General features: G+C 41.1%; 10 protein-coding genes across 17 annotated transcripts; 5 read left to right on the top strand and 5 right to left on the bottom strand.

Moving 5' to 3' along the window:
* The first annotated feature begins 10,059 nt into the window (after window positions 1-10,059).
* LOC121719966 (T-cell differentiation antigen CD6) lies at window positions 10,060-19,206 on the top strand. Of its 3 annotated transcripts, none has more exons than XM_042105765.1 (14): window positions 10,060-10,334; window positions 12,505-12,564; window positions 14,257-14,547; window positions 14,628-14,951; window positions 15,793-15,855; window positions 16,208-16,354; window positions 16,602-16,721; window positions 17,002-17,085; window positions 17,181-17,252; window positions 17,448-17,516; window positions 17,737-17,814; window positions 18,058-18,144; window positions 18,268-18,375; window positions 18,680-19,206. In XM_042105765.1, the coding sequence occupies exons 1-14, from the start codon at window positions 10,283-10,285 to the stop codon at window positions 18,817-18,819; spliced, it is 1,695 nt and encodes a 564-aa protein (XP_041961699.1). In that variant the 5' UTR covers window positions 10,060-10,282; the 3' UTR covers window positions 18,820-19,206. The 3 variants fall into 3 exon arrangements, with proteins under 3 accessions (XP_041961699.1, XP_041961698.1, XP_041961697.1); XM_042105764.1 differs by having other exon boundaries at window positions 10,061-10,334; window positions 16,999-17,085; XM_042105763.1 differs by having other exon boundaries at window positions 10,064-10,334; window positions 16,951-17,085.
* cfap418 (cilia and flagella associated protein 418) lies at window positions 18,900-23,630 on the bottom strand. The gene is made up of 6 exons (XM_042105824.1): window positions 23,391-23,630; window positions 22,666-22,786; window positions 22,450-22,502; window positions 22,307-22,372; window positions 21,844-21,939; window positions 18,900-19,967 (listed from the first exon to the last, which is right to left on the bottom strand). Exons 1-6 carry the CDS (start codon window positions 23,513-23,515, stop codon window positions 19,808-19,810), a joined length of 621 nt encoding a protein of 206 aa, XP_041961758.1. The 5' UTR covers window positions 23,516-23,630; the 3' UTR covers window positions 18,900-19,807.
* Window positions 23,631-39,705: 16,075 nt separating this feature from the next.
* On the bottom strand, window positions 39,706-44,755 carry LOC121719968 (lymphocyte activation gene 3 protein-like). The gene is made up of 8 exons (XM_042105768.1): window positions 44,547-44,755; window positions 44,066-44,192; window positions 43,519-43,739; window positions 42,634-42,888; window positions 41,890-42,240; window positions 41,316-41,561; window positions 40,845-40,969; window positions 39,706-40,292 (listed from the first exon to the last, which is right to left on the bottom strand). The coding sequence occupies exons 1-8, from the start codon at window positions 44,584-44,586 to the stop codon at window positions 40,164-40,166; spliced, it is 1,494 nt and encodes a 497-aa protein (XP_041961702.1). The 5' UTR covers window positions 44,587-44,755; the 3' UTR covers window positions 39,706-40,163.
* Window positions 44,756-54,118: 9,363 nt separating this feature from the next.
* mrpl51 (mitochondrial ribosomal protein L51) lies at window positions 54,119-56,952 on the top strand. Its single transcript, XM_042105830.1, has 4 exons — window positions 54,119-54,268; window positions 54,727-54,822; window positions 54,909-55,016; window positions 56,534-56,952. The coding sequence occupies exons 2-4, from the start codon at window positions 54,732-54,734 to the stop codon at window positions 56,728-56,730; spliced, it is 396 nt and encodes a 131-aa protein (XP_041961764.1). The 5' UTR covers window positions 54,119-54,268; window positions 54,727-54,731; the 3' UTR covers window positions 56,731-56,952.
* Window positions 56,953-57,038: 86 nt separating this feature from the next.
* On the bottom strand, window positions 57,039-59,213 carry tfpt (TCF3 (E2A) fusion partner). 2 transcript variants are annotated; one of them, XM_042105828.1, is made up of 6 exons: window positions 59,096-59,213; window positions 58,591-58,821; window positions 58,341-58,411; window positions 58,171-58,240; window positions 57,756-57,908; window positions 57,039-57,658 (listed from the first exon to the last, which is right to left on the bottom strand). In XM_042105828.1, exons 2-6 carry the CDS (start codon window positions 58,819-58,821, stop codon window positions 57,584-57,586), a joined length of 600 nt encoding a protein of 199 aa, XP_041961762.1. In that variant the 5' UTR covers window positions 59,096-59,213; the 3' UTR covers window positions 57,039-57,583. The 2 variants fall into 2 exon arrangements, with proteins under 2 accessions (XP_041961762.1, XP_041961760.1); XM_042105826.1 differs by having other exon boundaries at window positions 58,945-59,147.
* Window positions 59,130-61,201, top strand: ndufa3 (NADH:ubiquinone oxidoreductase subunit A3). Its single transcript, XM_042105831.1, has 4 exons — window positions 59,130-59,223; window positions 59,780-59,851; window positions 60,031-60,108; window positions 61,004-61,201. The coding sequence occupies exons 1-4, from the start codon at window positions 59,214-59,216 to the stop codon at window positions 61,093-61,095; spliced, it is 252 nt and encodes an 83-aa protein (XP_041961765.1). The 5' UTR covers window positions 59,130-59,213; the 3' UTR covers window positions 61,096-61,201.
* Window positions 61,202-61,335: 134 nt separating this feature from the next.
* Window positions 61,336-80,037, bottom strand: zgc:158689 (uncharacterized protein LOC791177 homolog). 3 transcript variants are annotated; one of them, XM_042105759.1, is made up of 16 exons: window positions 79,493-80,037; window positions 76,499-76,621; window positions 76,155-76,230; window positions 75,335-75,421; window positions 73,999-74,060; window positions 73,259-73,330; window positions 71,699-71,836; window positions 69,938-70,090; window positions 69,272-69,451; window positions 68,547-69,105; window positions 68,173-68,392; window positions 67,654-67,731; window positions 66,859-67,042; window positions 65,994-66,048; window positions 65,536-65,576; window positions 61,336-65,086 (listed from the first exon to the last, which is right to left on the bottom strand). In XM_042105759.1, exons 2-15 carry the CDS (start codon window positions 76,544-76,546, stop codon window positions 65,566-65,568), a joined length of 1,923 nt encoding a protein of 640 aa, XP_041961693.1. In that variant the 5' UTR covers window positions 76,547-76,621; window positions 79,493-80,037; the 3' UTR covers window positions 61,336-65,086; window positions 65,536-65,565. The 3 variants fall into 3 exon arrangements, with proteins under 3 accessions (XP_041961693.1, XP_041961691.1, XP_041961692.1); XM_042105757.1 differs by lacking the exon at window positions 65,994-66,048; XM_042105758.1 differs by lacking the exon at window positions 65,994-66,048 and having other exon boundaries at window positions 68,553-69,105.
* A 6,792-nt stretch (window positions 80,038-86,829) lies between these two features.
* On the top strand, window positions 86,830-96,330 carry LOC121719965 (neuronal pentraxin-1). 2 transcript variants are annotated; one of them, XM_042105761.1, is made up of 6 exons: window positions 86,830-86,885; window positions 90,585-91,629; window positions 93,928-94,372; window positions 94,893-95,143; window positions 95,512-95,691; window positions 95,916-96,330. In XM_042105761.1, exons 2-6 carry the CDS (start codon window positions 90,952-90,954, stop codon window positions 96,123-96,125), a joined length of 1,764 nt encoding a protein of 587 aa, XP_041961695.1. In that variant the 5' UTR covers window positions 86,830-86,885; window positions 90,585-90,951; the 3' UTR covers window positions 96,126-96,330. The 2 variants fall into 2 exon arrangements, with proteins under 2 accessions (XP_041961695.1, XP_041961696.1); XM_042105762.1 differs by lacking the exon at window positions 86,830-86,885 and having other exon boundaries at window positions 90,531-91,629.
* A 10,975-nt stretch (window positions 96,331-107,305) lies between these two features.
* LOC121719988 lies at window positions 107,306-115,612 on the bottom strand. 2 transcript variants are annotated; one of them, XM_042105819.1, is made up of 8 exons: window positions 115,449-115,612; window positions 112,043-112,237; window positions 111,764-111,904; window positions 111,613-111,634; window positions 110,147-110,203; window positions 108,406-108,475; window positions 107,790-107,994; window positions 107,306-107,650 (listed from the first exon to the last, which is right to left on the bottom strand). In XM_042105819.1, exons 1-8 carry the CDS (start codon window positions 115,467-115,469, stop codon window positions 107,561-107,563), a joined length of 801 nt encoding a protein of 266 aa, XP_041961753.1. In that variant the 5' UTR covers window positions 115,470-115,612; the 3' UTR covers window positions 107,306-107,560. The 2 variants fall into 2 exon arrangements, with proteins under 2 accessions (XP_041961753.1, XP_041961754.1); XM_042105820.1 differs by lacking the exon at window positions 110,147-110,203.
* A 9,094-nt stretch (window positions 115,613-124,706) lies between these two features.
* Window positions 124,707-129,506, top strand: LOC121719958 (uncharacterized protein K02A2.6-like). Its single transcript, XM_042105733.1, has one exon. It carries the CDS (start codon window positions 125,088-125,090, stop codon window positions 129,135-129,137), a length of 4,050 nt encoding a protein of 1,349 aa, XP_041961667.1. The 5' UTR covers window positions 124,707-125,087; the 3' UTR covers window positions 129,138-129,506.
* The last annotated feature ends 13,338 nt before the right edge of the window (window positions 129,507-142,844 follow it).

Here is a 142,844-nt window from a genome sequence, read left to right as displayed (position 1 = left end):
AGTAAAGCAGTAGTGGGCAGTCAGTACTCAAACATGGAGAGGGTGGAGAGGCAGACAGACTAAGCAGAGAAGTCTATCTCTCCTCTTCCCTTTAGTGAAGCATTGAACAGTTCAATGGCCCTGGGGACAAATTACTTCCTCAGCCTTTCAGTTGTGCATGGCAGTGAGCGTAGTCTCCAGCACACTCAAGCTCTTTTGCTTTTTAAGTGCTGTAGAGTGGATGGCATTCATTGTCCAAGATGTTGATCAGTTTGTTCAGGGTCCTTTTGTCAGATATTGAAGTGATGCACTCCAGTTCAGCTCCCACTACAGAGCCAGCCTTACCAGCCTGTCAAGTCGCCCAGCATCCCACTGCATAGAAGAGGACGCTGGCCACAACAGACTGGTAGAACATCCTGAGGAGCTTGCTGCACACATTGAAGGACCGCAGCCTCCTCAGGAAGTACAGCCTGCTCTGCCCTTTCTTGTACAGTGCGTCAGTGTTGGCTGACCAGTCCAGTTTATTGTCCAGGTGGAGATCCAGATACTTGTAGGTGCTTACCACCTCCACATTGACCCCATCAATGGAGACTGGTAGCAGAGCGGGCTTAGACCTGCGGAAATCCACCACCATCTCCTTGGACTTTGAAGTGTTGAGTTGAAGGTGATTGAGTTTGCACTATTGCACAAAGTCCTCCACCAGGCTCCTATACTCCTCCTCTTGCTCGTCCCTGATACACCCCACAATTGCAGTATCGTCAGAAAACTTCTGCATGTGGCATGACTCGGTGTTGTAGCAGAAGTCAGATGTGTACAGGGTGAACAGGACAAAATGATTATAGAGGAAGGAAAGAACATAATTATGTTCTTTATTTTATTGATTTCACATCTTAATTTAAATTTACAGGTGGGCAAAAGCTAAATAAGTAGACACATACAGGCTGAGTTATAAAATATAAAATGCAATGACACATTATATTCACACACATTATATTAACACATTAGATTACATACTGTAGAAGTTAATGCACTGAGTCGAGCCAGAGGCACATGTTACAGGTTATTGGCTTTGAAGTGGGGAGGGGGTGATAAACAGCTATAAAAGTGGTTGCAAAGTCATTTGGTTGTCCAGCAGGTAATGAAGACAGAATCCAATTGGTGTCAGAATGATTCTCACCGGATCAACAATTCTTATCAAAATATTTATACTCGCCACAATTATATTGTTCTTCCCAGCGAACACTGTGATAACACACAGTCGACATCAGTTGACAACAACCTGCTGCTAAAATCCATATTCAATACCCGGATTTTAACCATGTGCATTCAAAGCATAAATTGCTTGTGTATAATTTGCTTGAGGAGAAGCATACAATTACCAGAGGGTCAGAGCAATGTTTTCCCATGAGGGTGTCGGGGAGAGTCTGAGCACGTGACACACATTGTCTGGTAAGAACAGTCAAATGTTGTGTTTTCCAGTGAAGCCATATTTATTGCACACACACACACACACCTCTCATCCAGTAACTACTGAAGCCAGGTAAAGCTATGATGAATAATGAGGCTGTGAACAATAACACCATGAAGCCGAGGTTTCTACAATAAAATAAAAATGGACAACAAATATATGAAATATTATACAATCTGTAGAAATGAAATGTGATACAGCAGGCAGGAATGACAAGTACTAATGTAGTTTAATTGCACTTAAAGGAATTATCCGGAGTAAAATGGAGTAACACGCTCTGGAAATTCACAATTTCGTCACCGTTTAAAAAAAAAAAAAAAAAACATAGTCCAGTCCATACAACTTCATTTCAATTTCAAAAGAAATACTGGACTATGTTTTTTTTTTTTTTTTTAAACGGCGACGAAATTGTGAATTTTCAGAGCGTGTTACTTCACACTTGGCAATCGACTCCTACGGACTTTCCCCTAAAGATGGCAGCAAAGATGGCAACATTTCCGGAAAGGTACTGGCTTGATGAAATTCATTCTGGACTCTCTATCCGACCACATAAAGACCTCGGGATACTTCGGTTTGGCTTTAGGGACCCTCTATTCACTACCACGTAAGTGTAATGTTGTTTGGAACTGTAGAAGAGGTATAAAAATAGCGTTTTGTAGCGATGAAATAATATGCCCTTCTCACTTCCACGCTAACGAGTTTTAACTAAAAACGGTAAAATCGAACTTTCTCAAAACACATCCGAATGACATGATTTTGATCTCAACTCAACGTATGTACTGATTGCAGATGCAGGCATTATGAATACAATGAAGAAGATTTGATTAAGTAGGTTATAACTACATTATGAATTAGACCCAAACCACATTTAGACCCCAGCCAATCTGGACATATGCAATTTGCCTTATTCATCCGGGGCTAAAGGGTACACTTGCCATTACACCTCAGTCCAGCAGATGGTGGTAATGCACTCCGTTTGCAAACTGCCAAAAAAAACGCTCACCGAAAAAGAAGGGTTCGCTGGCCTGTTTGGCAGTTTGCCAACGGAGTACATTACCACCATCTGCTGGACTTAGGTGTAATGGCAAGTGTATCCTGTAGCCTCGTTCTGGCCGCCGGGTGAATAAGGCGAATTGTTTTGGAGCCGAAGCAACAGGCAAAGACAGTTTCTAAAGAGTTATATCTACTGACCAGGTAATGTTTCACAATTTTCGCAAGATGTGTCTGGGTCGATGACACGCTAGGTGAACGATTCCAGCTATGCTCTATAGCTAAATGTTACCAGCTATGCTCTACAGCTATATGCTAGGTGAACGATTCCAGCTATAAATTATGGCTATGCTAGGTGAACGCTACCAGCTATGCTCTATGGCTATGCTAGGTGATGCTAGCTAGGTGAAGGCTGCCAGCTATGCTCTATGGCTATGCTAGGTGAACGCTACCAGCTATGCTCTATGGCTATGCTAGGTGAACACTGCTAGCTATGCTCTATTGCTATGCTAGGTGAACGCTGCCAGCTATGCTCTACGGCTATGCTAGGTGAACGCTACCAGCTATGCTCTGTGGCTATGCTAGGTGAACTCTACCAGCTATGCTCTATGGCAGGGGTGGGCAAACTTTTTGGCTCAAGGGCCACATTAGGTTTTGAAAATTGGCCGGCGGGCCGCACAACAACCAACACCCCCCCCCCCCCCCCCCCATATTGTAGCCTAGAATTTAGTATTAAAAGTATTTGTTTTAAAATATTAATTGCTTAGAAAATACTGCTGATTTGATGCTGTTGAACAAATGTATAAATTGTGCACTGTCGCTTTAACGTTTTTATATTCACGTAATTCACGTTTATTTCTCAATGACCTTCTGCCTACTCCGCTATGGCTAGTGCTGTACCTATGGCTGTGCCCTCTCACAGTTTTTAAATGGTCAGTAGTGAGAACTACTGTTGCCTTCCTTCATGATTTCCTTTTAAAAGTTTCTTATAAGGAGATATCAATTATCAACAATGACAAGCCAGCTGGAACCTGCCACTCTCTCTCCCTCTCGTGAGTGCAGACGCGTTCCCAATTAAATGGATCGCATAACGTTCACATTAGATCTGCTGCAAAGGCGATAACTAAGAGTAGGCCTATCATCTCTATTTAACATGATGTTTTGACATTGACATGGTAAACGTTCTCTGAGGAGAGTGAAAAGCAGTTTGCATTAAAGCTAACCAACGTCGTCTCTACCGCAGGAAAGAAAATATCGAGCAGCCTGATAACCAATTTAAATGCTGGGTGGGCCGGATGAAAGTGCTTGGCGGGCCACAGTTTGCCCACCCCTGCTCTATGGCTATGCTAGGTGAACAGTTCCAGCTAGGCTCTATGGCTATGCTCAACTCCAGCTATGCTCTATGGCTATGCTAGGTGAACGCTGCCAGCTATGCTCTATAGCTATGTTAGGTGAATGCTGCCAGCTATGCTAGGTCAACGCTGCCAGCTATGCTCTATGGCTATGCTAGGTAAACGCTGCCTGCTATGCTCTATGGCTATGCTAGGTGAGCTCTACCAGCTATGCTCTATGGCTATGCTAGGTGAACGATTCCAGCTATGCTCTATGACTATGCTCGATTCCAGCTATGCTCTATGGCTATGCTAGGTCAATGCATATCATCAAAATAGCTTCAAAGCTGTTATATTAAGGTACAAACTTGCATAGTGATGCTTTAAAACTTGATAAGACATCTTAGAATAAGACAGACTGTCCATAACATTAAGTCAAAATTATCTTACTGAGAAAGCACTAGATACGTCTCTTTACACTAAAAACATACCAACTAAGATTTGTGATCTTAAGTAAGTAATTAAGTAAGTTAAAAATATATAATACGATGTAATAAGATAACACTTAGATAAACAGTTTTTGCAGTGTGCACATAGAAGGAATGGAGTATTGGCCTGTGCCGCTATAGTAGCCTACTTGCTGTGCTGCCTTAAGTAATAGAGTTATATACCTGTTACAGATATTGCAAAAACCCCTTGATTTCTCTGGAGCAGGTGAATTTCAGTGAGAAGCTGAGAGAGAGAGATAGAGAGGGAGCAAAATGAATTGACAGTGAGCCACCCTCTCTGACTCTCTCTGTGTGGATTTATCCAGGAGCAGAAAGCAGACACCAGGGCTGGTGCCTGCCCTTGGGTGTCTGTGAAAAAGAAGCCTCGTTCTCGGGAACTCTGACACACCAACACCAAACCACATCCTCCCAGAGATGTGTCTCGTTCCTCAAGACGGAGAAAAGACCTTGCACTCAGACTTCACAGGATGGGGGGAGACCTCGTGTCTCTCTCTCTCTGTCTGAGAGAGAGATCCATTATATACCCTTAACTTTTAAGTTATGTCAGGGGTGTAAGTAAGTAAACTCAACACACACACACACACACACACACACAAAGCACACATACCGGTACACACACACACACACACAGATTATTTACTTTATATTGGACAAAATATTTCAAATACTTGATCATTTAGTTGACTTAAATAAACCTGATTAAAATTGTAACTGACTAGAGAAGATGATAACTTTAGTTTAGTGCTATAAATGAGTATTATATGAGTGGCAACTGGGGGATAATAATGACCTTCAAGGTAAATACGGATATGGAGTTGTGTACCCAATATACAGAATTAACGGACTTGCGCCGCCTCTAATCCCATAGATTGGGACACTCGGCAGGCAGCCATTTTCCCTAAGCCTACCTATTTATATAGATTATACAGTATAGCCTGAACGATATGTTTTCCCTAAGCCTACGTATATATTATACAGTATAGCCTAAATGATATGTGTCACACTGACACTTTGTCAACAACTTGTCTCCAGTGTAACTTTATATATAGGTCAAGGTCAACACAATATCAGTAGTGGTAGTAGTACAAGGTAAGTGGGTAACATTTTCTGTTGATAAAAAGGGCCAAATAGGCTATACTCTAAATGGAGAAAAAAGATTTGTGTTAAATTTGTAATGCTAGAAACAGAGTTCAAATAGTGGTCAATGTGATTCATATGCTCTATTTATAGACTCATTATTTTGCCATAGTTTGATGCTAATGTTGGTCAGTAAATAAACAGGACAAGGTAGAGGTGGAGGATTCTGGCCGCACCCTCAAGCAGCTCTTAAAGTGTGTACATCTGACAAACAAGAAGTAGGCTAAGCCTCCTTTAGTGACAGTCCAAACACTCACAGTATATCTAATTAACAGGCTTAGTCACTCACAGGGTATAATACTAATTTATTTCAAGTTATTTAAAAAACAAAACGAAACAAAAATCCCTTTACTAAGGATATACAGTTACTTGTATGCAGAACTGGTAGCGGAGGTAAGGGAATGTGGTCGACAAGCACACCAAGATCAGTAGAGAAAAACATTATAACAAATATTGGATTTTTGTTTTTGAGGATGGTCACTGAACGGAGTTGTGAAACAGTTATCTGAGGCTGCGGAAAAGGCAGGTCAGTGGCTATGGCTGAGGTCTTCACAGACTACTTGGGGACATATTGTCTGAATTGACTGAAACGTGTGAAATGTTGCCGCTGTGTTTCTGGAGTGGTAGTTGTTGGTGCCCGCATCAAGGGCATGTGTGTTGGCTTGGTATGTTTGTTGCTGATTGGATTATAAACAGCCACAGAAACCAAGAGGAATGACTGAAGGATTTGTGACATTGGTTGGTATGTTGATATGTTGCTGATCAGAGCAGAACAGCCACAGCAACGAAGAGGAATGACTGAAGAATTTGTTGTCATTGGCCAACTGACATTTCAAATGATTGTGGAATGGTTAAGATTGTGTTTGTACATACACATTTGAATGCATGGGATCATAAATGAAGGAAATAAACTGAGAAAGTTATTCTTATTTCCTGGAGAGTTGCAGTAGCACAAATGACAGTTTGTCAGCTCTCTGTTCAAGGAACAGAATAGGACTGTGGAGGAATCCAGATTTTGTGTGTATCTGTGTGTGTGTACTGTATGTTTGTCTGAATAGCACCCATTTGCAGTTTTTCTCAGTTGCTTTGGCATTTTTCTCAAATCAGAATGGTAATTGTCAAAACTCCAAATTCTGTTCAAACTCCATATCATCACTTGTGCACATCATTGAAGCAGTTTCTCCTCATTTTGAACAAATAGCAATGCATTCGTATACTGTATAACTGATTTTATACAAATTTCTGCTGTTTTTCGAATTTTCAATGGATAATGTCATGTTGGTCAAAATGCACTATGCACTATCCCTGCTGAATAGTCCTACCCCCCCCCCCCCCCCCCCCCAAAAAACAAACAAACAAACAAACAAAAAACAAACAAATTGGCCTTATTTCATAGCTTGTGTCATTATTTAAATGTAGATAGATAGATAGATAGATAGATAGATAGATAGATACTTTATTGATCCCCAAGGGGAAATTTAAGAAATGTGTTGAACTAGCTCACTGTCATATAGTCTGTTTAGCATATACAGTACTGTGACCTGACAGACAACGTCAGGATGTATAGAAAGATGTGGTGCATAGCAGGAGTAGGCTGGGTGAACCTAGCCTGATCTGACGGCGGTTTCTTTTCTGCCCTGCAGCTCAGGCTGGAAACCTGTACATCTCTTTCTCCTGCCTCCGTACACTTTTGCGGGGGCCAATCACAAACTGGCTTATCCACCTGGCGCGCAGGTTTAAAACGATGACGATAGCGGGAGACCCTGGAGTTACATTACATTACATTTGGCTGACGCTTTTCTAGCCAAAGCGACTAACAACATGGTAAACAGTTTAAGTTTTAGAGCAATTCTCAACAATTGTAGGACAATTTAAAAAACATTAGAGTACAGTAAGAATAAGTGCATCAGTGAGTGTGAGTTTTCGCATCGCTCTGCAAACGTCACCCGGTTTGTTGGTCAGATTGGTGAATGACTATCCAATTACAAAGTCATCTGAACTATGCCCGTTGATCACGCCTCTTGTGCAGTAGAAAATACATAGCGGTCTCCCCAGACTAATGTTCAATCTTAAAAGAGCTGGTCTGGTGAAAGCCAGACTATAGCAGGGGTGTTTTACGGTTTATTGGTCATTTTTCATTTGCACAATGCTGTAAAAGCCTTGGTTTTCTTTACAGTCAATGTCTGTCAACAGAAAAAACTTTACAACATATCCACTGTTTTTCAATCAACCCCCCTCCACACACAATAATGTGTAACTTTGTAGTTTTGAGAAAATAGTGCTGCCTTGAGGCGTTGTTCATTAGAAAATACTTAACAGAGTAAACCATATTGACAACAAGACAAAACAGTTTGACTATCTTGACATAAATGGCATCATGACTTCATTTATGTCATTTTGGCATCATTTTGATTGCACTGACCATTTCGTTGGCATAAATATTTGCTTTTTGAGGCATAAACTAAGGACTTTGAGCAAGATATGCGCTTTTGCAGGTTATCCACTAATTGATTTGAGAAATGTACTAACTGTTGTGCAAATGTTCCTTATGATTCGAGAAATGCACCAAAGCGACCAAAAGCACCAAAGAAAAACTGTAATTACAGTATTCAGACAGCATTCATTAACCTTCAAAACATTCTTACACAAATAATGGCCAAAGACCTGTTTGCGTTGTGAAGTAGTTGGAATCTGAGCAAATCTTTATGGCTTTTAACCTTCCAATGTAAAATCAATGATCAAAAAGGGACATCATGTTTTGTGAATGGTACTGAGATGTGCAAACTGGAATACACCCCTCAACGTAACCTAACATCAGTGAGAGAACATCCTGTGAGAAGCAAGATATTCACAAAGGAATACAGAGAGACAGATAGATAGATAGATAGATAGATAGAAAGATAGAAAACTGATTTGAAAAGGAATGTAACAAATCATTTATGCTGACATGGATGTATTTGATGTAATTTAGAAGACTGGAGAAAACAAGTCAATTTTTATTTCGATGGGTCCAACATTCCTGGTTTTAGTTAGATCAGGTTATGGAGAGGTCCAGCTGAGGGATGCTTAGATCAGGTTATGGAGAGGTCTAGCTGAGGGATGGTTGAATAACTTTTTTTATTTAGCTGGGTCCAGTATTCATGGTTTTGGTTAGATCAGATTATGGAGAGGTCTAACTGAGGGAGGGTTGAATAACTTCTTGCAGATGATCATCACACCATTGCCCATTAATGCAAATTGTAATTGGATTTTTTGAGACAGCAAAACCTCCCACTGTCATCTGTAATGTGAGTAGACACAGCTGATCCTTTTGCCAATTTATACCTCTGTGGTCATGCAGTGAACCATTCAAGTCTTCCAAGATGGATTGTCACAGGCAGCGAGGATCCAGGGGCCGCACACACACATATTTACAAACAGTGTGTCTTTCTGTGGCAGCCTACACACACCTCAGTTGGATTTGTCTGACGTCATTCCATCGAAGTGTTAGATAATCGTCACCACCATGTTCACAGCTATCCTGTTTATAATCAACATATCCTGGCACTTTAGTGAACACCTCAAACACAATTTCTACCGCAGAGTTACAGCCTATACTTTAGTATACTGACATGGTCTTATTATCAACAGAACTCTAGCGAAGGTTGAAAGTTTATGTATAAAGGCAGAAAGAACAACAGTGCCCTCCACTGTTAAAGCTGTGAATGTTGGCTGAGCCACTTCTTTTGCTCTAATCGGTACAAGAATCAGTCACCGCAACGCCCTCTCATGAAATGTCAGGAAATAAGTGCAAGCAACAGAACTGCCTGTTAGCATGCGATAACAACTGTCCTATGTTTCTGGAAGCTTAAAAAGGCTGAGATACTTTTTTTGTTCTCGTAAAAAAGTAATGTAGATTCTGACATTTAATTAGGATAGCAAAGTAAATGGCAGGACTATACTCGCTCGGTCATTACTATATACTAGGACTATATCGGTCATGTAACATGCCAGTTGGTTTTTGGCCTGACTCCCCAATGGCCAGCGGGAAAAGGACAATTAGTTGATACTGGACATCATGGAGATTATTCTCTCTCTCGCACACACACAAACACACACACACAATTACAAATACTCACACACAACTGGGTTTAATTCAAGGACTTAGGTTCATCCATACCTGTAATGCTTAAAGCAGCAGCAACATCTTTTGGTCTATACTAGCAAGATAATACCAAAATCTGCACAAAACTTTTGTAAGCACCAATAACACATGAACACATGACTATATGGCAGTAAATGCTGCTTTGGTGATACAGGTGGCGTCATCAGGGTGTGAAAAAGTTTTCTTATATTTTCACAATATTTACAATTCTGACAACGGACCACAACAGAGACGGTGCATTGCCTGGGTGGCTTGTGAGAACAGCATTTGTGTTTGTCTGCCGTCATGATTATAATTAGAAAGTAATCAAAAATATCATTATCAAAAATTATTTGAAGATGAAGGCAAAAACAAACTGCCTAATAATTCAATCAATTCAATAATTCAAAAAATGGCAAATTCCAGCATAATGTTGTTTAACTATACTACCCATCACTATTTTAAAACATGAATGTTTTAATGAATGTTTTGACCCTTTTAGAGGATACGTTTGAGTGATTGTGTGTTTGATACGAATATGTGTGAAAGCCCCGGAATGAAAACCACACCATGCAGAGGTGCAGATGCAGAGAGAATGTGTGTCTGTGTGTGTGTGTGTGTGAGAGAGTGTGCAGGGTCACACATTTGCTCACCATGCGATGACAGATAAGGTTGGTATCACAGAACTGACAAGTAAAAAAGATCAGAGAGGCCATTTTTATGAAGTGGGGAGAGGCTGAAAGAAATGGAACTGCTGACAGCTGTCATTCTACTACAAGTTTTGGGCGCATTTCAAGGTAACAGCATTTTCTAAGATTCTCATGAGTGAACTTTGGTCAGACAGCTTTGTTAGTGTGTTGCATAGCAAGGACGACCATGGATTAATGGATTAACATATTTCGTATATGTACAGGACCTTTAAATCCATTCCGTACTTCCCAAAATAGTTTTCAACTTATTTTCATCAACGTTTTATCTTACCAATACCTTGCAACTAAATGTTAAACCTTACATTACTATCTGACCCCACCGCACCTAAACATCAAACCACCAGGATTACAGTCACAGCATAAATAAAATACTTAACACTTTTAATATTTACAGTTAGATTCAGAGTTAAACTAAGCCATCTTACACAATACTCTTGTCATGTCAGAGTGTAAGATACAATAGCGCATTATGGACATAAAATATCAATGCTCTATTTTTAAATGCCAAACTAATGTTTTTCAGTCATGTAATCAAACACTTTTTTAAGCACTTGCTTAGTAATGACCATTTGGTGTGATGATACACTTGCCTTACTGCCTCCTAGAAAATCACTATTACATTTTACTGTAATAATCATTTATTGTGTTTTTGTGTGTGTTCAAAACAAGAATAGGAGTGTTTAACTTTGTGATAAACTCAATAAAAGTGACAAATACACTCTTAAAATGAATGTGTTGTCTCTATCTGGACAGAGAAATGTGTTAAACAACAACGCAAGTTGTGTTATTTTCAACACATATTGTGTAACAAATGAAAAAGGAAACCACACAAACTGTATGGACCTATATGGACACAGAGTTGTGTTGTTTTCAACACATTTGATTCAAGAGTGTAGCCACACAAAATAATTTGTGGATATATTCAGGCCTATGTTAGGCTTGCCTATATTTTGTTTGTCTGAAATCAAATGATCCATTTTTAAGTAATTTATCTGTTGATTTATCCTCTCCACATTTTACTCAGTTATGAGCTTATGGCCTGTCCAGGAAGCATCAGCGTCCTAATAAATTTTATACTTGAGAATTACACCTATTCCTATCATCTCTGTTAAAGTAACACAACAGAGGAATTCCCTTTTCATCAATTTTCAACGCACCAGGTACAGGTTTTGCGCCAAGGGGGTAACCAATTTGTCTAAAACTGACAAAAAGGGTCATTCTCCTACCTATAACAACAGTCTTACAGTACATTATGTATTACCAAGCATCCCAGACGTGCATTGGCAATGTCCATTTTATTGTTGCCATATGCCACCAAAATGAGTTTAAAAACATTACTTTAAGATAAAAGAACATCATGTTGTAAACGGTCACTCAGATTATTGTCAGGTTATACAATACTTAAAGAACAGAACAATAATTAAAATGAAAAAATAAAATTAAAATAAATAATGAGTACATTCTTGTTCAACACTCAACAAAAACTCTAAAATGTTGAAATTGTTGTTATTTTTAGATATATCCGTTTATTATCTTATAGTCATATGAATTACATTAACAGGGTTGAAATATAATACAGGATTTTAAAAAAGGAATGTTTTTAACAGTATGGTAAAATAGTTTAATTTGGAGGTCATACAATTATGCCACCTGTTAATACGTTTAAACATGTTTCGTGTTCCGGGTTGGACAATCTGCAAAAACGTAACAGCAACTTTTACAGCACGATGTTTTTGATGAATTGTATCCATGAAAGACATAATTTAGCAAGTCCGCGTCCTTTTAGCAGTGTTATTGGTGCTATTTTTGGCATATGGTAAGTTTCTGTCTGTTATCTAACTAGTTCGCTATAGTTTCAAGAAAAAAAAATTAGACCAATTTCTGTAATGTCTCTTTTTAAAGCAAATACGGTCATTGTCTTTGGAGCCAAGCACATGAGGATTCCCCCATTTTGCCCATAACAAAAAAGCTAAGCTCTCTCAATCCCATCTGTATTCAGTGATGGCCTGTTTGACCCATGAGGCCATAGCACCCCTTGCCCAACACTCCTTTTCAGTCAGATGCATCAAGGGCAAACATTTTAAGATGTATGCACCTTTATTAGACCTATGTGTTCCTGTGCTGAAAAGTGTTGAATAATAAATGCATCTCACAAAGGTCATATATAGGCTACAATGGTCCGCACACAATCGAAAAACTACATTTCAAGATGTCCTCCTGAGTCACTGCTAACACAATCTCTTCTTTTCTTACTCAGCCCTTCCAACCACAAGTTATCCAGTCTTCCAGTGGAATAATACTGACATTCCGAAGCCAAGTAAGTCCCTGATTGCTGATACCGGTTATAAACTGATGGATGGTTTTTGTTTCTGATTAACATTGCAAGTACAGCGCGACTTCAATTCTGAAACAATATTGGGACATAAATATGTTGTTATTGACAAAAAGCTTATCTAAGGCCGTCTGTGAAATCTATCTCATTGAGATATGGCGTGGGGTTGTTGTGAGTGTTGTTGGCAGAAGTAACTACTTTTTTGGCATTGCTTTTGATTTTGCGGGTATTTTTCAATATCATGAGGATTTTATTACTCCTCAAGGATTTGTTGTTCAAAAATTGCAAAAAGTCGTTGAATTTGCATGGATTTACAACCCACACACACTCTCTCTATATACTTCAGTTAGATTCTGTGAATTATGCACATACACACAGATTCTTTATTTGAATCATCCAATCATATGTCCATATTCATATTACCTGAGTGGATATGTTATTGTTTTACCTTTATGGGCAGAGAAAACTGCTAAAGCTGTGTCTAGCTATTCTTTGGAGGGCTACTAACCATCAACCGTTGAATATACTGATGGCTACGATGATCAAACTACAATGACAACACTGACACGCGCACACACACACACACACATACACACACAGGGTGAAATGGATTAGATGTTATGGTATTTAAGTGGTTGTCAATTGGGGTACAAGTACTTTACTCTAAATAATTCTAATTGTAACACACTCTCATACCTTCACTTTTTACGCTTTACGCTCACGCTTTAGAGACATATAAGGACACACACACACACACACACACACACACACACACACACACACACACACACACACACACACACACACACACACACACACACACACACACACACACACACACACACACACACACACACACACACACACACCCTGTGGTGCAACTGGCTACAGGGCCATACCACATTTGGGTCCACATGCCCCACGGGGACCCGGGTTCAAGTCTGATCTCAGGTAATTTCCCGACCCCACCCCATCTCTCTCTCCTACTTGCTTCCTGTAACTCTCTTTACTGTCCTCTCAGATTAAAGGCATAAAAGCTCCCAAAAATATATAAAAAAAGAAACATGCACAAATACAGTTAAGATACTTTGCAAACTCAGAAATAAATCAATTTGGAAATGAAATCATTACTTGTGCAACTGTGGAAATCGTGAACGCTGCTTCATCCTCCACAGTCCTGTATCCAAAATGCCAAATGTATTCTCTTCTCAAGGACTAAAAGCTATTGAGTTTCTGTGTGCAGTTTCTACAACAAACCTAATGTTTTGCTCTACTACAAATCTGAGAACATCCCCCCTACCTCAGCACAACCACACCACATTAAAAAAAAAAAAAATTGGTGGCGAATCTAAAAAAAGTTTTCTTTTTTGCTTTCCTCGGTGTCCTCCTTCAACACTGTCACAACTTGACATTTCCACAGGAAGTGAGTCACGGGATGTGGCTCTTGTGCTCTGCCGTGCTGCTGGTGCTGCTTCGCACTGCCGTGTTTTTGCGTACACACAGAAATATTGGCTCACCGCAGAGGGGCACTCACTGTGTGTACACCTGAACATAAAACATCACTACTGCACAAAGATGCACTTTTCCACTAGGTCTATATTTCACCTTATTAACAGCTCTGCATTGTGCAACTTTCTGTGTCAAATGCTACTCTAACAAACTTGTTTCCATGTTCAGGTGAATCTGACCATTTCAATCTGTCTGGCATCTGCGCCGGGGTGGTAATGACTCACACTCACACCCATGGATGGATACCAGCTGAACTCAGTCTAACCAATCGCAGCACTGTAGCCCAACACATATGCAGACACCTGGGCTGTGGGGAAGTGCATGAGGTCAGACAAAACGCAACCACAGTAGTATTCAACAGCACCTGTGCCACTGACTGCGTCTTTAAAGAGCCCAAGCGTCTCCACTGCAACGAGAACACCAATGGCATCTGTTTTAACATCACTGAGATACACTGTAGTGAGTATACGCTTCTCCACAGCACAAAGATGACACTGGTTGTTCTTTATGTTCTTGTTACGAACTCATGTATCCCTCAGCTCACCAAGCTATCCGACTGGCCAACGGCACCAACCCCTGCCAGGGCCGCGTGGAGGTGTACAGCAACAGAACGTGGGGCTCGGTCTGCGACGACGGTTGGAACTTAGCGGCTGGACATGTGGTGTGCGCCCAGCTAGGCTGTGGGTTGGCCCATAAGGTCACCGGAGAGGAGAGGCAGCCTTTCCCGTCCGGTTCCGGGCCCATTCACCTGGACGAACTGAACTGCACGGGGACGGAAAAGCACCTGTGGCAGTGCAAGACCCGGAGGACTGGACATGCTCACGACTGCGGCCACAAAGAGGACGCTGGGGTGGTGTGCACAGGTAGGTCCTCCGGGACGCTGGGGTAGTCTGCACAGGTACAGTACTGCTGAGGGCCTATAGTGTGATACTGCATGAGATGGCCAATATGCCTTACAGAGCGTCATTAGCACACAACCAGAGTTTGGCATTTAGTTCATCCTGGCCTCAGTTCACTGACCTCTTTTCTCATGTCCTCCTTAATGTGGCTGAGTGCAGGCTGTTGTGAAATGAATGGATATAAATATTGAATGCAGCCATTTCCAGCTGTCTGAAGCGAGTCTGTAGCCTGAGGCATTTGATATTCAGAGTTAGGTTCCCACACTCTCATTATTCAAATACTCTAAAGTCAGCAAACAGATGGTCTCTTCCAAAGGGCTTATGGTTCAAAGCCATATTTGATCTGGGCTTGTTTCTCATAAATAGCACTTTGGACGTGCTTAAGTGTAAACCACTGCAGTGTTTCCCATACATTGACTTATTTGTGGCGGCCCATCACAATATCAACATTGCCCACCACACAATGATTTTCCAGGTTGTACTAAATTGTGCTTAAATCTGGTTAGCATCATAACCACGTTGTGCTAATTTGTTAAAAAACTGTTGCATTCAAGTTAATTCTGCAAACCAACCACCACAAATGGAATTCAGTTATCTTGGAAACACTGCACTGATAGCACAGAGCTATTTGTTAAGCACTAAGATGAACATAGATTTATGTGTAAAGAGTTCTGACAACAGCAACATATAATGGACAAATATGAATACAAAATGTAAACTAAACTGAATGGAAAATGAAAAAGCAATCATAACAACATCTGAGAGGGCCACATGAACCACAAATCCTTTGCTTTTTGTCACATAGGAGGCCTCCCTCCCCTCTCTATTGAACAGCCAACCACGCGGTCTCCACCCAACTGGACCACAGGTACCGTTTATCCCACTTGTTATGTATATCATATGTAGTATACAATCATTAACCATACTTACACTCTGCCCTACTCTTACTTCTGATCAGCATTCTTATACTCATCATACGTATATGCCAATCTGCCCTACATGCTCTCCGGTCCTTTTGAAGTATGCCTTCATTAATTCAGTTCTATGTTTACATCCCTTTCATTCACACTTCTGACAGAGACTACTAGTACAGAAACTAAACTGCAGTCCTGCAATGCCCACACCACACAACGCAAAACACAGCCTGGGAAAGTGCTACGACGACAGCACTTGTCTGCAGCATGTTGCAAATGCAAGCCGTTTCCTTTCCCGTCTCATAGGTGCAGCCACCTCGGCCTCCATGGAGGCGGCCCCGGCCACACCCGGACTGCAAGCTGCAGTAGCAGGCTGCATCGTGCTGTCGGTGGCTCTGATCTTGGTGCTGGCCTCCAATGTCATACTCTGTGGGCGGCAGAAGAGGAGAACTGGTGAGATGTCGTTTTACGGCCTCTTTTGTTTTAGACACAGCCATTAGTCGAAACTCAGTTGAAGTCTTGTGAAAAGTGATGATAGCATCATGAGGACATCTATGAAGGAAAATCTGCTCACAATTGCATCACACTGTTTCCGTAAATAGTTCTAATGAAGAACACCTTGCAGCATACGTTCTGTTTTGATGTTAGATGTAGTAGTGGGTTCTGAAGTACTGAAAGGAACATTCTTTCCACCTGATAGCACGTGTGATCCATCAAACATACAATGGTTCCACCTCAAACATTATAAGGGAACGGAGTGAGCAGGAAGAGCCTGATGTCAACCTGCTCAGAGTCACAACAGAATACGGTCCAAATGAAGGTCTGTCCTTGCTTCCTCTGCCAGAAAGAGCCAGAATAGGCTTCACTAACTATCCCAAATGTTTTATTTTTTGATACACATGACCAGTATACTTTCAAAGTGAGATTAGTGGCATTAAATTTGACAGAGCTGAACGTTGGTAGACTATTTTCTTTAACTTTTAATTAAGCGTGCAAAATTTGAACGCACTACAAGCTTCAAGCTCTACATACGACTTCTCATTCTGTAGTGTACCCCTCAACTCCAAAATTTTCTGTTGCACACCGGCCACCGTCAGCAGACGACAGCTCCTCCACCAGCTCCTGTGACTCAGATGAAATGAATTACTACATAAAGCCTATTGCTACCACGCCAAGCGTTCAGGGTAGGTCTCCATTCATGACATACAAAGCATTTAGCAAGAAAGAGAGGTTGGCTTTTGGCCAGTAGTATTGCTGAGGTGATTTATTTCCCTTCTAGCTCCCAAGGCTCCACACAGCCCAGGCCCAGTATCAAAGGAAATAATCAATGGGAATGATAAACCAGGAGGCGGTAAGCCTTTCATTCATTCATTCCTATTTCCCTTCTGAAAGAACAGTTATTCTGCTGGTGTGGTCATATAGTATTAGAGAGATTAGACTAAATAAATGTCAATGGTGTGTGTGTAGTACACACAGACTCACACTCTCAAACAGTCACAGTGAACCACACCAACAACCACAGGGGATTTTCCTTTCAATGTTTCAGACTCGGATTTGGAGAGCGGAGAGGACTATGAAAACACAGGCATAGAAATCCACAATCTTTTAAAGTCAGGTCAGTTTTTCACGTACTGTTGAGCTCAGTCACATCTTTTTAAACAGGCCTTTCACTCTGGATATCAATTAAATTCAGTCCAGACCAATATACTGTATATAAATATATATATCTTAATCCCCCGTGTTGGCCTTTGTCGATTTTGATTACTTGACATGTGTTTCTCATTTGACACGTCTGACTGACTGCTAATTAATTGGCTCATTTCTGTTAAAAATAGAGACTATTTTGACTCCGAATGACTTACAGAACGACCCATCTGTCCATGACCCACACAACTTGCAGAGGGCAGCAAGCAGTGAGTATAAAGAATGTGAAAAATTGTAATAAGGAACCTATTTGACAGCAATTCAATTGTAATTGACTATTAATTTGGGCATTACTTTGCTAATAATTGGCCATACTAGTACACATTGTTTAGTTAAACATTACCCACATTAAAATTATTAACAATTCGGTTTTGAGTATATGTTTTAAATTTAATGGTAAGACCCATAGTTCGAGTCTGGCAACACTGATGATTCTCTTCTTTGCCACACAGCTGAGTCTTTGGGGTCGAGTGGCTCATCCTCTGAAGAGGACTATCAAAACATGGCCTTTCACAGGGAGATGACTCTTCCATATCCAGGTGAGATCCATAGGAAGTGCCATGTGTCTCTAGTTTGAAAAAAAAAAAAAAAAAAACACTTTCCCTGAAAAACCTAAAGATATTTTAGAATATAAGAATGCTTGTTTTGCTATTCTTCACAAGAATGCCAGCCAAGCTCGGAACAACTAACGTCTTTACCTACAAATGAAAACTATAGTGGATCCAATCACTACAACAGGGGCCATATCCCTGAAAGCTACTGTGATCAAGGTCAGTATATCCTGTTGACATTTCATTTGTACTTTTAAGTTAATCCCTTTACATACTGCAGTCATAATAACAAGGCACTGAATGCAGTTATGTTATGCGACAGGGAAGTGACAGGCTTGTAGTAGTGTGGCTCATAGAACTAAGAACTGTGATATTAATTTTCTCACTGTCAAATTTTAAATCTAAGTATGAAAATACATATTGACACATAAATGGCATACTCTTTCAGGGCCTTAAGATTGAAACATTTCCTAAAATTAACTAAGTTTAAGAATCCTACATTATCTTTTTGGTCTCTCTCTAGATGACTCTTGTAGCACATCTTCGGGGGATTCCTATGTGAACGTACCGGCAATAAACAAGGCAGACTGCTCCCGTTCAACACACGAAGACCCAGCAGATCAGTCGTCTTCAGACAGCGATTATGACGAGGTGGCCACATGACGCCGGCACTTTAACTTATTATGGACATTTGAAGATTACGGGAGCAGCTGCAACAAAATGGCAGACAAGCACAGCCAGGGTTCCGTAGATGGTGTTATTTATTTGGTCTCCGTCATATGGACACATCTGTTGTTTTATTTACTTCTCATAAACTCTCTCTCACTCACTCACTCATACACAACTAATGCAATGAAAGATGATAAGTATATACAAAAACAAACCTGGCCAATTTGCTCTGTATCTTTGCCCGCCCCGCCCCCCCCGAAGAAATTAGATTACAGGTTTGAAAAAACATAAATGTAACACTTAAGTTCTCAAAACAAATCTACACTCACACACAGTCACAGTTCTCAGTGAATAAAACATAAGTTTGGTTGTATACATGTATCTGATGCACCTCAACTTATTTGGTCCAGGAATCCATTAAGATGAATTACTGAGCAATTTAACATCCTCTTGCTGAGTTGCTGCATTGCAAGGAGTTATATATAAAAAATGTATTGTACCCTCTATCCCCTACAGATGGTAATTATCATAATACTGTGAATGCACAATACAGTAAGTAATTCCTTTACATGCACCTTCCTCAGTGAAAGAAACCGTTTCCATTTTTCCTCGTAATGAGCGGCCTTCAAAGCCAGTGTTAATAATACTTTATTATTAGACCGAGGTCTAAATCGGTCGCCTCTTCTTGAAGAAAGAAAGGCTTTCATTTACTGAGAAATATATGGAAACTATGTGAAAAGAACACAACACAAAGTGTGCTGCAACGATAAAAAGAAGACCTGTGCCCAATCACTACAATTCTTTGCTACATAGGTAGAAGACAACAGAAAAAAACACACATCTGATGTTGCCAACACATGAAAACTTGAAAGTGCACAGAAAGGAGAAAAAAAGAAAAAAAAAAAAAAAAAAAAAGACATACACAGACCCGTGTTGAAATGATGCTACACACAAAACGCAGCCTTCTTTTGGGGGTTGAATGTCACGTATCGTGCTTGCCGCAGACCCATTTGAGCTGGGGTTGGTCCCTGAGATCTGTGAGCGCCAGGGCTGAATGCCAGCTGCATTGGCACGCGTATGCCCGCGCTCCCCTACGTCTCCTCAGCTTGGCCCGCAGCCGGTGGCAATCCGGCATATTATTCCTGGAGATTAAAAAAATAGTAACTAATTAAACTCTCTTCATTGCACGCGCACGCACACACACACAATAACTGACATGGTCTCATTGTGGCTGTCCAAAATACTTTAATAAATGCAAAAACTCAATACATACAATGATGTACCATAAAATTAGTATTCAACGGAAAATACCAATGGCATTGTCCCTCCAAACAGGGTTATTTGTCTTCCTAACTGTCCAGTCTTTTTGTTCAAAAGTACAGAACTTTAGAACTTAGTCATACCAGTTTCACCATCCTCGTTTTTCTCAGGTGTTTTTTTTTTCGGACCTGCTCTGGTTGACAGGTTGTCGGTGTGGAACAATTAGCCTGGACTACTTTAAAGCACCTTTTTTACGTATGTGAGATACTCACTGATGACACAGATAGGATGCTTTGCTTCTTTGTGCAGGAGTGCAAGCAGCAGGCTTGCAACTACAGTCCTAACCCACAACACAGTGTGAGTGATTCATTGTGTCTGAGGCTAGACTAAATAGAGCCACTGAAGAGATGCAGACATGTGGAAAGTGCTATTGCACGTTTATAAAGAAGGTAAGATAAGGCACCAGAAATAGAATTGAAATCTTGAGTCTGTCGAGTCTGGGACATTCAAAAAGTTACGCTTCACAAATGCACAATTTCACAAAAGACGTTTCATTACCGGTAAAGATATTCATGCACAGCCATCTGATCACTTATCTAACTTTCCTTTTACTGAGTGGAAAGGATGTCTGCATGTGCAATGCAATTGTTATTACCTAATAATAACAATAATAAAAAAAAAACCTACAATCTGATATTCTACACCAAGCATTCAATGCCTCACAACCAGGCTTGGAATTTCACCATTTTAGGGGAAAGGCCACTTGGCCTTCAGTTGGGCATATTTGGTGGAGGGGCACCAAGGCCAAAGGTAACTATACAGTAGTAGACTATAAAAATGATCAAAGTTGTATTTAGCCTATTCACAACAGTAGACCTGCATCACTGTATGAAACATTACAAAAACATGAAACATGACATATTACATAGAACTGTAAATCAACTGATCATCTTACAGATATCTAGGCTATATTTAACATTTATTTTATATTTGGCCTGTTTTGAAATCATGTATTGAACAATTTAAGCACAGCTCAGCTTAAATTGCCTAGATGCATGCTTAGCATTTTTGATCATTAAGGCTACTCTCACACACTCTTAGTCAGCTGTATATCCTCTGATTTTAATATTTACCGATATCTAGGCGATATTTGTAGCATTTATTTTGTATTTGGACTGTTATGAAATCATGTAGAAAAATGTAAACACATTTGTAAATGTAAAGCCCAAATTTGGATGCATGTCGAAATTTGCTGCAAATTCAAAACCGGATTACTCTGGAACGGCTAACTGTACAGGGGACTGCTTTACACCTTTGTGTTCGGTAAGGTCTGCTGTTTATTTTGATATATGGTTTGTCATGTGTTGAAGGGTTCGTGAAGTATTCCACTGAGATGAATGGGTAGGGAGATAGGCGCAGAACCTAGAATTTATGATTCAATTTAATCCTATTTACTTGTCTCGCGAACCGTTCACCACAGCAATTAGCGGATAACATTGTTTAAAAGCTGAGAAAAAGCTCTTTCATGTGATGTGATACTTGTGATGTCTGTATGATGAGTAGGCTACTTCGCGAGTAGTTCAACTGAGAAGAATGGGTGAATTTGGATGCACTTTCTTTCTTGCCGTGCGCTGTCACTTTCTGACTTGTTGAAATCAAAACAATGGATATAAATCAATATTGCTTTCCTGTGGTAAGATAAAAGAAAAAAGCTGATATCATCACGGTGGTTGTGTAGGACAACATGGTACATCTTACCTAAAGAATAGGTAATCACATGTGGAGTCCCACTCGTGATCATCAAATGAAGCAATTCGAAAATCACAGGAGATGCACCTGAGCTGGTCACATACCCTACGGTACAGAAGGCAAGAAAGGAGGACAACATGGATCCTAAAGCTAAATGCAGTCAGACATGGTGGTATTCATCATAACTTACTGGGCAATGGTAATTTTAGTTTACAATACTATGCAACAATTATGTCACTTACTGAGGTGCTTTCATCAAACAACTAAGTTTGGTATCATCTTCAGATTCATTTTGGTCATGTCATGTGAAGGACAGATAAACACACATGTCTTTTCCCACCACCAGCCATCCAGGAGATACATTATGCATTACAGTGTTCTAGGTAGGAACACACTGAAAAACTGAAAGAAAACCTTTGCTGCACTGAGTGGGAGGGGAGTGGCAAGAGCCAGATATCTTTCACAGACCTACCTTTGTGAGTTGCTTGTTCCTACACCTGATGGTATGGTACTGCCACCCACAAATACTGGACAGCATCTGTGAAACACATGAACTGTGATCAGACACCACACGTGGAAGGCTCATGCTACATGTTCATCAGTGGCATAACCTACTTTCTTTTCTGTGTCACTTGGTCCTTGGGTCCACTTCTGACTGCTTTTCCAACCTGAGAAACAAGGACGCTTTTATAGCCACCAAAAAGCATTACGTTTCAAAGTGATATTACAATGCTTCATCCTCAAAGTGTGACCTTTGATCACAGAAAACAGCATCACGTTCATGACAATGAAGGTAACGTTAATAACGTTAACGTATCAACATTAGCCTACTTTAGAATTGGCTGATCTGTTTTTGACATCATCTTCATTGTTGTCGTCAAGTAACTCATCAAGCAGCGTGTCAATGTCGTCGTCGTTTTCAACTCTTCTGGTTACGTCCTGCTTGATTTTGCTTCAAAATAAGAAATGTTAACATTAAACACGTAAATCGCACTTTGTCCACTGAAGAAATAACAACCAACGTAAGTTAAACGTTAGCTAGCACTACTAAGGATTTCTTGTCTGGGGAACAAGAACAGAACAAGAACCCACACCAGTCAATCTGAAACCAAAGCGTTGACGTTAACCAAACGTTAATTCTTCCATGCAAAATACCTTGCCTGCTAGCTTACACGTTACTATCCAGACTCAGTCATTTGAAGCAGCCTAAGCCATTTATTGAGGCTAGCTAGTTTTGTGTTACACTAGCTTAGCTTAGCCTCTGACAGGTCCTGGTCTGGTCCTGATATAATGTTAGTAACGTTCACGTTAGCCAAGTTTGTTGCAGCATAGAAAAAAAAATCGGTGACGTTTTATTTTCAAGTTAGCCTTTGTGTCCAGTCTTGCGTTGGGCTACTTTATGATAGGCCACGTATTGTAGTTTAGTGTTCAACGTTAACGTTACACTGTACATAGCAACCGCCTTGCTTGCCAACGCCAGCTTGTTTTCGATGGTAATTTCCCAAGATGACTAGCGTGCGTAGGTAACGTTAACGTTAATTGTAAAGCAAGGTTACCAAGGCAAGTCTTGCTGTTCTTCGGATGCCTGGTCCACTTGAATGGATTGACCTGGTAATGAGATGTCGTGGCAAAACTTTGCTTCCACTTCGTCGAGCAGTTCATCCAGATCATCTGCCATCATTATTTAGTGTGTGCACAAGCCAGCGCGAGGAAACTTTTGTTGCCACTTGCCACATGACCAGCTTCTGAATGATGTTGAAGGTAAATCCTGACACCTAGTGGGCTAATTGTGTCGCGTCACCGTCTGATGTGAAGATCTGACCACCTGACTTTTCAAAGTGTTCAAATTCTCAAAGGTTCTACAGGTGCTGGTCATATAGTTAGAATATCATGAAAAAGTTGATTTATTTCAGTAATTCCATTCAAAAAGTGAAACTTGTAAAATGTATACATTCATTCCACACAGACTGATATATTTCAAGTGTTTTTTTTTTTTTTTTAATTTTGATGATTATAACTGAGAACTAATGAAAGTTGTGTCTCCTCATTAGAAAGTCTGATGATACTGTCTCAGACACACTCTTTCTCGCAAACACACACACACACACACACACACATAAATACACACACACATGCACGCATACACACACACGCACGCATGCACACACACACTCACACACACATCCACATGCACAGACACACATAAATACACACAAGCACACACACACACACACGTACAGGGATGGATTACTGCACGGGCCTACCAGGCCCAGGCCCAGGGGCCCAAGGGGTCAGGGGGCCCTGAAGCCCAAGCCTTTGTATGGAATCATTGCCTCAATATCAACAAATCTTGATGTAGGCTATGAATCTGATTGAATTTAGTATTGGCCATCCCCAAAATGCACCAGAATACAGGAAATCACATCAAACAAATTAAAAATTTTCTGGGGTAGGACCCCCAAACCCCCCCTCCCACATATACGACAATTAGTGGGGGGCCCTTAATACATCTGGGCCCAGGGGCCCGAAAGTTCATAATCCGCCCATGCACACGTACGCACGCACATGCACATGCACACACACAGGCAGGCACGCACACATATACACGCACACACACAGAAGGCACGCACATACTAGGTATCGGCAATTATAACGGCCGATAAATAATTACAAATTCAGTAAAGGAAAACCGAATATTCTAGCCTGACGTAGTCATACTCAATTCTAGTCAGAATATGAGTCTGATACTGCTCCATTTGGATGTAATTATGGGGCGTGTTTCAACCGATACAGGGGGGGAATGCCTCTGCACTCAATTGGATAGACCTAACCAATCAGAGCAACAAAATATCTTACCGTGAGGTGTAGGAAGAAAACACACGAACCATCCTTCTTCTCCTATATCCCCTCCGTTTTTAAAAATAATTCTGTTGAACAGTGATATGCTACAAACATGTTAAACAGCTGGGAAAGGCTGTCGCAAATCCCTCGAACAGGTGGTCAATCAGAGATTTCAAACGAACGAGGGAACATGTCGCAATGCAACAGCGCTGTTTTCCCTTGATGAAAGTGAAACCACGATTTTTCCCACATCTCAACTTTGGCCAAAGTTTTCAGAAATAATCGTTTTCAGTGATACAACCTCATTAAATAATATGAATTTTCCATATGGGGTCCTAAAAGCCATGTATCCTTCTAGCCACAGCGTTTTTGTTTCAAAAATAGGCCTAATCTAAGCATGCTCAGATGACGTGATAGACCAGGCGCTGTTGCTCACCTGTCCATCATCGTAAAGCCTGATTTGATTGGTCCACCCGATATAGGGCGAGCATACTTTCACCACAATGGAGCAATGCCAGACCGAACTTCCCAACCTCAAATGTTGTGGGCGGGACTAAGTTCGGAATGGCACCCAGGCTACAAATATTCATCATTTAGGGCTGCATTTCCAGTATTGGCGTTACGTAGTTTGTCCACCAGATGGCGCAGCGTCTTGTGCAAGACACCTGTTACTTCCTACAAGGACAACACAAGAGTAGTGTATGACAGAGAATGTCTAATAAGGGTAGGATGATTTTCACATGAAATGTAATTCCCATTTCTTCTTGAAGCCGAAATAAACCTGAGAATGTTTATCGGGCATGCTTGGTTTTTACTGCAGGTAGGCTACGTTAATCTTACACCAGCTTAATGTTAAATCCATAGGTAAAATAATGCGTTTATACCAAGCAAATTCATAACAGCACTGTAATTGTCTCTTTCGACTGTCATTTCATTCTTTTCTGACCATACTGACAGGTAGTGTTGTGCGGGTTAAGGTTTTTTAACATCCGCACCCACCCGACCCGTCAGGAGAGTTGATCCGCACCAACCCGACCCTCAAAAATATGCTCTGATTAATGACCCGAACCCGACCCGACAAAAAAAAAACAATGTGACTATAGCCTAGGCTATGATTTATAGTTCATATTGAGGTAGAGACAATGCTTTCTTATTAACTAAACACTAAAACAAGAAGAATTTGCACTGTAGGCTAGCCTATAGGCTATGCTTCAACAAAGAGTTGCTCTAGGCTTGGCTCGCTAGCATGTTGGATTAATTGAATCTGAATCTAGCTTCATGGACATAGGCTAGGCCTACTAAACTCTCTCTTTCTCTCTCCGCGGGCGCGCGCGCAAACACACACACATTGACACAGACGTGTTCAATCGGTTTAAACCCTTGATATCTGTCTCTTGCCTAAACTTCACATTTTTATGAACTGAACCAGAAATCTGTCTAATGAAAGAAAGTTGAAAATTATCATTAAAGCATGCATCCACAAACTTAACAAAACTGCATCTGTCTAATGAAAGAAAGTTGAAATTATCATTAGGCCTATAACATGCATCCCCGAACTTAACAAAAATGTGTATAGATGATCCTGTTTGATTTAGGTTAGCTGTTTGGCTGCACTGTGTAAAAAGAGAATGGAATCCACCGTTCCAGGATTTAATCTATTTCGACGCGCCTCCAGCACCTGACCAGCTGGCTGATCAGCATGTGTGAGAGGGAGAGGGGAAGAGAAGATGGAAGGTCTTGTAGACTAGCCTAATCATCATATCTTAACCTGTTTTATGCAGTTAAGAGAGATTGCAAGAAGGTTTGTTGCACTTTATGTTCTGTAGCCTACATTATTAATAACTAAGTGAGAACTTTGTGAGAAGAAGTGCTTTGTAAATTTTTGACCCGCCCACCCGCACCCGCAATATTTTCTGATCAAGCTACTCGCACCCACGCAACACTACTGACAGGAGCTAAGTTAGTTAGCCACAATGCTAACATTCGGTAATAGCCTACGATGGTTTGCTAATGGAAGATAACCTGAAACCATGAAAGATAACCTGTCTACGATGCATCCTAAACAGCGGGCTAGGACATTTCTGCTTGCGACCCACCAAAAAACATGGGCCAAGCCTCGCGCCCCCATCTCTCTAATTGGCGGAATTTGGTTGCGAGATGAGCACTGGAAGCAGAAGCCTTTGACTAAAAACCTTTAGAAAACTGCCTTTAATCCAGACTGCAATCATTTTGCGACCCCTCCAATATTTTTGGCGACCCTCCTAAGGGGTCCCGACCCCTAGTTTAAGAACCACTGGCGTAAACAAACAAGGAATTTGACTCTGTTTAATCTTTGCTCTAAAAGTACAACACTCACTTAAAGCAGTGGTTCTCAAACTTTTTCTGTCATTCCCCACTTTGGAGGTAGCCTAGGGAATTTACAAACCCCATGACCCCATCAACCAGGTAAAATGGTAACTTAATTTTTTTTTTCTCGCATTTTGGCTACATGTTATATTTCCAGACTTGTTCTGCTGGTTCAAAATGTTATTTTAATTCATATGTCGGTCTGTTTATAACTCCTATGTCCTGTGTGTCATTATTTTTGTTTTGAATCTATGATCTTCCTTGTCAAAAAAGAAAGCCATTGTTAACGATGGGCACAAAAAAAAAATCCTCCACTTCATCGCGCCCCACCTGCCATGTCTCTGTGCCCCACACTTTGAGAACCACTGATATAAAGAATAAAAACAGAGCAGTAAGAATAGTATGAAGAGCAGTAGGATATACTGTAGCTGTGTAAGTTACTTTTATGAATAAAATAAATAGAACACTATGGGTGGGATAGAGTAGTGCAATTGTCCGTTGTGCAGTAGGGTAGTGCAGATGTCCGTTGTGCGGCTGTTGTTGTCCCTGTCAGGTTGCCATGGCCATGGACACCTCAACAAGCACATGCGAGGATGAAGAGAGGGAAGGAAAATATTTAAATATAAAAAAAGATTTAATATATATGGAATGTGGAATATATATATAGGCCTATATTGCCCATGGGATATCACTGTGCACCCTGCTAAACTAGCTACCCCAAGTCTACAAGATAAAGCAGAAAAAAATAACCTCATCTGACCGCATGGCTCCTGGACTATTACAGGAGATATCTGAAATATAAAAATGCATTAATTGACATAGATAAGGAATTGTCCAAATGTGAATGCATGAAGTGCTGTCTGAATAACTATCACACAGCAAACTGTATTTTAGTACATTTTATTTGAATTGATTTGATTTTGATATGAGTAGGCCCTACTCACCTTGAAATTAGAGGTATTTCCTATTTTTTCCATGATTTTGGCACATAGGGCTTTATTGTCACATGTAGGTACAGTATCAATACCAAGGCCTCAACTCATAATATACTTAGAGGGGGACATGCCCCCACCAATATTCAACTATGCTCAAGATGGTGTTTGGGGTTTTAAGCCCCCAACGTCGTCCCTGGAAGGCCCCAGGGACTTTTCAGTTACAGTCACTGCCTTTTGCCACTAGATGTCCTCATTTGTACCTTTTTTTTGTCATTTTCGAATTGCCTGATTTTCTCTGCTCATGTGATTCGCCTTATTCATCCGGCGGCCAAAACGAGGCTACAGGGTACACTTGCCATTACACCTAAGCAGTGCTTAATTTGTAAAGTGGGAGGTGCCGGAGCGCAAAGGCGGGGTGGATCCGGCGACTCAAAACGGGGATTTGAGGTTACAGACCAACAACAAAAAAACCTGCGTAGGCCTACATAGCTCTGACTAAAAAAAAACACTAAACAACGCGGTGTGTACACCAGGGCAATGTTTATTAACTTCAGAACTTGCAACACACTGCACTGCATGGTGTAAAATGTAAAAAATTGAATGTAAAAAAAATTGCAATGATGACCACCCAGTAATCAATAATCAACTAGATACAGCGTGGAATGATTAGTAATTTCTGATTGACACATCTGAATACCTATCTGAACCCCTATTCCCCCCGGACACCTCCCCCCAATCAAAACACATCGGAACTGACACATAATATGACACAGAGAGGGAGCGGGAGACAAACACTCACGCACACACACTCAAACTCACACAAGCGTGCACACATACCGGGAAAACAGGAGATACAGGGTAACCAACCAACAAAACAGCCCAACAAGGGGCTAATAGCCTCGGCGCTAAAGTATGCTATATATTGCAATGATGACCACCCACACCCAGTAATCAATGATCAACTAGATACAGCGTGGAAGCGCGATTTCTTCCTACCGTAGCCTAGGCCTACTTGTCCAAAATGGCCCATACAGCAACAGCATCCAGACCCCCGGCCTACACTACACTGCTTCTTTCTCTACATCTATGTCCTTTAGAAATGACCTCACGAAAGGGGTTGAACCGGGCAAGCGGCGGGCCGACAAGGCAAATGGGGAGGAGATGGTAGAGGTGGTATTCCCTGAAAGCCCTGATGACATTCCGTGGGCTCGATGCAAAACTGCTGGCAGAGCGTCTCAACTTCTCTCTCCCCGAACAGCGCGTCACCCTCCTGTGGCCAATATTGTGGATAAAGCACTTTCAAATACTCGATTAGCTTGTTGTATCCTGTTTGGTCTTCCCTATTTATAAAGACTAATAAGAAATATATCAACATTGAACACTACACAAACAGTAATTTATTTATTTTTCGTGTAGGCGAAAGGTTCCGGATCCAACGTCGGAGGTGCCGGAACATGTTCCGGCGTGTTCCGGCTCAAATGAAGCCCTGCACCTAAGTCCAGCAGATGGTGGAGGTAATGCACTCCGCAAACTGCCAAAAAAAACACACTGAAGAAAAGCAGGCCAGCAAACCCTTCTTTTTCGGTGAGCTTTTTTTTGGCAGTTTGCAAACGGAGTGCATTACCACCATCTGCTGGACTGAGGTGTAATGGCAAGTGTACCCTTTACCCTCGTTCTGGCCGCCAAGTGAATAAGGCGAATTGAGTGATTACACCTGTGTGATTGGTAATGAGTCAGGATATTTAATGAGCATGTGTATGTTAGTGCCCTTGCAGAGTTCTGCTGTGTGCTATTTGTGTCGTAAGTGTACCCCTATTTTGAGGTATTTCTTGGTAGTGATGGGCAAATTAAACTTTGGTGAAGCACTGAACCACTTAGAATTTTTTTTTCTAAAATGGTTTCATTACTCGAAGCTTCAGTAACAGCGACCTCTCCTGGTGAAGTGCCAAGGCAGCATCTAAAATATCCCGGCTAGATAGTCCCCGGCTAGAAGTTAACCCGTCTTTCTGGAGTCCATGGGCAGAATTTGCGCACAATACCCTGAAGTCTGCGGCCATACGTATGTCACCCAAATTTTTGTATGAAAATACTTTACAGGGTGTATTTTTGTAGCTTACAAATACTGCCAAATAGTTTTGGTAAAATCAATACTTTTGGTGATGTATATAAGTATATATATATATATATATATATATACTCTTTTGATCCTGTGAGGGAAATTTGGTCTCTGCATTTATCCCAATCCGTGAATTAGTGAAACACACTCAGCACACAGTGAACACACAGTGAGGTGAAGCACACACTAATCCCGGCGCAGTGAGCTGCCTGCTACAACAGCTGCGCTCGGGGAGCAGTGAGGGGTTCCGGTTACAAGTCCGAAGCGCTAACCAGTAGGCCACGGCTGCCCCCAATATCAATGTCATGTGATGACCTCATAAAAGTGCAAAAGAATAAATGCAGCCTCTGACTGGTGTTGACTTGGTAATTTGTCCAGACTTTTTGTGATCAGAATATTGAGATTCAGGAAGATGGTCCAGTGCAAGATGAGTAATGTGTAGGTTGCTCATTACACCAAGGGCATAGTTTTGGTCTCAGCTTTTGTAGGGACATAAACTGGTTATCCTGGAGATGTACATTTTATGAGGACACGTTTGAATGAATACGACTTAACAACAAAAATAATTCAAATGACCGTTTTGGTAGGGACAATTTTGTCATCCCAAAATATTGGTATAGTGGACATGATTCTATGGTCCATATCCCTTTAACTGCCTGCTCAACCGTTTGGTAGAGGACACTTTAAGACACCATATCTTACCATAAAATCCAACTGTTTTGAGTTCAAACATATGGAGCCATATCTACCACTTGAGCACTACATGTTAAGCACAAAATATTTGCTCAGTACCTCTGTAATGTCGAAGGCCACACCTTCTCATCATACACGATTTATGAAATTAATTTACGCGATTTCGGCCATATTTTGTTATTAAGTTAAGTTAAGTTTTCAAAAGTAAGACTTTTTTTTCTTCATTATTATGTTAAAATGAAGTGGAATAACACATGTATTAACTTACATTAAAAATATATACATAATTTCATGGTCAAATATTTTTTTGAAAACATGCTCAACCAAACGGTTGAAGTGCCAGTTTATGGTAAAAGTCAGGTCCAGATAGATAATACTAGAAAACATGACAAAGTTTATGAATTAATCATATTAACCATTATATACTGTCAAATATATACTACTACTGTAAACACAGCATATATATGTTTAAAAAGCATGCATACGCATCAAATAGGCTTATTAGATATGTAATTCAATGCAATTCAATACATTTTGATCTGTACCATGAAGGGGAAACTGATTCAACTATATAAGCCATATATTTTCTGAAAGCTTAGACCCTCAGGATGTAATCTAACATGACAGACATGAGACATGTCCCACCCTCCTCATTAGTATGCTGCATAATACATTGGGTATTGGTAAATAGTGTATATGGCTAATACTGTTTTGGGCTATCATGTCATGAGGAGGGTGACAAATGGCAAAACCCATGTCAGTTCACATTTTGAGGGTATATGCTTTCAGACAATGTATGGTTTAGGTGGTTTAATTAGTTTTTCCTCCATGGTACAGCCCAAAATGTATCAGCCATACGCTTAATTTACCAATACCCAATGTGTAATGCACGGGCAGCATACTAATGAGGAGGGTGGGACATGTTTCATGTCATGTTAGATCATATCCTGAGAGTATAAGCTTTCAGAAAATATATGGTTTATGAACCAGTTTTTCCTAAATGGCACAGACCTAAAGGTATCAGGCATATACCCGATTTACTAATACACAATGTGTTATGCATGGGCAGCATACTAATAAGGAGGGTGGGACATGTCTTATGTCATCTTAGATCACATCCTGAGGGTCTAAGCTTTCAGAAAATATATGGTTTATGGTTGAACCAGTTTTTCCTAAATGGCACAGACCTAAAGGTATCAGGCATATACCCGATTTACTAATACCCAATGTGTTATGCATGGGCTGCATACTAATGAGGAGGGTGGGACATGTCTTATGTCATGTTAGATCACATCCTGAGGGTCTAAGCTCTCAGAAAATATATGGTTTATATAGTTGAATCAGTTCTCTCTTCATGGTACAGACCAAAATGTATTATGTGTACACGTTCTTCACCTAAATCCATAATCCCATGGTAAATTTACTTAAGTGGTCTGCAGGTACAGTGGGAATGAGTTTATTTCTTGTTAACATAACATTTCTTGTTAAACTCTGGGACCAGGGCTACAAGATAATACCACTTTTTTGGGGAAAAAACCTTTGTCTTTCAGTAAAACACAATAATCTCATGTCAAAGTCAGATAACTGACTTTTACCATTAACTGGCACTTCAACCGTTTGGTAGAGGTTCATAGAAATTGAATGGGATGGTCCTTTGAAAAAAAAATCACAGATTTTTCATACTACAGCCTAATAGAGCAAGACAAAACAAAAAATGTTTTTTTTTTTCATCACTTTTATCACTTTTATCATGCAAACCTACGTCCTTGACACACAATAAATTCCCTCTTTTACACCAACCCACTCCACCATTGTTACTTGCTCACCCACACTTATAAGTTTGCCTGTTTTTGGTAGAACTTTGCAACAACTTTGACTGTGATGTGTTGTCTTCCAAAGCTGATTATACACAAGGCACCTTTCTGAGCAGTGTAGCTGAGTATTGTTCTGGCACATTCCCTTTGATATTGGGCAACTTATTTCAATCGGAAAACATGGACAGTTATGTGGTTGCCCTACCCAAAAAATTGGTCAGGTGGAAATGATAAATAGAGAGAAACCTCTTAACAACACAGTAGCACAATAAGATTTATATGAAATTATAATGAAATCAGATGTAAATATGATCTCATATGTGTGGTATATTGACAATGACAGGATCTACTAAATAGCTACTGACTTGAAGGCTTGAATATTTATGCAATTGCAAATTTTGCATTATATATTTTTTATTAATTAACATTACTTTCACATTAACAACACAGTAGCACAATAAGATTTATATGAAATTATAATGAAATCAGATGTAAATATTATGTCATATGTGTGATGTTGACAATGACAATGATACTAAATAGCTACTTGAAAGACTTGAATATTTATGCAATCGCTCATTTTGCATTATACAGTATATTTGTATATTAATTAACATTACTTTCACATTAAAAGAGTTTATTTTTTTTATCCTTGTCAAAAATATATTGACCATTATTCCATTTATAAAATTAATAAAAGGAGAAAATGTCCATCCAAGGGGGTGAATACTAGGTGCTGTATCTTCAGCGGTCTTTAATTTGTTATAAATGTATACATGTATACATTTATATATTTTTTAAACAAACATAGATCAATACAAGCATACAAGCAACTTTTCTGTCAATACTGGATTATGGTGATATTTTATACATGCATGCAAATCAATCTGCTCTGAAAGGTTTGAGCATTGGTATGTTTTTCTTTATAAAGCCATTCTGTGTGAACTGCCTCCTTACTTATGTTCTCTCTCCTGACTCCTAAAGTCACCACCAGAATCTTTGATCATATGGGCAAATCATGTATGACATTCCCCGAACGCAAACTGTCTTCGGTGAAAGTGCCTTTTTTGTTTTTGCACCCTCATCCTGGTATAAATTGCAGAATCATTTTAGATTAGACTGCCTACTAACAATGACACAGTTTAAAAACTAGGATAAAGGACTATTTGAGTACTACACTTTAAAAAACATTGGGTTAAAAACAACCCAATTTCAACCCAACCGGTCGAGCCCAGCACTGTGTTATAGCCCCGGAAATTGGGTTGTTCGGTCAACCCAATGAGTTGGGTTGATAGTCTAACCCAAACATTGGGTTATTGTAACAAAACTGTTAGGTTAAACCTACATTATTGTTGGGTAGACTATATTTTTTAACCCAGCATTTATGTTATTTTCACTGTCATTTCTGGATTATATTGACCTAATTTATGAGTTATTCTAAATATCTTCTTTTCCTCCTTAATCCAATCACTATTACTTGATAATAATTACAATAAATGTTTGCAAATCATGAATGTTACAATATCATGTTTTAAAATCCATCCAATAGCCATGCAATGAAATAAAACAGGTCGACATACCGGTAATTATTTATTTGACAGTTTATTTTTTAAACATAGCTAGACTAGTCTAAAAAGCATGTGATACTTCCATGAAGGCAGGCAGATGTCACAGTCCGTTTTGGGGGTCACCCCTGTCAATAAAAAAAAGAGTGCATTAATCACTGTTATTTACAGAACTTTATATCTAGACTTTCATGAACCATTTTCAGTGAATTCTTTTCACAAATACATTAACAAAAGTTAAACTTTTTTCTCTCACTTTATGTTTGTTTTCCTCTGCATCTCCCCCCCCCCTTCTCTTCCCTTCTCTCTGGAGACTCCTTCGTCCTGGTTGAAGTGAGTGATCTTGGCTGTGTTGTACAGTTTGTACAGTCTCCACCTCTTGCTCTAACTGCTCTGTTTGGGTTTCTGCCATCAGATGCGCCTATCGCCCAAGTAGCCATGTAACCACTGCACACTATTGCACATTACACACACTAAACACTGGGGGCAGCCTTAACAAGATCCAGCAGCTTTTACAGAATACTGGAACAAAGCACATGTAATCACTGAAACACAATTTAACAAGGATATGTGACAATTAGAAGCAAGATTTAACCAAATATGAGGCAAGACGTGGGATGTAGTGAAGGGAGAGAGCAGGCACCCCACCCGGCCTCGAACCTGGGTCTCCAGGGAACCAAACCTGCCACTTGACCACAACGCCAAAGAGCCAGGTTCATTGGTCTGAAAGTCAGAGCGCATACTCGACTGTAGTGACAGCACTCCTTCACAATTAGAAACAACCTCCTTAAAGCATATAATGGAAAAAGAAACTGAACTATTCCACTGCTGTGGGTTGGTGTGTGAAGCTCTGTATTGCTCTGTACTGATTAGAAAAGAAACTGAACTATTCCACTGCTGTGGGTTGGTTGAGCTGTGTGTGAAGCTCTGTATTGAGCTCGGAGAGGGAGTGGGGTGAGTGCGGGATGGGACCAGAGGTTGTCCTGATGGATGCATTAGAGTCCGACTCCATGGCAGAAAAGTGCAGCAGGAGCAATTAGAGTCCAGCGTTAACCCTGCCTGATAACATTGCTGTCAATCCAGAGGAGTTACCGAGAAAAATGGTGCAAGTTTAGTGAGTCACACAGCCAGTCAGTGCACACGGCACAACAGCGCCTCCACCTATTTCTGTCACTGGTCACAATAAAGGGTTACACTTTACTTAAAGGTATCTACATAAGAGTAACATGACACTGTCATGAACTTGTCATAAACATTCTAAACAAGTCATAAACGTTTATGACATAATGCTTCTGTCCCTCACTTCTGTCAAGTGTCATTCGTTTTTTTGTCGTGACAGGTTAGGGTTAGTGTTAGGGTTATGACAGTGTCATGTCACTCTTATATAGAAGTGTTACCCAATATAGTCTACCTACCTACCTACCTACCTACTATACACTACTTGTACAGCCATTTGAAAACTACAGTAAAGTTACATTGCTGTGGTTAGGGGAGTAAGTGAGTACAAGACACTGAATAATATGTTTCATATGCTCTTTGCAATTCTACAGCATGGTGACAGAATTTGAGAACTAGTTCAACAATTCTGCATGTAATGACTCAAGCAATGAAATGAAGACTATTTTTATTTTATTTTATTTAGAACGACTATTCAGCATCCATAAGTATAGTTAATTTTGACTGGCATGACATAAGCAAATGATAATGTTATAAAACAGCAGAGAATTGTATGAAAGCAACTGATACATGTACAAAAGCATTTGCAATTTGTTCAGAGGAAGGAGAAATTGCTACTATGATGGTCACAAATGGCTAAATGTTGTGGAGGTTGAACTAATAGTTATGAGAATTTTCATTTTGATCTGAGAAAAGCACCAAAGCGACTGAGAAAACTGTAAAAAAAAGTTGGGACAAGGAATGTTTACCACTGTGCTTACCACTGTGCTGCTTCACCTCTTCAGAGTTTTGAGAATTAAATGTTTTCCTATTCCTGTCTGATATAGGATTTTAGTAGCTTAACAGTATTCTTAATCATGTTTTTCATTTCATGATGCACCTAATTTGACAGGTTTGTACTGCAGACGGGCCATTTTAACACCTGGACTCTTCCTCTAGGAGAAATGCTGTTTAAATATGTAATGACATTTTTGATGTTGCCCATGAAAATGCCATGGACTTTTAACTAACTTTAAGTCAATTGAGCTACCTCTAAATTTTCTCCAAAACTTATAAAACATGTTTTTTCAACAAATATAACACATTCAGGGGGTCAGAGCATAAAAAAATCAGGTATTAATTTTTTCTATCAAAATAAGGACCACCCTAATATATATACTGTACATCCGCATATTCCAAACAAGGCCTACAGGCACTTTGTGTGTATTACCATGTAGCTCACCATATGTATACCGTTGGCTTGAACACTAAAAAAATATATGGGTTGCGACTTTATGAACATGGAAAATTGTGGGTCCCAAAGCCAGACCAGTTAAGAACCACTACTGTAGATGATGAACTCCCCAAATACTTTACAATTACATGTTAAGAAGCATTCAAATTACATTGTTTCACTTTGTGCACACATTTTTACAGAGTGATGAATACCCCTACATCTTTACTTCTAAGAGACCCTGCCTCTCTGGGATGTTCTTTTTCATACACAATTGTACCCCCGTCCCAACTTTTTTTAAACATGTTGCTGGCATCAAATTCAAAATGACCATATATTTTCCATGAAATAGTCAAATTTGTCATTTTCAACATTTGATATGTTGTCTCTGTCCTTTTCGCAACTAAATATGAGTTTAAGAGATTTGCAGATTATCACATTCTGTTTTTATTCGTATTTTACACAACATTCTATCTATCCATCTATCTATCTATCTGGGACAGCCAGTGAGAACTAGGCAAATATACAAGGGAAGGGATGCTGTCACAGCCTGGCTCTCGGAAGAACAAAGAGAGCCAGCTGCGGGACTTGACTGAGACTTTTGCCTCTTTGGTTCAACTTTGGTCTTCTTTAGTCTTAGCTAAATGCTTCATCTAAGACTCCATAGATACCTCTGCACGAGGGATAATGATTTCCAGGTGGAGGCCAACAAACTCGTTGGCAACTTTTTGAAAAAAAAGGTGTATCCACAGGAAGTTTTAGATGAAGCTTTTGCTCAGGCTCATGGAACAAATAGAAATAATGTGCTTGCTTAAGTTGAACCAAAGAGGCAAAAAATCCTTCTCCTGCACAGTTTTTGGCCCTCAGTTCTTGGCTGTTCTGAACTTTTACCTTGACTGTGGCACCAGAAGAACCTATAAGGACTAAAATCAAGGCGCAGCTCATTTTTGAACTACATGAAAGAAAATAATTACTGTAAGAACCAATGAATGAATATGATGTGGAATTGTAAGATAGTGGGAATGTCTTCATTTCAGTAAGACTTGAAAGATTTGCAGGTTTCTAGGGTAACATACTGTATGTCAATTGCTAGTAAGCTGCAAAAAAATGCATAAATCATCAGGAAACCAACATTAGTCAGAATCCTAAAATGAGCAAAATAATCACCAGAAGAAAATCTCTTGAATTTTTGGTCTTCATAACACAAAAGCTTTATATGAAATTATAATGAAATGTAAATATTGTCTACGTGTGGTGTATTGACAATGACAGGATGCACGTATGTAGTTAAATGGAAACACAGTCTTTTACAGTTACTCAGTAATGTTAACATGTTTATTCATGAAGGGAAATTATTATGTCAAGAGTGGAAATGAGCTTGAAATAGATCTCAAGTCTGCCTGTTCCACCAGTGACAATATGACTCTGACAGTACCGGTTTTACTGGACAGTGGAAAGTTGTTGTTTTTTTAGCCCAATTTAAAATAGTCATGCCTTCAACACAGCTGTGGACATTTTGTCTTTAGTTAAATGTCATGACAATGGAACATAAACTGAACACACCCTTCCTCTTGTTTTGTTTTTCTCATCTTCCAGCCCTGCGTACCCAGGGGGGGCTGCCGTCGTGTGGCCAGGCTGGTGCTTCGGCAATGAAGAAATCACCTGCTTCTTGTCTCCAGAACATGACGATTGCTGGGGCGAGCTAGAGAAAACACCACCTTCCATTGACTTCAGCCAAAATGGGCCACAAGAGGAGGACCCGTGTAGTGAGGTTTAGTGGGTATAGACCCCATAGCTCAAGATAAAGAAGTAGAAGAAAAAGAAGAAGTTTGTTTTAATGCAGACAGCACATTTGTCTAGCCCAGGCAACACCAGACAATTGCTAACTTAACCCTTGTAAGGTGTTCATATTTTTGTTACTCGGCCAATGTTCCCAGGTCTGGTGGACCCACTACATGATTAGGCTTTTAAATCAATACAGCCATAACAATTCATGTAAAAATACTTATCAGATGTTTACTTTAGCTCAATTACCAATGATATAGACACCATCTATGGTTCATATTTGCCATTTACCCCTGTGACATCACATACAGTATATAGAGTATGATCTTATGAATGATTTTTGTTTTTGAGAGAAAATTAGGAAATTCATTTATAAACAAGGTAAAAAAACATAGAAACAAGATTTGTGACCATTATTCATGCTTATTTCTTAGAACTTAATCAGAACAGGTGCAAGTGTTTGAAATATAACAGTTTTGTAACTTTGTGTGGGAATAGCAGGTGCAGAAAAACAACATTACCACACACATACAACTACACTCAGACACACACACACACAGCAGGCCCAGTTAGGAGGAGGACACAGTTAAGGTACATAGCACCTACAATTATTACACTCGGGTCCAGTAGATAAAAAAGAACATTTTTTTCTTTTATCAAACATTGAAAACGGGTCCCACAGACCCAAACACCTTACAAGGGTTGACCAATAATGTTTAGAGAAAAATCTTTTTGATTTGACTTCAGGAAGATGTCATTTCAGAGCTGAGAACATCTCATTTTCTTTTAGTATGTATTTTCACCTGTCTTTAGATTTTTATGAACATTGTGTGCATGCGGATTAAAGCCTTTTGTAATTTCTGTGTATATATTGTGTAAATATTTTGCAATTGTACATATTGTCTTTGTAATTATATATTGTAATTATTGTATATAAATTAAAACACTGTATATATCTGCTGGTGGTTTTGGTACATCTAATACAACAGAATTACACATAAGCAGTGTATTCTAACTAAAGGGATGACACTGTTATCCTACTTTCAGAATACGTTATTATATTGGTCAGTAACTGCACATGAATATTAACCACCTTTATGAGTAAGAATGGATATGCCACTACGCTATATTTCATGGTTGCTCTTTTAACATACTCATAATGAGGGTTCTCATATTCTCTGTCTGTCGGTCTCTCTCTCACACACACACACACACATACAGAGAGAGAGAGAGTACGGATTATGCTTAAAATTACCCTTGATGCTTAAGAAAAGAGAATTGGACTGAGAAAAGAATAAATGCAAGCTATTTGACTTAGTGTAACAGTATAAATATGATAGCAATATTATATAAATCTCATGATCAAAATCAGAAAGACTGCTTGGTGTCATTTATATATTTACATGTTTATTTTTACACAATATATAAACATACATGCAAATTATATGAATGTTCACTGTCGTAGGATTATACAAAATGTTTTTTATATACATGATGACCACATTTTTGTAGTGAACATAAGTATTTACAGAGCTGTTATAAGGCATTTAAAAACATGGCTGCTACATATGTTTGAGCTTTTTGTTTCAGTAAAGAGTAATGATTGGACAAAAACACGCACACACACACACACACACACACACACTAACACGTGTACACACACACACACAGATACACACACACACACACACACACACACACACACACACTGTCACACTCGCACACACGCACACACTTACACATACAGAGTTACATGATATATATATATATATATGAAAATGCTGAGTAAAAAAAGTTCTTATAGGTGTATGATAACTGATTATAACACATATAATGTTGTCTACTTCAGGCCTGTTCTTCCATGGGCTCACTGCTCTTCCTCACGTTTATTCCACGCCTCTCTCTCCTCTCTCGTTCGTTGGCAAGCGAGTGTACAATGTTCTCCAGGGCTGGGTAGGGCAGGATCATTTTCCTCTGGAGGCCACAAATTAACATATATTAGTCTACACAGTCGGCTTCACAGTGATGTATCACTGCTTGTATGTGATTGTTATCCTGCATGTATGTGATTGTTGTTTACAGAGAAGGCACTTTACAGCCCAAGACCAATTTCCCCTTGAGGGACAATAAAGTATCTCTCTATCTCTCTCTCTCTCTTAACACATTTAACAAGCTTGATGTTAACATATAAATTGAAAATAAATATAATAAATAAATAACATTAAATAAAACTCAATGTGTATAAGACTATTTCCAGTTGGTGAACTTCCAACTGAGGATTACAGCAAAACAGTCTGATAATAGGATGCATATTGTGATGTTCTTTCATTTCACTTATTATGACTAATATCAACTTTGTTCAATTGATTTCAACTTCTGTGGAAAGTACTTAAGACAAACTTTATATAAAAATGTATATTTTCCTCTTTTTCAACATCCCCAACATTTACCCTCCTTAGAACATACAACGTTCTATAACATTGTTTATGTAAGACACAGAAAAAAATCCAGGTTGGAATCACTCACCCTTTGGTGGTTCCTGTAGATCTGCAGTGCGATGAGGAGAACCAGCAGAATGAGGATTCCAAAGCCGATGACCAGCGCTCCCCTGTTATAGCTCTGCTCCTCCGGTCTCCCTGACTCCAGACCACCTACAGAACAGCAACATTATTTATTAGTTATAATTTATTTAATTATAAGAAATGTTACATTGTCTCCACAATACATTATTTGTCTGGAGCAAATGCACTTAATACTTAATGAATTGATCAATACAATGTACTCAAGTTCACACAAACATGTTGTTACAAAAGTAGGCTTGTGGATAACGTTTTGGGTAATTCATATACATATTTTTAAATAAGCATGCATACTATATAATAAGCATTTATGTCATAAATATCCATTATTATTTTCAGGTGTGTACTTTTTAACTTTTGTGTACTACAAGTGTACTGCATTACCCACACTTATGTGAAATGAGCCTGCTGTACGTACCCATGAGGTGTAAGTGGTAGGTGACGTTCCCCAGTAACCCTCTCTCTCCGTAGTAACGGCAGACCCACTCGCCCATGTCGTCCTCTGTCAGCTTCAGAGTTTTGTTCTTTCCCACAGGGGTTACTGTGGCCACAGAGCTGTTGTCATAGGTGACACGGACCCACTCATACTTGGTCACTTCTTTGTCGTTGCTCAGCTGACACGTCAGAGTCAGTGGAGTCCTCTTTGTAGATGGGGAACTGAGCACTAGGGTCCAAAAAAAACAGAGGATGGTGTTTTAGCTAACCATGCACATCATGAATTATAATGAGTACAGACAACTATATATTTTCTATCAAATGTTCATAGTTTATGAGCTGTTAATGAATTGTGTAGCATTTGCCAGCAAAGAAACAAAAATGCATTAAGCATGTTCACATCCCTTTGATACAATTCATCTCTGATAACAGCTCACCGTATAAGTAACAGGTTTCATTGCTGATGGTATTTACCTATAACCCTATGGTAATGGGTTACTGTCTGTGTATGAGTATGTAACATGTTTAGTTGTTGATCGTATTCCTCCCTCTCTCACCTCGAGCAGTCACCAGCTCCAGCTCCCTCTTCACCATTCTGCTCTCCACCGTTCCTGAACACACGTAACTCCCCTCATCCCCCAATTCCACACGCTCCAGCCTCGCAGACTGGTCCCACAGAGAGGTGGGGGACAACGGTGGACGAATGAATGACAGCGGGAGAGAGGGAGGCGGGTGACGACGTGAATTGCTGCCAAGACGATAAAAAGAAGAGGAGGAGGAGGACCCCTTGGAGAGCCTGCTCCAGGTTGCGTTAGAGGTCAGGCCCTGGGTGAACACACAGGGGAGGATGGTGTTGGAGCCAATGGCAGCGTACACAAGGGCGTTGTTATTTGAAGGGTGCTCTATGCCTGCAGGCAGAGAAGAGAAGAGAAAGGGGTAGAGAGAGAAAGGGATCAAGGCAATGGAGCAAATGAGAGAGGGAAGGACAAGGGAGGAGAGAGGTACAGAGAGGACATCACATTAGAGGAGAATGACAAACAGCAAAATGCACACTGAAAAAAATAAAACATTTTCAATTTTTTTTTCATTACACATAAACTTGACAATTTGCAAATGTGTCAGTGCAACATTACTTGACTGTGTAATTTTGAGTGCACTAATCTTTTTTTTTTTTTACAGCATATGAAAAACAATCAGAGGACTCCCAGAAAACTCCAAAGTGCGATCACAATTGCCTTAAAATGGTAACAGTAAAAAGATATGCTTCCGTAATGGGCCATTTCTCGTCATTGGCACCGCACCTTTTACTCTGAGGAACTGCGTCGCTTCTGTCGCTTTGCCTCTGTAGTCGACGCAGCACGTCCAGTTTCCTCGGTCACTCTGGGACACACTGGGAATGGGGATGGATGACCAGCGGTATCCATTCCCCTTGTAATCCACACCGTTGAGCTTCCATCTGTACTGTTCTGTACTGTACAGCATGTCTGGTTTCGGAGTCACAATGCATTTCACTTGTAGTTTATCCCCTTCTATGGCCTCAGGGAGTGAGAAAGACACTAGAGAGAGAAAGATACAAAGTTATAGAGGTGTACCAAGATGCCATCATCAGCAAGAGTTGCCATTATCAGCATAACTTTGATGCTTTGGATTGTACTAAGTACATGTTAAATGCGCTTTATAAATAAAAATGACTTGACTTGACTTGACTTGATAACTTGGATCTGGATCTGTTCAGCCAACTATATTAACAGCCACTGGATTTGGATAGAAGGCTGGAGGTGTACTGCTGAGCTGAAGCACATCATTTATTATTTAGTTACAAAAATAATATACCGGTAACCATATTTGGGCCTTGATCTCCACATTTTGTCTCTTCTGCAGAGAGAGAATTTAACTTCTGTCTGAGGACAATTTTGCATTCAAAATGTGCACACAAAAAAAACCCTTTTAATAATGCTCATCTGCATTTACATTTATGTTCTATAAAATATTACAGAACATTGAGTATTTATGTTTCTGGGGCAAACTAGCAGTGTTAGTTGTGAGTAGTGTTGCTCACACTGGGGTGAATGTGCCTAAGATCTTGAAAGGATCAAGTGTGTCCACTCTCACACTTCACCGGGACCAGCTCGACTCTTCAGCTGCTCTGTGGAGTCATGGCTAACAGACTTCTCATAGACGCTCACCTTTCATGACCCTGAGCATGACTTTCTGTGTTGTGGTCCCGCGTCCTAGTCCATGTCCCTGCACGCTGCAGACGTGCTGTCCTGCATCCTCCTCCCTAACGGCATCGATGTACAGGCTGTAGTCGCCAAACTGGGTGCCCAGGCAGTGACTGCGGTGCCCGAGTACTGAGCCGCGGTAGACCAGGCCGCTCTTATCTCGACGACACACTGTACTCTTGCCTCTGAGGGGGAAGAGGGAGAGGAACACAGGGGTCACAGGGCTGCTGCTAAGAGGAGGAGGGACTGTTGGAGGGGTTATTATGGGATATTATTGAATGGACGGAATAAGGAATGAGAAAGACAGGCAAGTGGGGCACATATTTGTCTTTTTGTCTGGAAAAAAACAGAGGGAGAGAGAGAGAGAGAACAACACAGAAAGAAACTGATAGAGAATCAACAGAAACAGAAAGAGAGAGGGAGAGATATACAGAAAGACTTAGGGTAAAAGACACAGAAGGAGAGACTGATAGGAAAGGAAGGAGGGAGAGAGAGAGATAGAGATACATACCTTTTACCGTTCTTGACCCATTGGAAGGCAGCATAATGAGTTGACTGTGAGTCAGACACGAGACAAGGCAGCACCGCCTGAGAGCCCTCCTGTGCCATGACCTCAAGCATTGTTTCACAGGTGCCACCTGCTCTCCACGGACACACAATGGAAGAATTATGATTAATTATTTTAATGAAGGGAATGACAGTCACTGCAGGGGAGTCCCCATGTCAGCAACAACTGTTTCTGAACAATTCTGTGAATTACCATGCTTTGAAAAAGAAATACATATTTAGAGCATAGCATAAAAAAATAGTTTCCTAGAAGTAGTTTAAAATAACACATGCTTAAAATTAGTTTCCTTTTACTTTTATATTTCCAAATAAATTTGGTGTCTAAAAATAAATAAATAAATAAACAAACAAACAAATAATAAAATACAAAATATTGAGGTTATTTCAGATTAAATCTTATATTTATTTCTTGTCATCAACCTCACCTGTCACAGCAAGTACAACTCCCAGAAGTATAAACAGCATCTTTAAACGTGTGCATACAAGTGTGCACTCTCTATCTCAGTGATAATCTTCAGGCGTTTAGTCCTGTATTTGTCCTCTTTAATTTGCTTTAAGACACCACTTCTGCATCTGTCTCTCTGTCTATTGTTTCTCTCTGTTCCTGTCTCTGAACAACAGGGGTTTGAGGTTAGAACTGTGGTATATATATGTGAGCGTGGGTGACAGCCAGGATGAAGGTAGTTCCTCTGTGTGAATCACATGACTTCGAGCTTCAGGGTGCCTGGTGTGGTTTGAGACTCTCTGATTGACGCAAGTCGGAAAACGAGAGAGGCAGGTAGAGAGGGTGACCCACACTCTCCCACGGAATCCCTCTCTATCTCTCTCTGGCTTCTCATAATGTGTGTACACAGTCTGTCACTTTTGGTAATGGATGTACACATATCAGTTATATATTTGTTTATCTGAGAATTTCAGAAAGCCTGAAAGTTTTCCGTCAGGTCATATCTCTAAGTCAGCAGATTGACTGGGATGATTTTGTTTCACAGGCCAACAGTGACTGTTGCGTTTCCACAATGTTTCAGTTCTGTATTTATTTCTTTAGCCAGAAGCATCACTTTTCTTGCTGGCTTGCAGGAGCCTCACATTCTCCATTGCGCACAACAGATTCCCCCACAAGGCATTCTGGAAGTCAGTTCTGTTTATAATAGCACATACAAATTTAAATCTTTCTTTCTCATTATTGATCCACGGGTGAATATTCACAAAGATGCTGCGGGTTAACACACATTCCAGTAAAGCAGGGAAGAATGGGGCTCTCAGATGTGGTGTTTCCTGGGAGTATATGCTGATGAGAATGACTCAAGCTCTCTCCTCCAGCCTCTTCTTTTTGCTCATGTTGCTTTTTTCCCCTTCAAATCTGCATATTGGTGTAGGAAGTCTTTATCTCTGGATCTTATTACTAGAAGCTAATAGATCATGTAGCAAGATAGTGGTGGATTTGGTGTAAAATGGCTTCATTCAAAGATTATTTGAAGCGACCTTCCATCAGTAAAGAGTGATACAGAGACAGACAAACAGTCAGGCAAACAAACTACAGCTACTACCACCGATATAGGTCGAGACCGACCAGCAGTTTTAAGAGAGAGCTGTAAACATTTCCTCAGAATACCACAAAGCCAGACATGGCTGCCACAGCACACCCACTAAAATCTGGGCCAACGCCATGCATCACACTTTTCACTTCCTCGCCCCCCTGTGTTTGAATCATCTCGGCCCCCTTCACTTCGGCTCTCTCTTTCCCTTTTATCTTTAGATGAGGTTTTGGTGGTGGAAGGGGGACACGCTTAGCTGCTACAGTGATGGGGTCTTTCCTACAGCTGATGTTTTGCTGAATTTGAATTTGACGTGAGGTGGGCTGGTGGTAGCCCCTCATATGGAAAATACACAAATGTGTGTGGGTGTCAAACATAAATAGAACATGTATTTAAATAAATCGTGCACTGGTTGGAAAATATCACGATTGATTTAAAAAAAGAAAAACTAATATATGCTCAGTGTCAACCACTGACTCTCTTACTTTCTTTCTGACAGTTTTCCTGATAACTGTAATGCGCTGCATAAATGTAATATGTTGTTGTTGTAACATTGGCCTTGCAAAACTAACCGATGACATTGGCCGTGCATGGCGCAAATTTGACATTAGTCGTGCACAGACGTGCATGCTCATCTCTAGATGTTTGCTCAGAGCAGGGTGGAAACCGTGGGATTGTGTTATCTGGGTGACTCGATAAGGACATGGCCTTGTGTTAGTATGCGCACATGAAGACATTGCAGCCTGGTCAGCAGATTCTCCTACGTTTACTGGTGACACTCACCACACGCTGACTTGTCTCTGCACCACTTGAGGATCATACTGTAACTGAAACATCAACATGGAAAATGCATGCAGCCTTTTTTTTCGTGGCATAAACAAGAAAACACATACTACTCTCTGTGAGCCTAAATACTCTACCCCAGCAGGCAAAACAACATATGGAAAATCTGTCAACACCATTCACATGAACAAACATTTTGCATTAACTTGCATCAAATCACCAAAAAACACCACACAGAAATGGCTATAATGCTATTTATGATTTTGGATTTTGCATTGGACTGCAAAAAAAAAAAAAAAAACACATCAAAAAGGTAATATTTTGTATGTAGGCTTTCAGTGGTGACTGTGTCTGTGTATAATGCTCCCCAAGGTGATATAGTTCTAGGGAGCATTGCATCAAGCACACAACCACAATTAGGTCCTGTTAGGTAGGTTTTGACTCAGCCTCAACTAAGACAAAAAGAATGGAACATAAACTGACTCAAAAGTAGATGTTTTGATGGAGAGATTCGCTTAACTCAAAATCTGCATGCAGTTCACTGAAATACAAATGATGTGCTGCAAACTTTATATACCAATCTTTTGGGCTTAAAGATGACATGAAAAAGTTAGCAGCATGATCAAATAAGTTTATATTGCTGTGTGAGCACCCATTAGTTTACGCCACAATATGTCACTTTATGCATAACCATCTTTGCACATAGAGTGCATAGAGAACAAACTTATGCATGATAAAAGAGTTACTTTATTCACAGGGTCACACACGTTCACACATTCAAGGCAACATGTAAAACAAGTACAGCACAACACATTTAAAAGCGTATTGAGTGCTTCAGGCCGGACCCAAGCAATGCATTTTGGAATGTAAGTAACGCAAATAAATGCCTTGATATAAAGATATGGAAAATTACCACTTATACAGAAATATCACACTTATACCCCCAGGGAAAAGACTTAGTTCAGTGGCTAGGCTTTGTTACAGTTGAGCCACACAGCATAGACCACTGCTAGATGTTAGATAGATGCTCTCATTTTTTTACATATCTGCTTTTATTGGCAGAAATGAAGCAGAGTGCAATGTGCAATGTTCTCCTTGAATTTCCATTGACGTCAACATGTGTGAGAAGAACTGACACAAACAAGATTTCATTTTCTTTTAACCTGAAAATAAATTCCATTCAGCTGATCTGCAGAGCCTTACCAACACTGTTTACAGTAAGACCGAAACCATCTCTCTCTCTCTCTCTTTCTCTCTCTCTGATGCTGTTTTGAACCCAGTCTTCCCCTTCCACTCCACTGTTTTTAGCCTGCTGTTAATTCAGTGCTAATGAGCTAATGCCCATTACTGCGGCAAAGTTAGTTTAACGTTTAACATTCATGAGACTAATGTCCATCCAAGTCTTGGATTTCAAAAACAAATTTTGCATGATTTTTATTTATTTTATTTTTTAAATATATATATAAATCTATTATGCTCCCTCATCAATTGACTTGACCTGACGGCATCAGACCAACTGTGCAGCATAGACCTTAAATGCCACAAGGCTTGGTTTTCAAAAATACCTTTTTCATGTTTTTTTTTAATTTATTCTCCGCAATAATTTAAAACTGTAAATCTATATTGTTCAATTACCAATCGGTCGCTTGCCATCAAACCACTAATGTCCCATACATGCCACAAGGCTTAGTTTTCAAGTCTTCAAAGTTGTCTTACTTTATGTATATTCATGTATGGTTGGAACTAATGATTTACACCCCTTCCAGTTAGTCTATACGAGACTAGTTCTGAACTTAGAGTTTTTTCAAATCTGTAAATAGTGTACAAAATTCCACATGGCTTGGCTCCCACCTGTTTACACGATTTGTCATTTCTCTGTTGCTGACATAGTTAGGTGTCAAGTCACCAAGTATCTTGTTTGAGCTGTTTTAGGTATGTATTAGGTATGGTGTTACAGCATGTCCCATCAACAATTGATGGCAATATTAATGGACCCTAACCTCATGGGCTGCTGGCTGGTTGCGTAGGCATTTTGAGCATAATTAAATACTGGGGGGTAAAAAAAATACCAACCAAAAAATAAATTCTTCTCTAGAGAACAAATTTTAAGCCAGGTCTTAGTTTTGTTGCATTTGTTGGTCAGGTCCTTGTTCAAAAAGCTGTGCAGACCTACTGTAATTTACAGAGCCCAGGAGGTGTCATTGCAAGATATTTTTGTATATCGATAGAATGTGCGTTTGTAGCAGCCGATAATGTAATAATGTCCAATAACGTAATAAAGACCGTAATAAAGCCAATAATGTAATAATTTGCCAATAATGTAATAACATTTCTGAACCAATGATGTAATAATGTTTTGCCAATAATGTAATAAGTTATTACATTATTGGCTTGGTTGGGGAAAACAACTATAAAATTGGGTGCGTGTGGAGGGACCATGACGTATTTTTTTTTCTTCAGAAAATTCCACTTTTATTCCCCCAAGTTGTTCTTATATTTGTACCGGTAAATGAGTGGAAGTTACTTTTCTGTTGAGATTGAACTTTACCTCAAACATCTTACCTCTGTTCTGACAAATGTACCATACAGTATTTGGAGAATATTTAGTTTTGTAAATAGGGACAACAACCCACCCTTTCTTATAATTATGAAGCTAAAATATTATGTTACCAACATTATGGAAGTGCTACATATTGATATACAGTTTAGAGTTGCACCCTCAGTTTAATTAAATATGCAACATCCTCAAAGAGACCCTGAATTCATATATACAACATTTGAGTAACTGTGTGTGTTTGCAAACATAGATATGTTCAACTTCAGTGCCAGGGCAAAATGCAGGTCAGAGATAATTCTAGCCATCAAATAAAATTATTGCTTGTTGTCAAAAATAGTTGTTGTAGAGAGTAGGGGTGATTTTATGTGTGCTGTCAAGTCTTTAAGCAGCTAATAGACAATAACTAGATATACCGCAGAGCGATACTAAAATATAACCACTGCCCAGTCCAGCACATTTTTTCCAGAAAAATAAGTCACGTTTGTCAAACTGTGTTCATTTCCTACTTTGTACCTTTTTTGTGTTTGTAATTGAGTGTGTGCAGAGTGTGTGGTTGTTTTTGTGTATATGTGTGCTTCTGTGTGTGTTTATTGAGTGTGTGTGCCTGGATGTAAGTTAGTTTTTGTGTGCGTGTTTGTGCGTGTCATGTGTGTGCATGTATGTGTGTGTGCATGTGTAGTGTGCTATTCAACTTTACCAATAACCTAGCCCATCTGTTACAATAATGCATACAGAACTGGTTCCTTCCTTCAAAATACTATAGGGGACTAGTGAATCACACTAGTTTCAGGTGGAGAGAGAAGGAGTGAATGAACCAATTACACACTGGGAGGATGATTACAAGGCCAAATTGAATGAACCAGGTTGGGAATTTAGCCAGCAAATCAAGGAACCACCTTTGCTATAAGTGCAGGGATGGATTACTGCACGGGCCTACCGGGCCCAGGCCCAGGGGCCCAAGAGGTCAGGGGGCTCTGAAGCCCAAGCCTTTGCATGGAATCATTGCCTCAATATCACAAATTTCCCCTTGGGGATCAATAAAGTATCTATCTATCTATCTATCTATCTATCTATCTATCTATCTATCTATCTAACAAATCAGGATGTAGGCTATGAATCTGATTGAATTTAGTATTGGCCATCCCCAAAATGCACCAGAATACAGGAAATCACATCAAACAAATTCAAATTTTTCTGGGGGAGGACCCCCAAACCCCCCCTCCCACATATATACGACAATTAGTGGGGGGCCCTTAATACATCTAGGCCCAGGGGCCCGAAAGTTCATAATCCGCCCATGGATAAGTGGGATCTTTAACAACCATGGTGAGTCAGGACCTCAATTTAACATTCATGCAAAGGAAAATCTCCTGCAGTACAGTGTCCCTGTCACTACAATAGGGCATTGGGATTGATATTTCTTTGGTGGCTTTTGGCCACAGGGAAGAGTGCCACCTACTGGCCAGCCACCAACACCACTTCCAGCAGGAACCTACTCTTCCAAGGAGGTCTCTTATCCAAGTACCGTAATTCAGCAAAGTCAGGGTATCTGCTGGTCTGGCTGCTGGCTAAAAACAAAAGGTGAAAGGCATATATGATTCTAACTGTCTCACTGAATTGCATTATGCACACTCAATTCTCACTGGTATCTGCTAGACAACAAGTACCAAAACAGGACTAGTTCATAGATTTCACATGTAAAATACATTTTTTTACAACCTCACCCCCATCTTGCCTGTTCATAATTCTGAGAAATTCTTGAATTGTGTGCATGTGTGCGTGTACGTGTTTATGTTTATGTGTGTGCGTGTGTGTGTGTGTGTGTGTGTGTGTGTGTGTGTGTGTGTGTGTGTGTGTGCGTGCATATGCTTGTGTGTGTGCCTGTGAATGCGCCTGTGTGTGTGCATGTGCATGCATGCGTACATATGTCTACTGTGTGTGTATGTGTCGTATGATTACTGTGAATGTATGTTTGTGCGTCTGTATCTGTTTATGCACATGTGTGCATATGGAATGGTAACCTGGTAACCTGGATCACAGATTACCTGACGGAGCGACCACAGTTCGTCAGACTGAAGAACTGTCTCTCTGACACTGTGATCAGACACACAGATCCCAGATGCACCCCTCCCCCTCCCCTCCCCTTACACCCCCCATCATCACAGTGAACACGAGAAAGGCAGCGGGGCCTGACAGACTGTGTCCAAGGCTACTCAAGGCCTGTGCTGCTGAGCTGGGGGAGCCACTGAAGCACATCTTCAATCTAAGTCTACGCCTTGGACAAGTTCCAACACTGTGGAAGACATCATGTCTCACCCCTGTCCCTAAAAAGCCACATCCTAGTGAGCTTAATGACTACAGACCTGTTGCTCTAACATCACATGTGATGAAGACAATGGAGCGACTCATCTTAGGTATGCTCAGACCCCAGGTACGCCATGCACTAGACCCGTTACAGTTTGCATACCAGGAGAAAGTGGGCGTGGACGATGCCATCACTTATCTTCTACACAGGACACATTCTCACCTGGACAAGGGGAAAAGTGCTGTGAGAATCATGTTCTTTGATTTCTCAAGTGATTTTAACACCATCCAACCCCTCAGACTGGGAGACAAGCTCTTGCAGATGGGTGTGGACACTCACCTGGTAACCTGGATCACAGATTACCTGACGGAGCGACCACAGTTTGTCCGACTGAAGAACTGTCTCTCTGAAGAACTGTGTCCGGCCACCCACAGGCCACTTGGTGTACAGTAACATAAATTAATTTATTGATATAGCCCCCCATGAACGGAATTCCAAAAAACTTGGCGTGCATTCAAAGGATGTCATAATGATCCTACACTTCCAATTTCATGCAGTTTTGACATTGTCAGGTCAGAGATACCTATTACAACATGATCACAACATTGCTTTTTCATTTTTAACTAGGTAACCTGTTCATAATTCTGAGAAATGTTTTATTGTTTGTGTCTTATCCAAGACGAAACTTGGTGGGCATGTAACCCCACATGGATAGCATGGAACCATCATTTTTCGTTTTGATCTGTAGCCCCCCCCGCTGGACTGCACCCCCCGAAAGGAGGGTAGGGCAGACACAGTTTTCTGTGAATATCTCGAGAACCGTAGGGTTTAGGAGGACCATTTTTTTTGTATGTTGATCTAAAAGGGCCATGTCAACCCATTCCATAACCACTCATTTCATGTATAGCGCCACCTAGTTAAACACAAAAAAGTAAAAATGAGGTGTTGTAATCGCAGGTATCTGTGACCCAACATAGTCAAAACTGCACGAAATTGGAAGTGTAGGATCATTATGACACCCTCTGAATGCACACCAAGTTTCGTGGAATTCCGTTCATGGGGGGCCACACAATAAATTAATTTATGTTACTATACACCAACTGGCCTGTAGGTGGCCGGAGACAGTTTTCTGTGAATATCTCGAGAACCGTAGGGCCTAGGAGGTCCACCTTTTTTTGTATGTTGGTCTTAAGGGGGTATGTCAACCCATCCCATTACCACTTATTTCATGTATAGCGCCACCTAGTTAAAAATTAAAAAGCAAAAAATTAGGTGTTCATCACAATATCTCTGGCTGACATGGTCAAAACTGCACGAAATTGAAAGTGTAGGATCATTATGACACCCTCCGGATGCATGCCAAGTTTTGTGACCTTTCGTTCATGGGGGGCCTTACAATAAAATAATTTATGTGTACATTTAGTGACCGTACACCAACAAGGATTCCCGGGACACTGAAAGACCGGGCTACACGAAACTTGGTGGGCATGTAACCCCACATGGATAGTATAAAACCATCGTTTTTCGTTTTGATCTGTAGCCCCCCCGCTGTACTGGACCCCCCGAAAGGAGGGTAGGGCAGACACAGTTTTCTGTGAATATCTTGAGAACCGTAGGGCCTAGGATGACCAATTTTTTTCTGTATGTTTGCCTCCAGGGGTCATGTTAACCCATTCCATGTGCACACATGTGCATAATCATGTTTTGGTACTTGTTGTCTAGCAGATACCAGTGAGAATTGAGTGTGGATAATGCAATTTAGTGAGACAGTTAGAATCATATAGGCCTTTCAGTTTGATTTATTTTTGTGGAAAAAATGTGCTGGAGTGGGCGGCGGTCATATTTTGTACCGCTCTGCGGTACATCTAGTTATGTATGTCATTATACTATGTTGCCACATAGGCCTAGCTTAAAGCCTAGTATTTTGGGACATACACTACCGATCAAAAGTTTGGGGTCACATAGAAATTGGCATTCCACTCCATTATAGACAGAATACCAGCTCAGATCAGTTGCATTGCTTTTTTAAATCAGAGCAGCAGTTTTCCAAAGGCACATTATCTGTTTACTAATCTGATATCATTTTAAAAGGCTAACTGAGAGAAAAACATTGGAGAACCCTTTTGCAATTATGTAAGCACATGTAATCTGAAAATGCAACTCTCAACTAGTCTGTCTATAATGGAGTGGAATGGAAATTTCTAACTGACCCCACATTTTTCACCGATAGACTACCACATAAGTAGGCCTTCTAAGACTCCTTAGGCTAGCCTACTAGAAACACTAGGCTATAGGCCTAGAGGAAGTAGGCTACTCTACCATAAAGCCAGATCGCAATCTATTAGCCTAAGTTAGTTCTTTTCGGTAAGTGTGATTGAGTCACATTGTAGGTGGAATGACAGAGCTTTTCCATAACATTCATATCGCCCTATTCTCACGTGTAGCCTATCAGTCTTCGGAGGCAGGTGCCCCTGGTCTAGTTTCATAGGCAGGGGACAGATGGTCAGTCATATTTCCCTGAATTTATTTTCCACAACAGCCAGTCATAGTTGGCTTTGGCTATGCTTTCCGACAACAGTTGTATGCATTAACCTCTGTGCAATAAACAAGACACGGTGGGGTAGGCTACAGTTAACGGAGGTTAAAGGTAAACCACATGCTGTTGTTGATTTGGCTAGGTTTGTCCAGCATAGTCGACTCGTCAGACTATGTCCAGCATGTCGACGGGTCAGACTCCCTCCCTGTACAATGTAGCCAGTAGGCTACACACTGGACAGACACCGCCTACTCGGCTACTCCTACGAAAGCGGTAGCGCTCTTCGCAATGCATTATGGACAGCGACTGCTAGCTGCGTGCCCTTGCAGCACTTGAGTTGTGTTTTGAATGATGTCTGTGCTAAGAACGATATTGATTTAGTACAATTTTACAATATTTTAACATCAACATCTTTGGTTTGAGGTCCAAAGGTATGTTTCTATTTCTATTTATACATCGTATTTTCAAACTGATAGGGACAGCCGCTAACTGTTCAGACGAATGTCAATCCATGGTTCACATGCTAGTTTTAGCGTAGCTTCTAGCTGAATACTGTGGCTGACATAAGGCTCACATGTTTGAAAGTTGTTAGCACGGAGCTGGGTAAGTTAGATGTGATTTTTTTTTTTATTGGTTTGTTGCTCACGAGTTGAACATGGGTTGTATTTTTGCGTAAATTGGTAGAATCTATCACATATCCCTGCCAAATATGCTGTTCAGATTACTCTACTTTAACTGTTACGGTTGGTTCACTATTCTGTTTGCGACAGTGAATGCAGTCAGCAAGTTTAAATGTCAGATATATGGGATTTGATGTTCATCGTAGTATGAATGTGTATTACAAGGCTGTATACGGGCCCGTGATTTAACTCACTTGACAATTTCACAGGGAATATGTCCGTCTTTGAGGCCCTGGTCAGAGTTGGACTCACCGTCTGCCACAGATCAGTAGCCCTACAGCAGTGCAGCAGACAATTTTCCACAAGTAAGACCTAAGAAGTTTGCATTAACTGTGGACAGCCATAGATCCAAGCTTGCTGCTAATAACTTTGTCCAATTGCTGCTATTCAGGTATGTGCGCTAGAATACGGATGCATTCCATCCCTGAGCCAAAGGTGGTCGACAGATGGACAGAAAAAAGAAGCATGTTTGGAGTTTATGACAACATAGGGATTTTGGGTAGGTGCATTTGTGTTCATATCATTTATTTATGTTGTTACGGTAAACGTCAGCTTGAAGTTTCTTGAAAATGCTACCTGAAATAACTATACATGTGACCAAAGTAAAGTATCTATCTATCTATGTACACCAGTGAGTCAAAAACATTAACATGACTTACTACCTAATCGGTTTGTCCTTTGGCTGTCACTAATACATCTATAGTATAAGTAAGTATACTCTTTTGATCCCGTGAGGGAAATTTGGTCTCTGCATTTATCCCAATCCGTCAATTAGTGAAACACACTCGGCACACAGTGAACACAGTGAGGTGAAGCACACACTAATCCCGGTGCAGTGAGCTGCCTGCTACAACAGCGGTGCTCGGGGAGCAGTGAGGGGTTAGGTGCCTTGCTCAAGGGCACTTTCAGTCGTACCTACTGGTCGGGGTTCGAACTGGCAACCCTCCGGTTACAAGCAGGAAGCGATAACCAGTAGGCCACGGCTGCCCCCAACTTGTGGCTGTTAAAGCGTTGATTGTATGATCACTCCCAGTCCTAATGAAAGTGGCCACTGACATTGGGACCTACCCCTTACTGAGTGAAATGGTCACCAACAATATTTAGGAAGCAGGGTTTTCTTGCAGAACGTTGCCCAGAACATCACCTTCCACCAGTTTGTCTTCCCACACTGTGCTTGTTTTGTTGTGGTTACTTCCCTACAGTAGGTAAACAGTGGTAAACAATGCATATATACCTGACTATCCACATTATGTCGAAGAAAACTAGACTAGTCAGTCCAGGTACACCTTTGCTGCCCATTATCCGGTCTCCAGTTAAATGGTTTGTTCCTCCGTTTGGACCAATAGGTAGTTCTGTACCACTGCTGACTGGGAGTACCAAGTCATTTCAGTGATGCTCCAACCCAGTCCTCTGACCATGACGATTTCGACTTCATCAAAGTCGTTCAGATCCTTACTGTGCCCAGACCGGTCTCTTGCAGCCTAATGTGTCCAAAGCCTTGACAAGTTGCATTGTTATGAACTAATCAACACTACTTTGTCATGATGTTCTAACTCATTGGTGTACATATCTGTTACATATCTATTATCTATTACAGTGTAAGATGGTTATTCCATTATTTTCATGCAGATTGTAGGATGTAACTAAATTACATGTTTTACCTGGCTGCCACTACACAAGCTTTAGGCTTTCAGGCTTTATGGTTCACAGGCAACAATAAAAAGAGAGGCTTGAATGTGTGAACAATTCTCCACATTTCTCAGTTGTGCGGTCATGTCAGTGATGGTAAATTATGCGATGGAAAAGTCTCTTGCCTTTTCTAACACTAAATATAAATTCAAGCACTTTCAATGACCAATGTCTATTTTCACAAACATTGAAGGCCTTGATTTCTTATGTAGAATCTTTCAAGGATTTCAAGAACCTGTGGGAACCATGACTTAAACCATTTGTTCACTGTGCACAGCATGAGAACCTCACAAGTCTGCCTAATTTAATGTATTTGTGTTGGCACAGGAGATTTCAAAGTGCATCCCAAAGACATTGTAAAGGCACCTGTCTGGCTTAAAGGTTTCAGTGGTAATGAACTGGAACGCTTGATCCGAAAGAAAAAGATGGTTGGAGACAGGATGATGACAGATGATCGGCACGATCTGGAAAAACGCATCCGTTACCTGTACCGTCGTTTCAACCGCTACGGGAAGCATCGTTAATTATATTTATGGACAGTGTATGAATTGGACTGATGTTTTTTTTTCCTCTGCAAGTTTTGTTTTCTTTTCCTATTTTTCTTTCCTGCAGTGTTTTTTTTTTTTTATGTGCAACTGCAATGCGATTTGGTATTCTTCCAGTTTCAACAGAATGTTTTGGCAACATTTTCATTTGAAATTCTGACTTGTCCTTAATCTTGTAAATAAATATGATATTCCAAAAGGTGTTGTTAGAAGTGTCAGTATTCCATTTTCATTACTAGCACATTTTCATTTTCATTACTAGCACAATAAAAATATAGTTCTGAAGGGACATTTAAAGTAGATCTATTTAATTCTCTTATAGGACAATGATATAAAAAAAAAAAAATGCATGTAACTGCTTATAGAAGTTACACTGCTGTTTACACTTCTTGTTGGGTCATGTTATGTGGCTACATGCTAACATAGTATAAAACCAGTAAAAATAACTATTAGTGCTTTACAGCCAACGCAACTGCCACTGATCACTGTCAGGTGGATAACACACAATGTCAAATCAGATTCTACACAAACCCAAACACAAAAGATTCATTTCTGTTTCAAAAATCATTGGACCACTAACAAGCCTGGACATCAGTCACAGTTCAAAAGTTATTTTCACCCTGGGATCTAACTTCTGATGTCCTGGCCTGTGCTGCAAAACTATTTTAAATATCCTAAACATTTGAAAAAATAACATCTTATCACACTAAAATACAAATAAATGCACATAAGATGTCCAGCAATGCATACTCTTTGTATCAAGGGTCCATACAACTTGCAGGACAAATTGAAGGTGGCACATCAGGTCTAGCATAATCTTCTCCTGAAGGGGTTAGTGCGAGAGTGAGTTTGGGCTGGGGAATCCTGTGAATTGTGTATCTGTCAGCATGGAGAGGTCTGTGTCCGTCTGTCAGGGTGGGATTTATGGATGTATTAAAATAAGACATATTTGGAACAAGCTAATCCACTGTTTGATAATGTGGACAACGCTATTTTATAATCACCTGTGCCTCTTTTTCTTTCTCCTTGGGAATGCGATGCCTCTTCTTTTTTGTCCCTGCTGTGGATTGCTGTGGCATAGAGGGAGAACTGGCATGGCCATTTGGTCTGGCATCTTCCACTCCAGGCAGACATTCCAATGTGGCTCCAACATCATCCTATGAATCAGTAAAAGTCAATACTCTGCCCAGCTGCAGTAAATGTTAATTTATGCTACTAAATGGCAATCCCATGTTTATCCCAATATCTAAACTATACTGTCCAAATATCAGTAGGCTATTCAACCTCTCTAAAACATGACCAGTGATCAATACAGTAACATATTTGTGCTTCATTCATATAAACAACCAAACTAACTAGGTTGTTGGATAGGGATACAAGCCTCAGTTAATAGAATTACATGTTCTATGGTCTCTTCACCTCAAGGAGAATAGTTAGCTGTGCATTCCTATAGTCGTCTCCGTACGTGTCCAGCGTTTTCATCAAAAACCTGTGAAGAGACGAATAACAACTGAGACCACCTATTCTTACAGCAGAAACTGAAGAACACAATAATGCAGGAGTTTTAAGCAAGAACAAATCTAGAGCACCTCCTCTCATTCTTTAGTCGCCGGGTTATCCTTTGTACTTGGTGGAGGCGTCCAAGAATTTTCTCATTCACCTGCAGTCAGAGAACATGAGTAAATTCAGACTGTGGGTCAGTGGGGTCGACGTACTCTTGACAGTATGTTTGCATACCATACAAATTGTACACGCTTTTAAAGACTATTCCCTCCTCTCCTACCACAAGAGGTAGCCTACTGCTCGGGATAAGACAAGTAGCAACATCCTCTCACTTACCTGTTCTATCTCTTTGCATCTCTTGCTAAGTGCCAGGTATTTCCTCTTGTCAAGCTCTCTTCTCTCCTCTTCGTCTGGCCCTGGCTCTCCACTATCCAGGAGCTCTCCCTCTCCAGGTCCCAGCTCTACCTCCCCTGGTCCAAGCTCAACTCCGTCAGGTTCCAACTCCGCTTCAAGAATGTGTCCTCCAAAGAGAGGGGGCAATGCCAGTCCAGAGAAGTCTTCCATCATCTAACGTGACAATTGAAACAATACCGAGTACATACTTAACGCTGGGATCAAAATTGTAAAACACACGATTATAAAGTAAACATACATATGATTATAAGGTAGGCCTATGATTATTTTGCCTACCTTTAGCTGACGTACAAGGTTACTGCAAACCACTTCGTTCAAAACAATGCCATATTCCTCATTTAGGGTGTTACCATGAGTAGATATATAAACGTGAATCCATTCAACACACAGATTAAAACGATTTACAAACTTCAGAAAACAAATTAACCTTTCATTTCCCAAGCCGTGGAAATGTTCATTTTGATCATTTCAGTTGCCGTCGCACCCATTAGATCGACCTATCTCACTGTCGCTTAGTTCATACGTCATCACAAACCTGAAGAAACATGGCGGGCAGTAAGTATTAGCTTTGGCGTTGACTTTTAAGGTGTCATATTTGTGAACAGGCAATGTGCTGTTGCTAAATGTACAGGTTGATGGTATTCATTACACCTTTACAACAATATCGAACTATTCAGATCGAGCAGAATTGTTTGATATCCCCATCTTATGACGGGTGACCTTGGGCTAGCTCACGTTGGTTAATGTTTCGGCTCATTAGACAGTAACCTTTGCTGCTGTTCATATGTTGTCAGTGATACCAGAGAATGTCTGATACATTATCGTACACGTAAACTTTATGATCTGACTACATTTTTGAAATCAAGACAGCCAGGTGCTATCGCAGTAGGAACGGATGATTTGAAATCTGCCACTGTAGTGGTTTTTGAGCTAACGTTAACATTAACTTGAACAAGCTAACATCAATCGTCAAAACAAGCTTTTTAGGAAATATTTACTTAGCTTGATCCACTCAACATGCACTTAACTGTATCAAGACAGTAGTTTGAATGTGTACTAAATATATATGTTTTAAGACGGTTTTACTAACACATTCTTAATTTTGCTTCAGTCGGAGCATTCCTAAAAAATGCATGGAGCAAGGAGCCTGTAATCACAGCCTCCTGTGGGATCGGATTATTAGGTGAGTTACCACTGAAAACGTTAAAATGATTAATGTTAAAGTTAGAAGCAAACCAGACTCTTTTTGATTATTTGCTGTAATAGCATTTTTTATTGTCTACGTGGATGGTCTGTTTGCCTATGAAGGAAATAATTTGCCGACGCTTGAATATTAAACCAATCATTTTCTTTACTCTTCAGCGGTTATATTTCCATTCGTGAGCCCATATACCAAGTACTCTGGCATGATCAACAGAGCAACGCCATACAACTATCCAGGTGTGTTTCCAGTTACCTAAAAACCACCCACATAAGACTTGGTAGCAGTTCGTGTATCTCTTGTTTTTTTCCACAAACTACTGGTCATATTAACATCTTCAACACCTGGAAGTGTGTCATAAGAATATGTCATGTACTTTATTAACCATGTCGATTTGTGATGTTGCCACTACTTACACTATTTGTAAATGTCTTTTTTAACTCTTCTATGTTGAGTCCCATTCCCAAGGCCTGTCTCAAATAATTGTTGAAATGGTGATGTTTAGTTTGGAAAACAAACAATGCACAGTATTATTGGAGAACATGGCAGGTGTAGAATAGACCTATATAATACTGACATCAACCTCCTAAGCAGTTATGGTGATGTTTAAAGTGTGAAAGCACTCCCTTTATCACATTCTATTTACAGGGTTCCCACGGGTCATGGAATTTCTGGAATATCATGGAATTTTATCATCTTTGGGGCAAAGTCATGGAATATCAGGGGAATTTTGTTGTAGCAGTTTAAAATGTACTTGCCAAAAGTAATACATTGATTCAAATATTTCCACGCAGAATTGGAGCATCTGGTTATTAGCATTACTGCTTGCTTGAGTTGCCCAAATGTATTTATTCAATGGTCATTTAATCATCTCCCAGTCTAAAGAAGTAAAAATATTCTTGAACGATATGTGGCTCTGAAATCATTGGTCAGTATATTGTACAATTAATTATATAGTAAGTCATGGAAATTCTTTTTTTTTGTCAGGGAAATGTCATGGAATTATACATTTGACTTAGAGTGGGAACCCTGTATTTATGTAATAGGTAAAATATGCCTGACCATGGCATGATCTCTCTGCCAGGAGTTAATTTAACTGATCTCCCACCTTTCTCCCTGTATGTCCTTGTGCAGTCCCAGTCCGAGATGATGGGAACATGCCAGATGTCCCCAGTCACCCAAGTGACCCCCAGGGCCCAAATCTGGACTGGCTGAAGAACTTCTAAGGTTCCTGACACTGATTCTTGTACAGATCTCCTCATGTCTCACCCTCCCGCTGTCTAAGTGTTATTGACTCGATGATGCTGAATAAATGTCATTTATTTAAATACATTCATGACTTTGCGTACTGTTGAAGACTAAGCTTTCCTTATGGGCTCACCTTAGGGCTAGTATGCCTATACCTTACTGTATTTCTAGTTCTGTTGTTTCATTGGAATACCTGCAAATTCACAACAATACTTCAGTAACTGTAACGATTAACATATTTTATTTGAGTTCATCTTTAAAAACATAACATACATAAATGATGCAATAGAACAGTTCTGTGTCCGACTCTTGGTTAGAGTATTCATAGTATATGTGTGACCCAGTGCAGGAAATAGCACAGGTCTGTGTTCTAGAAGTCACTGTATAGCTTCACATACATAATTTGTTTTTCTTCCAAAAGTCTCCTATGTATTGTTTTGTGAGAGAGGAGATTGAAAGTTACAATGGAGTAGTCTTTGAAGTTCAGGTCCGGATTTACCAAAGGTTTGTTCTTGCAAAATTCTAACTCTAAATTCATGAACTTAAATGGTACAGACAAGGCATGTTATTTAGCTGAAATGAAAGATGCAATCTTTTGTAAGTTAAAATGCCTGCATGAAAAAAATGTTCAGGGTGTATGCTTTTTTATGACCATTTTTATGCTGGCATACCTTTAGTAAAGTAGAAGCATGAAGTTCATACCGTGCTATAACTGCAATATTCCATCGGACATGGAAACAAATCCAGCATACAGGGCTCTACCCAGAGAGAGCTGGGTCATCACAGAAAATGCAAATAGGTACCTCAGACAATGCAAGAGGAAAAAAGAAATATAAATGTCATCCTTGCACTTTGAGTGCAGTATCGTTATGGAAAGCTCAGAATTTCAACTTCCACTCATGCATCTTGGGGAAAACTGGTATACTGATGAAGAGTTTGATTTTGCGTATTTGCTTTGCTGATCGGATGTCAGCATTCTATGGGTGATGTTGGGTGTGATGTCATGGTAGTACAGCTGTCTGACAAACTACCCATGAGGTTTTATATTCTTTCGAAAAACGTTCCTCTGCACTTCTGTAATTAAATAACTGGTGCGTCAACGGGAGAGGACTAATTATAGCAAGAGAAAGGCGTTTTACCGGAGCAACACAGATGTATAAACTTCAGATTTTATTTTACAGTGCCAACATAAGGGACCATCATTTCGACGTTCTGCCACGTCTTCGTCAGAGTCTAGTAGAGAAGAGAAGACGTGGCAGAACGTCGAAACGTTAGTCCCTTATGTTGGCACTTTAAAATAAAATCTGAAGTTTATACATCTGTGTTGCTCCGGTAAAACTCCTCTTGTTTTATATTCTTTCTTGGTAGATTTCCTTTGAATCTGCAGCTCAGGATTTTCTTTATAAAGTGGAGGCTCAAATGGATGCTGCAAGTTAAAATAAGCCATTTCTTTGTAATGCTTATTTTAATTAAATGCCCTGTTAGCAATTTAGCATATTTGTCAACATTTATATAGCCCATCTTGTAAACTATCCTCCAGAAACTTCATCTGCCCAAGTTGAAAGACAGGAAATAATAAAAAAAAATCTATTGACCTTGACAACACAATGCATGATAAAAGTTGTCTGTGTCCAAATCAATATCTTGGCATAAACACAGCAAACAACGCACAATGTTTTCATAGTAGAGGCAATGAAAGGTTGGTTCTAAGTTAAATAATAACTTAGAAATGACTTCTAGCTCTGATACTTATAGTTATATCGATGACGATGTTGACTCTTAGGGCAAAATTATCTGTTACATTATCAGTTTTAATAATGTCACCATGTCTGCGTAATAGTGTTAGATCAGTTTCAATGCACAAGCCTAATATTTAAACATTTGTTGTCTTACTTTCTGATGCATTTTGAAATAAAATGACCTATAGCAATATATGCACAGTGGATGCCCATCCAAAAGAAAATGGGAAATAAACGGTACATATATAAGTCTCAGCAGTTGTTCCTTCAAAATCAAGGGGACGGATTGTAAATTTCACTCATATGAACTCTTAACCTGCTGAGAAGCCTTGCACAATACACTGTTAAACAGTTAATTTATCTCCCTCATGAATCTTACACAGCTTTCCTTGATTGGATAGGAGAGGAAAACACTGATAATGAAGGGTAGATGCGACACAAAGTGGCTAAATATCAATGAAGGAATCTAATCTAAACTCTACTTAGCCTTAAACACTTACTCCTACACTTTTCAACATTCCAGAACACTCCACACTTTCCATTCCATTTGTCACGTCACATCTCCAGCCTTAGCCCTCTTACCCCTAGCTTTTGACCATGGTCTACCTTCAGATAGCCACACACAATATACAGGTGTACATCAGAAGATGAAATATGGTCTGTAGTTTCTTTTCAGTCCACACAGTTGATAACCTATCAGGTCTGACTTATGATGGTGATCTGGAAACAAGCTACTGTACGTTTCAACTACAGAGACAGTGGGGGAAAACATAAAGACTATTGGTGATATCCATCTTAATTCTTGCTTTCATTTTCATCACCACAGACATTTAAAATGTCCAAACATCTCTTTCCAGTCAGATAAAACTGCCGCTTTCCACATCCATCGACTCACTTCCTTTGCTACTGAGTACCTCAACCATACAAGACAATATTTAATTTAAAAATTGAGTTGGCCACTTTTGACACATTAACAATGTTCTCTTGTCTAACTGTAGTTCAAATAATCATTTAAGTTCATTCATTGCTGAACTTAAAATCAACACTTAAAGGCATGAGAAAATAAGCAGATATTATTTGCCTATAAATTAGCCTATAATCAAAAATTCAGATCCCTATGTGTTAAAAAGAAGGGGAAAAAACTAATATTATAGGCGACTGATGCTGAAACATTTCAAAGAACATATTTAAGATGCAAATGTATTATGCAGTAATACTTTGTGGTTATGAAGACTGCTATACAATTTCAACTCCTATCTCCATTGCTGTCCCCCTTAGCAAAAGACATACGCTACATTTACACCAAGATTATAGGGTTTATATTAATCATTTACCCATTATGAGCTATATGTTTAAGAAGTGGACACAAAGAAGACAAGTAAATTTCATATGCAACACTTCAGAGAGCATAAGCCTCAGGTATGGAAGTGGCACAAAAGCAAAAACACACACACACACACACACACACACACACATATATATATATATATATATATATATATATATATATATATATATATATATATATATATAGACTTTCAACAGTTTACCAGCGTTAATGCTATGCTATGCACATTCTGTACAGTCTGACAGACTATTCAGTGCTCCACTCAGAACCTGGACCCCGTTTACAGCGTGAAGAGGCTGCAAATCCGTGCACAATGCCTGTTTATAAACTACTCCTCCATGGAAACAACCATGTTAATGAAACAGCCATACTAAAGTAAGCTTAGGTCAACAGAATGACATCTCTATGGCACATTCCAGTGTGAAAGTTGATATTAAAATGAAGACATTATGCGTATATTAGCAAATATTGTTAACCACTATAAAACATGGTTCCTAATAGCTATTCCATAATGCATTTTCATTGATTTTCATTTCCAGGGAATTTTCTAAATTGGAAATTTGAATGTTAGGAAAGAAAGTAACTTAAAAAATTAGCAAAGTTTTGATGAAAATCATCTCATCATTAAATCATCAATTTTTTTCTCACTAACGTAGACACTGCCAGTATTGGACTGTAGAGTGAGAAGCTGTTAGCACACCTGATAGCACCCTAGTCACCAAACAAGCATTTAGTGAGTCATTATTTTATGACTGCTTTATCAGTTTCCAAAGCCCAGCGAGCTGATCCTTCTATAGACACGTCGTGTCCTACTCAATGACGGGTGCCGAGCGGTCGTTGGTCACCGTCTTCCTGAGGCGGATGTGAGCAAAGGGGTTGGTCCTGTGTAAGAGTGGACATATGGGTTACAGCAAATCAGAGAGATGCAAATAGAGTGCTACTTTAAAGGAACCGCATGTAAGATTGTAGCCAAAACTGGTACTGCAATCACTTTCAAATTACTGTAGAGCGGTGTATACCCTCCCCCATGACTGGCAGAGCTGGCAACCGGATCTGGATGCCGAAACACTACTGACTTCGTGATTAGTAGATAGGTGGAGGGTGGCGCATCCGGCCAAAACACAACATGACAACATCAACATCAGTTGAGGGCTGCAACTTCACATTTTAAATGACAACATCCTGGCCGGACTACTGTTGTCAGTGATATAAGTTTTTGAAATGAACATGATTTCTTAATGTCTAGTGACATATAAGGGCCATTTTATGATTAATTGAAATACATTTCTTACATATGGTTCCTTTAATGTAAGTGTTTACAGTGTAATTACCTGGTTGGTGAGGGAGGTGGTGAGGCAAACTCAGATGAGATCTGTGGTGAGAAGAGAGAGATTTAGACAAACGCTTAGTTGACCTCGGCTACAAGTATTGCAGTAAGTATTCCGGTGACCATTAAGGCCAACGCCCACTGGCGAAGACATTCACGTGTATGGATTTGATGCTCAAGAGAGAGAACAATTTCCTGAACTTTGGTGTTGACGTGCGTCAGATTGCGCCAAGGGGTGTTGGCCTTTAGAGTAACCTTAATCTTAAGTGATATGTGTTAAGGATTATTTATGGACTGGGGGGGATATTGGAAATGTGCCATATAAACCACATCTTAAAAAGCATTTTATCAGTTTAATGTAAATACTGCAATTATCCTACAATTGTGCTGAAGTTACAGTATGCAAAGGTTTCAAATCAAGTCTCTGCTGCTCTTTCAAAGGACTGATTCTAATGATATCACCTTCTACTTTTACTCTGCCCATCTGTTGTCTGTGGACCGCTTTAGCAGCAGTCTGCTGTAGGGGAAAAAAGGAAGCAGAGAGAAAATCTGCCACCTGGGTTGACTTTTACCTCCACAGAATTAAGGACATACAAAGACAGGACTTGTATGGCAATGTGCTTTATCATTAATGAATCTGTTAGTGGTAGCTGTCTCTGGTGGATGTTAACACTATCCATAGCTACCTCTAAAATAGCTATCCATAGCTACCTCCAAAATTTAAGACAAGATGTTTAGTGTCTAGAAGATATGAGGAGTTCATTTTATGTCTGTATATCTATGTTGTGTGTCCCAATGTGAATGCCTCAGACTAATCAGAAGACTTCCGAAGAGAAGTCCTCCAAAGGTCCCTACTGTATATCCTCTATGTCCTCTATGTTGAGTGCAACACCAGATGTTATAGGTACACATTAACATCACATCACATGAAGCATCTTTATTAAGTGTCAAGTGGAGATGGCCATTACAAACTGTGATTCATTTAAATCATATCACAGGTAAAATTTGTAAAAATCCATATTCCCTTGGGGGTGTAGATTAAGGCTTATTTCTGTCCAACATTAAAACGGATACTGATGGAACCCTCCGTCCCTACTCACTTTCACGTTGTCTGTATTCTGCATGTTCTCTGAATGTTCACGGACACGGACAAAATGGAGCAGCGCTTGAAACGTAAATATGTATTTTTCATATGCGAACATAGCATAAATCTAGAAATCTAAACTAGTGCCACGCGCAGTGCTCACCTGGTTGGTGCCCTAGACTAGTGCTATGCGCAGTGCTCACCTGGTTGGTGCCCTAGACTAGCGCTATGCGCAGTGCTCACCTGGTTGGTGTCCGGGTTGACCATGCTGTAGGGACGGGGCCTGAAGGTGCTGACCCTCTGGGAGGAGACCGAGCCCTCGTCCTCTGAGTCTGGGCTCAGCAGCAGCGGGCCGGACGGAATCAGCTTCTCCAGCTTGTCCAGCTGCCCGGTGCTGGTGCTGTTAACCTTGGACAGCAGGAGAGAGCTGAGGGAGAAAAGGAGTGGGGAGAGGAGAGAGGAGGAGAGGAGAGAGGAGGAGAGGAGTGGGGAAGAGTGGAGAGAAGTGGGAGGAGAGGAGAGTTTTGAGCCGAGGGTTTACATAGGTCTTTGCTATGTAAAATAAAAACAAACTGGGGGATGCTGAAATGCGGGGAAGAAAACCTGAAGGAGAATCTACCACCGGCACTGAAAATCCCTCAGAATGAACACAGGTATAAAAAAATAACTACAGGACACCGATTTATGTTCTGCCTGGATCATGGTGCAGCTTTTTATTTAGCCTTTTTTCCCTGATGTACCTTGATGGACTAATGTCAGGGCTGCAATGTAGCTTTGGGCAGTAGAAGAGAGCTGAGATATCCAAAAAGACGGCATGGGAGTTTAAAGCCATGCTCTGATGTGTTAAAATGGATGAAATTCAAACCTGCATACAGTACGTCTTGTCCATGCAAAACAAACCAAAAAAAATCTATAGAGATAAGTGAGTATGACAGACTTCCCATGAATAGGAATGTATGGAATATCACGTTTATGTGTTATTGACAGACTGATGCTCCTCTTGTTTCTTTTTTTTTTAAAATGCTCACATATACGTACGTGTTTCCGCACCTTTGCTCCTGCTGATCTGCTGAGCTGGGGAAAGGTTGAGTGTAAGAGAAAGGAAACCAGCCTTTCCTGCAGAAATAAAACAAAACAAAATGTGTAACCTGTAACATACAAAGCTGTTGAATAACTTTGGATTTGTGATAAGGGCTTAGGTTTTAAGGCAGGGATTGGCAAGCTTATCCACAAAAGGCCTCTTACAGTTAACTGCAGTAGGCTGTGAAAATGCACTAAACCACATCTGATTTGGCTCAATCACTATGATTAACAATTAGGGTATGTACTACACAAAATTCATTATGTATGTAAATCATGAATAAAATAAAATATTAATACAGGTATGCACAAGATCACATAAGCATATATTTATGAGTACGAGATTGTGTGAACAAACATATGTGTATGCATATGTTTGCACGCAAAAGCTGGTTGGGTGTATGTGGTGTGTCTGGAAGTCTGATTTTTGTATGGTGCACATGTGTGTGTGTGTAATTTAGGATAAGGGTCCTGTACCGTCCTGTCCGCTCATTCTGGCCATAGTGCCAGCCGTCCCTGGGCTCACTGATGAGGAGGATGAGGATGTCTCCTGGGAGGAAGGGCAGCAGACACGACCCCCCACCACCTCCTCCTCCTCCTCCCAGTCCTCCCCCAATAGAGGTGGAAGGAGCGTGGGCAAACTGGGCCTCTACTCGGGTTGGTGGAGACAGAGGAAGCACTCGAGGAAGAGTAGAGCCTGGTTGAAAGAGAGTTGGGGGGGGGGGGGGGGGGGGGGGTTGTAATGAATGTGGAAGAAAGTAATTGAATGTTAACAGGATGAAAGTTTTGGAAGGCTACAGGACTTTTAACAAGTTTTTAGATACATGTGGATGATGAGGAAGATGCCTTACCCACACCTCCAATTCGTGCTTCACTGATGGGTCTTCTGGGTAGAGGCAGTGTTGAGGTGGCGTACACCTCTGTGGCCTTCATCATCTGGGGGTGACCGATGGGCAGAGAGCTGCCAATGCCCGGGTGCCCAGAGGGCACGGGGGTCATGGCCCTGGAGAGAGGTGCACTGTGGGGCAGTGGAGGGCTGTGGGGCGCGGAAGTGAGGCCTTGCATCGGGCTGCTGTGTGAGGACGGAGGTCCGGGGCTCAGGGTCAGGACGGGGGGCAAAGACGTCAGCGGACACTGCAGGCTAGAGCTGCTGGAGGTGGTGACATACAGAGGTGCATGCTGGGATAGGGCTGGTCCTCCAGAGCTGCTGGTGCTGGCGGTGGTGGTGCTGCCATTGCTGCTGCTAGGAGAAGTGTGAAGAGGGTCTGTCAGGGCAGCGGTCAGGGCTCGGAAGCTCTGGGGCCCAGGGGAAGTCTGGGACAGGCTATCGCTCTGCGAGGACTGGACGATGCGCTGTTGCTGAGAGCGATCACCATTGAGTAAAGGCGGGACTTCCTGCACAGATAGCCTCTGAGAAGAAACAAGGAGAGAAAATTGAGAGAAACATCAGACAAATACGACATGATCACTTTGCTTTCATAAATTACCCTCTCAGTAGGGGAGTTCTGAACATTCTCAAAACAGAATGTGTTCATGTAAGATTCTAAAAGAGAAAGAGAACTTATCGGCATCTCACCTGTTCCCCTGGTTGTGCTGCCCCCAGCTTAGCATGCCGGAGGACCTCAGCTATCCCAGAAGCCCCTGAGGTCTGTGGGGCGGTGTGGCGGAGCAGGTTGAGCGCTCTCTCTGGAAGCTTTGTGGGCTGAGAACACGACTGTTGCCATGATGACAGTTTCTGAGAGAGGAGCTCCCTCACCTGGTGAAAGAGAAAGCAACATCATAGTGGAGGCCAGACCCCTGAGTAATCTTTGGTAGCCTAGTTTCACACTGAAATGAAACTCCAAGTCACCTGACTTCCAGAAAGGAAGTGAAATTTTTGTGCACTCCGATTAAGTCCTATTTGACCTTCTCAATCTAATTCCTACTGCCAGGAAAGGCCATGTTTTCCCTTATTTAGATGACAAAACACAGTGTTGACCAGTGTAAATTTCTTGACAAAAAAGTACAGCAGTTTCAAGTTCTAAAAAACAATTAAACCATCTTGACTATCTTACTTATTGAGGTAGCCAGCCAGTGAAGTTATAAGTTAGCAATGGAAACTTCTGAAATGATCAACAAATAGTGATCATTTCAATGACAATAGTCGATACTTAAATTGTATTAAAGTAGCTCTTTGGTCATTTAGGTTCTCACTCTGTCTGTGTATGCAGAGTGTGGCAGTTCCTATGGTTCCCTTCCTCACCTTACAGTGGTAGTTGATGAGCAGCTTGGTGACGGCGCACTGCCGATCCACTAGGAAGCAGTACCTCCGCCGCTCCTCCGTCAGGGCCGAGCGGTAACCCACGGCAACCAGCGTGTCCAGCTCCCCCTGTCGTCTGCTCATCAGCTCAACATACTGACAGATTGACAGAAAGAAACACTAATAAATCTCCATTCACAGATTATACTGTTAGTAGTATTTTACTGTAAATATGACACTAACATAGGCATAAGGAGCATAAGAACCTCCACAGAGCCTAAACTGATATGTTTGCAGCTGGTACTGTTTTACAGATGGAGAACCTATACAGGAACTGATTAAAGGGAAAACATGACATCACATCCTGTCTGTTAAGCCGTGATACCAGGATTTCTATTACAAATGAACTCCCCCTCTCCCAACGTAACCTTTTCTTTCAGGGGTTACTCCCTTCCCCAGTTCTTTTCTTTCTTGCACAATCTATTCTATTCTTTTCTTTCTTTCTTTTGTCCTTTCTTTTTTTTCTTTTCATGAACACACACACACACATTCTCTCTCTCTCTTCTTCCAAATCTCAGCTTTTCACTTTTTGGCCTCAAATCAGCTGAGCCAGATTTCTGGTTAATCTCATCCTCTTTGCTTTGTTTGCCTCTGTCAAACACACACACACACACACACACACACACACACACACACACACACACACACACACACACACACACACACACACACACGTGCACACACGCACACACACGCGCACACGCGCGTACACACACTGTGACTTCTCATACCACTTACACTTGCCAAACCGGCAGAACCTCAATACTATTAACACTCTTGTCAACAGTTTGAGAGAGTTTACAAATATTACAAAGTTTTACAGGGAGTTTGGCGTTTATGGCCGATGCAATTCCCCAAGAAAGTAATATCCTTTCTCACAATCCAAGATATACAGAGACTGTTCTTAGCTTCTTGGCTTGCCGTTTTGAGGTTAAGAAAAGGATTCCTGTGCATTGCATTTAAACAGGTGAGTTCAACCAAAGTCCTTTTAGGCAAGTCCCTCCACTCGGCGGCCATATACCAACGTTTTATGGGCACTCATCGGGCACAGTCTTTGGGTCGAACTGCGCGTGCGCAAGGCTTCACGACACCAATCTTGCTCCAGCGGCGAGATCACAACACATGATTGGCACGATGTCTTCACAACACACCATATGATTGGCTCAATGTATTCGCATCACACCACATGATTGGCTCAATGTATTTACATGTCGACGTTTTGCCGAGGAAGGGGTGGGATATGTGTAGACAACGGCCATATTGGCATGACAAACTAGCCCCATGTATTTCTATGGAGTATTTTTTGAGTGCTGTGTCTCCACATTAGAAAGTCTCTGGTTCAACTGGCCTCAATATCCTTTAACTTTCCTGTAATCAATTGTGTGAAAGCACACTGGCCTTATCTAGATTAAGACGCTGATGCAGGCAGCATCTATATTCAGGTTATCCCCAAAAAATGAGGCCTCTTCTCAACATCTTCTTATGCCCCAATGAAAGGATGGAGAACTCTTGGCCTTCATTTGACTAAAACTGAGTCCACCTTTGTTTCTCTCTTGCTTCTGGGATCAGAGAGAGAAACTTTCTCAGGCTGGCTCGTCTTAAAACTTGTGACAAAATCCTTGACCATGCCCTGACAAAACCACTCGGGGCTGGATAAGGATCAAGGGTCAGAACGACAGAGTTCCCACAATGCCTTACACGTACCTGCATCTCTCGGTCTCCATATTTGTTGGGGTGTCTGCTTCCTTGACTCTTCCTGCGCAGTTTCTTCAGCTGGGATTGGCAGCGCTCGATGGACTCCGCCTTAGACTTCCTCTCGCTCTGGTACTTCTTCAGTGTCGCCTGGAAATGGATATTTTTCATTTGTTTAACCTCTCCTTTATTTTCCCAGGAAGACCCCTTGAAATGATACTGAGTCTTTGGCAACGCCATCCTAGTCAGCAGGGAATGCTAAAATGTTGCTGTAAGACGATAAGCAAACTCCAGGAAATGTCAGTTTGAAAGCCACTGTTGAAATAAGGCAAGGAAAACACATCTGACTGCTTTTGTGTGAACATTAATAAATGTTTCACCCTGCCACCCACCCTTCTATCAAAGTGCAGTTGTACATCTGAGAGCAACTAGAAGAGAAGCAACTAGACTACAAAAACAAGTTCAAAAAGGCATTTGACAAAGTGCAATGGCAGATGTTTAGTGAAAGTATATCTGGGAGGTCCTTTCTGTTTGGATTAGGAGTGACACTGTTGTAAAGGCATATGATGTATCCCTGTTGACTTACTATTTGCTCATCCACTTGATTCTAGTGCAGGACCATATTACCTTGAATAAATGTTGCGATAATGTCACAAATTTACCTCAATGATATATATATAACAATTGTTCTATGTCTCTGATAAGAGATAGGTCCGGTAATGTCTCGGATAAGAGAGGGGGCAGATATCTGTTTAATCAGTTTTTAAACCTACAATGACATGTGTAATGACATTTCTATTTTGTCTGTCTTCTCTAATGTAACACAAACATTCACAACCTTACATGCATGACTTAATAAATTAATTTTGGTTGGTAAGAGACCAAAAATGATAGTTTTGGCAAATGTTTAGTCACAATTCTGGCAACAGTCCACAATTCTGGCAAAAGGTTCTTTTTTGAGCTCAACAACCAAGCAAAGTACTCCTCTCCCTTCCATGTCCCTTATTGATTGGCTGGAATTTTTAATAACTGTCTGAGCCACTGTTTTTGTCTCCCATCTACAGAGCCAGGCATATGAACACCCAAGTTTTAGCACGCCACACACATTAAACAGACTGCTGGTCGACCTTAAGGATCAATTCACTGTTAAAAAGGGTATTGGGTTAAAATCATGGACTGCACCTTTAATTGCCCATGTGCCTTACTGAAATATCTGAACAAATATCTCAAATGTGAGTGGAAATTTACACAAATATCTGAACAACACTACAGAACACACAGAAGATCAAAATGGTAAACTATTTATCGGCTGATTTGATCAAAATGGTAAACTATTTATCGGCTGGTTTGATCAAAATGGTAAACTATTGGCTGATTTGATCAAAATGGTAAACTATTTATCGGCTGATTTGATCTAAGCTGATGCTAATCGGGCCGGGTGGTCAGTCTTTACTTATTACTCTTTCTTACGTAATAATTAAAGAACCTCTCGTGACGGCACTAGTTCTTTTCAGAAGTGTGTGACCTCGTTCTGTGAGGGCCAGGGCTTATGTTTGTTTCAGGCACACTTACAGTCAAGTATTTGATGTCCAAGTCTAACTTCTGCTCCAGCTGAGTGAGGAGTTCCGAATGAAAGAGCTTCAGCTGGCAAAATGCAAAACACACACACACACACACACAAGGAGAGAGAGAGAGAAACAGATTCTTGAAAACTGTGCACTGCATAAACTCATGAAAGATTTGGCTTATGTGTTGGAAAGTCTTTGCAGTATTCCTAATGGATCTCACAAAATGAGGCATGACTCACCACACATGTGAGCAAATTATGAAATTGCCAACTTACATGGCATATTGGGATTACTGACAATACTCGACTCCACATTGAAATGCTTTTTGCTATAAAAAAAAACTTGCTATAAAATCAAACATTCTGGATATCTGCAATGGAGTTGAGAATATAATCGATTATGTACCTACTACAAAAACATATTATGGATATAAAAATGACAGCAGTTCAAGAATTACATGATTGCTCAAGAAATAACCATCTAAATTACACAGTACATGTTTGGATTTCATTTCTTAACAATTTGAAGGTATACTATATTGTCACCACCCATTACTATCCACAATAAATCCGGTATTGGATCCAGCCTAGTTTAAGTCTGTATCTTGTCTTGGGTAGGCAGCTGTATCAGGTATAATGTGTTAGCTGGGCAGGCCTGTCTTGTCAGTCCTCCATAGACTGAAGCAGCTGAGTGTGAGTGTGTTTAAGACATAAGGGTGTGCAGAGAGGATCACATGACACTCACCACATCCTCCAGCTGGACCTGGATCTGCCTGTGCACTTCTGCCATTTGGAACAGTGTGTCACCTGGAAACACACACACACACACACACAAAAAGTTACATTCAAAGCTGAAATGAACAGAGAGACAGAGCCACTGGAAATATTACAGCGAGGCCAACAGTCAAGCATGAGAAGGTAAAAAATACCTGTTTAGCATTGATTTGGTTAAGTACCATCTTGGGGAGCACAGGCATGGTGGTCTGGCAGGAGAACAACATGCTGTGCTTGCAGTGGAAATGATGATTCTATTGGCATGGCTCCGACAAAACCATCCTAACTTATGTCTCAGCTATCTGGTGTGAGCAGTCCAGCATGCCAATAGAGGAGGTTTCTACTGTCACTGAGCCATGGTAAAAGCAGATGTTTGTCTGCATGTAAACCAATGAGCGTGTGAGTGTGTGTGACTAATCATAACTATGAGAGCTGAGCTAATATGAATCCCCTGCCTATGAAGTGGCACGGTATGTAAGCAACCTGTCAGGACTTCAAAGAATGGAAGCAAACAAATGGAACATTAAGGCCAATACTTTGCTCACGTCAAACCACTTATTGTTTGCGGACAATTTGTGACCGATATCAAACGAACCATAGTCAGAAATCTGTCACAAGTCCAACTTTAACTAACCTTCATAAGAAAGAGACATTTTTGGCAGACACCTTATCCCCCCCCCCCCCCCCCCCCCCCATTATTTGCTGTTTGATTGTTTGATTTACGGTGCCCGAGGCTACCACATGGAGGGAGCGCTCTCCATGGGATCCAGAGTTATAGCCCCAGTCTGGAGAGTGCCGTCTGCATTGATGGGGAGACCAGGCTGCCTGCGTGCGTCCATTTGTAGGCCGGTTTGTTTTGGGTGTCATCCTGCTGGGCTGGACTGTTGCCCCGGAGCTCCGAGTACCGAGGCTCCCACCAAACTGAACTGCCCAGTGTGTGGGGTTTGGCATGTCTCCTTCTCGTTCTCTCTTTCTTTCTCTCTCTCCTTCCCTCACTCTCTCTCTCCCCCTTCCCTCTCTCTCCCTCCCCCACTGTTTTCAGCAGTACAATGAGATCATGTGGTGTTGTTAATCTCTCAACAATGTCCCCTCTCTCTTTCTTTTTCTCCCTCTCATTCTCTCAATCTTACTCTGTCTTTTTCTTGGGTTTTCATTCAACCTTCCTTATCTATCCAGAGCTCTCTTTTTTCCTTCTCACATTCCTCACCAATTTTCACTTCATCATATTTCTCAAGTTTTGTTTTATTTCCTTCTTTACTCGTTATCTCATCCCTCCCTCAGTCTCTCTCTTGGTCTATTCCTCTTACCCAGCTCCTTTGATCCCTGGCTGTCGCTGGCCAGTTCTCCTAGTTTGACCAGTGCATCAAAGTAGCCCTTGGCAGCCACAGTCACTCCTGTGAAGAAGGCAAAGGAGAGAGTTTAGGACATTCTGTGACTAACATTCCCTTTCAATAAAACCACTTGTTCATCCGAAGTTTTTTTGTGTCAATTTTTTCCCCCTCCTGTCTGTTCACGGGAAATCAAGGGCACAAGCAATTTCTAACCACCGTGAACCACATCAACAATAACAGCAATTAAGCCTCTGACTGACTGAGTTAATGACAACAAAAGCTCTCTCAACATAACAACTGTGTAACCAGCAATTCCACTAACTCCACAATGGCTCCAACACACCATTTTAAATGTGTAATGAGAATGTAATGAGAAAGGATTATGGTATGCTGTACATAAAAAATACAGTATTATACAGTATTCTGCAGTGACACGGAACATCTATTCTATATGTTTAATTAGTTTCCTTACAATCATCACACTCTCAACCTTTTCTGCTTTAAGGCCCACCTATTCATACTTGTAACACTGAGACCCATTAAAAAAGATCCCAAATTTGGGCTAGATTTTTTTCATAGCTGAAGTCTGTTTTCTTATCAAACTAAGTGCCTCAAATTAATTACTTTGTTTAATGTCGGAACCAATAATATAGTCTAATACTTTGATAGCTATTTCTAAGTTTAACATACTCTAAAACATTTCATTTCCATTATAGAATAGATTAATATTGTACTCTAAAAATCAGTTCTTCAAGCCATGCAGAGTAAATATTTTGTAAGGTGATGGAGGCCATACCTGCAAGGGCCTTTTCATAATGCTTCCCCATGGCAACAAAGTTCTTTAGACTGGGATTGAACTGGTCCAGGATCCCCTGGACACACATAAAATATACATAATGAGCTCAAAAATTATGAGTGGATGTATTTCGCCTCCACTGTTATAAATCCAAAGTAAGGCAAAACGCTTATTTGGAGGATTTGGCTGCATAATGCTGAATGAGGTCGTTTTTGAGGAAATCATTATCTTACCGTAATAACATGATACTACAGAGTACATTTCAGGAACTGAACTGACCTCTGTGATTTTACTACATAAAATCAGCCATTCAAACTGCAGTGCAGTATCGGACACAACTGTACCTTGTATACGTTTTCAGTCATCTTGTTGACCTCATCAGAGCGAGACATTGCGTTTCCCCTGTTGCGCTGCCAGCAGCCTCTCAGACTGTAATATCAGACGTTATGGTAGTGGATTTGGCACCCCTTAAAATGAGACATCACAGAGAACACTGAGATTATTTCATCTGAAATCTGATGCTGTAATAATTTAATAGATAACACCAATTGATCGACCAATTTATGTCATGGCCATGGACTGTGGGCTGTGCCATATCTGTGTCATGTCATGTATTATTTTCATTTATTTATTTATAAGAACAACACCTTGATTAGCATGTCTGTAAATGTGGCAGTGTTAGGCAGTCGGCTAACTTTCAACTGCAGTCCTGTCAAGATGTTGTAATAAGCATCAATTGACTTGGCCAGTTGCTTTTAGATGCCAAGTTAGTATCATATATCGTGATAATTCCTCTGCATGATAAGACATGATAAGACCAACTATATCGTCATATTGGGATATCGTTGATATAGTTACATGATTGTGTTTTTACAGGGTCCAAAATTAGCTTGTGGAAATTTGAGTGGAAATTTACATATAATACATGAGGTCAGTCACTATTGGCAGGTTGCTGAAATAGGCCTATTTGTACTGCACAGTAACCCAATGTAGGAATTCCTCTTTTCATCAATGTTCAAAGTACTGGGTACCCTCTTAGGGCAAAGGGGGTACCCAATTAATCCAAAACGACTAAAAGGGTCATGCTCCTAACCCACGACAACAATGTTACATAATTCTAGGCGTTCCGGACTCACATTGGCAATGTCAGAGCCTCCATTCTCCCTATCAGTCAGTGTCAGTGTAGCCTCAAAATGAATTTGAAGTTGTTATTTTATGGTAAAGGAACCACACTGTGTTACTTTAAGGCCTTGTTTGTCAAGTGTACATGATTCAACATGGAACAGGAAGACCTTTGAATGTGGTTAGTTCTATTTACTATGTTTTAATAGAGTTTGCAGAAAATGTGCTTTGTGATATCGTTATCAGGATATCAGATGACCCTTATCTTGGTGAGATCTTGGTATCACGCAGCCTTACTTTTGAAGCATAGTAATAAAACATTTTTCGACTTAGGAAAATACAAATCAACTCCCAGCAGGTAGTTCTTGTGGTGCTATATCCCTATGCAATGAACATTTACAATCACTGACAAATGCACTTGCCTGGAAGTCCATTCAGACTGACAAAACCAGCAGAGCATGACAAAAGCCTTTCAACAAGCAAACTCTTAATAGCACACCACATAAACCAGACAGCTTCCCAGCAGCACAAGTGTCTTTTCTCCTTCGGTGTGAATGATGGGAATTTGCAACGTTTCACTCACAGTTTCTGATGTGCATTACTTTTAATATTTCAGGTCTTTATATATAACCAGAGATGTGCATGGTCAAACATCATATGTGCCATTACAACACCATGTCCTTGTGAACTTATCATCAGCAATCACTAGTACTATATCATGAGCGCAGTTAAATGCATTGCTGCGAAGGGTTATTTTGACTTTGAGATTAGATGACCCAGCCAGTGTTATTATCAGTGTTAATGCAGCTATTTATTATACTTAGTCAGACAAGTCTAGTGCCTCTGATGAGAACAATGGCCACGAAAGCCAAGGCACCAAGTGTCAACCTCCTGAACAAACAGCTCGGCCTGTCAAACCACTTTCCTCTGGAAAGATCTGCTGGAATATGCCAGCCAAGGCCGAAATTCCAACTGGGATTAAACGATCCGATCTCACACACAACCTCTCCTCCTTGGGTTCACACTTCTGGCACTGTTTGTGTATGCATATGTGTGTTATCTAAGTGAGATTAAGGGGAAACTGTCGCCCATATCAAGTAATAGAGCAAGGCCAAAAGAAAACATTCCCACTCCTCAACTCTCTCTCTGTCTGTCACTCGGACTCCCTCTCCAACACTATCTCTCTCTCTCCCTCCCTGTTTATTTCACTCACTTAGACACAGACAATCTATCTACACCCCCAGTCAACCACACATACGCATGCACGCACACACACACACACACACACACACACACACACATGCACTCACCATCACACAGAGCTTACTGTTCTCTCCCAAACTTAACAGGATGCTCACCAACATTCTCTGTGGTCGAACCCTTTCAGTCCCTTCATTAGCAGGCGCTGATTTTCACATTTACTCTGAGCAGTTCCCTGCTTTTAGAGCAGGGCCCTGTTTGGCCCTGTTTGGCCCTGTTTGGCCCTGTTTGGCCCTGTTTGGCCCTGGTGTTTGGTTAAAAGCTCTTCTTTCCCCTTGAACTGAACCTTAGCTATGTTGGTGCTTGGTGGACTGCAATAAATCTCTGAGACTTTGTACAGGTATGCAACCAACATAAATATTTGGGAACAGGGGCTTTTTACGGGGGGAAACATGCTTTATGTGCTCTGGACACTGAATGAGCTGATGAAAGTGCAGAACAAAACTACTTTCACTAAAACCTCACACAATCTCTCAAATCACACATGATTACAATAAGATGCCTCAAGGTGAATCTTTTCAGAATTGCATAAAAGTCACAAGCCCATTGTTGTAGTTTATTTTACACATTTAGATTCCAAATCATAAGGCCTATGTTCTGTGTACTACTAACCATGTCCACTAACCACCTTCATGATTTTAATCTTGCACTTTTCTTGGACTGCTAATGCATTGCAAAAAAAGACCTTAGGCATCACCAATTTGGTAGGCTACTCTTGCAACCTAATCAGTCACAAAAGAATGTAATTAAAATGTCATTATGGAAACAACAAAGCCTACAGCAAAGTTATGCTTCAAGTAGCCTACATTAGCCTACGTTAGACATTTCTGAACATGAGCACTGGAAACTAATTCTGAAATTCGCCCCTCACACCACCTGTTGATCTTTATCAAACTGCCCACCGGATCAACTCTCTACAACTACTTGATTCAATACGATTTTCAACGAGGGCTTACCGTCTCTGTGATCATCGTAGAAAAAGACGACTCGTTATAACTCCGTTCGGCTTTGTCTACTTTTTTTTCACTCGGGACGCTGTAGCCTTCCACTTTCCCCCGTCGTTTGTGGGGGTGGATGGTTGAACCCACCACTGCACTAAATCTCAATTTCCCCCCTTCAGTGCCCTCGTTCGCTTTACCCTCTCCCCCCCACCCTCTCTCTCTCTCTCTCTCTCTCAAGCCTTATTCACTCAAATTGAGGTCAGATTTTTGGTGCCGTTCTGTACCTCTCCTCATTGTTGGCCAGATTAAACTCATGCCTTCACGCTCACACGGCCAGGTCAAAAGATTGTAAAATCGCGGTTAATTCCCCAAGATTTACATTCCCACTTCAATTTGTAATCTGTAGAAAACGATAATTAACGCATGCAACCTCAGTTGTGCATTCTACCTCTCTCCCTCTACCCGGACAATGTCTCCTCTCTTTCCCCCTCACTAGCCCTCTCTCTCCCTCGCTCACTCTCTCGGACTGAATAACAATGAGCTAACGGGACTGCAGAGTGAATAGCGGCGCTGGAGAATAATGACTTGAACTTTTTACGCAGAGCCGCCCGGCCCTTTAGCCGCTCATCATTGGACCATATCCGCCGCCCCTCTCCCACTCTTTCATTCACGAATAGAAAGAGCTCGTTCTGGACACTCCGCACAACTCTCACATAGTCATTATTAATAACTTTACTTTTCTATGAGATACCCAGACCCCGCTTTATTTCACTACTTTGTACAGCTCACTGACACTGATATTAGGCTATACAACAAGATGGTCTAAATATGCCTCACATAAAAATATAGGCATGAAATGTGTTAGGCAAACTGTGTTGTACGAATGATCATCTGCAAGCAGTGTTCTTTTTTCAGTCAATTCTTAGTAAAGTTTTTAATCTAGTTTAAGTATCGAGGCCATCTAGGTAGCTACAGGCCTACCATGCAGTTTTCTTTCCAACTGTAAGGCCTGGGGACACTTTAACCTACTGACTATAAGTGAGAACCGACTGACAGCTGTCAAACCAGACAGAACTCATTAGCTATCACAAATCCCTTCCTAGTCATCAAAACACACTCTTAATAATAATACCCATCAGATAAAACAAGGGCATCAAAGTTCTCTCAAAGAATAATTTAATCAAACAATCAAACAATCAAGCATTCCGTTATTTGACCCAAGAAAACAGTCTTCATTTCAAAATATTGCATAGATAATCTGTGACAATCAATGGATTGATTAATCTCACATCAACAATTTCAAGGGTTTGTTCTTGTATACCACAACTGATTCCAAGGTGGTTTAGTGGCAAACCTTGATTGGGTAACCCAGAGGATGTTGTGATCATAGAACAGGCCAGGAGCTTCAATCTCTAAACTAAACAAAGCCAAAAGACTCTATTGGAGGTTTACCACTATCTCTGGGTTAATTTACCCAGGCCTGTCACTTAACCTCCTACTTAGAATACCCCCCTGATCTTAGTTAAGACTATAGCCTATTCTACCCTTTTTCGACAATGTGGCTTTGGCAAATAGATTCATGTATAAAAAATTTGATGAAACATTCACTGGCTATATGCAAGCTGGCTGTAATCTACTTGTAGCCTATTAGTAAAACAAAGTGGTTGACAGCTAATGCCAACTATGCATGGAATGCATCCAGCCCTTGATTGAGTAAGGGGCCAATGGTCTTTAAGGCCCTTGATACTTATATGCTCGTCTCAGATAAACAAATGATGTTTTTGTTGATGATAGGCCCTCCATTAAAACCACCAACCTCACTGGTAAACATATTCACACTAAAGAGTTAAATCCAGTTTGACATGTATTCAAGGGTGTAGTGGTAAAATAACAGGTGGGTAAACTATAAATTCTGTGATCACGGTACAGTAAGTTGGACTGCACCATGCGTTATTGGATTTTTTAAAAAGCCATTCAGAACACGTTTGATGATGCTGGAGGTGTTATCCAATGTTTATAACAATACCAGTGGTATTAAATGGTTCCTAGAGTGTTGATGAGTGTACATATTGTGAATGTGGATAATATACTGTGATTTTTGAATGTTACAGTTGCAATTGGTGAATAAAACTCTTTTGAGAGGTGGATAAACTCTAATAGGAGGTGGATAAACTCTGCATTTAGCGTTTAGCATTCAGCCTCCACTACAGTCCTGCATGTAGGCCTATTGCATGAGATTGCTTTGAAGGCGATACCCCCAGTGGTAGGAGCTTCAATCCTAAACTGTTAGTGGGTCAGTAGCTGCAGTTCAGCATTTGTCCAGAGTGTGGCCTCTTGCTTGTAGATGGACCCTAGACAGACACATTAGTGGGAACTTAAGTGTGAGTGACGTCGTCAGGTATTAAGCTGAAGAGCTCCATGTCTGCCATTTAGTGACTTATTAAAAGACAGAGGGCCTTAACAAAAAGGAAAATAAAGATATAACATTATTGGTGCTTTGTGTGTGACAAACAAGTGCATGCATAGGATCAGTTTATGAAAATTATCTTCGTGCAGGTTATAGGAAATTGAAAAAGTCCACAGATCTCTGTGAGAGTTTCTCTCTCTCTCTCTCTCTCTGTCTACCTCTCTGTGTCTGTGTGTATGTGTGTATGTTGTTTGTGTTTGTGTTTGTACTTGTTTAGGAAACTAAATGCCATACCTACATCCATCAATAGTGACCTTCTCAAAGTTAATGGTAAAACTAAAACAAGGGCTACATTAAGATTTTTGGACGAAAAAATCAGGCAGTCTGCCGAGACCTGCCCCAATAGAAGGCATCGGACCATTAAACAATGATCCAAAACAATAGCAATAGAACAATAGAACAATAACAACATTTTAGAGTGGCCCAGCCAGAGTCCAGACCTCAATCCATCAAAAAAATGAACACAAGGCCAGAGTGATGGCAAATAATCGTTCCTGCCTCAAAACCCGGATTGCTGCTAAAAAGTTGCGGTCTAGAATCATTGTGGAGACACGTAGGCTTGGTAGGTATTATAAGAACTATTTTGAGAACTGTGAATGCAAATACAGATGTTTCCATTGAATATTTGAAAAGGGTATGAATAATTGTGGACATGCCATTTTCCATTAAAAAATATCCATGTTTCTACCACATTGTCTTAGGGACCATTCGTTATTTATAAACGGGGTCACTGGAGGAAAATAGGGGAGGGTCATGTCTTTTTATTCTTTGTTGAGGGGAGGGTCACCTAACTTTTTTTTGTCTAGGAGGGGGGGGGGGGTCACCCATCTTTTGTATTAATGAAAATAGCAAAAAATCAAAGTGGCTTGTTTGATTGTTGATTTCTGTCGCCATATAACGTTCTCTTTCGTTCCATAGCTCTGTCAACATTGAACAATGAAAATAAGGGAGATTTCCCGGGTTTCTCACGCAAAATACGGAAAATGTCAACATCCGTCCCCATTAACGTTGGAAGGGTTGGAGCAACAAAGTAGCCTACTTTATTCAGGCCTAACAGCCTATCATTTGGTCAACTTTATCCAGCCCTAAAAAAGCTAAATTTAACTTTGGTTTACTTTTACCGTGTAGCCTAGCCTAACTTTAAACAGTGTGCATGCTTATAAAGCATATTGTGCTTCATTCATCCACACATCCAGCTCCTAACGTTTTGACAAGCATTTCTACCAATTGATTCTGCCCATCTCTAGCTTTGCTGTCTCCATCCTTTCTTTTTTTGTTGTTTGCAAAAAAATATATAGTAGGCCCTATTTATTGGTAACCAGCAACAAGTGCAATTTGTTACGTAATCGCTGTCATTCTCTCTCCTGCCATCAAAAATGTGTTACGTTCCAAGTAGCAGTGCGTAATTCTGCTTCATAAAGTTGAACAAATACATTGGTCATATAAATAGCCAGTTTATGGTCTACAGTGTAGAGTTGGTAAGTTATGGTAGGCCAACTTGGAGTGAATATACAGGGGGATTTCTTTGGCTCTTAGCCTGGCAGGTGCGCACGTAGACATAGCCTTCGGCCGAACACTGCAAGCGCCAATGAATCGTGCTCTCACGACAACCACGTCGTTAACTTAAATAGGCCTACTGTAGGTTAATATCACGCTGAGTTCGCATTTAAGCAAGCAAAACGATGATTTGAATACATCTGTTTCCCTGGAAGGGCAAGGGGTAACAACAGGACGACACAGAGACAGGCCAGAATGCAGGACTAATGTTATGAGAGTATTACAGTAATATGGGATATTCTACGGGAAAATATTAAAACGGCAAGACATCGGGGAAAAGTTAAAATGATAGGCCTAAACCCGGAAAAAGTTGGCATGTTAGGTATTTTTCGGTCCCTGTGATTATTTGTGAAATTGTGCAAACGGCCTTTTCAAGACATTTGAGAAGGAAGGAGTGTAGCAAGCTCCCAAATTGACGCTCGTCTGAGAAATTGAGTTTTGGATAATGTTCAGCTTCGGCAGCTTTACAATGACTGAGGAAGCCTAGAGACGAGATAGCAGCAAGTTCATGTGTTGGATTTGTTATTACCCAGTGTGCTTTGTTGAATGGTCTCAATGTTTTATTGTTTTATTTCATGTGAATAGCTACTTACTAGAGGAATAACTTATTTCAAGGCTAATGCAGTTGCAGGAAGTGTGCATTTAGTTTCCATGCTTATTGTGTTTCCACAACAATGTTAGTGAGTAAATCTACTGAAATGGCCACCATCTTGGTGAAGTGTGATGTGTAAGATCAGAAAGCAGAGGGTGACTTTTGAACGATATATTATGTCGATGTGTTTCATAGCGCTTAATAGCGTGCGCGGAAGGTATCGATAATTGACCAGGGAGGGTCATGTCTGTTGGAGAGGCGTTGAATTATTTCTTGCAGGCAGGGGAGGCTCATGCAACCTTTAATTGAAGCAAATCCCTCCTGTGGCCCGTTTATAAGCAACAAACGGTCTCTTACAACCTTTAACCATGTGGCAATGTCATTTTCAGTCAGAACAAACATATTGGTCAAGATAAAATAATCATTAAATCAATATTTGCCAGGAGTATGAATAATTTTGTTCCTAACTGTATTTGCATCACAGCCACATATTGTTGTACACTTCCTGTAACTTATTAAGGCATGACGTACACACCGATAAATGGGATTGCACGAAAGCATCCCTCTGTCTGTGCCCTAGAACTCATTCTCTCTCTCTCTCTCTCTCTCTCTCTCTCTCTCTCTCTCTCTCTCTCACCCTTTCTTTCTCTCTCTCTCTTTCATTCCTCTTCCAGGAACAAGACCTTAGGCATCCTCAGTGTCATATGTTTCCATGCTCCTGCATCATGTGTAGTCTTAGTAATGACTCTTGTTTTGTCTGTCTGTCAGAGTTAACATAGTGTCTCTTTATAGGCTTTGTAGTATGCAGAGTGTTAGCCTACTTGGCCACCACCCAAAATGCTAGTGGAGGTTATCTGTGAGTTCATCTTACACTGATCTACATGAGATAAGCTGCTAACAAATCACACACACACACACACACACACACACACACACACACACACACACGCACACACACACTTCTTTTTGTCAATATCACGTGAATGAACATCAGTCTTCATTGGGATATATAGTAAATTAATGTATTGCTTGTGTCTTGCACCTTTGGTGAAGACTGCCCAACCATTGTACCTTTGTTACAGGATACATTGGATACATAGGATATTGTATCATAAAGGGGTTGAGCAACTGAACTATTCCCTGAAAATGCAGAAATCTGTGATTTATCACATACACTAAAACTGCTTTGATTTGTGGAAATTTCATTGTCTGAGTGTGCCAGTCTTTAAAAGCGTGACTTGGATCTTTGCACTATGACCTCCTGTGCCTGTGTCACAGGCCTCTGACAAACTGTATCATGGAGCTCAGCCAAGGGGTGAAGGGTGAGTTGTGATCAAAATGATGGCTGCCTTGATGCTTCGGAGACGTATGTGCTTCACTTATATAGCCCTTATCCTGAGGATGAATGTGGAATGTTATGTTATTTTTCATGCAACATGGATACATCTGAAATGTATCCATGTTTTTACAACCTTTCCCATAAGTAGTTTACTATATTGTGTACAATGTCTCACATTCAATCTGGCACAAAAAAATTGTCATCACATCCTTTAATTTTATCCTAAAAATGTTGTTTAAAAAAAATGTTTCTCATCACATCCTTTCATTTTATGTCTGCAAGACTGACTGTTTATAATAGAATAAGTATTTTATGTGTGTTTGTTTTGTAGTCATTATGGGTCATGTAAGTGTAAGGGATTTACAGAAATAATTATGTCAAAGGTTAAACATTAGTTTAATCAAACCTGTTAAATGTGCTGTTGGCATGACTTGCACACCTGTGCTGTGAACCATCTGCCTTATTGCAAGTAACTAACTCTTACCTGGGCGCACTACACCCCATGTTATCACTTGTAAATAAGTCTGACCTGTCACGGTATTTGACTAGACATGTGTGTGTGTGTGTGTGTGTGTGTGTGTGCGGTTATTTCCCTGTGTGCGTTCTGCTTTGCACTGCCTGTGCCCGCATTCACCCATCGCATCCTGAGCAGGGGGGGGAGTGCTTTGTGTGGAACGAGGGCCCCATCTGCTGCCCCTGAGCCCTAGCCATCAGCCACCTCCGGCTCAGGTCTGGCTCTGATCCGGTTCAGATCGGAGTCGGAGTGCATTGGTCACCCTGACCTGAATAGGAGCCCATCTGTCACTGCAGTGGTCAAGGCTGGATTTGTGCGTGGAGAGGCTTAATTAGGCTAATTATCTTATTAAGTCACACATGTGCATGTATGCTGTAAAGGAAAAAATATAGTGTTGTGGTTTATCAAGCTCTTAGTGGTAGATTGTGGTGTAGCTGTGTAGTCTGTAAATGTACCTATGTGTTTTTCAGATATTGGTAGCTTTATACATATCACAGGGTCTCAATGGAATGTAATTCCTTTACTGTAAAACAGTACAAAATGGTAATTTTATCATGAAAATGTAGGCTAAATTATTTAGTTTTTCTGTCCTTCCGCTAAAGAATTTGTACTGTTGAACTGGATTTTGAATTTGTACGGTTTCTCAAAAGCTGAAAGGTTTCACTGCATGCTGATTATGCTGTTCCACTACTATGTAACTATATTGACAGAAGAAATGAAATGATGCTCTCAGTCTGCAGAAGTGTCTGATTGTAATCAAGTAGGAATCAGACTGGACACAGTGAGAAAGAGGATGGGGGAGGGAGGGAGAGGGAGGAGAAAGAGGAGCTGAAGGAGGAGAGATAGGAGACTTAAATCAGCCCTCTGCATTAAGGCTGCCTACATCAGTCACACAGGTGGACAAGATACCTTACGCTGCTTTGGAGAGACCATCAACAGGTAACTGCTGTCCTGTCATTTCTACGATTAAGTGATTGTTATTCTCAGTGCTCTTATGTTGTCCTCAGATGTCAGTTGTTTCTGTTCTTCATTAATGTAACTGGAGTGGAATGAGTAGTATTCACATAAGCTAGGCTAATGTAGCATTGGCATTGATATGTGTCTGAGATAATCAAATCAAGTTGTATTACTGGTGACACAGTAAAACACCCTCCTTAAAGGAAGGGTCCTGTTAATGGTAGCTCAGGATAACCTGTTGATTTTGAAGGAGCATTGTGAAGTCTGAAATATGAGGGCATTTTAAATCACAGGATTTTGTTTTAACCTACATACTTTCACACTTGTTAAACCAGAGACACTGGGAAAGTCGAGATGAGTGGAACGTGCATAAGATGGCATTTATTTAATGATGGATATGTCTTGCATGTGGACAGAAATCAGTGCGATAAAACTCAGAAAGTGTTATATAGTACAGAATGCAGTGGAATGCCATGCTAGTGTACTACTGGTGAGAAAGCATAACAAAGTGGCAAAGCAGGACAGACTTTTGCAAGGAGCAGGTAAGTTAGTCTAATATCTAGCTGGCATTTTGACCTAATCTAATCACTGTCCTTGTTTTTAGTTGCCAACAGACACATTAGGCCAGAATGTTCAGGGCTACCGCTCTAAATTTCTATCTTCAATCTCAAGTTTTTTCACAATAAAGAAGAGTCGTGTGACTGCAGACTTCCACCCTAAAGGAAATTCTCTATTTCATGAAAAAATGGTACATTTAGTTGACAGAATTTCACAAGTTATCCCAGTGGAGGTCACCTAGATCTTACTTTTTGTCTGGGTTACCTGACATAATGTTAATTTTCATGACAAATGAAAACTATTTAATCTAAATGTATACATTGTAGCTATTTGCGTGGGGATGGGGCCCCATGTTGTGAGATAGGTGCCCTTTTTAATTGTTTAGCGTCTGCCCTTCAAACTGCCTGAGCTTGCAACTGCATGGAAGTAGTCAATATGGTATGAGATTATATGTATATTATATGTAAACAACAAGTTTACATTGTGTATTGCGATTTGAGATTGTTATTGTCTAATGAAATTTGTCCATTCAAATCACATCTACTTCCTCTTTGCATCTCTCTCCAGCCTGTGTTCAGTTGCATGAATTGAATACTTTAAGATATAGTTTGCATAAGCAAGTGTCCTCAGGACCCCAAGTGTCTTATTTATCTTAATGCCTTTGTCAAATTGCTACACTAATTCCATGACCTTGTTATCCATTTTTAATTAGCAACAAAAACCTTAAGCATACATCTCCAGGACTTTAATTAAGATTGCACAGATTCAACAGAATGGGCTGTGGATATAAGCAACAAGCCGTAGGGTATAAAGCCCTCGTCAGGCAGCGTAATTACTTGGCCTCACCAGCCTGGGCAATTAGCTGAATTGGTTGGATGACCAGGGGATAACGTTTAACGCTAAACAAGGAGGATGGATGGAAGGAGTGTGGATTGACACTCTCTAACACAGAGACCATCTGTGTTGGCCTTTAAGCCCAAAGCGAACGACAAAGTCAAGAGGATTTTTCTGACCGGCACTGACATGGCACACACACACACACAGATGCTGACACATACACCATGCAGAGTGTGAAGTTGTGTGACTGACAGGCAAAAAGTAATGTATCTTAATTGTAGGAATTCTGTATAATGACAAGATGTGCTTGGTCCAAGGCATGGAGAGATTAGTGTCGTATTACTATTTCAGTAAATTGTCCAGATTTGGCTACATCTGCCATAAATGTGGACTCATGACACTGAGTTATACTTGAATGACAGAGAAAACTGGTAAGAGTATACGCAAAGTAAGCATACACATTCAGAAAACAGTAACCATACCAAGCGATACAACAAAATTGATATAAACATCCCTTGTGTCAGGCCAGATAACATCATACCAAGTCACTGAAAGTTGACTTGCGCATCAAACTATATGACAGCCACTGTCCCATATGCTCAGGAATGATCAGGAGGTGTCGGATATATATATATTATCATCGAGACAGACTCCACCTTCATGAATGGACTTGTAGTGTCCCTTAGACATGTACATATGTGGCTTTCCGTGAGCAGTAAGGACCAGGTCTTTAATCTCCAGGTTGGCCACAGGAAGCCCTTAAGATCACGTGAGACGCTGGCAGACTGACCCAGGGCTGCCCATTGTCTGAACGCAGCGACAACAGTTGGTGGCCTGAGCCGAAGCCACCAGCACTGCATGTGATCAGCCCATGTTTTAATTACATGATCTCCGAATCTTCTAACTGTGATTAAAGGTGTCTGGTCGCTTCCGAGGAAGACGGTGATGCGAGGTTATGGGTACAGGGGAGTTGTTAGTGATGAAGAGCAGTGCTTTAAGACCAAGACATGCCAGCTGTCCATAATAGACTTGGAGGAAATGGGAGGGTGGGTGGGAGACAGGCACAAGTATCCTCAACACAAAGGTGGGCAAACTGTGAATGAGACATGTTGAGATACTGTATTGGCTGTGGCAATGGTTTCTGGTGTAGCCCAGAGATAGGCACACGTGTCTTTTTCAGGATGGTCTAAAACAAGTTAAAAGGGGAGGGAGCAAAATTATACTACATAAAAAATATACTTACTCAAAAAAACGTTTTGGAAAAAGTTAGTCAAATTTGTTTATGGCACAAAACAGTATTGCAGATCCTCAGGTTCAGTACACATCTACAAATCTTTAGGCTCTGTGCTGGTGTGAGGCCAGTTCTCCAAGCAAATAATCCCCTAAACCAATTGAAGCATCACTTTGAGAGGGACTGAGGGCCTACGTTTGGACTACTACGTTTGAGTCTGGCAGACAGGATCGGATTTGTGTCACAATGCAGCAGTCTGCCTCTAAAGCTTTGGAACGTTTCCTATCACTCAGTGGCCAACAAACACACACACACACACACACACGATAGGCTCATCTGTCCTGGCCAGGAGATCAAGGATGGATAGCCGAGACAGTAATCATGGGAATTACACACAAAGCGGTACTGGGAAACGGTACTGTATATGTGGAAGCTCAAAGTCAATGACACACCACTCAAAAACAGTATTCTCTTTTTAAATTCTGGTTTATTGAGCGGGTTCATGCACCTTATATGCATCTAAGGCTTGAGCACACACACGCACATACAAACGCAGAGCCCTCTGAGGGCATTGATCAAGCATATCAATTGCTTGGGTAATTCATTTATTTGTTGATTGCTTGGCAAAGGTTTATTCATCTTTATTATGCAGTGTCTTTGTGTGACTTGTTGCCTGTGTGTGCCCTCATATATAGTCATCAAGAGCACAGATAATCTGGTCTTATCTCTTACTTATAATAACTCGGTCAATCAGCAGAAATGCACATGGGAAGTTTAAGTAGGCTCTACAGGTACATGTCATGTATGTGAGCTTTCAAGGTGAAGTAGACAGGACTATGGTATATTTAAAGTAGATATCAAGTACATATTTAATGTGTATGCTACTGAAGAAATAAAAGCACAGGTACATAATAAATGCCATTAAATCAAAACTGAAGCAATACCTCGAAATGATCAATACTACTACAAGCATTTGTGTTATGGGCTGTACATGAATCATATATTGTCATCACACAGACTTTATTTTGACATGGTGTCTTTGTATTTTCTGACAGAAACAGAGGCAGTCCGCAAAGAGCTTCCTAACATTGAGCGCTGGCGACAGACACTCATCGTACTACCTGATCACTGTGCCGGACTCCACTGTGTGAGAGTGTCCACCTCACTTCTTTAGAGACCCACACTGACAGGATCCTCCATCAAGTGTCTAATACTTTTGGTGAAAATAGGAAACATTTTATGAGGAATATAGTGTGTGTTATTTGAAGACATTCAAGATTACCTGGACTAGAACCATACCCACAGACAACCTGTTGCATGACATCTGAAAGGTGAACAAACTTGTTTAAGGAGAGAAACAGTATCACCCATCAACTAACCAGCAGCTGTCCATAGAATCGGTTGTCACTCAGGCTGGTCCAAATGCCAGGACTCGCCGGAGGCCCAGACCCAGGGAGACTCTTCCCAGTCTTTCTCAAGACTCTCCTGCTGGTGGCGCTGTTCTGCGGCAGCGATGCCAGCGCGCCCGAGTACGACTACGTCTCCCACCCGCGCTTCATCTGCACCCCCATCCCCGCGGACGCTGACCCCGGCTGCTTCCCCACAGCTGGGGGGCCTCTAGGGGCCAGCACCGGTGGGCCCAGCAGCAGTGGTGGAGGCAGTAGTGGAGGCAGTGGCGGCAGTGGAAGCAGCTGGTGGGGGCTCCCGGAGGAGGCCAAAAGCACCATCCTGCACCTGCGGGAGAGCCTGGTCCAGCAGAAGGAGACCATCCTGGACCAGAGGGACAAGATCCGGGAGCTGACGGCCAAGCTGGCCATGTGCGAGGGCTTTGGCCGAGGCATGGGCCCTCACGACAGCCACCTGGGGCTCTCACCTCACCTGACGCACCACACACTCACACCTCACCACTCTGGTTACCCCGACAGTGGTCACCCCAGCGACCCCGAGGGGCACTACCCGTCCATGAGCCTGGGGGGCCACCACAGGACGGCAGCTCTCGGGGACAAGCACGCAGGCGAGATGACGCCGTCGTCATCGTCGTCGCCGGAACAGCTGGAGAGGATGCTGCACGCGCTGAAGGAACGGCTGGAGAGTCTACAGGTGAGAGACGGAGACGCTTCGCCACACGAGTCCAGTCTCCAGTAAACACACACAAGACCAGTCATTAAGAAAACACACACAAAATCAAGCCAAGTCAAACCAAGGCAGCTGAATCATGTCATTAGTTAGTAATTCTAAAGTTAAAAAAAAATTACCTTTTTGAGGTTCCTTGTGCACAGGAGTTTAATGCCATCCCTGTATAAGTGAAGACAGGAGAACATAAGGTAAAGGATGACAACAAAGATCAAGGATGGAAACTAGATTTCTAAATGCTCCATGAAAACCAGGTGTTAAGGCCAAATCTTTGGCGCCAATATGTCATGGTCAGCCGATTTCTGGGCAAGAGCCAGCTCCTCTGTATTTACTGTTTGGACAGATGGGGTTCCAGGTTAAACATGTCACATTAAGTTGAGGCTTATGGCAACTGTGCCAAGTATAAATCTTTAATCTATCCTCTAATACATTAGCACTAACCTGGAAGCCTGGATTTAAAGCACTAAATGATTGTGTCAATCTATAACACGTAAGAAACTGAACACTTTTTAAACATAGTCCCTTATATTCATACTATGTAGTAGTGTTGTATTCGTCTTACACTGAAACCATGCAGTATCTCTTAATGAATGTTAAGGGGTTTAAATTTGGAAAGAGACTATGTTATAGTCTCCTTAATCTCCCCTTAATTTTAAAGTGCTAAACTGAGTAAATAAATGAAGTGTTTCACTGTCACAGTGGAGAAAGAGAGGTAGCATGACATCCACAAAATACAGTGATTGTTACAAGTCAATTGCAAACTGATGGCTATTCTGTTATCTATTATTTATTTTCCCACTCACACTGCACTACTCCTTTTATCAGGCCATAGTTGCATGCAAATTGAATTTATCACTTGGAGCACTTACTTTGCTGTGACAAATACAAGTTCTGATAACGTGACAAAAGAATGTTTTTTTGACCTTGGAAATGCTTCCAGGAGAGAGTCAAAGTGAGAGAGAGAGGTTACATACATATCATAGCTCCATTTTTCAATGCACTTTTAAGTGAGAAGGTTTCCAGCTAATCAGTGATCTTGCAATGACACTCTGTCTGTTTGTTCTCTCTCATCACTCCTGCCATGTTGGCCCGTGAGCTGCGGACAGATGTCAGGGACAGCAGGAGGCAGCTCAGTGACATCACACTTGATTAGAGAGATCCCTCCTGACGTACTGTAATGAGGGTCGACACTGAGCACGAGCAAAGCGGGATTTACCTAGAGAGAGAGAGAGAGAGAGAGAGAGAGAGAGAGAGAAGGGGGGAGAGAGGGAGAGCGGTGGGGAGAGAGAGAGAGAGAGAGAGAGAGAGAGAGAGAAGGGGGAGAGAGAGAGGGAGAGAGGGGGGAGGGAGCGAGAGAAGACGCATGTGAAATGAGACACAAAGAGAGAAATGGGTAAAGACAGAGATAACCCCACCAGTCCAGCCATTCACATATTTGATGTTCCCCTCAGTGCTGGATCCTGACTCTGGGGTCCAAAGAGAGGCAACACAGACATGTACATACATCATAGAGGATGAACATATTTACTGGCCGTATGACCCATTGCCATTCTCATATTCTGCAATAACAGTTACCTGGCACCCTACCCCACCGCACCCCGCCCGGGTTGCGTGATTTTTGATATACAATTAGTGTAAAAGGAATGCTTCAGCATTCTTAGGTCCAGCACTTGGACTTGGATCTACTCCAGGTTCTGCCAAAGCAACACTGATCTTCTATTAGTGAACAACCCAACTTCTGTGTTAAAGCAGTCACACAACACAGAGTTATCAGCGGGATCTAGAGTAGAGGCAGCTGCAGCTGCAAGCACACCCAGGCTCAATTCCAGTAGAGATCCAGATTCATCCAGGGTCTCACAGAGACTTAGTAACGACGCAGAGCTGGGTGCTAGGACCAACAATGGCACAGCCCACTGAAGTGAAGGGTGGTGCCAAAAGTGGCGAGTTGGCATAGGCCGAGATGGTCAATGTCACATTAGGTGCCTGGGTGCCTTTCTACGACACGGACGTCATTCGTTCTGAGAATGAGGTGGGCAGTAATCCCAGATTTCCTGTCTTTGGTGGAAAAAGCTGACACTCTCTTGGCCTAGGAAATCCAGGGGGTTAATGGATGTCTATTTGTTGGCTCCCATATCGCAGGAATACAGGGATTTTTGAAGGACCCTGCAACAAAAATGACTGCAGCAATATGTACTGTATTTGCGTACTGTATTGAGTGAATAGTGTGCAAGCTGCTAAAACTGAAATGTCTGTGTTTCATTGCAGACCCGCAACACCTCCACTACCTACTCAAATTCACTCAAAGACCTCCTGCAACGGAAAATTTATGCTCTCGAGCAACAGCTCAGTCATCACACCAGTATGCATGGCAGGGACCACGATGATGGACATCCCAACAACGGTCACTATGACAATGACGATCACCGTGGCGAGCGCCACGAAGGTGAGCACGACAACGATACTGACCATGATGACATACCTCATGACCTTGGGCACTTTGACGCACACCGCGCCGATGGAAGTCACGACGACAGACACCTCGGTGGAGATGATGATGACGATGATGACAGCATCGAAGATGATAATGACCTGGACAGCCACACATACCCCAGGTCATCCTATCACACGCAAGGACACAGGACACCTGGTGGACACAACAGCAATCTGGATGCTGTCCTGAACCACCTTCAGCACAGACTCACAGACACAGGTACTTCGGGCAAACCTCCCTCCTTCTCCTGAGTCATGATAGAACATCGCATTTATCAGCTACAGAACACAATGGTAAACAGCAGATGAGGCTTAAAACTGTTCCAGAGTCAGTCTAAAACTGACATACAGACAGAAGCGTGTTTTGAGTGGCTTGTATTTGAACAGGAAGCATCTGGGTCCATTAATTAAAAGCAAAACTAGGCAAATAAACTCGGGCTCTGACATATGTTATTCTATAATCACTCGCTGATGGTGATTTCCCAAGAGCTACTTTCCCAGGACCAAACGGTCAAATTCAAGATGCTTACTGTACAGTTAAATATCAACTGCTGCAATCATTAAAGTTCTGACTCCCAATACATGCTGTAGTAGTGCTATAGTCTGTTGTACTCACAGGCCTGGCTAAACAACCTTCTCCTGACAGCGCAAAACCAAACTGAAATACATTTTTAAGATGACTCTAAATGACAAAACCCATGACTTAACAAACAAAATAAATGCTTTATCGGTTCTCCCAGGTTCCCGTAAGAAGAGCAAGGGTCCGGATGGGTTCCAGATCGGGTTCCCCATGCGGACCAACTACATGTATGGGCGTTTGAAGCAGACCCTCACCCATGAGATCTTCTCCCTCACCCTGTGCCTGTGGCTGAAGGCGGGCGCTGGACCCGGGCTGGGAACGCCCTTCTCCTACTCTGTGCCCGGCCAGGCCAATGAGCTGGTGCTCATCGAGTGGGGAAACAACCCCATGGAACTGCTGGTCAACGACAGGGTGAGTAAGAGTGTGTGTGTGTGTGTGTGTGTGTGTACCTCTGCATATCAATATTTGTTAAGGTAACGGGTATGTAGCAGATGCTTTTATCCAAAGCAACTTGCAAAGACTTGCAGTGATCAGGAATCAAACCTGGGTCAACCACTTACAAAATCATGAGGCTATTTTGTGTGTGGGTATTTGTATGCCTGGATGTATGTGCATTTGTTTATGTGTACTATGCGAACATACAATTAGTATGAATGATGTCACATTCCTATATATGTGTGTTTTCATCTGAAGAAAGGCAAATATGAATACTGAAGAGAACCATTTTTTGCTTGTGTGTGTGTGTGTGTGTGTGTGTGTGTGTGTGTGTGTGTGTGTAGGCGGTCACCCTACCCCTCTCGTTGAGTGACGGGAAGTGGCACCACGTGTGTGTGACATGGTCGACTCGTGACGGGCTGTGGGAGGCGTACCAGGATGGCGTGAAGAGGGGTTCAGGGGAGAATCTCTCCGCGTGGCATCCTATCAAGCCCGGAGGAGTTTTCATCCTGGGGCAGGAACAGGTGCGTTTGGATTAGGAGTTTGATTAATCATGTCTGATCCTGACGACAGGTACCAATTAGCAGTCAAGACAAAACACATACAGAAGTCATATCTATGTAGAGACTCAATGGCTGTGGTCAAAGTAATTGTAAACTTACTTACAGATTGTTCAGCCGAAGTTGTGTCCCATGTGTGGGTAAGCAGTGATTGTTAGTAACACCAACTGTTCTCTATTCTCCCTTAGGATACACTTGGCGGTCGCTTTGATGCCACCCAGGCGTTCGTGGGTGAGATCTCTGACCTGCAGATGTGGTCTCACATCCTCACTGGCCACGACATCTACAACCTGGCCTCTTGCAACGGACACATGGCCGGGGACATTATTGCCTGGTCGGAGTCTGCTCTGGAGCTGCATGGTGGAGTCACCAGCTACCCCTTTGACCCCTGTCACTAAGTGCAAGGAGCAGAGGTCAGAGGTCATCATACACAGGCTCCTGAGCTGATGATGTTGATGACTCATGTTGGAGGACTGAGCTGGTAAAGGAGGAAACAAGATGTGTTTCGTGTATATATGCCTAAGCTGCAATCAATTCAAATGACGGCCTTCTGAAACTTTCATCATTCAGCTGTGTGTGTGTGTGTGTGTGTACGTGTGCGTGTGTGTGTGTGTGTGTGTGTGTGTGTGTGTGTGTGTGTGTGTGTGTGTGTGTGTGTGTGTGCGTGTGGGTAGGTGTGTATGTGGGTGTGTGTGTGTTTGTGTGTGTGTGTGTGTGTGTGTGTGTGTGTGTGTGTGTGTGTGTGTGTGTGTGTGTGTATGTGAGAGTGTGTATGTGGGTGTGTGTGTGTACACGTGTGTGTGTGAGAGTGAGAGTGAGTGTGGTAAGTGTGTGTGTGTGCATCTGTGTCTACATTTGTATTTTTATTGAGTTCTTGTACATATCTCATCTGTCTAGCTTTGAAGTATTTCGGTTTCATTTATTGTTGTCTAGTGTTTTAAAAAGTGTGACAGAATATGTGACATATTGTCATTTTTTAAAGAATGTGTTTTTAAAGAATGTGTTTTAAAGAAATGTGTATGCTGTAAGTGCAGGTTACCCATTGAAACTTTTAAAAAATACATGTTTGTCTTGAGGCAGTGAAATGTAGGTAGATGTGAAACAATGATCTTTTAAATGAATTCATAAGAAGAAAGAAAAGGCTTTTGAATAAAGTCTTTAAAGAATACAGCAATACCAAAGAAGTTAGGTAATGTACATAGATGACATTCAACCAGAAGAGTATAGGCCTACTGCCCCCCCTAGTGTATCATAGCAGTAAGTACATACATATGTAATCCATTGGTTCCATTCAGAAATTCTACATCTACTAAATAGAGCATTGTCAAATTTTGTATAAATATGATTTACAAATGTTCTTGGGTCATAGCTGTTCAGGAATTATTGTACAAATGCCCATAAGGATGTGGAAAAAAAAAGTATTTAAGTAAGGATGATAACAATTGCTGGATGACCAGTTGTGTCTTTACTGTCTCTCAAACTTGTAACCCAAATGGTATGTGAGCATGTTTGTCTATACACATAAGGTTATTAATACATATATAACATTTATGTGTTTTCAGGTTTTTTCTATGATTATGTCATGTAATTCTCTGTTTGTCTAGGAGTCTTTGTTTATTTGCCCTGTCCTTTAAGTTCCTGTGAGAAGGGACAATAGTCATTACAGTCTAATTAACTTACGACACTTATGCCATCACAGGGTAGTGAACCTACCTAGGACAATTAAGTTATCTCTTCTTGTTAGGGACTGTTGTCTATCATGTCATTGGCAGTGATTGGACTCTACTGTATATGCTATTTTAATATTCAGCCCATGTACATCTATGTATATTACAGTCTTTTGGATTGTTTTTCAAATGTATTGATGGTTTGTTTTTGTTTGTGTCATTGTTGTTTTGATTGTGTAATTGTTTTTACATTATTGTGGTAGTGCCCCTACGTTTATTTCATGTCTTTCCCTTTTGTCTTATGGTGAACTGTGTAAGGACCTCTGTGCTAATATTATTTTGCTTTTTATAAGCATTTGTAAATAAAGGTTTTCAATAAGAACGGCTGGGGTAGCCTATTTGACTAAATAATGGCCTGACCTTCAAAGTAAATCAACTTCTTCCAATGTTAATGTAGCGTTATACAGTTGAGTATGGCTAAAAATGAGCTCCCTACATCCCAGCAGTCTTTGACATTGCTCCAAAACACCCAGTTTTTATTCCAACAGGTGTCTGGGACACAGCCCTGGCCCCGCCACTCTCATTAATTGCCTTAGTCCATGGTATGAGATGGTCCTCACCTGAACTGGCCTGTCTGAGGATTTCCTCAGTTTCTTTGCTCAGCCGTGGTCTGGGCTTGCAATCTCCAACACATTTCCAGCCACAGAAGTGACACACAATCCCCAGGGGTCCACACTATCACGTTTACAATGCTAGCCTACACCAGACACACCTGCATAGTTCTCAAGGCTGCCACACTGTGGTCAAATTCATTTCCGATCTATTATATTCTCCAGACTTTCAATACCATCACAAAAAGGTCTGTGTGAGATATTGCTTTCACTATGTTATAGTACAACAACTCAGAGCTAAATTATCACATCTGATCCAAAATGCTGATTGTGCTTGTGATTTCATCTCCTCCACAGCCCCATTATATGGGTTTGAAACAGTAATTATCCAGGTTCCGTTGAAATTGCTTATGAAGTCTCCCTGTTTTACACACACACACACACACACACACAGACACACACACACTCACACACACACACACACACACACACACACACTGAAACTTTCATTAAAGATAAAGCTATTTAAAGACAATTCTCCTCAATATTTTTAGCACTATGTGTGGATTGCTGCCATTAGTTTATGTAGAGCACTTGGACAAGAGGAAGTGAAAGCAGAAATGATTTTGTGAGGATCCTGCCTGGACTGACCTGGATCAAGCTTTAAGCCTAGAGAGTAATGTGTGTCACTCTAGAGGCCATTTTGTGTATTGTTCTGTGTTGACATGTGCCTGTTTCTCTCTTACCCCATATATGCTCTGTGTTTACCTTATGCCCCTCTCGTTATATGATCACCACTTCCTGTCTTGTTAGTTTCCCTCCATTTCTGCTCTTACCTCTTCCCCTTTATTGTCTTCTTGGTCTCGTCCAATCTGCCTCTCAGATGTCATTCCCTCTCAGCTCTTCAGAGATATCTTTTCCATAATCTGTCCTTTTATTCTGGCAATGGGCAATTCCGTGCAAAACTGTCACATCCATAACGCTCCGTGCCTGTCCCTTGGATTTTGTCTTTGTCTGCTGTCTAGATTTGTCGTAAATAAAGTGTGTTTGACTGTTTGGCCAGGTCCTGCTCTCCCCTGACAGATTCTTTCCTGCTGCTCAAAGAAAGTTCAATTCCTTTACCTGAACTACATCTAAATTGTCAAAGTTTCTATGCACTATCGAGAGGTTATGAAGTACATCTCATTTGTACATTTGCACACAAAAAAGAGGATTTACCTTCAAGTGACCACACATTTTGGGTTAGGCCTTCAGACTTCAACCGAGAAGTGAAAGTTTAACTGACTGGCTAAAGAAGAAATGAAAGTGATCACATTCGATAGACCAGGCCGTGTTCTTCAGATCAGCTGAGTGGCATTCATTCATTCTGTAAATTTGTTGGCTTAATATGCACTGGTGTTTACACACAGTCTGGACTTTGGGAAGTGAAATTGTGTGTCTGACAGTGACCAGAACAGGCCTACATTGTTGCTGGACATAACAATTGTTGCTGGACTTAAAAATCTGTTTGGATCACATGCAAATAAAAGTGGACAACCTGTCACTGATTTGAAAAACAAATCCGATTTGTCCTGCAGTCTGAACATACAGTTCAACCGGAAAGCCCAGCCAAACTGAATAATTGAGGACGAAGGGCCTTGGTCAGACAGGTAACCAAGGTCCCAAACCCAATGGATGAATTGTGAATGATATCTAGAGTTAATTTGTGAAGATGAGAGAAGCGTACAGTCTGACCAAGGCCATCCGTCCTGGACTACTCAGTTTGGCTGAGTGGCCAGATCTAGGAAGACTGTTTGTTCCAAACTTTTCCATTTGAGAATGATGGAGGCTATACCGTGCTCTTGGGAACTTTCAATGCAGCAAAATGTTCTTGTATCCTTCCCCAGATCTGTGTCTTGACACAATCCTGTCTCGTTTGGTTTTCACTCTGACATACACCCTCAACTGTGAGACCTGGCTTACATAGACAGATGTGTGCCTCTCCTAATAATGTCCAATGGATTCATTTAGGCACATGTGGACCCCAATCAAGTTGTAGAAGCATCTCAAGGACTATAGATATAGAAGTAGGATCCAGAGCTCAACTGCAAGCGTCATAACAAAGGTTTCTGAATACTTGGGATATTTTCGTCTTTTATTTTTCATACATTTACAAAACACTCCAAACACCTGCTTCTTGTGAAGTATTGGAGTATTGTGTGTAGACTGATGAGAAAAAATGAATTGAATGCATTTAAAGATGAGTCTGAAACATAACAAAATGTGAAAAAACTTGAAACAGTCTGAAAACTTTCCAGTTGCACTGTACACTTATTATATACTCCAGTCCATCTCCACACCACAAACTTGCATTCATCCTTCCATCTATCTATTAGTGTTGATTTAAGTACTCTATACTATTCCCAAACAAAATGTTGCAGTCCCTCAAGTCAGCCATAAATAACACCAGCTGGGTGAAGACGTCATGCTCTGCTTCATAAATAATCCCTCATCTGAGTAACCTGACTCTCACCTGAGTGTCCGCTAGGACCAACAGTCTTTCCATGTGAAACAAAACAAAAGCAATGGGGAAACCTTTAGACCTGGATAAGCAGGGGGTAAATGGGAATTGTACAATTGTAGTAAAGGCAAGCTAAACTCATAGGCTAAATTATGTTTTGTAAGGTGCCATAGACATACTACAACTCACTCATAAATACAATTGTTGATGCAATGGTCTCCAGTTCTCCACCAAGTGGTAAATAGTGGGAGGAGGAGCCAGTTGTACTGCTCAGCTACAAGGACACTGCGGTAGATGTCCTGATTGAGGCACACTGACTCTGCAGTGCTGTAATGGAGAGAATTCAAATAGCCTTTTTTTTTTGCAAAGTGTTATCTGCCCCTCAGATGTCATTCCCTCTCAGCTCTTCAGAGATATCTTTTTCTATAATCTGTCCTTTCATTCTGGCAATGGGCAATTCCGCGCAAAACTGTCACATCCATAATCCCCCGTGCCTGTCCCTTGGATTTTGTCTTTGCCTGCTGTCTGGATTTGTCGTAAATAAAGTGTGTTTAACTGTTTGGCCAGGTCCTGCTCTCCCCTGACAGATTCTTTCCTGCTGCTCAAAGAAAGTTCAATTCCTTTACCTGAACTACATCTAAATTGTCAAAGTTTCTATGCACTATCGAGAGGTTAAAGTACATCTCATTTGTACATCTGCACACAAAAAAGAGGATTTACCTTCAAGTGACCACACATTTTGGGTTAGGCCTTCAGACTTCAACAGAGAAGTGAAAGTTTAACTGACGGGCTAAAGAAGAAATGAACGTGACCACATTCGATAGACCAGGCCGTGTTCTTCAGATCGGCTGAGTGGCATTCATTCATTCTGTAAATTTGTTGGCCTGATATGCACTGGTGTTTACATACGGTCTGGACTTTGGGAAGTGAAATTGTGTGTCTGACAGTGACCAGAACAGGCCTACATTGTTGCTGGACATAACAATCGTTGCTGGACATAACAATCTGTTTGGATCACATGCAAATAAAAGTGGCCAAACTGACACTGATTTGAAAAACAAATCTGATTTTTTACTGCAGTCTGAACATACAGTTCAACCGGAAAGCCCCGCCAAACTGAATAACTGAGGATGAAGGGCCTTGGTCAGACAGGTAACCAAGGTCCCAAACCCAATGGATGAATTGTGAATGATCTAGAGTTCATTTGTGAAGATGAGAGAAGCGTACAGTCTGACCAAGGCCATCCGTCCCAGGCTACTCAGTTTGGCTGAGTGGCCAGATCTAGGAAGACTGTTTGTTCCAAACTTTTCCATTTGAGAATGATGGAGGCTATACCGTTCTCTTGGAACTTTCAATGCTGCAGAAATGTTCTTGTATCCTTCCCCAGATCTGTGTCTTGACACAATCCTGTCTCGTTAGGTCTACGGACAATTATCTCGACCTTGTGGCTTGGTTTTCACTCTGACATACTGTACACCCTCAACTGTGAGACCTTACATAGACAGATGTGTGCCTCTCCTAATAATGTCCAATGGATTCATTTAGGCACATGTGGACCCCAATCAAGTTGTAGAAGCATCTCAAGGACCATTGATATAAGTGCTTATGATTTCATCTCCTCCACAGCCCCATTATATGGGTTCGAAACAGTAATTATCCAAGTTACATTGAAATTGCTTATAAAGTCTCCCTGTTTTACACACACACACACACACACATTCACACACACATACACACACACTGAAACTTTCATTAAAGACGAAGGTATCTAAAGACAATTCTCCTCAATATTTTTAGCACTATCTATGTCTGGATTGCTGCCATTAGTTTATAGAGCACTTGGACAAGAGGAAGTGAAAGCAGAAATTATTTTGTCAGGATCCTGCCTGGACTGACCTGGATCAAGCCTTAAAGGAAAATTCCGGTATTTAGCACTTTCAGTCCCTTTTCTGATTTGTTTTGGATGAACTAGAGTGGTGGACACCGAAATTTTGACGATTGCTCCTGTCTCGACTTTTCTGACTCGTTTTGAATCGCCTTTGACTAGTCAGAGTGGCTGCCTACAGGCATGCTCAAACATTTCCTAAAACAACCCTTAACGTTCGTTTTCAAACTGTGCAACTCAGTTAGAGTGGTTAGGGGCAAAATCTTGGTGTCATGCTGGATAGCTTTCTGTCATACACCCTCAACTGTGAGACCTTACATAGACAGATCTGCTCTGCTACCAGTCTGCTACCAGTCTCCATTGTTGGGGTCAATGTGGAGGTGGTAAGCACCTACAAGTATCTGGGTCTCCACCTGGACAATAAACTGGACTGGTCAGCCAACACTGATGCACTCTACAAGAAAGGACAGAGCAGGCTTTACTTCCTGAGGAGGCTGCGGTCCTTCAATGTGTGCAGCAAGCTCCTCAGGATGTTCTATCAGTCTGTTGTGGCCAGCGCCCTCTTCTATGCAGTGGCATGCTGGGGAGGAAGCACAAAGAAGAAGGATGCTGGGCGACTTGACAGGCTGGTAAGGAAGGCTGGCTCTGTAGTGGGAGCTGAACTGGAGTGCATCACTTCAATATCTGACAAGAGGACCCTAAACAAACTGATCAACATCTTGGACAATGAATGTCATCCGCTCTACAGCACTATCAAAAACCAAAAGAGCTTGATCAGCTGGAGACTTCGCTCACTGCCATGCACAACTGAAAGGCTGAGGAAGTCATTTGTTCCTAGGGCCATTGAACTGTTCAATGCCTCACTAAAGGGAAGAGGAGAGATAGACTTCTCTGCTTAGTCTGTCTGCCTCTCCACCCTCTCCATGTCCATGTTTTTTGAGTACTGACTGCCCACTACTGCTTACTACTGTTTTACTACTGTTTTACTATTGTACACAGCCTAATGTTTTCACTACTGTTTTACTGCTACACTGTTACCTCAACCTGTTCTTGCACTGAAATAGTTTTTTATTTTACCTTGTCTTCATTACACTTTACTCTCCTATTTGTCTATATTATTTATGCTGGTCTCTAGACCTTACTGTTGCACTGTAGGACTAATGTTGGACTACTTTTTGCACCTTCACCATGACACCCACTCTCTTGAGCACCTTGCCAGGCACACACAACTAAGGACTATGGTTGGACTACTGTTTGCACCTTCACCATGACACTCACTCCCTTTAGCACCTCACCAGTCCTGGCCCTGTCACTACAAGCGTCTTATTCTTGATCACCCTCAAGCACATTGGACTTTCTTAATTTAACTTATATAGTGTATTTAGTATTTAGTTTTGTTAGTTTCTTATCTTATCTTCTACTGTCTTTATTGTAAAGTGGAGTTTAGTTAAATGTTTATACTGTACTAATGTTTACCATTTCTGTTGTAAGTGCATGTTGTGTGTTATGTCTGTATGCTACTGAGACCCTTGAATTTCCCCTTGAGGATCAATAAAGTATCTATCTATCTATCTGTCTATCTAGATGTGTGCCTCTCCTAATAATGTCCAATGGATTCATTTAGGCACATGTGGACCCCAATCAAGTTGTAGAAGCATCTCAAGGACCATTGATAGAAGTAGGATCCAGAGCTCAACTGCAAGCGTCATAACAAAGGTTTCTGAATACTTGGGATATTTTCGTCTTTTATTTTTCATACATTTACAAAACACTCCAAACACCTGCTTTTTGTGAAGTATTGGAGTATTGTGTGTAGACTGATGAGAAAAAATGAATTGAATGCATTTAAAGATGAGTCTGAAACATAACAAAATGTGGAAAAACTTGAAACAGTCTGAAAACTTTCCAGTTGCACTGTACACTTATTATATACTCCAGTCCATCTCCACACCACAAACTTGCATTCATCCTTCCATCTATCTATTAGTGTTGATTTAAGTACTCTATACTATTCCCAAACAAAATGTTGCAGTCCCTCAAGTCAGCCATAAATAACACCAGCTGGGTGAAGACGTCATGCTCTGCTTCATAAATAATCCCTCATCTGAGTAACCTGACTCTCACCTGAGTGTCCGCTAGGAACAACAGTCTTTCCTTGTGAAACAAAACAAAAGCAATGGGGAAACCTTTAGACCTGGATAAGCAGGGGGTAAATGGGAATTGTACAACTGTAGTAAAGGCAAGCTAAACTCATAGGCTAAATTATGTTTTGTAAGGTGCCATAGACATGCAGTACTACAACTCACTCATACAAATGCAATTGTGGAGGCAATGGTCTCCACAAGTGGTAAATAGTGGGAGGAGCCAATTTTAAGTTGTACTGCTCAGCTACAAGGACACTGCTATAGATGTCCTGATTGAGGCACACTGACTCTGCAGTGCTGTAATGGAGAGAATTCAAATTGCTCTTTTTCTTATGCAAAGTGCTAGTGCTTTTCCCTGTTTTCCCCTGCCTGTGGATTATTACGAATATGGAGGGAACTGACCCATGCCACAGGTAATATGATCTTATTTGCAGACATTTACGTGTATGTATATAAGACAGAGCAGAGTTGTTTTTCATGCAGGGATCCTTCCTGAAAAACCTGTTTAAACCTGAGCCTTTCTTGAAGCTGTTGTTGAATGACAGACTGCATTCTGTAACACCAGACTGTTACTACTGTAATAAAATATTTGTTTATGTTTTTAAAAAACAGAAGCAAATGCTGAATTGATAGGGCTACACACCATATTGTGTTGTGCACATCAGCATACAATGTTACAGCAATCCACTGTAATAACAAAAAAGTTTGAGGCTGTTCAGTTTTAAACACTGTGTCAGTCCGTGTGTGTAGTTGTAGCAGCACGGCCCTCTATCTGTCTGGTTCCCAATGCACATTTGTGCTGAAGGCAATGTAAGGTGTGCCATGGAATGTTGAGGAACTCAATGCTGTTGTCAGACACCCTTTCCCTTGTTGAACAATAGAATAAAATCTCCTTTCCCAATCTGTAAATAATGCCAGAACTTGCTTTGGCCCTGCAGCTGGTTTGCATGCTGTTTTTTGAACATGGCTTTGTCTTTATTTCTGCCTTTTATAAATGAGCAGAAGGTTGGACAAAGAGTCAGTGCACAGAGTGGGTTATAGGCATCATAATCTGCCACCAGCAGACAGCACCAGCGATGCAATGTAACATATTGGCTTTGCAGGTCATTCCACCCCAAGACCCTGTCTCTCAGAGCCCATTTGGTTCCCAGTTTTATGCCAGCCTATCTGCCGTAGGCTATTTCTTTCTTCCATGCTGTTTATTATAGAAATAGAATGTAAAAGGGTTCAGAATTCAAATCTTGGCCAGGCCCTACCTAATCTACTTTTAGATATACGCCTATGTCTCGCCACAATTATACTTGCTGTGCTGTGATGCTGGATTACCCACAAAGCTTCCTTCTTCTAATGGGTAAGTGGATGCAGACCAGCCAGCCTACCTGCAGTCTGTGGCCAGCTCAGAATGACCAGGCCGCTTGAACTCGTGTGCTGCTGGAATCCTTTCCTCCCAAGGAACAGTCAGCACAAAGATGAAGACCTGACAACCATATCACAATGTCGAGTTGTTTGTGATATCAGATAGAGATTGGATGGCCCTCTCAGATCAGTCTGCATTTCCCAAGCCTTTCCAGGAATAAGCAGAGGTGTTGTCTTTCTTGCTACTGGCTTCTGTTGATTCTCTCCTGGAATAAGTATTCGCTGGTCACCTGTTTGCTGCCACTCTGCACTTATCAAACAACTCGGCCAGTTTCATTATTAGTAGCGCCCCTATGCCTATGCAGTGCAACCTGGCTCTCTGGCAGCATGTATGGAAGACCTGCAGTGCTGTCGCTGCACAGTGAGCATGTGCCCTCACTTCCGAATCACTGGCAGAGGTTTTGTGGACATGGCAGTGTGTCATGCTGCCCCTATCAGGAGGCAGAGCCATGCTTGTGGAGCTCGCCAGATGTCTGGCCAGCTGGCACCTCTGCTTGTGGTGACCTCTCAATGTTGCCATGGTGGTTCTAGCTTGTCTGGCTAGCCCTTCAATACTGTAGACCCCCCACACACCACTCCACAACCACGAGAGAATGCGAACTCCATTTTCAGCATGTAAAACAATGTGTGAGATTGTAATTCTAGCCTTCATTATTAGGATCAAATTACATCTGATATTTCCTAGCTCAGAATAATTCCATCCTATGTGTACATTACAAGTAAATACAACAATAAGCTGAAAAGCATACGAGAAAGTCTAACTGTTGAATTAGCATAATATCACTGTAAGGAACCCAAGTGGTCACCCCGCTTTGGGATGGGATGTGTTGGGATGTGGACTCACTGGACTTACGTGGTGGAGGTGGAACAAACGCAAAAGAGAGCTGATCCAATTTCCAAAGATTCCAAAGATATGATTATTTATTTATAAATAGCAAAGATATATACCACAATTTGTACATAACCTCACATTAAGCCAATATGTGTCTCCTCAAAAGCAGAATGAGGCACTCATTAACACTCCAATCAGGGCTAGTTTGTACAACGTGTAAGTATGTGTAGAAATTCTATCAATCTTTCTCAGGGAAGTTTTTATCTTGTGCCCTCCACTAGATGGCAGCAGTGTAAAAGCAGTGTTTCCCACAGAATTGAATTCTATTTGTGGTGGTAGGTTTGCAGAATTAACTTGAATGCAACAGTTTTTAACAAATTTAGCGCAGCATGGTTATGATGCTAATCAGCTTTAAGCACAATTTAGTACAACCTGGAAAATCATTGTGTGGTGGTCATTGGTCAATGTTGATATTGTGGTGGGCCGCCACAAATAAATCAATGTATGGGAAACACTGAAAAGGTATTGTCAGAATAAAACACAACACATGGTGAAATTGTACCAAGTTAAGATTCTGATACCATCTTAGCAACATCATTAGCAACACGATTTTGCATTGATGGCGTCCAGGATGTTGCTAGGGAACGGTAACTAGGATGTTGCTAGGTATCAGAATCTTGGTGAAATTTCACCATGCAGGGAAGGTTGAAATGGAGCAGAAATCAATGATTTTTGATTTCGCCATGTGATGGGTTTTTCCAAGCATGCCTTGGAAGCTTCAAATGGGTGTGCTGGAATGTTGCAGTTGGCCATTGTGTTCAGAATGCTGGAGTTTGGGCAGAATGCCAGAGACAGTGTTGGCCACAACCTGTGGAGAAGAGAGCAAATTAGTCATCCTTATAGGGGACCAGGGGGTGTGTCTTTAAAGGCCTCCCCACCCGACTGTCATGTGTGTCACAACATGCAGGGCTTTACAAAATAGCACATAAAAAGGCAGCACAACTTGCCTTCTCCAAGAGAGGTCCTTTTATATCTGGGTCTGACTGACTTTGGGTTCCGTTTACAGAGACTGTGGCCAAGGCCAAGGTTCCAGAAGTTTGGACAGCAGAATTCTGCTGGCGTGTGGTACAAGAGTTTGCGAGCGGTGGTGTAAGGAAGTTGTCATTGAGTTCAGAATTTGGTTGCTGTATCCTCTTGCGCTCCTTGCACTTTCTAAAATAATATCATGAGGTCAAATACAGTCCATCTCAGTACAATGTTAGCCTGGCTAGTGCCACCACTTCTCAATGAGACGTGGTCTGGGAACCAAACGTTCATTTTCTCGTATTTGAAAAAAATGCCCAGATCCGTTTATTGGGTGCCACGGATGTCTATCAAATGCGTCTGTGCATAGCTCATCATCGTCTTGCTTTCCCCCCTGTTCTGTGATTGGTTCCCTATCTGAGGCAAACAATAGGGCGGTAGTTTCCAGGCTGCCTTAGCAGCGTGAATCAAATCGCGCGCAAGGCAGCATGGGAACACCCAGGCTAGCACAATGTGGCCATATCCATAACAATAAATTCAAACTGAATTAAATGTGTGTTGTGAATAAAGGAACACACCTTACACAAAGGGTACACTTACCTAAAGCCAAAGAAAGCCACCACAGCAATGGTAATCAATACCAGAGGGATAATGACAGACATGGCTATCACTGCGAAATAGAACAGAGTAGAACAGAAATGCAGAGGTGATTAAACATGTTCTAATGAACCAACATGGACATTGTTTATGATGTCATGCTATAATTGAAAGATAAAAATAATAAATATAATAAAAATAAAATAATTACTGGTAGGCTAGTCCTATAGCCTAAACGTTCAATAGGGCATGAATAGAGCTAATAGTGCATAATTACTGATAGCCTAATGAACAACTAACTTATATATAGAATGTAAGAAAATGTTTCTGTTGTATCCCAATATTTTCTATATTACAGCCTCTGCTCACACGCAGGCAATGAATGCATAGTACTTAATCTCTGTCGTTACACCACTGCAAAGATGAATGAAAGCAAATGTAAAGTTATTATAAGAGTAATACTCAGGTAGATGGTGTTCAGGTACGTACATAGGCCTACAGGGCAAGGGTGAATCTTGTCAAACTAATGCAATTTAAAAAAAAACGTTGACAACTTCAAATATCCATGATCATTGGGGCAGCCGTGGCCTACTGGGGGCCACTTCGGACCTGTAACCGGAGGGTTGCCAGTTCAAACCCCGACCAGTAGAAAGCGGCTGAAGTGCCCTTGAGCAAGGCACCTAACCCCTCACTGCTCCCCGTGCACCGCTGTTGATGCAGGCAGCTCACTGCGCCGGGATTAGTGTGTGCTTCACCTCACTGTGTGTACACTGTGTGCTGTGTGTGTTTCACTAATTCACGGATTGGGATAAAAGCAGAGACCAAATTTCCCTCACGGGATCAAAAGAGTATATATACTTATACTTATACTTATGATCGACGCTACGACTTCCCTCGAGCTGTAGGCCTACTTCCAACCGCCTACTTCCAACCACCATCCATATCCTAATCAAAAATCGTATAATATAAAGACAATGCTCGTATAGACACAGAAGCGATTGAGGCGAATATGAGGCCTCCCCTAGGGCCTCGGCCATAGCTTTCAATAACAGATCGCATATTATGCACTAAAAGCTTATAAAACCTACTACTTTTGCAGCATATGTAGGCCTACATGAAAGGTTTAGGTACACATGACTTTTTCTTGCACATTAAAAGCTTGCACATAGGCTACACTTTCTTCCAAGTCAAGTGCAAATGAAAAGCTATAGCAGATAAACACATTGATCTCGTAGCCTACACATCCACATCAAATACAACTTTTTATGATTGACGTCCAATATTGGAGCTATACTCTTAAAGGAGAAATCCAGCAGAGTTTTTACATAGATCTCCGTTTCTCACGGTCACCGAATACTCTATGTTACGATAAAAAAAACAACAACTAAAAAACAATTCAGCAGAATAAGCGAAGCAGTGAACAGTCAGCAGCCTATAACTGTGCTGCGCAAATATCATCACAGATGAAGACTGACTGGTTGAATTAGCCTTTGCAGCATCCCCAACCACTAGAACCAAAAATAAAAACATCTAAAAAAAAGCTTGAATCTCCTATTTTTCATTTCAAATCAAAAATAGAGACTTGAATAAAATAAAATTAAAAAATACCTAATTTAAAATGACATCTTAAGCTTTCCATGAACTGATATCATATACACGTGATCAATGAAAATGAACCACTACAGTAACAAAGAATAAACAGAACAAAATGAGAATGCCTTGGGCCAATATCATCACAGCTTACCAGATGACTGACTGGTTGAATTAGCCGTTGCAGCATCCCCACCATCAAAAGGAACCACTACAGTAACAAAGAACCCCCCCACCAAAAAAACTAAACAAAAACAAAACAAACATTAGAATGCATAGTAGCGGCACAATATAATGTTATCTTGCTTTCAAATTGGTTGTTGCCTGTTTTCACACCTTCCTTCTCACACTCAGAATTACAACTGAGTGCAAAGAGAATCGCATTGTCTGATATCCTAAAATTATGCCAGGCGATAGTCTTTTAAGATAAGGATGCACACGTTTGCACTTATTCTTCAGAATCATTAAACACGTTTATTATAATGCATTGTGGATAGGCTACGCATCAGACAATAGATAGGCCTAAGCCTCATAGCAACAACGCTCATTTCCTAACTGTTAGTCTACGAATGATTATTTCAGGACTGATGAACTTGTTGGCCATTTATGAGAAATACACTTCAACGATTAATGAACTGGCAGGCAACATGAGCGGCACAAAACGGGCACGTTATTAGCCTACCACGGAACAATACGGCATGATAGGCCTACACTTGCTCAGGGTTCCACAATTTTGCTACATATTAGATAGGCTAATGGCATTTTCCTTATTTAAGCGATTTATTTGCATTTCTAAAAAGTAGAACAAATAAAGTAAAACAAACAATATTCTCAGTGTAGGCCTATCGATCGTATGGGATTTTGCCATATTAGCCTATTTTGAACGAACAGTCTTTTGTTGACCTCTGGTATTAGCGTTGTTCAGCAGCCCCAAAGCATACTTCGCCGATGAAGGACGAACAAATAGAAAATAATTTCGTTTGCAATCACTATTTGTTTAATTTTGGAGGCTTGAAAAACGGACTAAAGTGACTATGTTGTTAGAACAACTATTGTGCGATTTAATAGCGCAGACAGCGCTTGGTGTCAAAAAGGACCCGGGCTATGATGACTAGGCTAATGGAGGAATACTTTTGACTTAGTAATCAGAAGCATGGCTTTATTTATTATTTCCTGTGTAGACATATTGGATTGGTTTATGTCATCCGAAAGACGAATCCTGATCATACAAAATTATGACCATGGCCATCCTGCCTATGCACCATTATACTTTATCACATTGCACTTTTCAGTTTTAGCACTTCTGGTTAGACGCAAACTGCATTTCGTTGGCTTTGTGCTTGTACTCTGCACAATGACAATAAAGTTGAATCTAAAAAAAAAAATGGTTTCACCAAGTGTCAAATCTTTGACATTATTCGTCAGTTCCTTCCACTCAGCTCTTACCACTTATGTTATCAGTCAGCTCTAATCTGCTAGACTTGAATAAAATAAAATGACATAAAAATATGAAATGGGCTGATTTGAAAACGTATTAACTTATTAACAAATTTAATCGTACACTCTCCATGAACTTATATCACACACGTGTTACAGCAAATGGGGTTGAACCTCACTCACCATATGATGCAGAATATTCGATCTGAAAAAATGATAATAAATAAAACAGATCAATGAATCCGTTCCAATAAAATATTTGCATTGTAGTGTACACTGCTTTCTGATGCTAAAGACATTGTAGTCTGAGTCTATCACTGCGAGAATAACCTACCCACTCACTGCCGCATGTCAACTTCCACGTTAAATTCTGTGGGCTGCTCACAATCAAGCAGTTATGCGTAACTGCAGTGGCAGTGCTGTTCACGTCTATCCAGCTTTCTGGGTACATCGCGATAGCTTCGGGTTTGTTCCCCTTGAAAAAAAATAAGTGACATGAGGTGTGTATGTGCGTGTGTGTGCACGCGCATTGTCGTGCAAGATCGCGGTTCATTGGTGTTCAGTTTTATGTGCATCATGTCATTTTGCTTCACTTTCAAGGTCTCGCACCTACCTTCACCCTAAACCAATTCTGTTCGCAGTCAGGGTTGTTTAGATGGTGTTGTGGCACGTTGCTCACACAGCACTTGGTTGTCCCATTGGATGTAATTTCATCACAAATAAGGCCTGTCTGGTCTGAGCTTATGGACTGTAGAGATACACAGAGGAAAACAACTGTCCATGTCCAGTAACGTAGTCTGGTGAATGTCTGGAAATACAAAACACTTCACTTAAGTCATAGAATATGTACACACACACACACACACAGAATATCAAACTCATTAGGCTACGTAGAAGTCTGGCAGTCTGTTAAAGGTTAATTGGCCCGTGAACTTGAACTCAATGAATGCTATGAGTTGCAAGACATTCGTTCGATAGAAACACTAGTCAGTTTTTAGACAGTTGAGTCAGGCTCAGTGACGTTGGAAATGGGATTTCGTAGGCCTATACAGGGCTGCCAACTTTTCAAAAAACCTTGGAGTGAGATTTGGTGCGGCCAACCAAAATTTTGCTGCGGAAATTTTTGTTTGGCTCGTTCAGCATTATACCGTACAGTAAAAAAAAAGTACATTGGTTCTCAGATGTAGGGACCAGGGTCCCAGAGTTAAATTAATATTGGTATCAAAGGGATCTAGCCTAATGCTAGGACCATGGGCGTTGGAGGCATTCTGAAAGTGGGTGGGACATTTCAGTGGGGGGTATGGGGGTCCTCCCCCAGAAATTGTTTTTTTGGACTAGATGCAATTTCCTGAATTCTGGTACATTTTAACAGGTTATTTACATACTTCTATATAACAAAATAAAGCCAGCCTACGAAATTAATAAAAAGTAAATCAGGCATAATTTAAAAATAACTCAATATATAGGCTACTTGGCTACGCAATAAGGTTTCCATTACAGCACCGCAGACGTTCAATGAACGCATGAAAGCGGATAAAGTAAATTAAATATCAAACTAAAGCGAAAATGTCATGCTTTTGAAGGCCTACCATTGTGCAGTCTAGCTGTGGTTAGTGACGTGATGCTGTTAATGGGGAGTTTTACATAAACCTATAGGTTATTATTTATTTGGCGTACAAACAGCACTGGTATTTCGCACGGCAATAGTGGGGGGATCCAAACTAACAATTTTAAAAAGTGGGTGGGTGTTTTGTAAGAATTTAAGAAATGTTTGTATATTTTAACTTTTAAATGCATCAATCTGCACTTTTAAAAATAAATTCAGAGGTCAGACTTGCTTATTTTTATGGAAATATTTGTGCTGTAGCCTAAGCTATTTTGCACTTCAGAATTATAACCATGCATACACAGGTGGAATAGTTATGGTGATATTGCAATAAGTTCACAACCACAAAAACATATGGTCCATTTCACAGTTCAGAAATGTTCAGCACTCCATGAAATTATGCAGAAGTGGTCACCTGTGTTTTTCAGCTAGTTCATTTAAGATAATATATTGGTCATTGTAATGGCCATAGCCTACAGGCTATTCCTTTTTCAGGATGTACCCATATCTGCATGATGTGAATGTTTGCATATGGCTTATGTCAGGCTTTATATCAATATTTGTGTCTCCTTATTTGATTTTCTTTATATTTTTGCATTAATGTCACTAGAAAGCATGGCAATATAAATATATTCATTTATCTGTGTAAGTGGGATTGGCTGGAACCTGACAATATAAGAACCATGATAGTGGGATAATCTACTGAGCAATTTACAAAAATGTATGTAGGCCTACTGACAAATAGTTTACATTAGAATACATTATAATTTCGCCCCAATGAGGCTATGTAGAAATGTGTTGCAATTTCAAAAACAGAGGCATGCTTTATATCCTCGTATTCGGTACGGTTTGCTGTTTATTGTGATATTAGGTTTGCCACATGTTGTGTGAAGGGTTAGTGAGATATTACAACCGAGAGTAATGGGTGTGCACTGTGTGCAAAATGCAAATATGATTAGCCTAAATTGCACGTCGGTTCAATGATAATTTTCTCGCGAACCATTTATCACAGCAACTTGGCGCTAATATCATTGGAAAGCTTAGATTCCGCTTGTGATATCATGTATAGGTTTAGTTTAGTTGAACCTCATCTGCCAGGTATTTTACCTACCACGTTGACACTTCAGCGTGAAAAATACTCAAAGCATAGGCCTACCTGAAGCCGGGGGAATGCGCCTGGGATGGCTTTTGAAGTAGCATCGCAAATGAGAGAAAATTTAGAAAATTCCACAGACAGGGGGTGCTCTTGAACCCTCTCGCCGTCTCTGAAAGCATAACCGTGGCTCAACAGGTAGATCTATAGGCTAAACTCATTTTTCAGGCATCTGACCGACCGGGCTGACACTTCAGCGTGAGAAATCGTGGGTGTGGCGTGTGAGTGTGTGAAACTAATCAAATGCGTGTGTCTCACGGCCAATGCGTGAGAGTTGGCAGCTATGCCTATAGACAGACCCATGGCTATACTGGACATGCAACTGTGTTCTGTTCCCAGAGATCTGCAGGGTTAGGGCCTCCTCGACGAGGAGATGGCTGGTCCGCGGATAATTTGCGGTAGCCTACAATGGTATCATGGAACCGCGAACCGAAAGAAAAGGAAAGTAAACATTTTCCAGATAAGATAAGATAAGATACTTAATGTTCGTTTACATGGGAATTTATCTTCCATTACAGCTCATCAAAGAAAGACAGCGCAAAAAGACATTAAAAACAATAACATTTAAGATCATGAAATAATTTACACCACATGTACACACAGATAATGCCCGTTAGACTAGAAGTGAGGGATCTACTTTACCCTCCTCTGTTGACTGAGATATGACACAGAGATCGCGCTGCTCGCGTCGCTTTCAGTCAGGACAGTCTGATTGAAAACGATGTAATTAAACGGGTTTTATCGCTCGCATCACGTCCGGTTAGGACACAGTGTAAGTCACGACTTGTACGAGTTGTAACGGAGGTAGCCTAAATATCGTAGTAAATAGCCTATGGTGATGACACATCTTTTGAAACATTTATTTCACTCTCGCTGTAGTGAACGCAGAACACGGCTCTTGCGTAAATAGACGGTGGATGATCTGCATCTCTGTTCACCAAAAGCTATCGTTTTGCTAACTCATTTGCACAATAAAAAAAACTTCTGGAAGGTTCTCTCCATTGTTAACGTGCGATATTTCTCCATGTGGGGCAGAATGCAGGAAGGCAATGTTCAAGTCACGCAAGTCAGACAGACGACGAGCGCTGCTTTCTCTGTTGGTAGCCAAATCTATTCCTCAGAAAACTCGGCTCGGGAAAGAGCATGTCATGGGACCTTTAAAATGGTGTGTTTAGCACTCATAATTTCAGAAAACACTTTAACGTCCCTGGCTCACGGTAGGGTTTTAAAACTAACAGATAAATATAAGACATACTGTACCTTTGACGAGTCCAAAGTCATTGCGATTATTCTTGGCGTGTAGTGAGAGAGAGAGAGAGAGAGAGGCAGGGGCGTCACTAGACCTTATTCACTGGGGCACGTGCCTTAGTAAAAGTCTCCAGTGCCCCAGTACAATTCTAGCGCTGCTCTCGCTGGAAATGGCATTAATGCGCGTATCTCCGTGCCTGCTTTAGTCATGACTCGAGCCTGTCACCAGCCAATAAAAAAACAAGGAAAAAAAAAAGGGGCCATAATAGCCAATCAGGAAATAGCACATGTGTAGCTGGGTAAGATTGAACGCAACAACCAATGAAATCGTTCACATGATCATTTTGAGCACAGAGTAAGTCGTCCCCTGTTTTAATGTTACAACAAATTCACAACTTGTTTGTTTAAAACTAAACATAGCCTTCTGATAAACTATTCAGAGATGGACATCAGACAATTCTTCCTGAACAGTGGCAGAGGGAAAGAAACAGTGAGGAGAGATGAGGAGGAGGAGGGAGGTATCATAATTGCCCACATTAAAGGTAACATTTATGCTGGTAGCCAGTAATTTGATCAATGGTTTAATGGCAAACTTAAATAAGTTTGCTGCATTTGTAAATGTAGCCTATAATAATCTACACAGAATCAGACTCTTAGGCTATTAGGCTACATTTGCACCAAATTATCACCAAAAGTCAGTATGAAGGCTTTAGTAGGCTATTTAAGCTACAAAGAACTGCAGTATTGCCAGGAAGGACCCTTGCCTGGGAGGGAAGTATATCTCAATTTTGACTAAAAATAAGCTTCCCTTGTGTAGGAAAGCCTATTAAATTCATGCAGTGAGTATACATTAGGCCAGGGGTGTCAAACTCAAATTCACAGGGGGCCAAAATTAAGAACTGGGAGTATGTCGCGGGCCAAGCTCAACATTTATTGAATAACCGATGTTTTTATTGAATTAAAACTATATACACACAATAAAAAATAGAATGCAGGCATTTCTGAATATAGCCTAATAGAAAAAATATATTGAATATCTGAATAGAAAAAATATATTGGCCTATTTTTTGCAGGTGAACTATAACAATGGTAAATAACATTTAACAATTATCAAAATTGTAATTGTAACTATTAACAGTTAACAAACTCTCCCTCTGAGAATGGCCGTGCGCGATATCCTGTGCAACAGTAAAACTCGCTTTTACAGCAGCATTACTTTGTGACTTGGCTTGTCTGCCTTGAAAGCAGTTCTCCCACTTTCTGTAGCTTAAGCTTCGCATCCAGATCTTTGTATTTGTTTTCATGTTTAGTTTCGTAGTGCCGTTTTATGTTGTACTCTTTAGTGACAGCTACGGTGAATCCACATACCAAGCAAACGGATTTGCATAGGCGCCAACTCTCACGCATTGGCCGTGAGACACACGCATTTGATTGGTTTCACACACTCACACGCCACACCCCCGATTTCTCACGCTGAAGTGTCAACCCGGTCGGTCAGATGCCTGAAAAATGAGTTTAGCTTATCTATAGATCTACCTGTTGAGCCACGGTTATGCTTTCAGAGACGGTGAGAGGGTTCAAGAGCACCCCCTGTCTGTGGAATTTTCTAAATTTTCTCTCATTTGCGATGCTACTTCAGAAGCCGTCCCAGGCGCATTCCCCCCACATTTCCCCGGCTTCAGGTCGGCTATGCTTTGAGTATTATTGAGTATTCTTCACGCTGAAGTGTCAACCTGGTAGGTCAAATACCTGGCAGATGAGGTTCAACTAAACTAAACCTATACATATGATATCACACATCAGGTGAACGTGCGGAATCTAAGCTATTATTAGCGCCAAGTTGCTGTGATATATGGTTCGCGAGAAAATTAACATTGAACCGATGTGCAATTTAGGCTAATCATATTTGCATTTTGCACACAGTGCACACCCATTACATCTCGGTTTAATATTTCACTAACCCTTCACACAACACGTGGCAAACCCAATATCACAATAAACAGCAAACCTTACCGAATACGAGGATATAAAGCATGCCTTTGTGCAATAAGTGGTTCCTGAGTAATCCGGTTTTGAAACACATTTCTACATAGCCTCATTGGGGCGAAATTATAGGCCTAATGTGTTCTAATGTAAACTATTTGTCAGTAGGCCTACATACATTTTTGTAAATTGCTCAGCCATAGATTATCCCACTATCATGGTTCTTATATTGTCAGGTTCCAGCCAATCCCATTACAGATAAATGAATATATTTATATTGCCATGCTTCCTAGTGACATTAATGCAAAAATATGAAGAAAATCAAATAACGAGACACAAATATTGATATAAAGCCTGATATAAGCCATATGCAAACATTCACATCATGCAGATATGGGTACATCCTGAAAAAGGAATAGCATGTAGGCTATAGGCTATGGCCATTACAATGACCAATATATTATCTTAAATAAACTAGCTGAATAACACAGGTGACCACTTCTGCATAATTTCATGGAGTGCTGAAATGTCAACACATTTTTTAACATTTCTGAACTGTGAAATGTAGCATATGTTTTTGTGGTTGTGAACTTATTGCAATATCACCATAACTATTCCACCTGTGTGTGCATGGTTATAATTCTGAAGTGCAAAATAGCTTAGGCTACAGCACAAATATTTCCATAAAAATAAGCAAGTTTGACCTCTGAATTTAATTTGAAAGTGCACCTGATTGATGCATTTAAAAGTTAAAATATACAAACATTTCTTAAATTCTTACAAAACACCCACCCACTTTTTAAAGTTGTTAGTTTGGACCCCCTCACTTTTGCCGTGCGAAATACCAGTGCTGTTTTCAGCATCTGTTTAGTGCTTCATTGTCATTTTCATTGGATTCACGGTTTAGTTTGATATTTAATTTACTTTTGGACTGTTTGATTATATTGTTAAATGTTGGGACTGATGGGCACTGAAATCTGGGGAGGTATTTGATGATCACTATTACGTTCCATGTAGGCTAGTTGAAAGAGTGTCAGGATTTCAAACAAACCATCCGCTTTCATGCGTTCATTGAACGTCTGCGGTGCTGTAATGGAAACCTTATTGCGTAGCCAAGTAGCCTATTGAGTTATTTTTAAATTATGCATGATTTACTTTTTATTAATTTCGTAGGCTGGCTTTATTTTGTTATATAGAAGTATCTAAATAACCTGTTAAAATGTACCAGAATTCAGGAAATTGCATCTAGTCCAAAAAACATTTTCTGGGGGAGGACCCCCATACCCCCCCTCTGAAATGTCCCACCCACTTTCACAATGCCTCCGACGCCCATGGTCCTAGTAGTAGGCTAGATCCCTTTGATACCAATGTTCATTTAACTCTGGGACCCTGGCCCTGCACGGGCCTTCCGGGCCCAGACCCAGGGGCCCAAGGTGTAAGGGGGCCCTGAAGCCCAAGCCTTTGCATGGAATCATTGCCTCAATATCAACACATCAGGAAGAAGGCTATGAATCTGATTGAATTTAGTATTGGCCATCCCCAAAATGCTAGCCTGACGAGCCAGACCCACATTAAAATGTAGGGTCTGGGCAAACACCGTTCGCAGTGCTCAGTACGAGGGGCGGGATAATCGGTTGTCTTTCAAATTCCCTCTGCACGCAATAGGACAGCACTGAGTCCCATGCGTTTTCCCACCAGCGGAGCTAGTTGGCTAGTTCAAACTTTTGCCATCTCAAAACAAGCTTAACTCGTGTCACACTGTTGGCCAACAGCAATGTCCATCTTCTTTGTTTTCAAGTAGCAGGGAATTCAAGCCAAACCGTTGCAACTCTGCCATCAATCATTATGTCATGCCCCCCTAACGACTCTTTACTGTACGGTATAATGCTGAATGAGCCAAACAAACATTTCCGCAGCAAAATTTTGGTTGGCCCCACCAAATCTCACTCCAAGGTTTTTTGAAAAGTTGGCAGCCCTGGATTTGTCCTTGAATAATATGAACATATAATCGTTTTCCCACCTATCTTGAAAGCTCCGATTATCAATCTTTCGCTTCGCCATTTTCGTTGATAGTTTGTCTGGTTGCATGGATACGTGTTTTGTTTATGAACAGAAAAGGCGGCATTAACGATGCAACGCATTTTGGGATTTGAAGTGTTATCGGTGTATGATACACTATATGTACAGTATGTAGCAACTTGATGGGCTGCGTTGCCCTGGGCTGCGCTCATGCGCTGAATAGAATAGCGTGATAGGCCAGCTCTAACGTGGATGCGCTGAAGAGAATACTGTCGGGCCAGCTCAGATATGGATGCGCTGTATAAACTACGTGGCGGGCCACTTCTAATACAGATTGAATAATGACCTCGCGGGCCACAAATAAGCAGCACCCAAAAATGGCCCGCGGGCCTGAGTTTGACATCCCTGCAGTAGGCCTACTCATGCCTATGTGTTTGGATGTTGCTGCAGTGGCTGCTACAACAATTGAGGGAGAGAGTGCTGGAGGAGGAGAAGGAGGAGGAGAAGAAGGTCGAAAAGAAGGAGAAGATAGGGGAGAAAGAGCACAGGCTGGGCAGTCCAGTACCCGACAGGAGGAGGAGGAGGAGAAGAGAGACAGGCAAGAAATGGATGAGGACATGATGTGGGCTAGACGTCAAAGCCATTTATTTCATATTGTGCGCACATTTAAATGTTTTTTTTTTATGTATTGGGTGTTGGGTGCCTGTGCCCCAGCAAAGCTCTAGGTCTAGAATCGCCCCTGGAGAGAGAGAGAGACCCCTGACTTGATGTTATCTGGATTAAACCAGAACCCTAAGTGATGCGCTCTTTTGGTTATAGTAGGCTAAGTCAAAGCCCGCGTGGTGGTGTGTGAAGGCGTGGTAAAGTCAGTCGGTAGCACTGGCACCTCTGGGTAGCACTGTTCTTCAGCCGTGCTTAGACGCGCCAGTCAGTGCCATCATTGATTTGGGACACAGCAGTCCATTTGAAAAAGAAGATATGTGGAGAGAATTAGAAATTTCTGGTATTGGGGCAGCATTGGCCCACTGGTTAGCACTCTGGACTTGTAACCGGTTCGAGCCCCGACCAGTGGGCCAAGGCACCCAACCCCTCACTGCTCCCCGAGCGCCGCTGTTGAAGCAGGCAGCTCACTGCGCCGGGATTAGTGTGTGCTTCACCTCACTGTGTGTTCGCGGTGTGTGTTTCACTAATTCACGGATTGGGATAAATGCAGAGACCAAATTTCCCTCACGGGATCAAAAGAGTATATATACTATTGAGTGAGTAAAATAGAGCAAAATATGTTCCCAATTCAGTGGCATCTTTCCTTCCCTCTTGAAACTGCCTTATTCTAGTGAGAGTGGTTTTGCGAGTTTGTGACTTTCTGAATGGCAAAATGGACATTTTCCCACAATGTTGCTATAGTGTTGCATTTTTTTAAAACAAAAAGAGGACGGGGGCTGGAAGGTAAAAATGTGATCTTCAGTCTACTGATAGGAGGGATGTATCTCCCCAAGGTGCAATTTGGCAGCACAAATACCGGTACACAAAACATAATAAATAAGGACGTAATACACAATGTCAAATATGTTGTGTTTCAGTCTAATGTGAACATATATATTGATGGCAAGTTGACCTTGTTAGCTTATTAGCTTGTTAAAATATCCAACAGCTGATGGGACAAATGATCCTAGGTATCTGATAGACCTGGCCCGCTTAAAAAACTAAAAGGCAAAACTCTTGTGGAGTGGTCGGTTGGGTGGTTAATATCTGCCAAAATGGCAAGTGCTCTCTGTGTGTTTCTGACAGCCTTCATGCAAATTGAAATGAGTGTATCTTCTGACAAAGAGTATCAATGTGATTGTTTCATTATCACATTTTCTTATTTTATATCATATTTATATTTAATTTGATCCATGTATGAATGTATGAACTAGACACAATTTTCTGAATTCTGGTACATTTTAACAGGTTGTTAGATACGTCTATCTAACAAAGTAAAACTATTGATTCAATGACTAATTCGGAAACCAATTACAATCATGCCACCTTTTTGTATATTTGCTCTTTGATAAGCACATGACAGAGAGAGACTGTTTACCCTCTTCTTTCAATCTTGCATGACCCTGCTCATGGAGACAGACATAGCATACATGAAGACATCATATTCCTGAGAACCTAAGGAACTTATTCACTTGAGAGAGAGTGAGAGAGACAGACTTGTGAGTTGTGTGAGACTAATAGGGACATGCTTCAAGTCTGACTGAGTAGCTCCTCCACTACCTCTTCCGAAGAGGTAGTGGAGCTCTTCCCTTCTGAAGGCACAAACAAAATTATGGTCATAAATCATGGTCAGTGTGTTGTGTGTATCTACAGTGAGATATGAGACAGAATTTAACAGGTCACACCCTGTTGGAAACAGCTTGACAATGTGCATGACCTGTATTCATAAATTCCATATTCCTATATCGGTTTAGACATAAGCATCTGCATCTGTGTAAGCATCTGCTGCTATAATGAAGAGCAGCTTGAATATGAAACTTGCTTCCCCCCTGGGATCACAGGAGGAGGGAAAGGTTAGGGGTGTGTCAGGGCTCATTTGTCTTTTTTTGTCTTATCAGATGCAAGTCACTGTTACTTAGTTAGTTTGTTTGTTTGTTTAATGTCCCCTTAAATTGAAGTTTCTATTCATTTTCATGTACATTGTCATGTCTCGCTTCACATCATGCAAGTCACTCTTTCTCTTGTTTTAGTAATACAATACCCGTTCAGGAAGCCCTCTCCAGCCAAGATCCCTTCTTTGGCTCATTACATTACATTTAGCAAACCCTTCTTGACCAAAGTGACTTACATATGTCAGCTATATTACAAAGGACCACTGTCCTCGGAGAAACTTGTGGTTACTGTAAGTGCCTTGCTCAAGGGCACAACGGTGGAAGCCACAAGACTACCGCCCTCTGACTCAAGCAAGAGTGCTTGTGTGGGCACAGACATGAAGGCCCATTCAGTAACCCATCCCTGTGTGTGTGTGTGTGTGTGTGTGTGTGTATGTGTGTATGTGTGTGTGTGTGTGGGTGGGTGTGTTTTGTTAGGACTCTGAATTTGTGTGTGTGTGTGTAAGTTTATATATAATTATGCATATTTGTGTGAGAGTATGCAAGTTGTTGAGAGTGTGTGTGTGTGTGTGTGTGTGTGTGTGTGTGTGTGTGTGTGTGTATGCTCCACTCCAGGAGAGTGTCTCTGAGATATGGAGCTCAGTAACACCCCCAGGGCTCCTGCTTATCGCCTGCTTATTCATGGCGCACAGGCAAATTTCTATTTTCCCAGTGCTGAAAAAAATAGATGGAATCTTGCTCACGGTCATTATTCTGCAGGAAGGAGAACAAACCGGTTATATCAACAAAGGGGAATCTTTTCCATAAAATACTTTTTTTTATCAGTCACAACTCATTGTTTTACAGATATAACTCCATCATTTAAATCCATCAGTAGTTCATCATGATTCTGTCCGTTGCTGATTGCCATGTTCACAGCGCTGTGTATATATGTGTGTGTGTGTGTGTGTGTGTGTGTGTGTGTGTGTGTGTGTGTGTGTTTGTGTATGCTAGGGGGGCTCTCTCATGCCCACTTATTTGCCTTCTCTCTACTCATCTCTGAGCTGAAAGCCGTCAGCTAGCACAAGAGAAAGAGGGAAATGGGGAGTGCAGTTTTACCTGCAGTTTTACTGTGAGTGTGTGTGTTTGAGAGAGAGAGAGAGAGAGAGAGAGAGAGAGAGAGAAGAGGGAGGGAGTGTTCGTGTATGTACAGTATGTGTGTGTGTGTGTGTGTGAGAGAGAGTGAGAAAGCAGACGGAGGGAGTGTGTGTGTGAGAGAGGGAGAAAGCAAGGGAGGGAGTGTGTGTGTACGTTTGTGTGTGTGTGTGTGTGTGTGTGAGAGAGAAAGAGAGTTGTAGACTGTTGTATTTGTGTGTATTTGTATAGGTTTGTATTACATTGGCTTGTGCCGGTACTCTTTGTGTACAAATATTTATAAAGAAGTGTACAGTATGTGTGTATGTGTACGCACATGTGTGTGTGTGTGTGTGTGTGTGTGTGTGTGTGTGTGTGTGTGTGCGTGTGTGTGTGCTCCTCTGGGATTCAAATTTAGCTGACGACAGGAGCCCACACAGATTTATCATCTCCTACACACTGAAACAAACTCCCTCTCTCTCTCTCTCTCTCTCTCTCTCTCTCTCTCTCTCTCTCTCTCTCTCTCTCACACACACACACACACATTGTTCCCCTGTTTCTCTATATGAGTTTAGATAGGGGAGTCTGTAAATGATGGTCCCTTGGGTAAGCGACTTCAGAAACTGAACTCCTCTTTCATGACAGAACCCCATTGTGTGCTGCTCATGCATTTGTGTATCTGTGTGTGTGTGTGTGGGCTTGTGTCAGTGTGTGTGTGTGTGCGCGTCTGTTCTGTATCTATGTGCATGCATGCGTGTACATGGTGGGTAGCTAGTAAGCAAAGCCTGGGGCGTGGAGGGAGGAGTATGCCCTGGGGGCATGCCAGCGCAGCGGTGGGCGCTCTAACGTCTGCCGGCCTGTAGATCAGGGTCCTGCCCAGGGGGGTTGGGGGATGATGGATGGAACCGGGGGGGCTGGGGTAGGGGGGCGATAAGCAGGAGCCCTGGGGATGTTACTGAGCTCCATATCTCAGAGGCACTCTCCTGGAGCGGAGCATACACACACAAACACACACACACACACACACACTGACACAAGCCCACACACACACACACACACACTGAAAGACACGCACATATGCAAATACTAAACTCTCAACAACTTACATACACACTCACACACAAGTATGCATAATTATATATAAACTTACACACAGACACAAATTCAGAGTCCTAACAAAACACACCCACACACACACACACACACACACACACACACACACACACACTCCCTCCTGCCTCCCCTTAGCCTGCTCAGTCACTTGTGACGGCGCTTTAAAAAGCCTTAATTGAGGCTTGATTAGGATAGACGCAGGGAATAATGGAATAAATAAGGGGGAGGCAGACTAGTGGCGGGACTCAAAGAGGGGCATAATCCACCGCCTCGCACAGTCAGCCACACAACTATCCACTCCACTGCTCCTCCTTCATCCCTGGTTTTGTTTTATTTTCTACTAAATATCACTAGTGTTGGCAAAACTGGCAAATACACATGCAAAGTCAGGAATGTGTACAACTTTTTGGCTTTACTATTCATTAAAAAACACTGTTCATATGTGTGATATCCTAGGTTTTAGTGTCAGAATTATTTAGGAGTTGCCCAGGAGATGGCGCTCCAACATTAGTTATAGTGTTTGGGTACCGTTAAGCTAAGGTAGAAGAAGTGCGATTCTACATGAGTTAGAAGCATAGCAGAGTCCGATGTGGTCACCTGTGTAACCGTTAAAGATTAAAAATACTTAACAGTCTACAGTGAGACAGTTTGTTTGTACGAAGTTATTACATCTTTTTGGCGACGAGGATTTAACCGCTGAGGTGGAGGCTTGAAGATTGAAATGCAAATCAGACGTGAGTGCTGCAGTGTGGGATTGCTAACAAAGTGAGGGAGAAACAACGTGACTTGAACTGGTAAGAGAGAGAGAGAGAGAAATAACGGAGGAAGAATGGCTACTATTGGCACGCTAGCGGCGTTTGATGTAAAAAATCAGACGTGGGAGGAATACTGTGAAATAATGGAGCAGTTCTTTGCGGCCAATCAGATTAGCGACCGAGATAGGCAAAGAGCCGTACTCATAAGTGTCGTTGGGCCAACCACATACAGTTTGATGAGGAGCCTCGTAAGCCCAGATAAGCCAAAGGACAAAACTTACCAGCAACTGGTGGCATTGTTAAAAAATCACTTTCATCCAAAGCCTAGCGAAATTGTACAACGATACAAATTTGATTCACGCACTCGGAAACCAGAAGAATCTGTAATGGAATATGTAGCAGAGCTGCGCAGGCTAGCGCAGGATTGCAACTATGGTAACAAGTTACAGCAAATGTTGAGGGACAGGCTCGTGTGCGGGATCAATGATGAGCGCATTCAGAGACGTCTGCTGTCAGAAACAGAGTTAACTTTTGACAAAGCGTTGTCCATTGCGGTAGCAGTAGAGACTGCAAACAAAAATGCCCAGGATCTGAAAAATCCAAGTGCGTCCGTGAAATTCATTAAAACAAAGAAAGGTACACAGGAGTCTAGTGCTTTCAAAGAATCAGGGAATGAGTGTTATCGGTGCAAGGGAACCAGACACAATGCGGCAAACTGTAAATTCAAACAAGAGAAATGTCATGCTTGTGGTAAAGTAGGACATATTGCAAGAGCGTGCCGTGGAAAAAACACACTGAATCAGGGAAGCAAAGAACATGGGGATGTAAAGAGAGAAAAGAAGCGGGGCTCATACCACCGTTCGCACAATGTGCATGAAAGGCTGGACACCAGTGAAAGTGATAGCTCAGACGAAGAGACACTCACACTGCATTGCATGAAGTTTCGATTAGGCCAAATGAGCGACGTACATTTAAGAAGAGTAGACCCCTACATGGTTGAGATGAAAATTAATGGGAAAGGTGTTTGTTTCGAAATAGACACCGGCTGCAGTCTCACTGTTATGAATGAGCAGACATTACAAAAGCTGTGGAAAGATACAAAATGCCCCAAAGTGAAGCCAGTGAAAATTCACTTGGAGACTTATACAGGCGACCCTGTTAAGGTGATAGGAGTTGCATCAGTCAGAGTTAAATACAAGAAGCAAAGCTGCACGCTGCCCCTTGTGGTGGTTGAAGGAAACGGCCCCAGCTTACTAGGGCGTAGCTGGTTGGAGAAAATCAAAATAAATTGGAAAAAAATAAAAGACAGCCGCAAAGCCTGTGATTTACAGCATATGAAAACAGAGACAAAAACACTACAGCAAGTGTTAAGCGAACATGAGAACGTGTTTAAAGAAGAATTGGGCACGCTGAAAGGCACCAAGGCCACTATTCACGTTAAGGCTAACGCAGTTCCTCGTTTCTTCCGCCCTCGGTCAGTCCCATATGCCATGCGGGCCAAGGTTGAGGAAGAAATAGACAGGCTGTTGAAAGAAAAAATAATCACACCGGTGAAATGGGCAGAATGGGCTGCACCTGTCGTCCCCATCGTGAAACCGGATGGACATATAAGACTGTGTGGAGACTACAAGCTGACCGTAAATACGGTGTCGTCACTAGAACAATATCCAATACCCCGGGTGGAAGATCTATTCACAGCGCTGTCAGGCGGAAAACAATTCTCTAAATTAGATATGAGTCACGCATACCAACAAATACTCATGGATGAAGAGTCTAAGAAATACTTGGTAGTTAATACACACAGAGGGCTGTTTACATACAATAGACTCCCATTTGGAGTTGCTTCCGCTCCCGCCATTTTTCAAAGAACCATAGAAGGTCTCTTAAGAGGGATTCCACGAGTGGCAGTATACCTTGATGACATACTCCTGAGTGGAGTGGATGAGGCAGACCACCTGAGAAAGCTGGAGGAGGTTTTGACTAGGCTGGAAGAGGCAGGATTGCGTTTAAAAAGGAGCAAATGCACGTTCCTACAAGAGGAAGTGGAGTATCTGGGACATAGGGTGGATGCTCAGGGGCTTCATCCTGTGAGGAAAAAAGTGAAAGCCATCATGGAGGCGCCCCCTCCCTCGAATGTCACTGAACTTAAATCATATTTAGGTTTATTAAACTACTACAACAAATTTCTCCCCAATCTGGCAACCCTGTTGGCCCCTCTACATGAACTCTTACGACACAATGTGCACTGGAAATGGCACAAAGAACAGGAAGAGGCCTTCCAAAAGTCTAAAGCCTTAATGAACTCAGCAGAAGTGTTAGTCCATTACTCGGCTGACCGAGATTTGATCATGTCATGTGATGCTTCACCTTACGGGGTAGGTGCTGTTTTATCACACCTGATGGAAGATGGCAGTGAACGTCCTTTGGGGTTCATGTCACGAACACTGTCGCCTGCTGAAAAGAGGTACTCACAATTAGACAAAGAGGGATTGGCAGTTATATTTGGTATTCAGAAATTTCACAAATACCTTTATGGACGAGCGTTTACAATCCACACAGATCATAAGCCATTGATCTCTCTCTTCAATGAAAAAAAACCCATACCACAGATGGGGTCCCCAAGAGTTCAAAGATGGGCTGTGCATTTGAGTGCCTATGAATATAACATAGTGTACAAACCAGGAAAACAGAATGCAAATGCTGACGCATTAAGTAGGCTGCCTGTGTCTGAAGTAGGGCGTGAGGAAGCGAAAGAGCAAGTCTTGATGATGGATCTTCTGGATGATACACTCATAGACACGACTCGGATTAAGCGCTGGACAGCGAAAGACGTAATATTGTCCCAAGTACATTCTCACGTGTTGAAAGGGTGGCCGACAGAGGTAGATTCCAGTGTAAAGCCATTTTATCAGCGAAGGATGGAACTAAGTGTACGGGACGGATGCGTACTTTGGGGCGCTAGAGTAATTATACCCACCAAAGTTAGAGAAAAAATTCTAAAGCTGCTGCATCAAACCCACTCTGGCATGTCAAGGATGAAAGGACTGGCTCGATCGTATGTATGGTGGCCTGGAATGGATCAGGATGTTGAGAGGGAAGTGATGTCATGCGAGGAGTGTCAAAAACACCGCAAGTCACCACCCGCCGCGCCGTTACATCCTTGGGAGTGGCCAGAGTCGCCATGGTCAAGGATCCATGTGGACTACGCAGGGCCCTTCCAAGGTGAGATGTTTCTGTTGATTGTGGATGCGTACTCTAAATGGCTAGACATCTACCCAGTGAAGACGTCCACTTCCCAGGTTACTATAGAAAAGCTAAGGCAGAGTTTCAGTGTTTTTGGATTACCGAAAATGTTGGTGTCTGACAATGGAACGTGTTTCACAAGTGCTGAATTTGAGTTCTTCATTAAACAAAATGGCATCAAGCATGTGAGGTCAGCACCATTCCACCCTTCTTCGAATGGGCTGGCAGAGAGGGCGGTCCAAACTTTCAAAGAGGGGATGAAAAAGATGAAAGGTGATTCGGTGCAAACCAGGTTGTCAAGATTTCTGTTCAGTTACCGTATCACGCCTCATGCGACAACAGGTCTCTCACCGGCAGAGTTGATGATGGCACGACGACTCCGATCTGTTTTTGACCTGCTGCTGCCAGACATGAAATCAAAAGTGCAGGAAAAGCAACTGAAACAAAAACAGGCCCATGACACAAGCAAAAGACTGAGAAGTTTCTCACCAGGGGATAAAGTGTTCATCAGAAACTACTCTTATGGTCCTAAATGGATCCCTGCTGTCATTCAGGATGCCTCTGGTCCAGTGTCATATACTGTCATCATTGGAAGTGGCCAAACAATGAAGAGGCATGTGGATCAAGTGAGAGCCAGATTATCTGACACTGTGCCAAATCAAGAGCCTGAGGGAGAATTGGAGCTGTTGTCAGGTCTGGATGGTGCTGTGGGCTCTGAGGCATCAGGGACGGCAGAGACAGAAGAACAACCTGTGAGTGAGCCGGATCAGCAGTCTACATCAGGGGTCGAAGTTCCACCAGGTCCACCAGTGGTCACAGAGGTGCGACGCTCAGAGCGGGGGAGACGGTCACCTCCGCATCTAAAAGACTTTGTTAGATAGAGTGAGATCTTTTCCAGGAATAGAGCAACAATGCGCTCTGATCTCACTGGAAGGACGTACCTTCCTAGTTAGGAACTTGTTTTTAAAAAAAAAAAAAAAAAAAAAAAAGAAAGATGTTGAAATGTTGAATGTTTATGACCTTTGTATTGTTGACACCTGTTTAAACTAGGAGAGCATGTGACACAGGCCTTAAGCATATAATGAGTTTTTCGCTTAAAGGTGGGGGAGATGTGATATCCTAGGTTTTAGTGTCAGAATTATTTAGGAGTTGCCCAGGAGATGGCGCTCCAACATTAGTTATAGTGTTTGGGTACCGTTAAGCTAAGGTAGAAGAAGTGCGATTCTACATGAGTTAGAAGCATAGCAGAGTCCGATGTGGTCACCTGTGTAACCGTTAAAGATTAAAAATACTTAACAGTCTACAGTGAGACAGTTTGTTTGTACGAAGTTATTACAATATGGTAAGGGCTCTTTTTTTCAGCTCACATACAGTGATCACAGGCCTTGGGTGTGTAAAAGCTGATATTTAAGCCCCTGCTGTCAAGGAAATGTCTGACTCACTCACACACACAAACACACACACACACACACACACACACACACACACACACACACACACCCTGTTTGGAAAATGTTTGGCAACTGTTGCTATTTCTGTTGATCTCCGCTCGCTTACCAAAACACTTGACATTTTCAAACACGATTGAGGCGCACACTGTCAATTAAACACACCGACAGATAACAGCTTGCTGTCAACACTGGTGAAATAGATAGATAGATAGATACTTTATTGATCCCCAAGGGGAAATGCAAGAAATGCAAGAAATGCAAGTGTTACAAAGCTCTGAAGTGACGTTCAAACGCCCATGTCCTTGAGTTGCTGTGTGTGGATTCGTGTTCAGCGCCTGTTGCCATCGAAGTCACCCATCAGCTTGTATCCCTTCCAGTCACCAATCACATACATACTGTAGGTTGCTCTCTCTCTCTCTCTCTCTCTCTCAGAATTAGGTCATATCATTAAATCTCCCAACAATATCAAGTGAAAGAATCAGGCACCCTCACCCACATTGCCAGTAAGCTCAATGAACAGAAAAGCGACTTACGTCAACAAGGGCCATTGTCCCCGGAGCAACACAGGGTTAAGTGCCTTGCTCATGTGTACAGCCATGGAAGCCAGGTATTGAACTTACAACTTTCAGGCTACTGTAGGTGGATGCGAAGTGTCTTGGGTGCTGCAGTAAAACCAGCATACAGACCTCTTATCAACACTGTTATCTTGAGCTGCATCAGAGATGGCAGAAAGAGGCCCAGTTCTTTAGCCACTATAAGGGCTTTCAGACATACGTGTAAAAGGCGCGTAGCAAGCGTGGGGGATGTGGGTGTTATAACGTACACACTTTTGCTGGAACACGATTCTATCCCCCACACTTTTTGTCAGATTAAATTAAAATGAAAGTAAAATATAGAAAGAAACGCTCCCGTAAGAGCTGGAACCACAGAGAGACACAAATAGGTCTTGAACGGTCATCCAATCACATCAAATTAGCCAGTGAAGAACCAGCGCCCGCTCTGATCAAATTCAAAGTGTGCTTCTTTCAAGGCTGTGCAGCTGCTTGGGTCTGCATTATAACGTCTGCAGTGAGCAGATTTCAGGTAGAATTGAAATGATAATTGTTACCGCATTATGCTAATTTAGTAAACCAAAATGCACTGTCTGACTGACAGTTTTTGTCACAATGTAGAAATGCAGGGAGTCAAAGTGAAAGCGGGGGTGCGCGCACCAAGGCACTCGTTGTTTCTGCAGAAAGACCTTTGGCTACTGTTCTCGGAGCATTATGCTTTGTCTATGATCTGCAGCTTTTCTCAAACTATGGGCCTCCTCAACAGGATTAATTATTAACCTACTGGTCCACGTAGCCGCGAAATTGAGTTATGCCCGGTGCTTTACCACCGGTGCGCTCAAACCAATCCAAACTTTTCTCATCTGTTGTTCCTCGTTGGTGGAACACACTGCCAGTTCCTACAAGGGCAGGGACATCCTTTTCCACTTTCAAAAAACTCCTGAAGACCCAGCTCTTTAGAGAACATCTACTCTCATAGCAACACTTACAACAAGTCTTACTGATCCTAGCACTCACCAGCCGTTTTAAACTGACAAGTAAATGTTAAAAACAGCACTCACCGACGCACTTATTCTTACTGTACTCTAATGTTTTTTTTAAACTGTCCTAAAATTGTGAGAATTGTTCTAAAACTTACTGTTTACCATGTTGTTAGTCGCTTTGGTTAAAAAGCGTCAGCCAAATGTAATGTAATGTAATGTAATGCTTCACACGTCTGATCATTTGCAGCAAGATTGAATATATGGAACCGCGGACTGAAAAAATAAATAAACTAGGCTAAACGTTTTCCCAATCAGAAATACTTTTTAATTTTGTTGTCATCAACTATAGACATAGCACAGTCAGCACACGTCTCCAAGACGCTTGGAACAGATCTGAACAGCTTATTGTAATTACATCGTGATCCATTTAGAACGTCTTATTTGATCTGATCAAACGTCGGCGGCATTTCACTGTCAATGTGTGTCGAAGTGCTACATGTAGGCCTACTGGAGAGCTTTGTCTTAAATACGATCGCGTTCCATTTAAAACATCTTATTTTGATCTTACAAACGGCGGCGTCAAGACACCTTTGAGTTCTACATCTGAGAACTAAGATTTCCAGCATGTAGAACTCAAATAGAACGCTTATGCAATGTGCTCATGCTTGCTCATTCAATGTGTACGTCCCTGCAGCAAGTGAAACTAGAGGTAACGTGGACTAGGCTATAGAAACAACAATAGTTTAAACAACAACGTAGCTTCCTGTAACTATAGATGGAAAAAGCATAAAAACTGCTAATCATAATCTTTAAATGAACATTAATTAAGCTGGCTATATGCAACACTATTTATTTATATTCCCTTTGCATATGTTTCAAGCGTTTTTGAATGTGAGCTTACAGTTCTGTCACTATTCTGTGTCCTTTACATTTATTTAATAGGTATTAGTGATACCTCGAAATTAGGCTGCTGTCTGTTAGCAATTTATTGTAGCCTGCTAACCCATATGCACAAAACATAATTCAGGAAATGATTTGTGTGTGAACTGTATTCTCCAACCAGACAGTTTCTTTCTTTCTTCTTTTTTGCCAGTCGGTTTTGGAGTATATCTGTAGAAAAAATTCACCACATTATAGACTCAACATACTTCCTGTTTCCTCTGATGGGGTCGCCTGAAACTCTCTTCTCTGACTCATGCACTTCATAACCCGTAACCCCTTTATCCTCAGTTTTTTGTGTACTGATAGATAATAGGGGAAAGGAAAAGAAGGCACCTTTAGCATTTCGAAAAGAGGTAAGCAGTCTGTTGCACCAGTCGAGTGCAAGTTTGATCGTAAATTGAAGTGTAAGGTGTATCTTAAACCCTATGCTGAAACGTACTACTTTTAATCTATGATGCATTGTTGTTGTTAGTGAAGGTAAACAGTAACACTAATATTCTAAATATAAAAAATAAAATCTGTGATAACAGATCAGCAGCAATAACATCTGTGATAGCTTTGTGCGATAATAGGTAGATATTTTATATTTGTACTGCTAGGCCCATACGGTTTGCAGTGAACTCAATCAGGAATCAAACACTGTTCAAGTGAATTAAATGTATGTAATCGGTCATGTAACACTTTTCAAGTTCTACTTTGTTACATTTAATCTTCCTACACATTTTAAATGAGATGACATTGACCATGTTAACATGACCATGAATTCTCTGCATATTCTTTCTCATGGGACATTTGGATTCCAGCCTGCCCATGACATGATTGTGCAAAATAGCCTGTGTCACAGCTAAGTGTGCATATGCATTAATATATTGAATATCTTTTGCCTATAATCGTCAAACAGAAGAAGCGCTTAAGGAACTAAGTGCATGTTGAACAGGAATGTCTTTAGACCCCTCTTAAACGACCCAAAACTACCACAGGAACAGAGAGCACTGGGCAACTCATTCCACCAACATGGAACCACTGAGGAAAAGAGTCTTGAACTAGATGTACCGCATAGCGGTACAAAATATGACCGCCGCTCAGTCCTGTACATCTGTTCCGCGAACATAAATCACACTAATCAATTTGTATCCATCTTCTACTCCATCCCCCACTCTTGAAACTTTTGTGTATGCTTGTTTGGCATGCCTGTGTGTGTGTGTGCGGGCCACACAGCAAGTAGCCTACTGGCGCTGCGAAGGTGAATAAATTTGTAGCACTAGCCAAAATATTTGTAGCATTGCTATAAAACCTTTAAAATCTCTAAACAATCAGAAGTAGGGCAGTTCATCACAGTTCATCCATTGCAACTGGACTGATGAAAGGTCATGTACACCTGTAGGCTAAATTGTATTTGGGGAAAGCAGAAGGTATCAGTTTTGCTTTTATTTATTTATTTAGTTATTTATTTATTAACAAACAAAACAATCCCTGTCATTTCCATGCGGTTTTCAACAGCTATCAAGAAGAGAGGTCATGCCATGGATTTTTGTGAATGTTTCTTCTTCTACATATGCAAGATTTTAGTCATCTTTAGTTCATATGACATTCAACTTTATTGTCAATGCACAAATTAAATACCAATAGTCTAAAACTTGTTTCTTCCCCTTGTTTCTGCTCCCTCTCTCTCTATTCTGCACCCTCTCTCTCTCTATGACAACGAACAGAAACAGTGTTCGGCCGAGTATATCCCAGCACTCTGCTGAGTCTCTGTGGCAAGAAGGGCAGGGACATCCTGTTCTACCATACCACAGCAGCAGATGCAGGCAGGGACACACACACACACACACACACACTGTCTAGCAAAAACAGTAAGCTGAGCTATTCTAAGACTGATAATCCCTGTAAACTCACTCAGACACACACACACTGGCAATGTCTTCTGTTTCTCTTTAAAATAACTTTCTTTTGGTCCTGTGACATTATTTCCAGTCATCTAATCATAATTACTGACAGACAAAGATTCATGAGAAGGTGCATCGCTAACTCGCTCGCTCACTCACACACACACACACACACACACATACAACCCTATTTCCAAAAGTTGAAGTGCTGCTTGTAAAATGTAAATAAGAAGTTTCCTCCACCATGTAGGTAAGGCAGAGGCAAATCTCCTTTAATAATAATAATAATAATAATAATAATAATAATAATAATAATAATAATAAGCTTCATTTGTATAGCACCTTTCATACACAGAATACAGCTCAAAGTGCTTTACATTTGGAGTATGTAACACAATAATAGAGCAGAAGGGGTTTATTTGGTTCACAAAATCACTCCATCAACATTTCATCAACATAAAGCACTCCATCAACATAAAGCACTCCATCAACACCCCATCAACATAAAGCACTCCATCAACACAAAGCAACATAAAGAAACATAAAGCACATGACTAAACAGTTATTAAATAAGGACATAATACACATATTCAAAATGTAAAATAACATGATATTTGTGGTGAATCACCAAATTTGGGGGGAGCATTGTTCCTCCACAACGGAGCAATGCCAGACTGAACTTCCCAACCTCAAATGTTGTGGGCGGGACTAAGTTCGGCTGGCACCCAGGCTTCTCTCCCTCTCTTCCTCTTTTTGTTTCTTACCCCTTCTTTCTGCACCCTCTCTCTCTTCCACACTCTCTCTCAATTTACATTTAATATGACAAAAGTTTGTATTGTCAAAGGATACAGAAATAAACATAGATTAATAAATAACAATATCATTAGACCAGGGGCCTGTTGCACAAAAGCAGAATTAAGACATCCGGGATAAGTTACTGAGCTGCGCTCAATGAATCCAAAACAAGAGCGTACAGGCTTAACTGGTTGCACAACGAGCAAGCCAGGATGAACAGACACGGATTCATCAAGCCAGGTGAAACCTATCCTGGATAAGTGCGCGCTCACGGCTCCCTCAAATAGACCCCGCCACCGATCACAGATTCACTGATTCACCATGGCAACTAGAGCGGCTTCATTGCTTCTTCTACGGTGTGAAGTAGGTAGATAGCCTTCTCACAACAGCAACACCTCTGTTAAGGAGAATATTGCAACTAGTTCCGCGACCACCACGCGTGAAATGGTTAGGCACTCCCGTGACGTCACATTGTCGCATGACAGGTCGGGAATGGCGAGTATGTAAAAGTTAATTAATGATCACAAACGTTTAAATAATGACAGTGTATGTGGTAACAATGTATATGTGATAAGATATATGTGATATGTATATGTCTAGGTATATGTGATAACAATGTGTAGTGGGCAGTGGAATAACTATTGGTTTCCGTTTGTGGTGACTGCTGACTGAGATAAGGGATGAGATTAAATAGATCCTGGAACTTAGCCTGGTCTGGAGCAGGCTAGCTCCACAGAATAAATCGCCATGGTGATTTATACCATAACATATCCTGCTGCCCCCTATCCCACTTTTGTGCAACTGGATCACGAATAAATTGAGCCAGGATATCCAAGATATCCCGGCTTAATCCCTTATCCTAGTTTTGTGCAATAGGCCCCAGATATGGTGTATTCGGAGAGTGATCGCATTGTTTACTTCATTGAGCTAACTATTCCATTTGAAGATGCGATTGATGAAGCCTTTGAAAGGAAGAAATCAAAGTATGCTGAACTGGTAGCAGAGGTAATGTGTTTAAAGTATGGTTACACTTTGTTTAAGGTACAAGTGCAGGTTTTGAGGCTTTAGTGTGGTGTGTAAGAAATGGGCAAAAACTGTAATGGATGTTATGCTCATAACACATCAATTATGAACTAACAGGAACAAACCTTTTCAAATATGCGTCTGGTGTCTGATCACTTATTCCATCAATGTAGTGAAAGTGATCTGGACACGCCCTAAATGCGCTTAAACCATACACTTCAGACCATGCATTTAAATTGTTAAAATAAGACCCCCTGTGCCCCCCTGAAGAATACCCCGGTAAGATGAGAAGATGACAAATGTGGTGACAAGACTGATTTTATTTGTGCAAAAGTAAGACAAAGCATCAAAATAATAAGAGTAGAAAATCATAGAGTGTGTTAAAATATTACCCAGTGCTATTTCATATTTTTATGACTATGAAATATCTTTTATCGGTAACACTATTTGACATTTTCGACATAAGAGTGACATGACACTGTCATGAACACATGGCACTGTCATGACACATGAACCCTAATCCTAACTCTAACCCTAAACCTATAACCCTAACCCTAACGTGTTATGACAAAAAACGAATGACACCTAATGACAGAAGCGTTATGTCATAAACGTTTATGACTGGTTTATGACATATTCATGACAGTGTCATGTCACTCTTATGTCGATACTGTCAAGTAAAGTGTAACCCTTTTATCTCATATGTATGATGCAAATTAAGATATAATCTGTTTTTCTGTCATAAAACCAAGTTTCGGTCTTTGATTATAACTTATAATAAACACAGATGTATCCCTTTAGATGTATGACATTCAAAGATATAACAATAATATATGAAAACATATATGCATTTTTGTACCCCTTTTATCAATTTATAAACAATTAGTTCATTATTATTATTTATGTTAACTATAATATTCTTTAAAACAGCATCTTACATACATATATAATAAACATACAGAATATACCTCAAATATACCATAAACAATATGTTTGAGATCTCTTAATGATATGAAATGATATCAATAGCAAATATTATCTTAATATAGGTTATCAATATGTTTATCAAAATGTTCCAATCCAACCTCCAATCCGCTTACTTGAACTGTCAGTACACTTTAATGAAGTGCGCTATGTGTGTGTTCTTACTCGCATAGTGTGTGAATTTCAACAGGGTAGGGTCTTCTCAAATCAAATACCAACTCTGTGCAACGGAAATGACGATCATAACATTTGAACATAACTTTACTGGTGTTGGGCACTCATATTAGGTATTGTAATTAAGTCTGTGAATTGGAACACAGTAAATATGGTTATGGGATTTGGCAGACGCTTTTGTCCAAAGCGAGTGAACAGTTTAAAAAAGTTGGTGACTACATTAAGGAGAATAGCAATAATAAACAATAATGTCAATGCAATCAATAGCATAATAAAATTAAACAATGAAAATAACAAATTCTATTATATGCTATGATATAACATATAAACCATAACTCATAAGAAACATTTAATCAACTAAGTGCATGCTATATAATATATATGTAATGGTATTTTTTCCCCGTTTTCCAAAACACTGTGTTGCTCACACAGCGTGTGCCCTATTCAATTCAGATAATCTAAAATTCATTATAGCAAGCCAAATACTTCCGTTGTCAACACATAAATTCTAGGACATTTATAAACTTACTGTAACTTACTGTAACAAAAGATTACTTACATTGAAAATAGATACATTTAAAAAAGAACATTTAAAAGTGTTTCACACAGAAAGACATACCCAAACATTTACACTGTTCTCATGATCCTTTCAAAAAGAGATCATACCCAGCCTCCTATTTGGATTTTGTCACTGCAACTCAAAATCACTTCCAATGTCCACCTTTGGAACTGAATCTGTTTTGAAGGTATCTCAGCCTCAGCCAATCAATGGTTTTGGGGTGGTTTTGCTGTTTGAGTGACCGGTTTCAGCAACTGAGTGAAAGATTTTGTGTGCAAGTACCGGTAGTAAAAAAATTACAAAATACTATGCATCATTATAAACATATGAGATAACCAGGTAATATGAAAAAGCACAAAAGGATAAAAGCATGGCAAATCACATGTTGAAAATTAAAAAGATAAGAAATGCTGTTTGGTCCAATCAGCTTAATGATGAGCAGAGGTCAGGCTTGCCACCGTAGATGGTGATGGTTTTCCCATCCCTGTTAAAGGGAAGGGGTTAGAGTGAAGGACATTCACGTGGCAACACACACAAAGGAAGTGGAAAAGCAACTTATGGATAGAGGAACAATATCTCAGTATTACTTTTCTTTCACAAAACAAGATGTTCCATGTTTCTGGTTGCTTAATTCTTATTATGCATGAGGAGGCCTTTGAGATTCACTACGGCAAGCAGTATACTCACTTGATATCCCATCCATTATTGAATTATAAATGATCATTCCTCTCCCCAGGCTGGTAATTTGGAGAGTTTCTGTCAAAAAAACAGAGGGAAAAGTCAGTAGAAGCCCTTAACTACAATTGTTAATGACTTCCATGATCATCTGTTTTTTGAATTAAAACTGCCAAAAGTAATATTATTCATGTTGTTAATGTCATGCCATGCATGATGTCATTCAGCTATAAGATGATACTCCCAGAAACAAGTTTATCATATCTGAGCCTTAGACTCAAATTATAATCATTATAATCATCACAACATCCTTCTTCAAATCATTGACTATTATTAGACTAGGGTCTCCCTTACAAATTCACTTACAGCACAGGAATACATTTAACCAGTGTGTGTGTGTGTGTGTGTGTGTGTGTTTGTGTGTGTGTGTGTGTGTGTGTGTGTGTAGGGAAAAGGCCTGGGGTTATACATACAACGTACCTGCTACACATGTAATGCACAATACCTCCACCACTCTTACTGGATTTCCACACCAAGAACCCAATGCCCACAATCCCCACAGTGACCACAACCAGAGTGATGCACAGCACTAGGACACACGGGTCATGCAAAAGAAAACATGGAAAGTGACCAGGATAAGATGAATAAAAAAGACCTCATGTTAGAATTACATTCACTTGCACTTACATACTGTACATTATGGATGAAGTAAATTACTGTTTCTGACTTTCAGTGTTGAGTTCACTAACAACAGTGTATGGAAGAGTGTACAGAAGGGTGTACAGAGGAATTGGCTTTTCAGTAGCCTAAATTGTAAGGCACATGAGCGCAAGACCACTGGATGATCAAGGATTTTTTAATGAGTTTACTCATGATACCAATTCAGCAGTTCAGCTTTACACAAACACGAAAGGTCAGTGCCAATTACCAATACCGGTGCAGGATATGTGAAAATGTAGGAAGAAACACATGCTCATAAGTGCAGATAACTGTGGTATGAGTGATAATATTTAATCATAGAACAATATCAAATCAGGTCGAAATATACCTCTGCTTGTTTGACTAGGTCTTCCTTCCGTCTCTTCACTGCTATGTGAGTCATTACGGGCTAAAATAGAATCAGATGTGAAACAGGTTTGAAAGATGTATGTAACTAGCTAAACTGTTCACCCACAGAAAACATGGAAAATACATGTAAAGTCTGTTAACTGCAGTTTTTCAGAAAAAGAGCTGAAGACTACATGTAAATGCCCAAGGATCTGTGTACACTGACTGTGATGTCCATGAGAATATTCAGAAGATGGAGGGAGGAGGGGGATGTGAGGAATAAGAGGAGAGATGGTTTAAACTACATACCTCCGTTTGGTGCTAAAGTTGGCATAGGTTTAAATTGGATTTCACCCACAGAGCAGTTGGCTGTGTAACAAATGAACGTATTAATTAGTTAAACCTGTTCCATATTGTTGCCTGAAGCAACCAAAAAATTGTCTCATGTCTGTGAATATTTTTAACATAGCCTACCTTTGCACTCAGATTTGTAGCCCTGCTATAGGAGGATAGAGTGACAAAAATCAAAAGTCATGATACTTCAAACAATTTCTCAATATTTATGAGATAACAAAACAAAGAGTCAAAAACACTTAAGTGGCAAACCATTTGAGAGTCTTTCTCACAGTCAGCCCAATATTTCAAGGCCATGCAGGCTTTGAGGGAGATCTTGTCACGAGTCTTATCTATCACACTCTGGTTGAACAAGACCAGAAATTGGACCTGAGGAAGACATACCGTTTCAAAGTTTTAGAATTTGATGGAATCAATCTGACACAAACATAAAAGAGAAGTACCAATGTGTGTATTCTGTACTCACGCCTACAGGGCTCCAGTCAAAATCACAGTGGCGGTCAGGGGCAGGAGACAGCTGATAAGTGGTCACTCCGTTGTTGTAACTGTCAGAGCACTTGATCTCAAATGCAGGAACTTCTGTCAGTAATAACAGGTCTGGAAATTAAACAAATAATCAAACACAAAAAAACACACACACAGAGATTGACCATGGGGACAAAAGGACTACCTAAGCCATAGGCCTGGTGAGAGAGGGAAGAGACAACTGGGGCACAAGACTGAATTTCATGAGGGCAGAGTGGCATTGAGCAGTGCCGATTCTAGAAAAAGGCTAATGGGGTGGCTTGAGCACAGACCAGGGATCGTCGCCAGCAGTTGAAAACATTCGGGGCTTAGCCCATATAGTCTAAACGGTTCTCATAATTCCCATTTTGCCTGCCCTTCCTGCTCACTTTTCATAAATGAATCCACCGACTCTAGCCTCATTTGTGCCATAATTACATATTATGTACACTAATATTTTGACAATTAAAGGATGTAATGACATGTTGCTATCTTGACATTTCTGTTTGCTATAAACAACTATATAGCCTATAGCCACCTAGCAAAGTGGTGTTTTAAATAGCAAGATGCATCATATGGTTCATGTTATGCTGATTTCCTTATAACTTTCTTATATCTAGGAAATGCAAACAATGACATGCCCAACCCTGGAACAGACTGACTTTCTCTCTCTCTCTCTGCGCGCGCTCTAAGCCTAGGCCTACGTTCCAAATTATGTTTTATGGTAAGGTAACGTCAAAGATCCTTCTGCTGCATGAACGAGAGTGAGAGGAAACCCGTGTCCTGTTTTTATGTTTGAAATAGGTCCATCTCATCTCAAAGTTTCAATGCACGTGTAACGGTGGTCAAGCATCAGGGGGACAGCGGCGAAAAGTTGAATTTTTCTTTCTTTTATTTTCCTTTGAGAAAATAAATCAAAACATTGCCTTCAGGCTTCGGTGTACCACATGTACAGTATCAGATCAAACGCATACGGCATCTCTGATCGGGTAAGGAATCAACACGAGACTACACGCAGCAGATCTGCAGTACACCATGGCCAAGGGTGGCTCCCATTCACAACTATTAAACAAGGCTGATTTATTTTGGCGAAAATCGCATAACAATACACTACATTTTTAACTCTGTCTGAAGCCTGGCACAGACTCAGAGAGGAGTGTCACAAAAACACTCAAGTACATCTCCAAAAACATAACGTGTGAAAAGTAAAACATTACATATGAAAGGAAAGCCTTGAATTAAATATCAAATTATGTTTTATGGTATTATTAATAATCAAATTATATATGTAAAGGATAACTGAAAATACACAATTTGACATGAAGTAACAAATAACTTAAGTTTTTGTAGAACGAAGCACATAACTTCAGATCTGCAGGTAGTAGCGAAGTAGAATTAGCTAGATTGCAATGCGCGTACCCATATAGCCTCAATAAATTGACCAGCATCAAATCAATGCAAATTAGTGGGAGCTATCTGGTGTGCAGATCAACCTCTTGAAATAACAGAGCATTTACCATTGTATTTGTTTCAAATCGTAGCCTATGCTATGGCAGCCTTACAAAAATCCACGACGAAGAGAACTGCATTCAATTTAAAACTCCAGAGTGGCCACATCATCTGCAAATGTATGATAGATCACATACGAAATTCCATTCCTCAAACCGTTTTCTTTAAATAAAACTTCTGGGTCCGACTAAGTTAAGATAGGCTACTTACGGCACACGAGTCCAGCTACAAGCCATTTGGTACAATCCATCTCGCTGTATTCTTGATTTTGTAGAAGCGTCTGACAACGTTCTGCGGTCTTGGTGAATGAAAAGCAAATGCAGAGTGAAGAAACAGGCAGGTTCGTCTCGGTGACAGTAGGAGGGACTCATGTCTGTGCCTGCTTATATGGGTGCGCGCCGACCCTGGCCGACGAAAACCGGCATAAGAGAGGTGACGCAGGACGTAATCACGCCCCCCGGGCGAGATGCCCCAAAACGTACGAGTCCCCTTTCTGTGTTGGCAAAATTCCTGACAGTTCCTGATCGCCTGATCGCTAAACTTTTAACCCTAACCCTAACCCAGTTGATATAGAAGCACCTAGCATAATTTGACTTCAGCGGTGACAAATCTTGCTGAGAGAGAGAAAGAAAGGGAGAGGCACCGCAAAGTGGTCCTGCGCGCGTGTGCGTCTCTGCATTATGTTCAATTGAAGTCAGGAGTTGGTCCGTCCAGTCAATAGTCCCGCATTCACGCCGCTCCATTATTAGATTAACGTTATCTGACAGCGCTGTAAAATGTGTGCGAGAATTTCTCGCATTATGATTGCTAGAATTGTGGGATTTAAATAAATTATGCGCAATACTCGCAATCCCGCGCTGATATAGGCCCTGACGACGAAGTTGTTTGGTGCCCTAATTCACATTTGTTGGACGATCTCAAGGAAATTAGTTTGTTTGAATAAAATATATGTTTAATTTTAGGACCATGAAAGATGGACTTAAGTTTTATTCTGTATACAACAATCATTTCGTGAATTTACACCGCCGCGCGCAAGGTGTCATGTTAGTCACAAAGTGTAGCAGCCCTCGGAACCGAAATGAAGAGGAGTCACGAAAACGGGTGCAATGACATTTATTGTCGCTCTTCCAGCACCGTGAAACTAAAGTATG

Source organism: Alosa sapidissima, chromosome 10 (genome assembly GCF_018492685.1).
Source record: "Alosa sapidissima isolate fAloSap1 chromosome 10, fAloSap1.pri, whole genome shotgun sequence".
NCBI lineage: Eukaryota > Metazoa > Chordata > Actinopteri > Clupeiformes > Clupeidae > Alosa > Alosa sapidissima.
This window is presented reverse-complemented; position numbering and strand designations above follow the sequence as displayed.

What these genes read in the sequence shown, in the direction of transcription:
- LOC121719966 (XM_042105763.1), top strand. Translation starts at nt 10,283, where the DNA reads ATGGAACTGCTGACAGCTGTCATTCTACTACAAGTTTTGGGCGCATTT. An exon ending in GCGGCAGAAGAGGAGAACTG is followed by an intron (nt 16,355 to 16,601) that starts GTGAGATGTCGT and finishes TCCACCTGATAG; the next exon opens with CACGTGTGATCCATCAAACA. An exon ending in GAATGATAAACCAGGAGGCG is followed by an intron (nt 17,253 to 17,447) that starts GTAAGCCTTTCA and finishes TCAATGTTTCAG; the next exon opens with ACTCGGATTTGGAGAGCGGA.
- cfap418 (XM_042105824.1), bottom strand. Translation starts at nt 23,515, where the DNA reads ATGATGGCAGATGATCTGGATGAACTGCTCGACGAAGTGGAAGCAAAG. An exon ending in CAAGTGACACAGAAAAGAAA is followed by an intron (nt 22,373 to 22,449) that starts GTAGGTTATGCC and finishes TGTGTTTCACAG; the next exon opens with ATGCTGTCCAGTATTTGTGG. An exon ending in TGTGATTACCTATTCTTTAG is followed by an intron (nt 19,968 to 21,843) that starts GTAAGATGTACC and finishes TTTAATCTCCAG; the next exon opens with GAATAATATGCCGGATTGCC.
- LOC121719968 (XM_042105768.1), bottom strand. Translation starts at nt 44,586, where the DNA reads ATGCTGTTTATACTTCTGGGAGTTGTACTTGCTGTGACAG. An exon ending in GGAGCTGGTGACTGCTCGAG is followed by an intron (nt 41,562 to 41,889) that starts GTGAGAGAGGGA and finishes TTTGGACCCTAG; the next exon opens with TGCTCAGTTCCCCATCTACA. An exon ending in TCTACAGGAACCACCAAAGG is followed by an intron (nt 40,293 to 40,844) that starts GTGAGTGATTCC and finishes TGTGGCCTCCAG; the next exon opens with AGGAAAATGATCCTGCCCTA.
- mrpl51 (XM_042105830.1), top strand. Translation starts at nt 54,732, where the DNA reads ATGTCCGTCTTTGAGGCCCTGGTCAGAGTTGGACTCACCGTCTGCCAC. An exon ending in CAGCAGACAATTTTCCACAA is followed by an intron (nt 54,823 to 54,908) that starts GTAAGACCTAAG and finishes GCTGCTATTCAG; the next exon opens with GTATGTGCGCTAGAATACGG. An exon ending in TGACAACATAGGGATTTTGG is followed by an intron (nt 55,017 to 56,533) that starts GTAGGTGCATTT and finishes GTGTTGGCACAG; the next exon opens with GAGATTTCAAAGTGCATCCC.
- tfpt (XM_042105828.1), bottom strand. Translation starts at nt 58,821, where the DNA reads ATGATGGAAGACTTCTCTGGACTGGCATTGCCCCCTCTCTTTGGAGGA. An exon ending in GATGCAAAGAGATAGAACAG is followed by an intron (nt 58,412 to 58,590) that starts GTAAGTGAGAGG and finishes CTCTGACTGCAG; the next exon opens with GTGAATGAGAAAATTCTTGG. An exon ending in CGACTAAAGAATGAGAGGAG is followed by an intron (nt 58,241 to 58,340) that starts GTGCTCTAGATT and finishes GTCTCTTCACAG; the next exon opens with GTTTTTGATGAAAACGCTGG.
- ndufa3 (XM_042105831.1), top strand. An exon ending in CTGTGGGATCGGATTATTAG is followed by an intron (nt 59,852 to 60,030) that starts GTGAGTTACCAC and finishes TTTACTCTTCAG; the next exon opens with CGGTTATATTTCCATTCGTG. An exon ending in AACGCCATACAACTATCCAG is followed by an intron (nt 60,109 to 61,003) that starts GTGTGTTTCCAG and finishes GTCCTTGTGCAG; the next exon opens with TCCCAGTCCGAGATGATGGG.
- zgc:158689 (XM_042105757.1), bottom strand. Translation starts at nt 76,546, where the DNA reads ATGTCTCGCTCTGATGAGGTCAACAAGATGACTGAAAACGTATACAAG. An exon ending in AGGTCCAGCTGGAGGATGTG is followed by an intron (nt 73,331 to 73,998) that starts GTGAGTGTCATG and finishes GCATTTTGCCAG; the next exon opens with CTGAAGCTCTTTCATTCGGA. An exon ending in AGCACGAATTGGAGGTGTGG is followed by an intron (nt 68,393 to 68,546) that starts GTAAGGCATCTT and finishes TCTTTCAACCAG; the next exon opens with GCTCTACTCTTCCTCGAGTG.
- LOC121719965 (XM_042105761.1), top strand. Translation starts at nt 90,952, where the DNA reads ATGCCAGGACTCGCCGGAGGCCCAGACCCAGGGAGACTCTTCCCAGTC. An exon ending in AACGGCTGGAGAGTCTACAG is followed by an intron (nt 91,630 to 93,927) that starts GTGAGAGACGGA and finishes GTTTCATTGCAG; the next exon opens with ACCCGCAACACCTCCACTAC. An exon ending in GCACAGACTCACAGACACAG is followed by an intron (nt 94,373 to 94,892) that starts GTACTTCGGGCA and finishes CGGTTCTCCCAG; the next exon opens with GTTCCCGTAAGAAGAGCAAG.
- LOC121719988 (XM_042105819.1), bottom strand. Translation starts at nt 115,469, where the DNA reads ATGACTTTGGACTCGTCAAAG. An exon ending in CGAATATTCTGCATCATATG is followed by an intron (nt 110,204 to 111,612) that starts GTGAGTGAGGTT and finishes TTGTTACTGTAG; the next exon opens with TGGTTCCTTTTGATGGTGGG. An exon ending in AAGGACCTCTCTTGGAGAAG is followed by an intron (nt 107,651 to 107,789) that starts GCAAGTTGTGCT and finishes TCTTCTCCACAG; the next exon opens with GTTGTGGCCAACACTGTCTC.
- LOC121719958 (XM_042105733.1), top strand. Translation starts at nt 125,088, where the DNA reads ATGGCTACTATTGGCACGCTAGCGGCGTTTGATGTAAAAAATCAGACG.